Source organism: Macrotis lagotis, chromosome X (genome assembly GCF_037893015.1).
Source record: "Macrotis lagotis isolate mMagLag1 chromosome X, bilby.v1.9.chrom.fasta, whole genome shotgun sequence".
NCBI lineage: Eukaryota > Metazoa > Chordata > Mammalia > Peramelemorphia > Peramelidae > Macrotis > Macrotis lagotis.
The window spans coordinates 182637661-182781839 of record NC_133666.1 but is presented as its reverse complement, the minus strand read 5'-3'; the positions used below and the strand labels follow the sequence as shown (position 1 = coordinate 182781839).

Genomic DNA, 144179 nt, shown 5'->3' with positions numbered 1-144179 from the left:
ATCTTGGTAACTTCAGTTTTCTATGCAAAAGTTTTGAAAAGGATTAATTTAACATAAGATAATGCCAACTGTAAAAGGGAGGAACTGTTTCTCCATTCTTTGTTTTGTTAAAGATTTTTGCAAAACCTTTCATTGAGGATATCAAACAGAATTTAATAGTCATGAATACCAAATAATCCTAAAAGTGTGTTCAATAACTGGATATTTCCACAGTGATTTAAGGTACATATAATAATGATATCTTTTATCTTTCTTTTTATCCCTGGTGTTGGACACATTGTGGGTGCTTAATAAATGTTAATTTAGAGGCTATTTATTGATTGTCTGCTCTCATTTGATTTATATAGCAACCACATGAAGTAATTCTTACATGCACCTAGCCCTGGTTTACCAATGAAGAAGCTGTGAGAATAATTGACTTCCCATAGTTTCATGATTTACAAGGGTCAGAGGAGAGATTTAAACAAAGATCTTTCCTGTCTCAAAATTCACTGCCTTTAAAAACAAAATGAAACCCATCACACAAGACTTCACTAAAACTTCAATACAGCAGATATTTGGTGAGTGTCTGCTATTCAGTATTCAGTGCTTTGGAGATACTGTGATGAGTAAGACATAAGTTCTGTCCAGAAAGACTATAGAGTCTGGCAAGAGGATAAGAGAGGTAGGGACATATTGATAACAGTAGTTAGGATATGATAGGTCACACAAGGAAGATATTAAGTGATCTGTGTCTTCCATGGAGAGAAGGATCACAACCTATTTAGAAGTTATGAGGAATGCTTCAAAGAGGAAGCATTTAAAGTGATCCAGGTATACATAAAACAAAGAAAAAAGTATTCTCCCAAACTAAATAATATGCCAACTAGGTTTGATAAACTATGTAATTCAAAAAAGATAGGTAATACTTTCTAATATCTCTTCTTTGAGAATAGTTTTCATCATTCTCATTTCACAACTATCATTTTCTTTTTTTGGGGGGTGGGGTTTACAACGCAATGGGGTTAAGAGGTTTGCCCAAGGTCTCACAGATAGGCAATTATTAAGTGTCTGAGGCTGGATTTGAACTCAGGTCCTCCTGACTCCATGGCCAGTGATCTATCCACTGCACCACCCAGCCACCCCAACAATCATTTTTTTTTTTTGCAAGACAGCGGAGTTAAGTGGCTTGCCCAATGTCACATGGCTAGGTAATTATTAAGTGTTTGAGGCCAGATTTGACCTCAGGTCCTCCTGACTTCAGGGCCAGTGCTCTATCTACTGTGCCACCTAGCCGTCCCCCAATAATCATTTTCAATGATTTTGTTTATATTGTTTTTATTCTGGTTTTCTTATTCTCTTTGCATAAATATTTGCATCCTTCCCATGTTTCTCTCTATTCATCGAATTCATAATTCCTTACTATATAATGTTGCATACATACTTATACCACAATTTGGCTAGATGTTCCAAAATTAATGGGCACCTAATTTGAATATAGAGTTTCAATAGTAGTAAAAGTGTTACTACAAATATTTTGAATTTTTTTTTATCATTAACTTCCATGGGGTAAATGTTTGCAACTTGTTTTTTCTGATATTTTTGTCACTTTCTTGAAATAACTTAAAATTGGTTTCCAGAAGGGTTGAAACAAGTCAGAGTTCCACCAATAGGATGTTAGTATTCCTATATTTCTACAATATCAATTATTCCCAAATTTTTTTCAGTCTGATGGTGAAATCTGTTGATTAGATTTATATTTATTATATTATTAAAGATTTTGAAAAAAATCATGTGGTTTTCAGTATTCGATTCTTTTGAGATTAATTTGTTTACAAAGACCATTTAACCACTGGGAAAATAGCTTTTGGTCATATATATATGAATTTTTTTTATTTTAGATAACATGTACTTGCTAGAGATTTTTGATTCAATGTTTTTCCCTCCAATTGATGGCTTCCTTTTTATCCTGGCTGCATTGATTTTGTTTATATAAAACAATTCAATTTCATATATCAAATATTTTATATTAGAAATCAAATTCATTCCTTGTTTAATAAAGAATTAAACAGCAATAAAAGAGATGATAATTATTTTCTATCTGTTTTTAAAAGTGATCTATAACCTTTAAACTTTTCATTTCATACAAATTTTGAGCTTAGTTGAATATATTTTATAGCATATAATTTTAAACCTAATTTATGCAAAACCACTTTCAAGCAATTTTTTTCAGAGATTCTCCTATTAATTTAACACTTATAACTTTATTTTTACTGCATTGCTGAATTGTCATTTATGATTCTTAACTTATCTAGTTTGTTGCACTGATAATAATACTAAGACATCACATTTATATAACATTTTAAGATCTGCAAAAGATACTTTGCTAATTATTTAATTCTCAAAACAACCCAATGAAATGAGTGCTATTAATCACAGATGTATGGATGAAGAACTTCAGGCTATGAATGGATATATGACTCATCCAGGAACACAGTGTCTGAGACAGATTTAAAGTTAGGTCTTCCTGATGTCAACTATAGCATCCAGGTGGCAATTACAACTCAATCTGTCTGTCTGTCTTTCTATGTATTGATCTATCATCTATCTATATTTGTAAACATATTATCTAGGTTTTACCTTTATATCATCTATATATGTAAACATATAGCATCTATTTACATATATAAACCTATGTTTGTTTATATATACATACATATATATACATATAAATCTAGATATATATTTATGTGTGGATATATATATACATACATATATATATATATATATATATATATTTATAGTATGTGTGTGCTACATTTGGGAGGAGGGAAAAGCTTTAGATGAGGTGAAAGCTTATAACCAAGTCTGGTTCTTATTTTTGGTGAGCTAAGAAATCAGAATTCATTTAGAGTTAGAGATCATACTATCTACCGCTCACTCTCAGTCTCTCCATTATGTAACAGACTTTTTTATTTATGATGGCAAAATCCTCCCAAACTACCTCCACTCTGGGCATCACTTTCCATTCTGTGGCATCCCTATCTCATACTTCACAGTGGTAGTCTTAAGAGAAAGGTGCTACAGATCCTAGTTGTGCTATTTATTGCCTGTGTAGCCTTGGGTAACTTCTCTCTGTCTAGTTTTCCCTTCTTTCTCAAATATCCCTAGGGTATCTCTTTTTTTCTATTTCAACCTCTAGTTTATATTACACTGACTATTAAAAAAACTTGAGTGATACCAAATGACTATTCATAAAAGACATGCAAATTAATACAACTCCAAGGTTTTACTATTCCACTGAAAGTTGACAAAAATAGCAAAAAAATCATTTGTACTGTGTGTATATTCTGTACCATTATGAAAAGTAATTTGAGATTGGTCTAAAATGTTCATACCTTTTCACTCAGAGAATTTTTTTTTAAGTATATATCACGAAGATGTTGAAGGAAGAAAATTCCCATAGACCACACAGTATTTATTATATCACTTTTTATGGCAGCAAAGAACTGTGAAGAAAGTCTATACCAAAAATTTCTATCACTGATTTCTAAACATATCATACAATGTTTCATGAAGTTGTACTGAGCCACTGGAAAAATGTAAATTCAGAGGACATTTTTGGCAACATGGCACAGTGGAAAATATGCAGTGCTGATCAATACAGTGACCAATCATAATTCTGGAGGACCAATATTGAGGGATGATATTGTTGACTCAAGTGAGACATTATGAACTAAGATGCAGAATAAGAACTATATTTTTATAAATAGTCAATGCAGAAATTTGTCTTGCTTAACATCTGTTGCAACTTTTGCTTTTCTTTTTTTCCTTATGGAGGATGGGAGAGAGAGAGAAAAATAAATGTTATTTGAAAAATAAAATAAAATTTCAAAAGTAAGACTCATTACAATGTATTTGAAATCTCTCTACCTGTATGACCTTGGACAAGGCATTTAACCTCTATGTACCTCATATTCTCATCTATAAAATGAGAGGTTTGGATTAGATCATATCTGAGATTCCTACCATATCCAACTCTATGACTTATGATCCCATGATGCAGAACAAAATAAAAATAAACTTGAAAACAATAAATAAGATGACTACTATTGTAAATAGAAAAAAACAAACCAGTTTTAAAAAAATTCCCCAAACTCTTCATAACTTCTTGTTTTTAGAGAAGAGGTGAGAAACTGTATCTCCTTCCCATAACTAGAGATAGGTGGAAATAGTGTGTATATATGATATTTTATATGCTGTTATGAAATAATCAATGGTTACTAAACTATTTTTGTTCTTTCTGTTTTAGAGTTTGTTAAAAGCAATAACTCTCAGTAGTGAAGAGGAGATAGATACACTCAGAAATGCAGGAGATGCAAAAATGAAAGGTATCAAGAACAATCATTTGGAAACCATAGAGTTTTGAAAGCAAAACAATTTAATAAGCCCAAGTCTGGTACTATAAGCAGAAGAAACCCCAGTGGTAAAAAAATTCCACAGCTCTCAATCCCCAACCACTCTTTCTCAAGACTCCTTTGTTGCAGGAGAAATGAGTAAGTGCACTAGTTTAAAATCAATCTCCATGGGTATACTGGATGTAATCAGAGTGATCTAAGCTACTTGTTGAAAGCAGGGATTTGCACACACTTAGCAAAGTGATGATAGAAATTACTCACAACAGATGAGCATTGGGTCTGTAGGCTTGTCTTCCTGACCTGAGATCACTATGCATGCTGCAGTGACAAACATTGCTTGGCTAGACAGAATTAATACCATGCATTTGAAATCTCACTACCTGTATGACCTTGGGCAATGCATTTAACCTCTATATACCTCATATCCTCATCTGTAAAATGAGAAGTTTGGATCAGAAAACCTTGTACATTCACATTTCTTCTAAATTTATAGTCAATAATCGCTTTTGATTCTTATGAGCCATCTTATGTATAGCCATGTTCTACATCTTGATTAACAGTTTCACTGTAAGCTGTTGTTATACTGTTATGATGGGAGTAACCAGTGAAATTTGGCTATGCTAACTGACTCTTAGGGTACTAGTGATAAACATGATATGGTTGAACTATACTTTTAATATAAACAACCCTAGGTCCTTCCAGAGCCAGACTTTGGGCTTTTCATTTAATAAAAGAAACCAAGATGACAACATTAACTAAATCAGAAGCATTTTCTTAATGAAAACCACATCAAGAATGATCATAAGAACTATTTATAAATACCTTTAATATGTCAGGTTTTCACCATAAGTGCTTTACAAACCTTATCCTAATTGATCATCACAATAACCTTGAGAGGTAGTACTATTATTGTCGTCATTTTGCAGTTGAGGAATCTGAGGCAGTCAGAGGTTAAATAATTTGATAAAGTTTGTAAGTGTCCAAGGCTGAACTTGAATTCAGGACTTCCTGAGTCTAGGTCCAGTACTCTATTCACTGTACCATCTAATCATCCCATATCATAGCATAAAATTCCATCTATAAAAACTTAGACACACACACACACAGTCTCTCTAAGGCAAAGAATGGATCAGGGTACCTACTTACTGAACCATACCAGAGAGGCACATGAGTAGATAACACCTGTGCCCTTCTCTTTACCCAGGGACAGACAAATCACTTCTGATGCAGGGAAAGATGAAGAGAATTGTGAACTAGCAAAAAGAAAATTTGTAATCTTAAAGACTGTTGAATCTTATTAAATTGGGTGGAAGTTTCCTGCTCTTGAGATCTAAATTGACAAGATGTAGAAAATTATGAATAAAACAGGGACAAAATTTGTAATCTTAAAGACTGCTAAATCTTGTTAAATTGGGCAGAGGTTCCCTACTCTTGAAATGTAAATCAACTACCATTGTTTTATTATTTAATTTTAAATTTTTATCCCAACCTCCTTAAGCTTCAACCCTCTATCTCATTCTGGGTCCCTTAAGGGGGAAAGGAAACTATCTTTTGCCCTCAGGATAAGTATAAGACTTGCAAAAACCTGGGTGGGATCTCTGGTCTGGCCTGAGTTGCCTCTGACTTTCAGGCCCAGTTAACTCTGCTTGACTACTCTTTTGTCTCTGTCTTTACCTACCATTTTCTTATGTGTTGTAACTTCTTTTAATGAATTTTTGTTTTCTTTCCCAAAAAACTCATTTTCTTATGTGTTGTAACTTCTTTTAGCAGATTTTTATTTTTCTTTTCACCCTTGCTTTCCTGGATCTGAATAATGATTCCTCATAGGCAGAAAAGAACTCAAGTAGCTAGTGGCTATTCTACTGAGTCACCAACTCCTCTCCCTGGACTTTAAATTTTCTTAATGTGTGGAATCATTTCTCTGCTGGTTGCTTCTGTCAGGTTGCTTCCATTCTTGGCTGCCAAGATGGTAAAACAGAGACCATAAGTCTAAAATCAACAATGTCTTTTCAGATCTATTACCTTAACTTCTGAAAAATCTTATTTCTTTGTTAGCCAAAACAAACTCTCTCCAGTGCAGCTAGGTGATTCACTGGATAGAACATAAGGCCTGGAATCAGGAGGATCTGAGTTCAAATCTGATCTCACTCATTTAGTCATTGCATTGTGATCTCCTCCCAAAAAAACTCCCTCAAAAATGGGGAATGTACAGTTCTTCAAAATCTGGTCTTTTGAGTCAGTTCAAAGTGGTTTCCTACTTTCAGGCAGCAATAGCAATACAAAAAAGGAAAATAAAGACCTTTTCCCATTCTCTTCCTTGATATTTTTCTTCTAACATTCCATTTTTTCCCTATAACCAGCATCTCCAAACTGCAAAGTTTTCCTTTAATTATGTTTATTGAACAGCAAAGTTTTTCTTCCAATAAGCAGCAGATGGAATTGCAGACTCTGAGGTCTTGCATCTAAGAACTCTATTCACACTCATTCAGAGGTCTGGGCTTAAAAAACTGTATTTTTCTAATGCAGAGTTTCTTGTGTGAAATGGTGAGAAATTCATGGCGAGAAATTCAAATTCACATTTCAATTAACCTAACTACAAATAAGCAACAAAAAATTATTCCACTGTCACCAGAAAGTTATAGGTAAGCAGGGTTTCTGAGCTTTCAATCATAAAGTCCTCAAGTTAAGTATATGTAAATTGAATGCATAGAAATAGGTCACCTTGGCCATCTTTTTCCTCTTTTGTTCTGCTTTTCAGTGTTTTACACACAAATGTCTGTTTTTATCACTCAGATCAGAAATTGACAAAGTGGCTTATGAGAACAGGGTGATAAATTTTCATTGTGAGCATTTGCACCTCAAAAAATCAGCAATTGCTACAAATCTGGAGTTGAATGCCTTGTTTTTGTTGATTGTCTAGGCTTAAGGAAATGAAAGAAAATGGTAGTAATGAAGATTAAATTTAAAATATTTCAAGCACAAAATTTTTCCCCTGGGGAGCTGATTATAAAACATTTGCTAGCACAAATGTATACATGCAAGAGAAGGTACTAGCTACCTAAAGCTTATATGTAAATCTGTTTCATTTCATTTTGTCTCTGCTGTCCTGCTTGGTTTTTACTCCATGGAACAAGATGTTTGACCCAGGATAAACTCATCATTTCTTATCTCACCCTCATGCTGCTAAATCAAACCTTGATTGGACTATCTGCTTACTCCATTTTGCATCTGCTTCCCTGCCTGGTTTCAACTTCATGGACCAAAATACTCTTAACCCTATTGTTCAAAGTAACTCTATTGTTGAATATAAATTTGCCAAGATGGGAGTGGCCTCAACTCCTCCAGTTTCCAACTTCTTGCCTTTCCCTGACCATGCTGTCATTGATAGGTCAAACTTAAGGTGGTGGGACAATCATCTGGTTTCTGTGTCCTCCTTACTCACCTTTCCATCTCCATTTGTGTTTTCTTTCTCTCCTTAGATTTTAAACTTCATAAAGGCAGGAACTGTCTTCTTTTTTTATTATTTGTATCCTTAGTCCTTAACCTAGTACTCTGTAGTTGCTTAATGTTTATTGAATTGGATTGCACTATAAAATGGATAACTCATACTGACCACATGAATGTGATCACTTTTTACCCTTTTCTCCCTCTATTCTTTCTCAACCTCATGTCTGAAAGTTCCATCATTCTACATCTTCTTTTATTATATCAACTATGCTGAACAAAATGGAATTTGGAACCATACTGTGAAACTGTAAAACTATTGTTGCAGGAGGATTCCTTCGTAAAAGTGAATGAATTCATATTTACCCCTGGAATTTTAAAACTGCTTAGAATTTATTATACAAGTCTGCCAAGTTTATAGATTAAAACCTTTTTATTTTTCTTCTAGAGAGATAGTAAGCCCCTTGAAGACAGGTTGAATAACAAAGGATTAGGCAAGATGCCTAAGGGAAAAGAAAGTGAAAAAGGAAGCAGCCAGGAGATCTCCTGAGAGAGAAAGGAGAGACAGCCATAAGGGCTGGCTTAGTTTAGTCCGGCCAACTAGCATGGAGGCCCATGGTTCCCCAGCAGGCCTAAACCCAGAGCATGTGGCTCCAGTCTAGGGACAGAAATCACCATCTTTGAAGGGGAAAGTAGGGTGAAGAAGGAGGGGATTCTCTTCCTGTGCTACTTAAATGCAGTTTTGTAGTGAGTTGGACAAGGGTGGGACTTGGGGAGTGGTACTGGCCCTGGCTCTGGGTATACTCCATTAGGCAAGCTACATGGTGGTCTTTCCTGCCCCTAAGTGCATGACCACTAAGTTCAATACATCATTTCCTGTGTAACATGATTGTCACACCAGTGTAGTAGGCTTGACCCATCAATGATAGCATGTTCAGGGAAAGAGGAGAAGTTGGAAACTGGAGGAGCTGATGCCACTCCCATCTTGATGAATTTATATTTAAAAATAGAGTTACTTTGAACAATAGGAAACTCTCCAACTGGCAAGTAATCATCACTAGTCCAGATTTCCTTCACATGATCATACTGGTTTTTTTTTAAGTCTACACCTGTAATAAATAGTTTAGGTTTCATTTTTACATGGGTATTTGAGAAATAGATAGTGACCAGAAGCTTATAGTGCTATTGATAGTTAGGATAAGGCAGAGAAAGATGTGTATTAGGATGTGGAAAAGAAATTTGATCATTAAAAACAAAGGGGGGTGGCTAGGTGGCATAGTGGATAAAGCACCTGCCTTGGTATCAGGAGTACCTGGGTTCAAATCCTGTCTCAGACACTTAATAATTACCTAGCTGTGTGGCCTTGGGCAAGCCACTTAACCCCATTTGCCTTGTAAAAAACCTAAAAAAACCCCCAAAAAACACCCAAAGGAATTTGGTCTTACATGAAGGGAAGCTAACAATTTACACTTGAATAGGAGGAATCCAGACTGACAAGATGAGGGACAGGCAGATTCACATCAGGATGTGAACAACAGGGAACCAATCCTCAGAGATAAAATATTATGTAAGCCAACAAGTTAAAGGGATCCAAATTGTTTAATAAAGATATTAAACAAAAGTTATTTTATTATAACCTAAAAATATATTTCAGGAAAATGAAATTAATTTGTTAAAGAATAATTGTATGTGGAACTAATGAGGGAAAAATATACTAGGTGGACTGGATAAAGTTGCAACCTCTGGACTACCCAGGCAATGGGGAAACAGGGGAGGGATATGCAATCAATACAGGATAAAAGACTGAAGCCCAGGTGGCTTCAAATTGTATCTGTCCATGGATAGATACCCCATCTTGTAAGACTGTATCAACAACATCTCCCTGTTTCACTAGTGAGCATGTGGTCATTTTGATAAGAAATAGTCTATCTTGATTATTTCTAACACCCCAAATACTAGTTTTTTCTTTTTTCTTTACTATTAAACTTCTTGGAAAAAAGTCAGCAGTGTTTCTTCTATTTTTTCATAACCAGCCCATCCCTTAACTACTATTTAAAAATTTTTTTATTTATTTACGGCAATGGGGTTAAGTGACTTGCCCAAGATCACACAACTAGGCAATTAAAAAGCATCTGAGGCTGGATTTGAACTTAGGTCCTCCTGCTCTATACACTGTGCCACCTAGCTGCCCCTCCCTTAACTACTGTTGGTCTAATTTCCATCAGCACTGCTCTGCTGAAACTGTTCTCTCAAAAGCCATCAGTGAATTTCTAATTTGCTACATTTAGTGGTCCTTTTTTTGTTCTTCATTCCCTTTGGCCTCTTTTCACCACCCCAGTCTTCTGACTTTTATTTTTATTTTGTTTCCCGAATACCACACTAACCTTTTCTTATTCATCTCTTTGACCTCTTTTGGTCAAAGATGATAATTAAGGTGATAATTTCCCAAGTTTCTTACTTCTTTCCCTTCCCATTTTTCTTCCCCTTGTCTCCTCTTCTCTCTATTGTCTCCCCCTCCAGGAACTCCATTCATTCCCAAGGCTTCAACTTTCACTACTACAGAGATGATTTTGGAATATCAAAGACTGGCATTTTTCCTGAATTTGCAGTCTTTAGGATTCCATTAGCAACCCCAAATTAATATATGCCAAACCAAGCCAAATATTCTCTTTTTCTTGAAGCCTAATAAAGTGGAAAAAATACTAGATTTAGACTGATGATGGATTTTTACATCTTGACACTGTTATTTTCTAGCTCTGTGATTCTAGGTAATTCCCTCCCCTTTGCTGTAGCTGGTTCCTTAGTTAGAGAATAAGGAAAATGGACAAAAAATATAAAATATATTTTCCACCTGTAAAACTTCTTTCTACTTCTGTTTTTACTGCAGCTATTGACATCACTATTCACCTTTTTTTCTCATTTCAAAAATATTCAGGTTAATTTTTACTCCTTAACATTCTCATACCCAATGGGTTAATAACTCCTGTTGATTCTACCTTCACAGTATTTCCTAAATCTGTCCTCTCTATTCCTACTGCTACCATCTTTAGCTTAGGCTTTCATTATTACCTCCTGAATACTTTCATGTTATTTTAACTTATCACAAATCATCTTTTACAGTTTCCAGAATAACTTTTTTCTATACATAAATCTTTCAATGACTCAAAAGGGCCTGATGAAAAATACTACCTGCAGAGAAGTTATGTATTTTGAGTGTATATTGAAGAATCTACTTTTTTAAAACTTTATTTTTCTCCTCCTCTTCCTCCTCCTCCTCCTCCAACTCCTTCTTCTTTCTTCTTCTCCTTGTCCTTTTTTTCTTTTTCTTCTTCTTCTCCCCATTCTTCTTCTTTCTTGGTTTGGGTTATCTTTTGCAACATGTTAAAGATGGAGACATATTTTGCATGACTTCACATAAATAATCAATATTAGATTGCTTGCCTTTTCAGGGATGGTAAGTACCGAAAGGGAGGGAGAGAATTTGGAACTGAAATTTTATTAAAATAAAATATGTATGTTAAAAATGTTTTACATGTAATTGGGGAATAGTTTAATGAAAAAATATATTTAAAAATCTGTAATGAGGAGGCAGTTAGGTTGTACAATGGATAGAGCACCAACTCTTGAATCAGAAGGACCTGAGTTCAAATGTGACCTCAGACATTTAATATTTTAATAATTATTTTTGAAGTGTTACTTTTTCAATAATAGTAACAACTAGCATTTACATAATCCATCAAGTTTTTCAAAGTGTTTCCACATACATCATTTATAAAATATCATTTGATCCTCAAAACAACTCTGGGAGTTAATTGTCCCTCCACTTATTGATAAGAAAATTGAAGTTAAATGACTACCAGATTTAAACTCAGATTTTCTTGATTCCAGGTTTAATGCTCTAATGTTAGCTAAGCAGTGAAAGTCTAGGTAGATAACATCTAGTAGCCATTCAAGCAATCTTCAGGCTCATGGAAATTCACTAAAATAATAATAATTATATTAATAACATAGAAATAGAAGTGATTTTATATTGAGTTATAACTACTTCTAAGACAGACTTATTACCTGATATTTTGTGTATAAAAGCTAACTCTAATGTAATAATTATGGTATTTCATCAATTATTTGGCCCTGGGACTTTGAAGTTTTCTCGTGTCATATATAAGCTTCAGATACCTGTCCAAATGATAAAGGGAATGAGGTTGAAATAAAGGCATAGGTAGAAATAAGAACATCAGTGCCGGACCATTATGAAGTCAAATAACATTTTCTCTAAACCCAAACTATGATTTTTAAAAAACAGCCTGTATCATTAAAAAGAGCAGGAAGTTAATTTACTTGAAGATGTTATGGATAGTTAGGTTTCCTAATGCCAAAAAACTTGAGATATGAGAAAAATTCAAATAAATAGCAAAATAATAATAAAAGTGCCTAAATTTTAGGAAAAGTCATAATGAATAGAATTGGATAAGAATAATGGCCTAATATGGATAGTATGTTTGTACTTTCAAAATTAAAACAATAAAGAAAATCTTAAAATAACCATATTATTTCTGTTACTTTATCACAGTCTAGAAAAATGTTACATAAAAAAGAGAGTTTCATAAATGTCTGTTGATTTAAAGTTAATCCTGAAGGAAAGCCAATCTAATTCATTCAAATTCATGAAAATAACAAAAGAAATGCAAAACAAATCAAATCTGGGGTTGTGGAATCCTATTTATTTTACAGACAAAGAAAATAAGACCCATAAAAAATAATTGAACTTCTTTGTTCTTTGTCAAACAATGTGGGAACAATGAAAGGGGAAGAGAAGTACTAAGAAAAGGGAAAATGAGTCCAAAGGAAAGGGAAAGGGAATGGAAGGGTGAAATTCTTGGCTGGTTTATAACTATTTAGGTGACTTTGAGGAGAGGTTATTCCTTTATTCAAAAGAATTGAGGTAAAATTTTTCCTCAGGATTCTGTTCCACTCTGTGATCATGGGATAGGAAAGTTAAAAACTGTCCCTAGGAATATTAAACTAGTGAGCCTGGCCTCATTAGTACCATATGAACAGGATAAATTTCTATAATAATATAAACTATGAAAACAAAGAAAAATTCACACACATTCCAAATTATCTTTATTATCTTGTGTACAATTTCAAAGTCTACATATCTCTAACCACCTGCTGATATGATGGGTCAATGAATAGAAGGTTGACCTCCTAGATTCTTTCCAAATCATAGATTATACAACATAGTTTTCTAAAGTGGCAATGGAAACAGTAGCAGAGACAGAATATAATTCAAAATACTTATGTCTTTCAGAAAATAAAAATTATTGACTTTGATGAAACATGACTAATATAATTTTAACATGCAAATTAAAATATATTTTCTTTATTTAAAATACAAAAAACTATTTCTCTACTCACAAAAATATCATAAAATAATAATGTTTTATATTTCTCAAGAAACTCATGGAACAAATCATTTGTCTTCCATAAACTGCTTCAAGCTATTAAATTCCAAAACTACTGAAAATATAATGAGTCTCTATTCGTTTTGAGTTACTCCAAGCTCAGAAAATTACCATAAAGTGTAATAGAAGGAAAAATCAGTATATAATGTTAAGGCATCAAATATTTCTTCAGGGGCTTAAATAAAGTTTATTTGTGTGAAAACTGTGCCCTATATTATTACATGACAATTTAAAAACAATATTTTAATAAAGCATTGCTTCAACAACAAAATTACCTAGTGTCAGAAGCCATTACCATACTGACAGCTTTGTCATCTGGGAAATCCCACATTCCCTCCCTCCCTGCATCCTGAGCTTATTCTTATATCAATAGTAAGCAAACTTAGATTCTGAAGTCACATTAAAACATCTTTGGACATACCTTTTACCTTTTGGATCAATATCCCCCCTGTCTAATATAAGTACCCTATAGTTTGGCAATTCTAAGATTCTGACTAACTTGATAAGCACCTACTATCTGCAAAATCTTGTGCTAGATGCTGGAAATAATAAAAAAAAAGATAAGACCCAGATGTGGCCCTCAGGAATATTAAAATCTAATGATGGGAAAAGAGATTGCCATTTTGACACTTTAATGTTATCAATGTGGATACTCCCTACAAAGTTACAGATGTTAACTCATTCTCTTGATTTCATTCTGTACAACTCTTGTGAATGTTCTCCTATAAATTCACCAGAGGAGAATCCATTTTTTAAAAAATTATTTTTAACGAATATTGACATTGTCTGGAAGACAGTGGAATCCTTGGGTTGTCCCCTCTTTTTTATTTTCTGATCTTGTATTTTTTCTCTTTAATAAATCTGATAAGTCTTTTGTGCAATTCTATATTCACCAGCACATTTCAATTGTCCCTTTGATGATGAAAAAGTCAGAAATGACTGAAACAGCCAAATAACAATAACTATCTTACTTTTTGAGAGATTTTGCTGTTCTTGGAGGGTCCAGGTTTGAAATGTGAGAGTGTTAGGACAATGGGAAGCAAAATGTGATAGCTAAAAGAACTTTATTAGAGTTGACAGAAGAAAAGGGGAACAGACATTTGTAGCATCAAGGAGGAACTTTGACATATTCTATGTGAAGGGCTCATTTATTTAAGAAATTTCCAGCATCATGGCTTTGATCTGGGTAGAGGCTCCACTGAACTAACTAGGGCAGCTGTTTTTATTATAGTGATTAACATGTAGTTGCTTAATGAATGTTAGTTTACTGATTGATTATATAGTCTAACCTTAAATATGCAACCTCAAAATCATAAGTCATAGATACTGTTTTCAGCATTTTGAAGATTGGTCATTGGGTTTGGGACCTTGGCTATCACAAATGAGCTTGATTGGCCAGGATCAGACAGCAGTGACTATTTGACTCCTAGTCTGGTCAGACATAACATATAAGGCATGACTCTGGCTGATGAACTACTGCAGGTGGTCCTGCTGGAACTGAGAGAAACTGTTTATTCTATTTATCTTTGCATATAGACTTTTCTTAAATTCTAAATTCTCTAGACCTGTAGCAATAAGTAGAATAATACTGGTGTTAAAAAGATGAGTCTGTTTCTGAGACAGATGAAGAGTCATTAAAAGTATAGTGCAATGTCTTAAGAAAGGTAGCATGATGTAATGGAAGAAATAGTAGGTCTTTGGGTCAGAAAGACATAGATTTAAATTCTAGCTCTGACAAAGTAGCTGAGTTATTACCTTGGTAAATCTTGGTAAATCAGTTAAACTATCTAAGATTGTAAATTTCAGAGAAGATAATGTTCTAACTCACATTTTCTGTCTCAGTGAAATCATAGATAAGCTCCTCCCCCCAAAAAAATCTTCCTTAAATATAACCCACTCTCATTTTATTTGTCCCAGATCATTGTCCACCTGTAGGACTTTTCCAAGCTATTTGTACTTTTGGATCAGTATTATGAGTTTTCTATCTAGTATCAGATAAATCTTAACAACAATAATTTGTCCATTTGGTTTTTTCCTAAGTAGATAGGTCTAAATGTTTTGAATTATTGTTGATCACCTTTGAGAGTCAAAATTCTAGATCTTGACAGAATTAGGTATTATTATTATTATTATTATATGCAAATAGGAAATTTTCACTATCCAAATAGAATCCCACTTCACATTGGATTCTATAATGAGCATTCTCCACAAGAGTGGTATCAAATATTAATATTACTAATGAAATTGTTTCTCTATATGATATTCTCTGCTCTTTTAAGTCAATTTTTTAAATTTAAAATTTTTGTTTTCATTCATGCTTTCCATGTCCAAATACAAGTTATGAAAGTTTTTTTTTTAACATTTATCCATATGCTGAAGTATATTTTTTAGTTACAAAATTTCCTTCCACTCATCCTTCCTACCTCCCTCCCCTCAGGGGTTAGTCAGGTTAATATTGTATTTACACATCTGTGTTAAGCATGTTTACAAGTCAGCCATTTTGGGTATGAGGAATTAGGATTAAGGGAAAGAAATATATGAGAAATTTTTAAAAAAGTGAATGAATGTTATGTTCCTCATATTCTGAAGGATTCTGTTTTCTTTTTTCTTCCTCTGGTCAGGGATAATATAGTTCATAACCAGTCAAATACAGTTGTCCTAATCCTCTGGACTGCTGAGAGGAGCTGCTTCCATCAGGGCTGTTCATCTCATAATGTGGTTGATGTGTACATTGTTCTTTTGGTTCTGTTCCCTTCACTCAGCATCAGATCTTGTAAATCATTCTATGTTTCTCTAGAGTCTGACTGTTTAGTGTTTCTTATAGATCAATAATATTCCATAGTATTTATGTACCATAACTTGTTTAATCATTCCCCAGTTGATGGGCATCCCCTTAATTTCCAATTCTTTATTTATATTGCATTTTATTTCTTACTTGATTATAAATTTATAATGTATGCAATTTATAATGTATATAATGTATTCGGTTTTTTATTTTATTATAAATTTGTCCCCTTTCCACAGTTCAAATAGATAATTTCTTGGTCTATTAATTTATCTCTGGTGTCACCCTTTATGTCTAAACCCTATTCCCATTTTGGTCTTATTTTGATATAGGATGGGTCTATGCCTAGTTTTTGCCATACTATTTCCCAACAATTTTTGTCAAATTGTAAATTCTTATTCCAGAAGCAAATGTCTTTGGATTTGTCAAACTGTAGATTGCTGTCATAATTTACTGCTGTTTCTTTTGAATGTATCCTAATCCAGTGATCCATTATTCTATTTCTTAACCAGTACCACACAGTTTTGATGACTGCCACTTTATAGTATGGTTTTAGATCTGATAGACTTAAGCCACCTTCCTTTACTTTTTTTGTTTTCATCAGTTTCCTTGCTATTCTTGTCCTTTTGTTGCTCCAGATGAATTTGGTTACTATATTTTCTAGCTTAGTAAAATAATTATTTGGTGGTTTGATTGGCATGTTACTGAATACATAATTTAATTTGGGTAGAATTGTCATTTTTATTATATTAGCTTGATCTAACCATGAACAAATGATATTTTCCAATTATTTATATATGACATTATTTGGGTAAGAAGTGCTTTATAATTGTGTTCATATGGTTCCTGGGTTTATCTTGGAGGTAGATTACCAAGTATTTAATGTTGTCTAAATGGAATTTCTCTTTCTATTTCTTGCTCCTAGGCTTTGTTGTTCATATATAGAAATACTAATGATTTATGTGGGTTTATGGCTAAGTGATAGATGGACAAGTTCTCAAGGTCAATAAGAACAAAGTTCACCCACACTCACCTGCATGTCATCCCTCAGCCTGCTACTAGACTCATTGGTATATTTAATTTTATCATACCAAGCTCTAAAGAAAACTAATGTCAGTTTGCTTGCTCAGTTTCTTTTTCAGTAATAAGTTAGTGATTTCTTTTTAATTTAATTAAATTAATTATATTGAACTTCCACCACAATTCATTAAGTATTTCATAATTAATTGAAGAAACCTCATTTTCCTGTAATTATTTTTATTTCCATAAGCAATAAACTGTCTTAATCTCATGCTTAAATGAATATCAAAATTAAGACATATGTAATTAATCAGTGAAGTAAATAATAATAATAATACAGGTTTTATGTTCAAAGCATTTATAACAATCAGGGTTGTACAAAATATCAATTTCTTTGAGCCTTTACTAGAACTGTGATTTATAACCCTTCAGTAGTAAAAACTCAATCACATATCACTGTGTTTCTTTTATGATGTCAAATCAAATTTTCCCTCAAAAATCTTTGAAACATAAAGGTGAACATAACTCATCAGAAAAATAAACACAGCTCTCTTTCTCCTTTATTTTTAACTTTTCTAATCTTTAGTCATGACAAGAAATACTTTCTCAAATGATCATTTTTAGTAGTATGTACACATTTATCTCATTGCACCTCAGAACTCAAACGTCAAAACCATATCTTCTACTTGTCACTATTGGAAGAAATATCTCATAGTAAGCCTTTTTTTCAGCTTTCACTTCAAAATTGCTAACAAAATCTACCTTTTTTCCTAATACTCCATTCATCTCTTAAAGATAGAGTAGCACTATTTATAGTCTCAGAAAAATTTTTCCTGTCAGCATTGGTTTTTTCAATGAATTTTTTCTGTGTATGATATCCAACTTTTTATATATTTCAATATTCAATCCATAACTGTCCTTAAAATTAGATGCCCTCCAGCAATGACCTCTCTCTCTATATTTTTAACCTAGGACAACTGATCTTCTCATTTGTGATGTCTTTACTTCTATTTCTACTTTCTCATATAGTATATATAAGGTATATTAATCAGAGAGACCAAATATGGTGATTCAATTTTCATTAGTAGAAAAGAATAAACATTTATAATATAGATCTTGACACACTTTTCAATTTTTATCTCTAAATTCTTCTTCCAGGTTCATTTTAAGTGCCTTTTGGATAATGGTACTTGGCTCACTCAACTTTTTGTAAACATTTTCCCTCCCCACTGCTTCTCACTCTTTTATTATTTGATGCTGTTAATAATTTTCCAAAATTTCATTTTCTGAAAATTTCTTTAAAATGTTAATGTACTTATAATTTCACTTCAAAAGTGGACTCTGTTAAATTATTTGTTATTTTGACAACTTCTAAAAAATATTTGAATGGAAATGTGTAATGAATAATGCTATCATTTTGGCACTAATTCTTGATTTAAGAGTTGTCTTCTATTTGTAAAATATCAGTATCTTGAAATTTCCCTTATAATACTCCAGCAGAGGATTAAAATCTGGGGATAAAGCTCATTTTGGATATTCCAAGAGGGTTTTACTTTCTGAAATATCAAACAAACTTCACTGTTTTATTTCTATATGATCCTAAAGAAAAGACAGTTATTATAATGGAGATTTAGTGTAAATAAAAGATAAGGGCATTACTCAATAATATCTTTCATGTATATGATATTCTATTTCTTTTTATTGGTATTTTATTTTTCCAAATACATATTATAAAAGTTTCTCATCATTTATTCATATGCCTATGTATATTTTTTTAGGTTTTTTTTTGTAAGGCAAACGGGGTTAAGTGGCTTGCCTAAGGCCACACAGCTAGGTAATTATTAAGTTTTTGAGAATGGATTTGAACCCAGGTACTCTTGACTCCAGGGCCAGTCGGTGCTTTATCCACTGTGTCACCTAGCAGCCCCTGCCTATGTATATTTTTAAGTTACAAAATTTCCTTCTACCTTCCCTTTTCTCCCCACTCCCCTCAGCTGTGAACATTCAGGTTAATATTGTACATAATACATTTGTGTTAAACATGTTTACAGATCAGTCATTTTTAGTATAAGGAATTAGGATTAAGGGAAAGAAATACACAAGACATTTTTAAAAAGTAGATGTAGTATTCATCAGATTTTAAAGGGTTTTTGGTTTTCTTTTGTTTTGTTTTTTTTTCCTCTGGATGGGGATTGCAATGTCCATAGCCAGTCTAATAGGTTCCTAGCTCTCTGAACTACTGAGAGGAGCTGCATAGATCAAGGTTAATCATCTCACAATGTTACTGTTAATATGTACATTGTTTTCTTGGTTCTGCTCCCTTCACTCAGCATCAGATCATGTAATTCATCCCATGCTTCTCTAGAGAGTTGCCAGGGGCCAAGAAGCCCCCATAAAAAGAGCAAATAAATTCCAGACATACCAGGAGCCAAGAAGCCCCCTGTCAGATAAGATAAAAGGAGCAAACAAAATTCCAGGCATACCAAGGGCCAAGATAAAGAAAAGAGGCCTCACCCTCCATTATCAAGAACAAACAGATCAAAGACTATCCCTTCTCTCAGGCCAAGGCATACCAACCCCACCCCTAAGCTAATCCCCTTGTTCCTTCTCTACAATATAAGCATGTATTTTCTCAAATAAACTCAGACCTTATCCACCATCCTTGGGTCTCACTCTCCTTATTCTCACCCATTCCTTTTCAGGCTGGGTCCTCCTCGACACCCCACTTTTCTGCCCGGCGGGTCGGGGCAGAGAGTGACCATTTATGGTTTCTTTTAGAATAATAATATTCCATAATATTCATGTACCATAACTTGTTTAAGCATTTCCCATTTGATGGGCAACCCCTCAATTTCCAATTCTTTGTCATTGAAAAAGAGCTACTATGAATATTTTGGAACATGTGGGACTTTTCCCATTTTTTATGATTTCTTCTGCATATTGGCCTAGTATTTGAATGACTGGGTGAAAGGATATGAACAGTTTTATTGTTCTTTGGACAAAGTTCCATATTGCTCTCTAGAATTGTTGGATCAGTTCACATTTCCACCAGCAATGAATTAATGTCCCAATCCTCCCACAACCTCTCCAATATTGATCATTTTCCCTTTTTGTCATTTTAGCCAATCTGATAAGTATGAGATGATACCTCAGCATTGTTTTAATTTTCAGATATCATGTTTCTTAACTAAAATATGATTGGCTAAACCAGAATTTAAAAAACTATAACTTGAATCAGTCTTGAAATTGTTAAATTATTTCTCTTTTAGAACACTAAGAAAATATCTTAGAAAACTGAAATTTTAGTTGATGATAGATACCACATATTGTAAAGAAGAACAAAATAAAATTCTTTTTTGGCAATGCATCAGTAATTTTAGAAGTTTCATTCAACACTTGTTCTTTCTCTCCCAAAACCACAAATACTTCCATTCCAACTTTCTCATATTCCTATAGCAGCTTTCCATTTCTTATATTTCACCTTTGTTTTAACATTTACAAGTAAAGTATCCATAGGTCTGTAAGATGAAATATGATATATAATTTCCTTGAATACTCAGTGCTATATTCTGAGCTTCAAGATGTGTATTCATATTGATGTTCAAATTTGTGACTGTTCCTTGAACTTGTGTTACATTCTTCAACTCTGTAGTTACACTGAATTTCCCCTTGTATAAGGTATACCCTTTTTTGAAAAAAATTGGGGTCTAAGAACTGGGAACATACATAGATTTTTTACTTGCATTTCTCACTTTTTTGTTCTTGTTTTCTTTGCACTCATTGTTTTGCATTTGTTACTGGTATATTAGATTAAAGTTTGCCACATTCGGCCTAGAAATGGCTCAGAAAAGATTTTCATACAGAGCTGAATTCAAGTTCAAAGTGATCCAGTTTGCAAAAGTGAATGAAAATTGTGCTGTTGAATGTTAGCTTGGGTCCTTCTCCAACTGAGAAATCAATCGGAGATCGACTATGGGAAGAAGAAATCCTCCTGAAAAATGCAAGTCAGCAAAATGGCCTCAGTTAGAGAGGGAAGTGAAGAGATGGATTGAATAGCAGGGGGGCCAGTGAAATTCTTGTGTCCACAAAGAAGGTTCAGCAGGAGGTAAGAAGAATTGCTGATGAAAAAGAAGTGACTGATTCCAAAGGACACAACTGGTGTTTCAGGTTCATGAAACAGAATGGACTGAGCATGTCTCCATGTACCAGACTTGTCCAGGGAGTGCTGGTGGTCAACCCCAGACAAGAGCACAGGCAGGCGAGCAGTTAGAGCCTCTCCTGAGGCAGGCATTCATCATCAAATATTGAACATTGTAATCAAAATAAGTTGAGGACAAGCTAATGCATGGGGAGTTTTGACAGTGATGAGGAGTTATAGGAATTTTATGATGAATAAAAATTGAGTTCAATAACCTTATGGAATACATTTTTTTTTCAAATTTGGGGCCCCAAAATTAAGGTACTTCTTATACATGGGGAAATATGATAGTTTCATTACTCAATTTTACCCAAAGTCTTGTGAGTATCATCCCAGTACTATTACCAGCCTTTTACTCTATGTTGAGTAGAATAAAACTGAGGCAAACTAAAATGTGTTTTCTCTGGGCAAGTTAACAATTTATTAATAGTGCAACTCATAGCTATTAATAAAGTGGGTCACTCTGGCAACCTCAGAAAAACCAGGGAACCAAATAGTATAGAATAAAGCATTTTATTGAGTTATAGTGGGAGACCAGAGTAGTTGGGAAACCTTATGATTGACTGCCCCTGGGAAAACTGAGTTGACCTTCAGGTGTTACCTTCTCTGACAATTAGGGAATGCTAATTGCTTTAGGGACCCCAACTGCTTCTAGTAATCTTGGCTAGAAAATCAGAACCACACAAATCAGGACTAACCAGTATGTCATCCTTTTGGGAAGATAAAACCTCGCTTAGCTTTTACTAGGACACTCAAGGACTGAAGAACTATCTTGGCTAGGTGGGTTGGCTTCTAGTTTAAGCTGTTTACTTGTTTGCAGTCAATGAATGAGTACCAGATTAAACTGGTTAGCTAGTTAATGTCAATGGTTGGGATGGAAGGAAGGTAAGACCATGAACTATAGCACCATAGTCTTTCATTTGCAACTTTAAGCCAATTTGGACTAGGGCAGACTGAGATTTTGAGCAAGGTGAGTTCAGGCAGATATTAACAATTCTACATATCAATTTAGCATAAATATTAGATATATAATAAAATCAATATATTAGGCATTTGAGGTAATACTGTTTATCTCACAAATTTGATATACAATAAAATTATGACCACTTTGGTCCACTAATGGGCAGAAGGGATGAATATCTAGAAACAATATAGAGACTTTTACAAATGAATTTATATCTATTGCTCTTGACTGCCTTTTACACTGAGTAAAGAGATTTCCAGCTTCTTCTGTCTCCCTACTACTATGATTGATTTCATAAATTTAATAGAGAAGGTACCATTTCTCATCCCCCCCATCAATAGCTTGTTTAAATTGATAAAAATATTTTTCAATATCACCTTTAAATTATTTTTTTCCTAATTTGGTATTAGCTTTCATCTTCCTCTAATAAGACAATAGTCTGACTGTATTCACATAGATTATTTGTAAATGACTTACACCTTTGTTACAATTGATATTTTGTCACACTTATATTTTTAGTCTGTCAACAATCATTAATTATTTACTATATATTAGGTACTTCGTTAAGTGATAAGAATACAAATAAAAGAAAAAAAGAGTCATTTCCTGACTTCAGGAGAATGTACATTCCCATATGAAAATACAGCACCTAAAAGGGAGATGAAAGGAAGACAGATATTAAGCGTCAATGAGGGTGGTCGAATAGTGAAAGTACCTGCATGGAAAAAATATGAAATCAGGAATGGAGTAGTGAGAGAATTGAAGGAATAAGAATTGGATAACTTGGGCTCTTAAAATGGAGGTTCCAGGAGGAACTCATCAAATGGAACAGGGGACCTGAGAAATGAAAAAAAAAATCTTCCAGACTGAGAAGGTCACAGGAATATGATGGAGAAATCTACAGAATTAGAAGATTTTTTATTTTTTAAAAAAGTATTCTCTATATTTAGAATATAATCATGCTTCTATATTGGGACCATGGAGTCATAGCAATTATAATCCAGAGAAAGGTAGTGTTCTTTTATCTGGAGATGTATATTGATGTGCGTTAGAGAGTTAGTCTGTTCTTTTCTCTTCTTTTCTGTTCTATTCTTTTCTCTTCTCTTTTTTTTTTCAGGCATGCCAACAATGGGCTAGAAAAGTGATTAATTGGAGAATGATGATGGAGAATACAAGTATGATGAAGTTGTTTCTCACAGAGAGAATAAATATGACTAATATAGAAATTGGATCCATTTTGCCTTCGAGCATTCTTGAGAACAGAAGCTGCTATCAGACGCTAGGTTCTGCTTGCATAACTCAGACTCCTGTCCAGTGCTTTCTGGGAACAAGAAGAGAGAAATATCATATTGTCATTGCTCCAGGAGAACTAGGAAAGTTTTAGTTTTTTCTCCCTCTTTGCCTTTACTGTGAACATTTTTTCTAATACTTTATTGTTTTATCTTTTGTTCTCTCAGTAAATATTATAATTTCTGTTTTCTTTGACAATTTAACACTGATAAAAATCTATGGTTTTTCACAAAGGTGCATTGATTCATCTAATTGTATTAAATTGGAGGACAAGAAAAGAATTAGCTCAGAATTGTCCTCATGTTTAAAAATTAGTTTTAATTTTTGCCACTGAAAGGCTGAGCTGAACAGAGAGAAATATCTTATTATTTTGATTGCATTAATAGCTCAAAGCTACTAAATATCAAAGAATGTGATACTAGACCCCTTTCCTCCAGCTCTACCCCATCTCCTAGAATATGTAGCATGAGTAAGGATGTTGGATCCCTTAGAGAAGATGTCTTCATTTATTTGGATTTTCTCTGACTGACTTCTTCATAAGCCCATAAAAGAAACTCAAAGAAAGATTGTACCTGTTATTAGCCTAGAGACAACTCCCAATTATAGACAATAGACATCGTAGTCTACAAATCTAGGAACTCCAGTTATGACAATATTGGTAACCGTCTCCCAGACCAGATGCTGTTGCAAGTCTAGCAATGAGATCCTAAAGTCAGGGTAACAGCATGCCAGTTCAGAAGCTCTTTGGAATTGGAATTTGATTTCTGAATTCCAATGCCTACAAGAGGTGCTGTTGCAGGAAGAAAAGTCTGGTGTTTGAAAAAAAAGGGAAGAATGATCCACAGTTCTGTTATTAAAGATAATAATCCCTCCTAGAATCAAAGATAATAGAGTTGACTACATTGCCAAGAATTTGTATTCTTAAAGTACTTTTGTCCAAGAAAAACAAAATTCTGAAGTCTAATAAGAACATGATATATTTAGCTAATATATTCCTAAGACCTGAAACAAGTGTAGACTTTTATGCTTATTAAGGATGATGTACATGAAATAACATATGATTAAATAATATTACCCCAAATACTTCTCTGAATGAAATCGTTTATAGACTGAAAGAGTTCATAGACTGGAATATTTTAAAAGGAAATCTGAATTAATGTGCAACTACTATCTTATATCTTTATAAAATACCTGACATTTTATTGGTCAAATTGATATGGAAAATACAGCTTGCATACTGATGTATTTGAAATAAAAAATAAAGATACTATGCATCAATGCTTAGAAATTTATAGTAAAATAGAAGTGAATAAAATTTAAAACTTCCTTAGCACTGTGGTAATAATGATAATAATAGTAATAATATTCTGAAATGATTCATTGAATACAATTTAAATAGAAATACTAAACTGTGTTACCACTGCCTGACTTTAGTTCAAATAATCTATTCCATTGAGAATTAGCTCTGATTTAGACCTCATACATATTAATCAATAAAGATCATTTATTTAAAAAATAATAAAAATATTGGGCAATTGAAAGTGACAGCACCACCTGCTGGTTATGAGGCAGAAATGTGCCAATGGAATAACTTTTTTCTTTTTTGCTTTAAGTTTAGATAGTATTGTTTTTTTATTTGTTTATTTTAAAGTATAATTTGCTGAAGCATAGTATAAATTTAATACATTCATATAAAAATTAATTTTAATTTTTTCTATTTTTAAATTTTAAAATTATTCTGTTTATTTCAGCATAGAGATGGAATTTAAAATGGAAATTACCCTAAATTGAAATGCTTTTGAATAAGATTTTTGGATATTGGAACTAATAATATTAATTTTTTTACTTGCCAGTTATTTTCCTTCAATTTTGCTATATGATTTCTTTTGAAATACTTTCATTTCCCTATATGATTGCCATTTCCTTCCCTAGAATTTCTTGGTTGGCTTTTATTTTAAATGCTTCAATATGGCTTCCGAACACTATTCAGCAAAAATTTTCTCCCTAAATTTTCTCCCTTTTAATAAACAAATCTAATGACTACTTTTCAATTTCCATCTTTCTTGATGTCTATCCAGCATTTAATGCTTTTGGCTCCCTTTGCGTTTTCCACATAGATTCTATCCTCTCTTAATTTTTTCTTGAATCTGTCTGACTGGTCCTCAGTCTTTATGTGTGTGTGTGTGTGTGTGTGTGTGTGTGTGTGTGTGTGTGTGTGTATGCCAGATAATCTGAGACATTCTAATCCTGGTCTCTTTATATTCTTTCTCTCATTTGGGGATCTCATTAACCCTATATAATTAGTAATTATTTCTATGCAACTGATTCTTAAATCTATCTAACCCCAGTATTTTTTAGAGCTCCAGCTTGCATCACCAATTACCTATTGCATATCTCAAGTGGATGTCCCATTAGCATCTTAAATGCAGTATGTCTGGCGCCCTGAACAGGGACCAAGGGAATTTCTGCCTGGCCTCCCTTAACAGGAAGAGCTGGACAGCTTCAGATTAACTTGAGATTAATCTGGGACGAAGTTATGGGGCAGGGAATGGGTTTTCCCCTGATTAGACCCGAAGAAAAGGCAGTTCTAGCTTGTCAGTTATATAAATTAGGCAAGCGGCATCAATTTAAGCCACATATTAAGCAGTGCTGTGAATTTGTAGATAAGGTGTGGGGGTTCTCCCCTTGGTTAGAACATTCAGGGATTACTAAAGAGAACTGGGAGACAGTTGGGCAGCAGTTGGCTTCTTTTGATGAGTCATGCCCTGGAATCCTAACTGACCAGGACTTCTCCTTTTATTCTCTCATAAATACAATGTTACAGGGGGGTCCTCGTCCCTGTGGGCGAGAAACAATTGGCACACAAGTGGGAGAATCGTTAGGAGAATCTTCTGAGGAGGAGGGTTGTAATAATCCTACTCCGATTTATCCTTGGGCAGAACTTAGAGAAACTTATAAGAAACATAATAAATATGGAGCTAGGAAGAATATGGAGGAAATTAGAATCAGGGCTGTGGCGCAGCAGAAATTAAGACCCAGGACTGTGGCGCAGCAAACATTGAGAAAGGAGGAGGTGTTTAGGCCACACCCACAGGCAGAGACAGATGAGGAAGAAGTCTCCACCTCTCTGTCCGCTATGACTCTGAAACACGGAGCCAGTTTCACCTTTGGCTCTTCTAGGGGTCCTGCTCCAGAAAGTCTCATAGCACGCAGTCTTAAAGCGGCTGCTGAAGAAGGGGAAATTGTAGATTGGGAAGATTGGGGTATTACTCCAACTCTTTGTCCTGTTTTTGATGATGGCCAGGGTGGCAATCGCTGTCATGAGCCAGTTCCTTTTAAAGTATTGAAAGAACTCAAGGAAGCTGTTGCCAAGTACGGCCCCTCTTCGCCATATGTGAAACATTTATTAACTAATGCCACTGCTGCATGGCCCCGGACCCCTTATGATTGGCAAGAGGTTGCTGGTGCAGTGCTCACCCCAGGACAAGCAGTTACTTTTACTGCCCTTGTAAAGAGAGAGGCAGAACAGTATATAGAAGAGAGAGGTATCAACAACCCTGATGAGGCTTATGAGATAATTACAGGGACAGGAAGATGGAAAAGACCTGGAGACCAAATACATTTACAGCCTATGGTATTCGCAGCTATCCAACTCTGCCATGTCAGAGCCTTTGGGAAGCTAGAAGACCAAGGGGCAGAAAGGGAGAAACTTATTGATCTTAAACAACGAGCCAATGAAACCCCTACAGATTTTATCAGCAGGGTACAAGAAACAGTCGTATGTGTTTTAGGACACGCAGCTGGTTCCAAACTGCTTATTCCGCAGTTGGTAAAAGAGGGTCTTCGCCCTGAATATCAACAGCTCTTGACTGGTTTGGGCGCTAATCCCTCCATAAGTGATATAATCGAGCGCCTCTTAGAGGCCCCCCCTAAAAGTAGAGAACACCAAGCCATGGAGATAGCCATAGCTCAGGGGATTAGTGAAGGCCTTAAACAACGAAAGGGCGTTTGTTTTAATTGTGGAAAAGAAGGGCATTTTAAGGCACAGTGTCGTGCAGGTCAAAAGAAGGGCAATAAACAGCCCACCTGCTATTCCTGTGGAAAAGGCGGACATATGGCAAAGTTCTGTAGATCTAAGAAAACATTGGTTCCAGGAAACAGGAGGAGGGGCCCTCCCCGTGGGGGCCCCGACACCAGAGCCTATCCGATTACAGTAGCCTCAGAGATGCCCATGGGGCCAGACCCGGAACCAAAAGGGGTGCAGGAGCGATATCAGAGGGAACTACAGAACGAGAGGATCTAGGTCAAACTATTCTAACAGTTGCTGAGCAGGGAAAGGAAGAGGATTCATTAATAATCACCACCTGGAGTACTGCATCTATAGAAGTGGTCCCGGCCACATTTCCCCGACTAATAGTGGGTGCTACAGGATATTCTCCTGTACTTGTCCACACCCAACTACTGCCATCTGGTGACACTACTGTATACCTTACCAACCCACACTGCTACCCAGTAACCCTTCCCCCTGGCATGGCTATTGGTCGAGGAATATCTTTGCCATGGATTGAGAGTGAGAGTGTCCCACAAGTAAATTGGTGCACTGAAGTCCGATCACAACGGCCTATTATACAGATAAATATAGAAGGTAAATTAGTGTCAGGAATGATCGACACTGGAGCTGATGTCTCTGTTATTGATTCAGCACAGTGGGACCCCTCTTGGCCACTTATGTCATCTACCACCCCTATTTTGGGGGTGGGAGGCCACCAAGGGGCTAGAAAAGCAGAGCGTCATTTAAGATGGAGTTATGAAGGACAAAGTGGTTTTATTCATCCCTTAAAGATTATGGGACTAGGCTCTGCCCTGTGGGGTAGAGATTTGTTACATCAGTTACAATTGTATCTTACCACCCCTGAACATTTGGCAACAAACTCCTAGGGGCTACTGTTATGGTGAGCTGCCCAAAGATTACTTGGAGGAGTGATAACCCTGTGTGGGTGGAACAGTGGCCCCCTTTCTACGGAGAAGCTCACCGCATTAAAAGATATAGTTAAGGAATTATTGTTACAACACAGAATTGAGCCTACCACCAGCCCTTATAATTCTCCAGTATTTGTAATAAAAAAGAAAGCTGGCACCTGGAGAATGCTTATTGACTTACGGGCAGTGAATAAAAGAATGGTCCCTATGGGCCCTCTACAGACGGGTCTTCCTTCTCCTGCCTTTATACCTAGAGAATTTGTTATAAAGATAATAGATATTAAGGATTGTTTTTATAGCATTCCCCTTCACCCTGAGGATAGGGATAAATTTGCATTCTCGGTACCATCAAAAAATTTTCAAAGCCCGTCAATCAGGTATCAGTTTACTGTATTACCTCAGGGAATGGCCAATAGTCCAACTATGTGCCAAGCTATGTTGCAGCTATTGTTCACCCGCTGCGCAGTAAGTACCCCAAGGCCATCATAATCCATTATATGGATGATATTCTCATGGCTACTAAGCAAGCCACGGAGCTAGAATAATTAACAAAAGAAATGCTCCTTTCCTTGAGTAAATATGGGCTTCAAGTGGCTCCTCATAAGATACAAGATACTAGCCCTTATCAATACCTTGGTCACACCCTTAGTGAAGGGAGGGCATCTAGAATACCCCCAAAAGTGAATTTAGAGAAATGTAGTACCCTTAATGATTTCCAGAAACTTATTGGTTCCATACAATGGATACGTTCTACAGTTCCTATTCCTGATGATTTGATGTATCCTCTTTATGATATCCTGAAAGGAGATTCCACATTGACCTCACCCCGGTATTGGACCCCACCAGCCAAAGAGGCCATGACACAGATTTTGTCCAGGTGTCATGAGTCTATAGTTCAATTTGATCCTGAGCAACCTATATTTGCTACCATTTTAAATCAAAGGTCACATATTGGTTGTCCCTGTCAAAAGCAAGGTGTCCTAGAATGGCAATATTTCCAGAGAAGTAAAAGAAGCATCCCTTGTAAATTTACGATGCTGGCCAATTTATTCCTAGCTATGTCTGATCGTTGTCTTTGTATGTTTGGAAAATATCCTGTTTTAAATATTTGTGCTTCTGAAGGTGCTCTTCGTTATTTTACTGACTCTATCCCTGAATGGGCTGCCCTACTCACTTCATGTGAGGTCATCAATCTTCCATTACCCCCAACGCTGCGTGGATGGGACAGTCTTCCATTACAACCCCCACTACGAATTATTTCCCCTACCCCTGTTGATGGACCAAATGTGTTCACAGACGCCACCAAAAATAAACGGGCAGCCTTTTACGTCCCACAAAAGCAAATATTGTGGGTTTTTACCACTGAGTATACCTCAGCCCAGAAAAATGAACTCCTTGCTGTTACATGTGCTCTTGCTTATCTTGCCGACATGCCTGTTAATCTTATCACTGACAGTCAATATTGTGCTACAGCACTTCGAGAACTCCCTACAGCTTTTATCAATCCTCGTGTTAGTACTATTGCTTCTTTGTTAGCAGACCTTCAAAATCTTCTCCTCTCTCGTCATTGTCCTGTGTTTGTGCTGCACGTCTGTTCCCATGTCTCTACTATTGGGCCCATCTACAGTGGTAATGATACGGTAGATCGAGCATTGCTATGCCCTTTACTTTCAGAAGCCCATCAGGCACATGATAAGTACCATCTTTCAGCTCGTTCTCTTCGTCATCTGTATGGCATCACTAAAGATCAAGCCAGGGATATAGTGAAACGATGCCTTGGCTGTGCTCCATTTCGTCCCCCACACATTGACTGTGCTATTAATCCCCGAGGAGACCGTCCTAATGCTTTATGGCAGATGGATGTTACTCACTATGGGAAAACCCTTATTCATGTCTCCATAGACACCTTTTCTAATTTTGTCATGGCATCAATTCAACCTGGTGAGGCAGCCCGCCATGTTATAGCACATCTTTTAACCTGTTTTTCCACTTGTGGAGTTCCTACAGCCATAAAAACAGATAATGGCCCTGCATATTCTTCCAAGGCGTTTGCAAACTTTTGTCAAGAATTTTCCATTTTACACAAAACGGGAATTCCATATAATCCCAAGGGTCAGGCCATAGTTGAAAGTGCTAACCGCACCCTTAAAACCCTCCTCATTAAACAAAAAGGGGGAGTCAGTGGTCGTGGCCGCCTTATATATACACAATTAGCACAGGCCGTATACACCATGAATTTTCTTCAATTGAGAGATGATGGTACCTCCCCAGCTTTGCGTTTTTTCGCAGGAACTTCACAAACACTCCACACACACGCAACTAGCCATCCCTCTCCCTGCCCAATAGGCAACCGAGTACTGTGGAAAAGCCCAGATGGCCAATGGCATGGCCCAGGCTCGGTAATTATAAATGGACAAAGGTATCTTTGTATTCAACCAGATCCAAATCCGGATGGCAAAGAAAAGGAGAAACCAGTTTGGGCTCCAACCAAGTGGGTCAGAGACCTCGGAGCAAAAGCGTGAGGTGATTGATCTTGCTTTCAATATCATAAATTTTGCTTTCTCACTTTATGAGGAATTCCACATTCAGGATCTTTACCAACGACAAGGATATTTGGCATCTGTATTGCAGAACTTCTTGACCCAGCAATCATCCATGTGGACCACCCAAAATCATATAAATTGGGCACTTCAAAAGGAAATAGATGCTTTGGCCCCTGTAGTAGTTTACATTGGGAATGAGCTTGCTTACCATGAATTGATAACCCAAATTCCTTGTCACTATAGATATAAACCATTGTGTGTCACTCCATTACAGGTAAATCTTACCAACTCTTCTTCTGTTGGTTCATGGCTTCGGATACGGGCTGCATTACAGGGTACACTACTATCTCATAATGCTTCATCAGACATTCATCAGTTAGCCTTATTGCTTCAAGAACTGAGAAATATTTCGACTGATTTTTCAAATCATCAAACTGCTGCCTTTAATATTGCTAATTATCTCAAGCATTTACAATTTTTACAGTGGTTATTCAGCTGGATAGGTCCTGTTGCCATATTATTTCTCCTTTGTATTTTTGGCCCCCGCTTGATACGGTTTTTAATATCCCTAATGAAGACTGCCTTGATCAACATCAAGGCAGATACCATGTCTCTTATTCATCGCACTCCTCGTTCAGCACGAATATAAATATTTATTATCCACCGTTTTGCATCTCATCTTTCCTGGTGAAAGCGACTGCAGGCAGCGCTTTCTCTAAGGATTGAGGCCTTCTGCCAGAACTGTCCTATATTACTGCAAAATAGAAAGAAGAATGTACATCACCAGTGCTTGTACTTATAACTACATTTTTGTGTGCTAGAATAGTTAAAATTATATTTTATAGAGTTATTTAAGAATGCATTCAAATTTTATATTAATTGGTTATTTAAAAGTTCTTAATAAATTTATATAAGAGGTTCCTCAAGACATTCTAATTGATTCTAAAAGTTATTTTTTCTTGACCGGTCTTATGTGTAGTTAAAATTCAATGAGACATTTTCACATCTCTCTACTGGCCTGGAGGGATAGGAAAATGTTCCTATATTCTGGGATTGATGCCGGCCAGGGCATCAGTCACAGCTTGGTTAAAAATGATTGTTTTCTGTGAGTTCGTACATATGTCTGTGTATGTGTGCTTAATTCAGATCTGAAATAATTTTATTATTATAGGATATTAAGACTATGATTATTTCTATCCTGCCTCTTTTGCTACATATGCTTGCTGCAAAAATACGCTATCAAAGGCTGACCCTCGTGCTCTTCTCCAGAATCCCAGAGAACGACCAAAAATGGACACTACCCCTGTCTAAACAAAAAGGGGGAATTGCTCTGGACCCAGCTCTGGACCTTGGCCACCTATGGGTTAGGAGACGCCTGAGGGTGTGAACCCGCCCACATGGGTGCTGGGAACGCCCCAGTAACAGGAGTGGCTCCGCCCATGAGGGAGGAACAGGGGAGGAGCTCGGGGGAGGAACAGAAGACTAGATAAGGGAGGGGACTGGGGAAGAGGAGAGCTTTTTTCGCTGCTATGTAAGCAATAAAGACCTGCTTGTTAGACTGCAACCGGGTGTTCTGTCCAGTTATTGCCCTACTTCCCCAAAGGAGGGTCCGTGCGTCCGAAGACCAACGGGTCCGTGACGTGCGAAGACCGGGGAAAGGTATGTATCCAGGCGAAAGCTTGGGATAGGTCCCCGAGCATATGTCCAAAACAGAATTCACTATTTCCTCCCAAAATCTTCCTCTATTTTGAATTTATTTATTATTTTTAGGTGTATCACTATCCTTCAAGTCAGCCAGTTTTACAATATTAGTCTAATCCATGGTATCTCATTTTCTCTTCCTCATCTCATATATCCAATCTCTTGCCAAATCTTGTAATTTCTTTTTTAAAAAAAATTATTTAAGGCAATGGAGTTAAATGACTTGCCCAAGGTCACACACCTAGGCAATTATTAAGTGTTTCAATCTAGATTTGAACTCAGGTCCTCCTGACTACAGGGCCAGTACTCTATCTACCACTCAACCTAGCTGCCCCAATTTCTTTCTATATAATATTTCCAAGATACATATATTTATTCTCACAGTCCCTCATTTCCTCTCACTAGGATTGTAGTAATGGTATTTTAATTGTTGTCCCTACCACTTGAGTATTAATACACCAGGTTTTATATTAATTTTTGGTACATAAAAAGTATTAGGGCTTATTTTCAGTGAATGTCTTATTTATTTTTTCATGTACAACAATTTACATGAACTCATTATTCATGTAAAATATCTACACTTATTCAAGTACAGTCATGTCATCTTCTTCTGGAACATTCTCCAAATCCTGAATTCTGGTCTGAAATTCTTACCACTCCATTTCCTGTAGGAATATTGACCCCAGTCTTTCATATCCAGCAATAGAGCTTCTCTATAAATGAGCATTTCTTGTCCATGTAGTCTGCTCATAGTGCATTGGCAACAGTTATCTGTGATTTTATCCCATGAATTCTTCACCCAAGTCATAACCTCTCACAGACTTCACTTCACAAAATTTCCACACTGATTTCTCTTCATTCTCTTTTCAATATAGTCATTGATTTCTATGCAGAAAAGATCCTTTAATGGCTGTTTTTTTTGCAATATCAAGAGTCTGGAGATAGGTAGTCATTCCTGAAGAAATAATTATTTCATCTATTCTTCTCTTCACAAAGAAGTTCTTTATGTGAGTGCTAGCTGAATCCCTACTAGCAGACCTCTTTGGTCACCTTGCAAAACAAATGGCAGCATTATACCAACCCATTTCCTTATAGCTGCTCATGTGCACTAAGCTTTTTCAGTTTCAAGAACATAAGTGCCTGAAACAGGTTCTATATTATCTTTCTTCTCCGTAGTGATGATTAGAGGTGAGACTTTCTTTCCAGCCAGATGTGCATGTTATTTGTGAATCATATGTTCTCCAACTGGTCACTTGGCAATAAGTTTTGAGTTCATTTGTTTGCATAGGTATTTACCTCTTGTCCAAAAGTGCTGGCTTGGATGTTTACAAATACTTAATTATAATTTATATTGCACTTTATTTTAAGTATTAATGTCAATAATATAATTTACTTTTATTTAACTACATATTAATATCATTATTATTTTATAATTCAGTATCCATTGTGTGTTGCAATGGATGTGCTAAATGCAAACATCTGGCTAACAATTTTAATTGAATTTATTTTTGTGGTAGGGCTTATATTAAGCTATTTTCTTAAAATTTAGGTCTGACCTCATCATCACCCTGCTAAATAAATTCTAGTATCTTCCTTTCTTTCTATGGATCAAATATATGTTTTTCTTTCTTTTGGTATTTAAAGTTTTCACAACCTTCCATCTTTCTACCTTTACAGTCACTATATTTTACTGCCTCCCATGAACTCTATGATGTAGTTTTGCTTACTTTGTTGTCATTTTCAATCATTTTTGTTGTATTTGATACTTTGTCATCTCATTTGAGTTTTTCTTGGCAAAGATACTGGGGGTTGTTTGCCACTTAACACCAGCCCATTTTACAGAGGAGAAACTGAGACAAATAGGATGAAGTAACCTTGCCCAAAATCAGACATCTAGTAAGTATCTGAGGTCATATTAGAATACAGAAAGATGAGACTTCCTGAGTCAAGGTCAGATATTCTATCCACAAAATATCTCTACAATACCATATTGCCCATCTCCAGGCCTTTATATTGGCTGTTTTCTATGCCTGAAGTGTGTTTTCTCTCCAAATCTTAGATATAATTCTTGGTTTTCCATTAAGACTCATTCAAGTATCACTTCCTTCAAAAGTTGTTAGATCTATCCCCCTTTGAAGTTATTTCCCTTCAAATCTATATATGTGGGTAAAAATATACATATATGTACCTATATGTATTTATAGTATATAAATATAAATTTATATTAATATATACATATATTTATTTATAGTATATAGTATATAATATTGTATGTGAAAATATAATTTTATGTTATGTAATATTGTCAATGATAATATAATATAATACTCTTATTATATAATATATACATCTATATACATGAGCATACATATACATTTATATAATATTGTCTCTCCTATTAAAATATAAATTTAGCACGGTGCCCTTAATGAATGTTCATTGACTCATTTGACTAATTATTATTCTTCAAATTTTTTATTTATTTTAATCATTGGTTTCACTTTGGTGGTCTGACTATTCACAGACCATTATAAATCACTCCCACAAAAGACTAATTTCTTGTCTATTAAAAATGCAATTATAGTTCATTTTTGGTGATATTTGATAATCACCATAACCAGTGCCTTCATACCCTTTTTAGAAGAAAATATTCATGATTTATAGGCATAGAGCATGTATGAAAAATACAGGTTTTTGACCTCTTATATTCCTTATTCCTGAACTGTATTTTCCAATTTTCTATTGCCTTTTTGCTTATGACCACCTTTGCATTAAATTCACTGAGTAATAAGGTACATGCTACTTTCATATGGAAGGTTTATAAAGGTATTTGTAGAATTTTTAAAATAAATCTTCATCCTCTAGAAAATATTGCATAGCCTTAGAGAAGCCAGGGTCACCTTCATGACACAAGGAGATATCAGACTAGGATTTGTGAAAAATTAATCATTATGATGTTTGAAATGCTGGCTATAACAATAAGACAAAAATATGAGGGAATAAACTTATGCAAAAGGACAATGAATTATATCTATTTGTAAAAAATATGATGACTTAGAGAATCTCAGAAATTAAAATTTAAAAGAACATGTAAAAGTAAAATATATTCACAAAGCCTTCTTTTTTCATGCAACTTAAAAAACTTACTGTATAAAGGAAGAGAAATTCCATTCAAAATAAAGGTTATCATTCTGCATTTCTATATACATGGACATATATAGTAAAATGCATATATTAATATTAATCTATAAAGATACACACAGGAGTTAAATGAATGTGATTAAAAACATTTTTATTGATTTTTATTGTATTTTTTGCAAGGCAATGGGGTTAAGTGACTTGCCCAAAGTCACACATAGATTTGAACTCAGATCCTCCTGACTCCAGGGCCAGTACTCTAACCACTGCACCATCTAGCTGCCCCCCAAATTTTTATTTTTATAGAGAAAAAAATGAAAATAGTGAGATATGAATCATTTACAGTTTGGCTTTAAGAAAAACATAGGATCCCCCCTCCCCTTATATTTTTTTAAGTTTAACTCTTTACCAAATTGCCAAAAGTAAAATGCTCATGTTTTATCATAACCTGAAGGTTTGAGGAAGCCCATTGTGGGTTTGTGAATTGTCCTACCATTTTGGAAAACAAAATGCAATTTGATGTCATCTGTTGATACTACTATTAAGCCATGTATTCCAGAGAAGCCAAAGATATATATCAAGTTCCCACAGCTAATAAAATATTTAGATTTTTGGATTTTTGAATCATCATAAAACTAGAAGTACAGTTGATAATCATGGTTTGGGAATGGCTGGATAATTTATGGCACGCAAATGAAATGGAACATTATTGTGGCATAAGAAATGCCTAATAAAAAGAACTCAGAAGTTTTGGAACAGTTTAAATTTATGTACTAAAGATAGCAAAATTGAGAGTATGATATATGTGATAATGATAATAATATAAAGAAAAACAAGAAGACATCAGAACTAAGATGAATGTAACAATCTAATTGAATCTAAAGTACTGATAATGAAATATCCCTTCCTATTCTTCTAATGAAGTGGTAATCTGTAGGAATAGAATAGGACAGATACTATCAGAAACAGTCAATACCCCAGTTAATATTATTATTCTTTTAGTAAGAAAGAGTCCTATGATAATGGAGGTTATATTGGAAAATAACAGTGATGCGAAAAAAAATCAATACACCATTTTCCCAGAAAATCAAATGTTATCTTTGAGGTTAATGTACTACTAAGTCAAGATAGAATAGTATGACATGGTAGCTAAAATCTAATGTGATCTTAGACTGAATTAAGGAAAATCTTTAGAAGCAGGAGATGATAGCCCTACTGTATTCTGGATCAGACCACATCTAAAACATTACTCACAGGTCTGTATGTTATTTAGGTGGGCACTATAATGGATAATTCTTCACAAAGTCCTGGCCTGATGTCCCACTGTGGTATGAAGATTCTTTACTTGCTACTGTCATGAGCACCAGCTTGCTGATGCTGTTTATCCTTCCTTCTAGAAGAAGACCATGTCATCTGGGAGGTGATGCCATGAACTGGAGATGAGTCAGAGGTTGTTGTGCTAAGTCACCTGCCTCACTTTCTCCTCCATAGCCATCTGGGTCCAGGGGCCAGATATGAATCAAGACGAATGGAGATGGCCCTGGATGCGAGGCAATCAGGGTTAAGTGACTTGCCCAAGGACATAGACAGTAAATGTTTGAGGTCAAATTTGAACTTGAGTCCTCCTGACTTAAGGGTTAGCATTCTACTCACTGTGCCATCTAGCTGCCTATTAAGCACCAGCTTAATCCATGCACAAGCAGATCACCCTTGTGTTCTCAGGAAATTTCTACAACAACCAAGAAGTAACTACTTGGAAAAAGTTTTGGTGCAGATGGCATTGATCACTAAAGTTAGGAAAACATGAATGTATTTGAAACAGATTGAAAATATGGATATTTTATTATATGCCAGTAAAAGAAGTTTGTGAAAAATTTCTAAGTATCCATGTTCAAAATAAATTGCATCAAATGTGGAAGTAAAAACTGGCATACCATTAATATAATGAAAATGCAGAAAATACATAAAGAGAGAGGAATTTAATTTTAGCTTCTTTGCAAAACTGAAAGCTTGTGGATATGAATAAGATCCATAATTATAAGTTTAAATATTTCAAGGTAGTGCATGCATTTCTAGCAAAGTACTTAGCAGTACAACATCTTTTCTTATAACTATTACATATTTATTGGTAAAAAGAATATCAGTTATCTTTCAAAATATAGGTTCATTAATTTGTTATTGTAATTTATACAAATAATTGACAGTGTATAACTTGTCAAAAAATGTTAAAAACTTGTAGGACAATAAGATATATTGACTGAAGAAAAAAGAGTATGCTAAAATGTCTAAGGATCAAAAAAAACAACAACCCATTTTGAATTTGGCAAATGTTAAATGGACTCATGAATTTGTGGTGTACTTTAAATATAGAAAATGTATCCAAGTATGCAGTGAGAATTTTAAAAAAATCTGATGTTTCCATTGAATACTAGTATATTTTAAAAACATTCCATGAACAAAATAATATATGAGAATGTGAACAGCACAAAACACAGCAATACTTCATAAGAATATTAAGAATCCAATTGATGTTGGGTCAGCTAGGTGGCACAGTGGATAGAGCACTAGCCCTGGAATCAGGAGGACCTGAGATCAGATTTGGTATAATTAATAATTACCTAGCTGTGTGACCCTGGGAAAGTAACTTACAAAAAATTTAAAAAAAGAGAGAAGAAAAAGACCCAAATGACACAAAATGTGGCATCTTCGATGAATAAAGTTTAAACCTTGTCCATCCTTCTTGAATGGAATAATATATAGTTTTCAAGTTAAAGCAGAGATCATATAAAACATAGTATTAAGAAAGTGATGTACACAAATGATAACAAATTATGTGATATTACTAAAAAAGAGCTAGGTGAGGCCTAATACTAGTTGCTTCATTTAAATAAGTAGCAGCATCAAGACCAAAAAGGTTATAGATCATGTGTAACTCATTATTATAATAGTGTATATGAAGACAAGTGCAAGCACAAAATTCCTAACCAAAGTTAAATCTGAAAATATGAGTAAACAGAAAAAAGTAGGGGAAAAGATGGACATTTAACAAAATGGGAGATTTCCAACATTTCCTGATGAAAAGATCAGAGCTAAATAGAAAATTCTGACATCAAACAGAAGGTTCAAGAGATACATGAAAAGGTAAAAAAGAAAAAAAACAATAAAAAAGGGTAAAGAAATAATTGCTATCCAATAAGATGAAACTGGCTATATTCCTACCTGGGAGAAAGATTTTCATAACTCTTGAGAATTTTAACTCTATTAGGGGGTATATAGTTAGCCAGGAGTGCAGGACATTTACAACTTTTCTGTGACTCAGATAGAATGATTTAAATATAATACTCCCTTAAAAGGGGGACAGTAAGGAGGCATGTAGGAGGTTGAATGGGGTAAATCTTATTATATTAAGAGATACAAAAGATATATTGCAACAGAGGGGAAGAAGGGAGGAGGTGAGAACCACTTGAATCTTTCTCTCATCAGACTTGGTTTAAAGTAAACTTACACACACTCAGTTAAGCTAAGAAACTTATCTTACCTTTCAAGTATTAAAAGGGAAAAAGGGGAGGGGGAGGAAAAGGGGAACTACCAGGTGGAAGGGAAGTAAGAAGAGGAAGAGGGAAAGGGGAAAGAAAGGGGAGGGAAATTGGTATAGGAGGGCAACCACACTGAAGGTGGCAGTATTGAGAAACAAAATATTGGGGAATATGGATAAAGGGGGAAAAAGGGGAAAAATACAAATAGAGGGAAGATAGCATGGAGAGCAATAAAGACTTAGCAAATAACTTTAAATGGGAATGGTAGGAACTCTCCCTTAAAATGTAAGCAAAAAGCACAGTCTTACATTATGCTGCTTATAAGAAACCCATCAGCTGAAGTGAAAAAAGCAGGGGTAGCAATCCTTATCTCAGTCAAAGTAGCTGCAGAAATAGATAGCATTAAAAGAGATAAGGGAGGAAACTATATCCTCCTAAAAGGTACCATAGACAATAAATTAATTTTAATACTAAATATGTATGCACCCAATGGTACAGCATCCAAATTCTTAGAGGAAAGTTCAAAGAACTACAGGAAGACAAAGACAGCAAAACTACTAGTGGGAGGCCTCATTCTCCTGCTCTCAGGTTTAGAGAACTCTAATCATAAAATAAAAAAAGAAGGAAGTTAAGGAGGCAAATAGATGGTTAGAAAATCTACATATGATAAACTTATGGAAGAAATTGAATGGGGATACAAAGGGATATTCTTTTCTTTATGCAGTACATGGCACTTACTTGACCATTTACTAGGACATAGAAACCTAATGATCAATTACAGAAAGTCAGAAGTAGTGAATACTTCTTTCTCAGATCATAATGCATTAAAAATCACATGAAATATTGGACCAGGGAGTTATAGACCCAAAACTAATTGAAAAATAAATAGCCTCATTTTAAAGAATAAGTGGATCAAGCAACAAATTATAGATAGAATTAATTATTTCATTCTAGATAATGAAAATAATGAAACAACATATCAAAACATATGTGATTCACTCAGTGTGGCTGTCAGGGTATATATTATATTTTTAAATGTTTACATGAATAGAGAAAGAGGAAATCAGTGAACTAGATATGCAACTAAAAATTAGAAAAAGAACAAATTAAAACCCCAAATTAAATACCAAATTACAAATTCTAAAAAGAATAAAAGAAAATTAAAAGAATTAAAAGGGGGTAGCTAGGTGGTGCAGTGGATAAAGCACTGGCCCTGGAGTCAGGAGTACCTGGGTTCAAATCCGGTCTGAGACACTTAATAATTACCTAGCTGTGTGGCCTTGGGCAAGCCACTTAACCCCATTTGCCTCACAAAAATCTAAAAAAAAAGAATTTAAAAGAAAAATTAATAAAATTGAAAGGAAGAAAACTATTGAACTAATAAATAAAACCAAGAGTCAGTTTTATGAAAAAAAAATCAGGGGCGGCTAGGTGGCAAAGTGAATAAAGCACCGGCCTTGGAGTCAGGAATACCTGGGTTCAAATCTGGTCTCAGACACTTAATAATTAACTAGCTGTGTGGCCTTGGGTAAGCCACTTAACCCCATTTGCCTTGCAAAAACCTAAAAAAAAATCAGTAAAATTGATAAACTTCTGGTCAATTTGATTTAAAAAAAAGGAAGAAGAAAACCAAATTGCTAGTATCATAAATGAAAAAGGTGAAATCATCACCAATGAGGAAGAAATTAAAGAAATAGTTTGGAATTATTTTTGCCCAACTCCATGCCAATAAATTTGATAATCTAAGTGAAATGGATTAATATTTATAAAAATATGTTACCCAGGTCAACAGCAGAGGAAATTAGCTACCTAAACCCTATCTCAGAAGGTATTCAACAAGCCACTATTGAACTCCCTAAGAAAAAATCTCCAGGGTCAGATGGATTCACAAGTGAATTCTATCGAACATTTAAGGAATAATCAATACCAATTCTACATAAACTCTTTGGAAAAATAGTTGAAGATGGAACACTGCCTAACTCTTTCTATGATACCAATATGGTACTGATACCTAAACCAGAAAGAGTTAGAACAGAGAAAGAAAATTATAGATCTATCTCCCTTATGAATATAGATGCAAAAATCGTAAATAAAATATTAGCAAAATGATTACAACAAGTTATCACTAGGATAATACATTATGACCAAGTAGGATTTATCCCAGGAATGCAGGGTTGGTTCAGTATTAGGAAAACTGTTAGTATAATTAATTATATCAATAACAAACCTATCAGAAATCATATGATTATATCAATAGATGCCTAAAAAGCTTTTTACAAAATGCAGCACCCATTTCTACTAAAAATACTAGAGAGTGTAGGAATAAATGAATTTTTCCATAGAATAATAAGTAGTATCTATCTGAAACCATTAACAAGCATCATGTGCAATGGGGACAGGCTAGAGGCATTCCCAATTAGACCAAGAGTGAAATAAGGATGCCCTTATCACCACTACTATTCAGTATAGTATTAGAAATGTCAACTTCAGCAATAAGAGAAGAAAAAGAAATTGGAACAATTAGAATTAGAAAGAAGAGACAAAACTCTCACTCTTTGCAGATGACATGATGGTATACCTAGAGAATCCCAAAAAATCATCTAAAAAAACTACTAGAAATAATAAGCAACTTTCCTCAACATTTTTATATAGAACTAGCAAGATACAGCAGAAAGAGCTAGAAAGAGAAATCCCTTTCAAAGTAATCTCAGACAATATGAAATCCTGTGGAGTCTATCTGTGAACTCAGACTCAAAAACTTTTTGAAAACAATCACAAAACCCTTATCACACAAAGAAAATCTGATGTAAATAACTGGGCAAACCTCACCTGCTCACGGATAGGCCGAGCTAATGTAATAAAAATGACAATTCTACCAAAATTAAACTAGTTGCTTAGTGCCCTACCAATCAAAATTCCAAAAAATTACTTTAATATGTTAGGAAAAATTGTAAGTAAATTCATATATAGTAATTAAAAGTCAAGAATTTCCAGGGATTCAATGAAAAAAAGTGCAAAAGGAGGTGTCTTTAGAGCTGGCCTTACTAGATCTAAAATTATATTATAAAGCATTAATCATCAAAACTGTCTGGTATTGGCTAAGAAATAGAGTGGCAGATCAGTGGAATAGACTAATTGCAATAGAAGGAAATGATTGTCATAATCTGCTGTTTGATAAACCCAAAGAATCCAGCTATTAGGATAAAAACTCTCTCTTTGATAAAAACTCTTGGTAAAATTGGAAGTTAGTATGGTAGGAACTTGGATTAGAAAAACACCTAACAACCTATACAAAGATAAGATCAAAATGGACACAGGCATTAGACATAAAAAATAATATTGTAAGCAAACAAGAAGATTAAGGAGTAGTTTACCTGTCAGATCTATAGAAAGGGAAGCAGTTTATGACCAAGGAAGAGATGGAGAACATCATTAAAAACAAAATAGATAATTTCGATTACATTAAATTAAAAAGCTTTTGCAAAGACAAAACTACTGTAAACCAAGATCAAAAGAAATGTAGTAAACTGGGAAACAATCTTTACAACTAGTATTTCTGACAAAGGACTCATTTCTAAAATACACTGGGTCAAATATTCGAACAAACCAAGCCATTCCCCAATTGACAAATGGTCAAAGTATATACAAAGCCAATTTACAAATGAGGAAATCAAAGTGATCCATAGTCATATGCAAAATTGCTCTAAATCATTTCTTATTAGAGAAATGCAAATTAAAGCATGTCTAAGGTACCACCTCACACCTCTCAAACTGGCCAATATGACCAGAAAGGCAATGATCAATGTTGGAAGGGATGTGGGAAATCTGGGACACTAATACATTGTTGGTGGAGCTGTGAACTCATCCAATCTTTCTGGAGAGCAATTTGGAATTACAACCAAAGGGCAACAAAAACGTGCATACCCTTTGATCCTATAATACCTTGAATAGATTATGAAAAGGTGTAAAAATATCACTTGTACAAAAATATTCATACAGCCCTCTTTGTGGTGGCAAAGAATTGGAAATTAAAATGAATCTCCTTCAATTGTGGAATGACTTAACAAACTGTGGTATATGTATATCATGGAAAACTATTGCTCTATTAGAAACTAGGAGGGATGGGAATTCAGGGAAGCCTGGATTTGCATGAACTGATGCTGAGCATAGTTAGATGAGCATAACCAGAAAAACATTGCACACCCTAACAGCAACATGGGGGTGATGATCAACCTTAATGGACTTGCTTATTCCATCGGGACAACAATCAGGCACAATTGTTGGATATCTGCGATGGAGAATACCATCTGTATTAGAGGTGGAGTTTGAAGAAAGATAAAAAACTATTACCCTTAATTTAAAAAAATTACCTTATTATGTAATTTTGCTATCTCATAATTTTTTTCCTTAAGGATATGATTTCTCTCTTATCACATTCAACTTAGAGCAATGTATACTGTGGAAGCAATGTAAAGACTAAGAGACTGTCTTCTGTGGGGGGGGTTGGGAGAGGAAAGCAAGATTATGGGAAAAAATGTAAAACTTAAAAAAAATAAAATCTTTCAAAAAAAAAGAAAATTTGGAAACATAAAAAGTAGAGAGGAACTTAAAACAGATCCAACCAGAACCTTGAAAAAAATGACTTGTTCTGCAGGATTACTTGAGTAGATGGAATACAAAAAATAAAAAAAAATTGAAAAACTGGAAGAAGAAATAACTTGAAAGAAATGTTAGAAAACTTTAGCAAGTAAAGGATTCCCTGAAAGTTAGCTTGGAACAAAGGAAATTCAAGAACTCCATGAACAAAAGTAGAAATTTTATGAAGTCCACAAAACCATTTTTTTCAAAATGAAGAAAATGTATGAAAGCTGCAATTAAAAACACTGATATAGAACTTAAATTGATAAAAGATAATTCAAGAATCATCTGAGTATCTAAGAGTCATGACAAAACTTAAAACCTGAATTCCAAATTTCAAGGAATCATAAGAAAACTAGAGATATATTAGAATTAGATAGTAAAGTAAAAAAAAATAGAATTCACTGATGACCTTCTAAAATAAACTGTAATTCATAAACAACCAGAAATTTGGGCCAAATTAAGAGCTTCTTGATCAAAGAAATTATGCTTCAAACAGCCAAAACGAGGGTACAAATATGAAGAAACTGCAGTCAGGATCACTTAAAATTTAATGATAATTATTAAAAAGAAAAATTATAATACAACATTCTAAAAGGCAAACTACAAAGCTTTCTAGTAAAAAAAAATAACATACTTTAAAAAGCAAACTATGAGAAAAAAATTTTTAGTAGAATAGAGATAGAATAGAATTTAATAGAAAAAAAATCCTATTTCAATCCATCATTTACCCTGCTATCAAAGTGATTTTTCTAATGTATATGTCTGGCCATGCCACTTATTTGCCCCTTCCACCTATCTTGCAAGCCATTTAATAAACACTATACCTCTAAGGTTAAATATAAAATTCTTTGTTTGACTTGTAAAGCCATTCACAATGTAGCCTTTTCTATCTTTTTTAGTCTTGTTATCCTTACTCCCTAAATTAAATTTTGAATTCAATGCTGTACTAATTAAAATACTAAAAGGTCACCTTATAGAACTATATGTGAGTATAATAAAATTCAACTGGAGGAAAAAAAATCTCAAAGGTATTGAGGCAAAAAAAAGGTAAGAGACAATGCAGTATGAGTTCTCCAAATATAATGAGTTGAAAAACAAATTAGTATTTTTTTTTTATGTTGAGTGGCAAAACAGATTAGGTCCTCATGATCCAGAAGCAAACTGAAATAGTAGTATATTTTGGATCAACCTATACATACACTATTGTGATAATAGCAATTTTCAAAAAGTGGATTCCAAGCTATCATTAACTATATGAAAAGATGTTTCAAATTGCTAAAAAGAGAAATGCAACTTAATACAATTCTGAAATTCTACTTTACATTCATTAAATCTATTAAGTTTTAAAGAAATGAAACTAAATGAAACTTTAGGAGGATAGGAACAGCATCCTATATGGACTAATCCAACCATTCTGGAAAGCAATTTAGAGCTATGCCCCTAGGCATATATCTTTATATCTACATTTATTTAGATAGAGATATTTCCTTTGACATAAAGGTATCACTAGTAAATTTACATCCAAAACACATAAAATAAAGAAAGGTTTATTTATTCAGACAACTTTTTTTAAAAAAGTACTTTTATAGTAGCAAGAAACTGGAAACAAAGGGATACTTATCAAATGGAAAGTGGATGGAAAAATTATAGTATATGAATGCAATATAATAATATGTTGAGTAAGATATTATGAAATTTACAAATTCTGAGAACCTAGGAAAAACTTCCATGAACTGATGGATAGTGATACCTGTAGGCCCAGAAGAATCATTTATACATTGACCACAAAAATGAAAAGGAAAGCAACTCTGAAGTTAACATACTTAGAGTTAACGATTCTGATTAATTCATTGACTAAGTGTTAAGAGACTCATGGTGAAGTATGCTTCAGACTTTGTAGAGAGAGTTCATACTGGAGTTGAAATGTGTATCACCAATTTCTAAACACAACTATCAGAACGTAATTATGTTTTGCATCATTATACATTTTTTTCTTTCTCTTTTAAGAAGAAAGGACTTTTATTTTGAGGAGGTGGAAGGATAGTAACAACAATGGAAAAAGTAATAGGAAATTTAAAAAAGGCATGAATGAAACATTTATAAAATACACAGAAGAAACCAGAAGAGAATTTAGAGCACAGACAAGATCAAAGAAGGTACTATACTACATTATATTTTACATAAATTGCAAAGAGTAAACTTTATGAAATAGAATTGAAGTTTCCTGTAAAATTCACATTTTATAGCTTTTTTGAATATGAACATTTTTTCATTTGTTGATGACTTTTTTAGATCATAACATGTTTTCCCCCCTAATTTATAGTATATCTTAATTTATATAAAAGGTGAACTTAAAAAAGACATATTTTTGCAATTCTTTTCTTCACACCCCATTGCTAATGTTTTATTCCTAATTCTCTCACTTTGCTTAGCAATTGGCAGAATAAAGCAGAACAGCAAACCAAAGTTAGCAGTGAAAATTAAACAAGGAAACATATTAGTAAGAGTGTCAATTAGTAAGAGTGTCAATTAAAGAGTGTCAATTAGTAAGAGTGTCCTGTCAATAGGAGGGAACGCTAATGGTGCATCTGTTGTTTACTAAGTTAAAGTTAAAGAAGTTAAAGACTTGTTTTTTTTTTTCTGTGTATTTTTTCTACATTACCTTCCTCTAATTGTTTCTAGAGGCACAGGTTTAGAATAAACATCTCTGACACCATAGATTAACTCTTCAGTATTTTGAAGAAATCTGAACTTTTATCTTTATGAATCCCAGGAGGAAAGATGCCTTTGGTTCTTTCATACCCATATGTCTAGGAACTAAAAGAAAGTAGAACAGGTTTCATGGAAATCCAAATGCAGATCTTTTCAAAAATTCAAAAGGTGTTTCAAGTGGTTATGGCCTTTCAATTCAATTTAGCAAGTATTTATTAAGCATTTAATATATGTAAAGTTACTTGATAAGTAGTGGTGAGAGAAAGAAATTGGTGAAAAATAGTGTCTATCCTCAGGGAGCTTAAATTCCACTGTAAGATAGATAGTGTATTCACATAATTAAATCCAAGACAATTTGGAGAGAGGATTAATCTTGATTAAGGTATCAGGAGAGAATTCATGGAAGGTACACCTGAGAGAAAACTCCCAAAAGAAGTTAAGAATTCTAAAAGGTGGAGGTAAGGAAAGAATACATTGCAAATGTGATGTATGGTGTGAAGGCACGGAGATGAAAGAGTAAATATTGAATTCAGGGAAGGACATGTGAAGGACAATACATACATATATGCCTACACACATATACATATAGATGTGTGTAAACATATTTGATATTGCATTATTAAAAAGCTCAGAAAATTTCCTTTTAGGGAAAAGAAGGTCTATCTAAAAGATAAGAAAGAGAGATGAAATTGCCAGTCTTAACATGATTTCACCATCTTTTGATTATGTGAACCTGAGTGGTATAAAATAATAAAAAATAACAGTGATAATGGTTATTAATGTTTTCAAAATATACATCAGACTTAATGTCAAATGAGTAAATATATTATAGGGGAAAAAGCAATAGATTGCAAAAAATGAGATCAAGGAGCTTTTTCAGGGTGATAAATGAACTATCAAAGTCAATGACAAAAACAAACCAGGTGTTGGTATTTACATACTCTTGGCCAAAATTTTCTTATGGTCATTCTTTTTATCAATTGTTTTTTCTAGGTTGATAACCTTGTATGTAAAATTTAATTGTCACATTATTTTTGATCAAAGCAGAAAAAGCAAAGAAAAATAATAAACCTTAATTAAGCAGTTGAAAAGTCAATTATTTTAGAAACTTCCTAGAAGATGTTTCATTGGAAAGAAGCCAAGAAAGGTATCATTGCCATTATTGATTTGCAATTAATAGATGTTATTCAGTCTCCTTATCCTAAAAAAAGGGAGAAAAAACAGTGAAGGGATAGGGAAACAAAAGAAAAAATGCACCTTTAAAATATCAAATAGAGCCTTTCAGGTCATGTGACAAAAATGGAATTCTAGACATTTCCTATGAAAATCTCTTAAAACTTCCCAAAATAATAATTATGCACAAGGCAATGCAATTGCACTTGTTTTGGTGTTTGTTATGACCCCAAATATCTAAAAAGAGAAGCCTCAGATTAATCCATAAATTGTTCAATCTGTACTCCTTTCTCCACCAGCACCTATAATCTGGCAGAGTAGAAAAGGAATTCAGGCTTGTGCTCTGCAATCTACTCAGCCATTCTGTTTCTGTGGCAGCTTCTGCCAACACATCTCAATTCTATCCAATCCACATTCCACAATTCTGTAGAAACAAGCACCAGAACACATAATCAGCATCCCAGGAATTCCTCCCACCTCCATCCTTACATCATCCATGTGGAGGAGGAAGAAGTATGGGAAAGTGTTCCTGAGACAGTATATTATAATTATGGAGAATGAGGGATAAGAAAAATCTTAATTCAGAAAACAAATTAGAGTCAAATAGAGGCAGTTATAAACCTCACATAATATTAAAAGTAAATGGATTTAAAAAATCCAATAAAATGTAAAAGAATGGCATTATGTATGAAAAACTTACCACTACCTTTTACTTACAAGAAACACACCAAAAGCAAAGATTGATGAAATATATGAAAGATGTATGAAAAAGAAATGAAAATGTGTGGCTAGAAAAAAATTACTATTTATTTGATGAATCTCAAAATACAGTTATAAAATAGTGTTATCAGGCAAAGCCATAAGAAAAATTCTCAACATAAAACAGAGATAAACAAGAAAAGTACATTATACTAAAAAGAACTACAGGCAAAAAACCAGCAACAATATTAAACTTATATTCTCCAAAGCCTCAGCAGCTAAGTTCATGAATGAAAAATGATCTGAATTATAAGACATAGACAGTAATATATTCATAGCAAAAGACTTTGAAATTCCTCTCTTGGTTTTGGGTAAATATGACAGAAATATAAACAAGAGAGAAAATACAGAATTAAAAAAAATCTTGGAGAAAATAGAACTAAAATACATGGCTTTTAAAAAGGGATACTAAAGAATACACATATTCCTGTTCCCAACATGAAAGCTTTACAAAAATTGACTATATTAAATTGTATAGATATTGCAAATAATTATAAAAAAATGTATAAGTTGTAGAAAACATTCTTTAGAGACAACAATAGTATTTTTTTCCTGTTCAAGGAATATAAACAAAATACAAAGATCATTATCTTGCCTTTACTTTATCTTAAGCTTTAGGATATTGGCTATCATAATAGTTGTGGTGAAATCAGTGAAAGAAATTAGTGACAGGCTAAATAACTAAGAAAGGGAAATGACCAAGGGAAGAAAAGAGGCCATTTGACATTTTTTGGACTGTCTAATGGTTATGAAGTGTAAAATAGCTAATGAAATTTCTGTTGCAAATGTTCCAATAACATTTGAATTCTAGATGGATGGATGTTCCTCCTTTGCAATTGAAGAGAACCATGACTTCATAATATAACATGAAGACAAACTTGCACAATTATATTTATTATAGTAAGAGGAGTTTTATGAAAAGACATCCTTCCCACTTGCCATTACCAGAATCATTTCACCCTGTGGTTTGATTTGATTGGAAACTGGACTTTTGGTCTGATGTTGTAGCTAGTCCAAGCATTCCAAGGTTCTCTAATGTTTAATGTTCCCTTTCTTATGAGGAAATAAACCCAATCTTTCTGATAAATACAAAGACCAAGTTTAGGAGATCTTTGACAAATCATGATTCCTATTTCTTGATTAATAAAAAGTGGTAAACTTGAAATGAAGAATGTAACAATTATTTTCAGATGTTTAAAATATAGAAATAGTTTGCTTTTTTAAACTTCTATGTTACAAGGGAAGGATTTCATTTTTTTGTGGAAGAGGACAGAGTAAACAAAGATATGAATACCACTACTGAGTCTATATCCTGAAGAGTTTATGAAAAAAGGTAAAATATCACTTGTACAAAAATATTCATAGCAGTCCTGTTTGTGGTGGCAAAGAATTGGAAATTAAGTGAATGTTCTTCAATTGGGGAATGACTTAACTAATTGTGGTATATGTATGTGATGGAATATTATTGTTCTATTAGAAACCAGGAGGGATGGGAATTCATGGAAGTCTGGAAGAATTTGCATGAACTGATGCTGAGCATAATGAGCAGAACAAGAACATTGCACACCCTAACAGCAACTTGGGAGTGATGATCAACCTTAATGGACTTGCTCATTCCATCAGTGCAGCAATCGGGCACAGTTTTGGGGTTTCTGTGATGGAGAATACACATCTATATGCAGAGAAAGAATTGTTTGAATGGAGTCTGAACAAAGACCAAACATTATTCTTTTTTTTTTTTTTGTAAGGCAAACGGGGTTAAGTGGCCCAAGGCCACACAGCTAGGTAATTATTAAGTGTCTGAGACTGGATTTGAACCCAGGTACTCCTGGCTCCAGGGCCAGTGCTTTATCCATTACACCACCTAGCTGCCCCCAAACATTATTCTTTAATTAAAAAAAAGTTATATAATTTTGCTATCTCTTATACTTTATGTTTCTTTAAGGATATGATTTCTCTCTCATCACATTCAACTTAGAGCAATATATACTATGGAAACAATGTAAAGACTAACAGATTGCCTTCTGTGGAGGGTGGGGGAGAGAAGCAAGTTAAGGGGAAAAATTGTAAAATTCAAAATAAATAAAATCTTTGAGTTAAAAAAAGTAAGATTTGGACAGGTGATGTCTAAAATAAATGAAGAGAATAAAGAAAAAATCCCAATGGAATTCATTTTTTTCAACATTTTAACATTTTATTTGTTTTCTAATTATATACAATAGTAATATGTACCCATCATTTTTTGCAAGGCTCTGGATTCTACAATTTTTCCATTCTCCTCCCTTCCCTGGCCCCCAGAAGGCTGTCTGACAGTCTCTACATTGTTTCCATGCCATACATTGATGTAAATTGAATGTTATAAGAGCAAACATAAGAATAAGCATAACCCCCCTGAGAAGATGAGAAACCTCAAGAAGAGAGAGAGCAAGAAGGAGAGAGAGAGAGAGAATTGTACTTCAGTCTGTGTTCAGATTTCAATGGCTCTGTCTTTGAAGTGAATTGCTTTCTTTACCATAAGTCCACCAGAGAAATTGCTTCAATATTTTTCCCTCAGTTGCTATTACTAGCTGTACCTCCACTCTATTCCTCCCCACTCTCATTTAGTCTATTCCCTCTCTCTCCTTTCATCCTGGCCCTGTCCAAAAGTGTATTGAATCTGAGTACCCTCCCCTTCAATCTTCCCTCTCTTCTATCACCTGTTCCCCCCTTCCCTCCCCCATTCCCCCTCATCCTGTCCCTTTCCTCCCATCCTTCTCCAGGGCTTTCCTCACCCTATAAAGTATGTATGTCATTTCCTCTCTGAGACATTTCCATTGAGAATGAAGACTCATTTATTCCCCCTTGGCCTTCCCCCCACCTCCACTTCATTGAAAAAGCTTTTTCTTGACTCTTATGTGAAATTTCTCAGCTTCTTCTTCATCTCCTTTTCCTTCCTCCCAGCACTTTCCCCCATTGCCCACTGACTACATCCCTTTACCACATCATACCATTATATTCCGCTCCTTCCTATGTCCTGCCTATGTATATATATATATATATATATATATATATATATATATATATATATATATATATATATGAATGCTCCTTCTAACAGCTCTTATAAATGAGAAAGTTAATATGAGTTATCAATATCTTCTTTCCTTGTAGGAATACAAACAGTTTAACATCAACAAGTTCCTCATAGTTAGTCCCTCTCTTCCACTCCCTCTATGGTTCACCAGAGTCTTGTACATGGAGATCAAACTTTCTGTTCAGCTCTGGTCATCTCAATAGGAAAGATTGAAAGTCCCTGTTTCACTGAAAGTCCATCTTTTCCCGGGAAAGAGGATGTTCAGTTTTGCTGGGTAGTTGATTCTTGGTTGTAAACCAAGATGTTTTACCTTCTGGAATATCATATTCCAATCCCTATGAGCCCTTAATATAGATGCTGCTAGATCCTGTGTAATCCTGACTATGGAGCCTCAGTAGTTGAATTGTCTGTCTCTGGCAGCTTATAGAATTTTCTCTTTGATTTGGGAGTTTTGGAATTTTAGTATAATATTCCTGAAAGTTTTTCTTTTGTTATCTCTTTCAGGGGTTGACTGGTGAATTCTCCTGATTTTTATAATAATTTTTCAAATGATTTCTTCTGGTTCTGTTTTCAAGGTTGGTTGTTTTTCCAATGACATATTTCACATTTTCTTCTAATTTTTGGCTTTTGTGGAAGAGTTTTATTTCTTCCTGCTTTCTTGCAAAGTCATCAGCTTCTTTTAGTTCCATTTTGCATTTGAAGGAGTTATTTTCTTCAGAGAGCTTTTTTATCTCCTTTTCCAGCCACCCATTTCTGCTTTTTAAGACATTCTTCTGCTCATTTGCCTTTTCTTTTGCTTTTTCCATTAGGCCCAAACTGGTTTTTAACATATTTTTTTCAGTAATTTTTTCTATATCGTTCACCAAGCTTTTGATTTGGTTTCATGATTTTTCTGCCTCACTCTCATTTCTCCCAATTTCTCCTCCACTTCCCTTAATTGCTTTTCAAAGTCTTTTTTGAGCTCATCTTTAGTGTGAGCTTATTTTCTAATTCTCTTGGAGGTTTTGGACACAGAAGCTTCGATTTTGTCATCATCTGAGTATGTGTTTTGATCTTCCATGGGACTAAAGTAATTCTCTATGGTCAGATTCTTCTTTCTCTGTTGTTTACTTATTTTCTCAGACCAATACTAATTTACAGCACTTCCAAGGCTTTGGGGTTTTTTTTGGGGGGGATACCCCACTGGGACCATTATTCCTCCTATTTCTTATGCTCTCTTACCTGTGATTTGATATGTAGATGACCCCAGTATTTCCCTCTGCCCTGGGGCTATAGGAGGGATCCAGCTATCTTAGTATGGAAGCCCAAACTGCATTATCTGAGTGCAGGCAAACAGCAAAGTTCCACCTCAGGAAGAGGAGAGAAATCTCTGCAGACTTCTCTTACCATCTCTGGGGTGCCGGCTGCTTTCTCCAGATTCTCACTGCAGGTTCTGCCGCTAGTGCTCTTCACTCCACACTCACCCAGGTGCAGCAGAGCTCTCTCCCTGTCCCTTCAAACTGTTGCTGGTGATCTCTGGGCTGGGCTGGGCTGTGCCAAGGTTTTTTTTTTCCAACCCCCAGTTCTGGTGAAACATATCTTTCCTGAAGAACTTCTATGTCATCTTGGACAAGGAAAATGTACCACTCAGTCTTTCTTTGGGTTCTGCCCCCTCTAAATTTTGACAAGAACCATCCTTTGTTTTATGGGGGTTTTCAGGGTTGGAGTTCTTGGGAAATGCTGCCTTCATGCCACCATCTTGGCCCCATCCCTGGATTTCATTTTAAAAAAATTTTGCTATATGATAATTACATTTTAATTCTTTAGGGGTTACAATTTTCTCATTGTGAAAACTCATTCTACTAATACAGATTGTATAACTGTATATCTTAAGTTCCAATATGTGAATTACTATGATTTGATTGTCATTACTCTGTATGTAATGATTTGGTGAGGGATCTTTCAGAATTTAGCTGGTCTGGTCAGCAGGTCATAAAGACACAGTTCATTGCCAAGTTGCTAGTCAAATCCTCTTAAGCTTCACAGGACCTATTAGAGCTTGTTTTTCACTAGCATAAACTTAAAAAAACCCAGGGTCACCTCAACATTATAATAAGAGTTTGAAGTAATATAAACATTGCATTTGGTTTGTGTCCTCATGATTAATATGTGTATGTATAAATTAATCTATCCCTTGCACCAATCCCCTAATTGAGAAAATTGGCCAAAAGATACAAAAAGACATCACAAATCCTTTAATACATAGCTACTTGGTTTGATAAAACAAAATCTGACTTTATCCATATCCAAAAATATGTTCTTCTTTCTACATTTCAAGTTAATTGCCTCTCTGTCAGGGGATGAATGGTTTGTTTTATCTTCTTTATTTTGGACTTATGGTTTACCATTGCATTGTATTTCAAAATTGTTTTTCTCTATAAGACTATTATCATCATATAAATTGTTCTACTAGCTCTTGTGACACTACTCTGTATTATCCAAATAAAGTTCATTCAAATTTCCTCTGAAGTTTGTGATTTCATAATTTCTTTTGGAATAATAATACTCCATCAATTACATTCACATCACAATTTATTTAACCAGTCCTAAACAGGAAACTAGACCCTTAATTTCCAATTTTTATAGCCACAAAGAGACCCTCTTTAAATATGTTCACACATATTTTTCCTCTCTCTTTGACTTTTTGTGGTGTTAAAGATCTCAAAAGTATAGTTGTGATATAGCTGGGTCAAAGGGTATGGCATAGTTTGGGAACTTTTCAGACATAGTTCCAAATTGCTTTAAAGAATGACTAGATCTATTCATAGTTTAAGCAGCTATGTATTAAAGTATGCATTTTCCCATAGCTCCATCAACATTTGTCATCTCCCTCCTTTGTCATCTTTGCTAATTGAATAGTTTTGAGGTATGTATATAATACATTTTTATATAAATATACATATGGATATTTACAATATCACTATTTATAGCTTTGATTTTTTTGGCTAATCATATCCTATGGCTATTGACTATTCATATTATTTGACTATGGAGAATGTCTCTTAGGTTTATAACTTTGTATCAATTCCTTATAGATATTTGAAATATGGCTTTTATCAGAGAAACCTGTTGCAAAGATTTTCTCCTCAATTTCCATTTCCCCCTCTAATTTTTACTATTATTAAATTTGTTTATTCAAGTAATTTTTAATTTTATTAAGTCAAAATTATCCATTTTTTCCTGTATGATCCTTTTTATCATTGTTTAATACTTAGCTCTTTTCCAATCCATGAATCTAAAAGGTAATTTATTCTTTGCTCTTCAATATTTTAATGATTCCTATTATGTAAAATATTTTTAAAGTACACAGTAAAGAGGTCATGGACATTCAGAAGGAGAGGAAAAGAACAGTTTTAAAACTGTGATAAATTTATTATATACTCTTTATTGCTATTGCTATTTAATTTCTCCAAATACATGTTATGAAAGTTTTTCAACATTCATCTATATGCCTATGTATATTTTTAAGTTACTAAATTTCCTTCCACCCTCCCTTCCCAACCCCAGCCACCTCAGTGGTGAACATCTAGGTTAATATTGAATATACACATTTGTGTTAAACATGCTTGCAGATTAGTCATTTTTTGATCTGAGGAATTAAGGGAAAGAAATGCAAAAGAGATTTAAAAAAAAGTGAATCTAGATTCTGAAGGATTTTTTTTTTGTTCTATTTTTCTTCCTCTGGATGGCGATACCATTTTCCATAGCTAATCTAGGTTTTTTTTTTTTGCAAGGCAAATGGGGTTAAGTGGCTTGCCCAAGGTCACACAGCTAGCTAATTATTAAGTGTCTGACACTGGATTTGAACCCAGGTACTCCTGACTCCAGGGCCGGTGCTTTATCCACTGTGCCACCTAGCCGCCCCATCCATAGCTAATCTAATAGGGTTGTCTCAACTCTGAACTGCTCAGAGCAGCTGTCTCCATCAGGGTTGATCCTCTTACAATGTTGTTGTTAATGTGTACATCGTTCTCTTGGTTCTGCTCTCTTCACTCAACATTAGATCCTGTAATTCATTCCATGCTTCTCTAGAGTGTGATCACTTTCTGGTTTCTTATAGAACAATAGAATTCCATAATATTCGTGTACCATAACTTATTTAACCACTCCCCAGTTGGTGGATATCCCCTCAATTTCCAATTCTTTGCCATTGCAAAAAGAGCTGCTATGTATATTTTGGAATATGTGTGACTTTTCCCATTTTTTTTATAATTTCTTCTGAATATAGACCTAGAATTGGAATTGCTGTGTCAAACGGTTTGAACAGTTTTATTCTTCTTTGGGCATAGTTCCATATCACTCTCCAGAATGGTTGGAACAGTTCACAACTCTACCAGCAATGCATCAATGTCCCAATCCTCCCACAACTTTTCCAACATTGATCTAATATATATTCTTTAAATACAAAGCTATATATAATATTTATATTTTTTCTTTGCATTTGGAAATCCTTCTTAGTGGATATTGTTGAATTTCACAATAATTAAAGAACTGATGTTTGCTAAATGCCAGAATTTGTGAAATAATGTGGTTATTTATGATTCATAACAGTTTTGGGAGTGGTTGTGTGGATAGGTCCCTTTCTGAAACACACACACACACACACACATCAATACACAAGGTATGATAGATACATATTTATAGAGATAGATATCTATCTGTATCCATCTATCTATATCTGTCTATCTGTATCTGTATCTGTATCTGTATCTGTATCTGTATCTGTATCTGTATCTATCTACACCTACACCTACACCTACACCTACACCTACACCTACACCTACACCTACACCTACACCTACACCTACACCTACACCTACATCTATATAATCTCGATTTATCTCTATCTATCTCTATCTCTATCTCTATCTCTATCTCTATCTCTATCTCTATCTCTATCTCTATCTCTATCTCTATCTCTATCATCTATATCTATACCTATACCTATACCTATACCTATACCTATACCTATACCTATACCTATACCTATACCTATACCTATACCTATACCTATATCTATATCTATACCTATATCTATATCTATATCTATATCTATATCTATATCTATATCTATATCTATATCTATATCTATATCTATATCTATATCTATATCTATATCTATATCTATATCTATATCTATATCTATATCTATATCTATAATCTATTTGTATCTGTATCTGTATCTCTATACTTATATCTATCTAATCTACATCTATGTCTACATCTATCATCCATCATCTAAAATCTATCTATCTATCTATCTATCTATCTATCTATCTATCTATCTATCTATCTATTTGATAGACAGATACCAGAACCAGGAGAATACCATACACTAACAGCAACATTGTGAGATGATCCACTATTTATTATGGGTGCAGCTTCTCTCAGCAGCTCAGTGATCCAGGACAGTCTTGAGAGGTCTGTTATGGAAAATTCTGTCCACATCCTGAAGGAAAAAAAAAACCTAAGGGGTCTGAATGCAGAGCAAAGTATACTAGGTTCACTTTTTAAAATTTATTCTAGGTTTTTTTTTCTTTCTCATAAATTTTCCTTTCATTCTAATTCTTTTTTTTTTTTTACAGCATGATTATTTTGGAAATACATTAAACACATTGTACATGTACAATCTATATTAGATTGTTGACTTCTAAGAGAATGGGAAAGGAAGGAAGGATGGTGGAAAAACTATGGAACTCACAAAGCTTGAAAAAGGAAGCATATAGAAAACTTCCTTGGCATGTAATTGGAAAAAATAATAAAATGAAAACAAAGCAAAGCAAAATAAAGAATGCTATATTTATGTAATCATTTCCCTTTCTGGATATTCATTAACCATCCCTTTCATTCTTCTAGGATTTCTCAGGAATTGAATTTCATCTTACTGTATATTTTATAAAATAATGTGGTTTATATTGTCCAGGTGACTGGAATCCATCAAAATCAGAGGCACTCATTATTTTTTTTTAGGTTTTTGCAAGGCAAATGGGGTTAAGTAGCTTGCCCAAGGCCACACAGCCAGGTAATTATTAAGTGTCTGAAACTGGATTTGAACCCAGGTACTCCTGACTCCAGGGCCAGTGCTTTATCCACTACGCCACCTAGCCGCCCCTAGATGCACTCATTATTGTGAACAATATTTCCTTGTTTTTCATTCCTTTTGGTTGTGATTTTTAGTGTTAAAGGTTGTTATTCTTTCTGAAAGAAATATGCAAAATAAGAATTTAGCAGAGAAGCTAATGACTTCTTCATTTGTCTTAATGATAATTTCATCCTTCAAAAGGGAAATTCTATTTTGTATTTGATTCTTTTTTTTTTTTAGAAAAGTTCCAATGCAACATGGCATATTACTTTGCTGCTGTTTTTTTAATAATAGGTTTGGGGTTAAGTGGCTTGCCCAAGGCCACACAGCTAGGTAATTATTAAATGTCTGAGGCCGGATTTGAACTCAGCTCCTCCTGACTCCAGGGCCAGTGCTCTTTCCACTGAGCCACCTAGCCACCCCATTGTATCTGATTCTCACTAAAAAAATGAATTGATTGCTGGGGTGGAGATAAAAATAGAAATCATAGGGATTTGAGCCATTCTATCCTATGTTTTTGAAAGAGGAGAAGAAATCTGGGTCTACTCTGACATGCATTCTAAATTTGGGGGAAACATTTCAAAAGAGACTGAAAAACATAATAAAGTTGAATTGGAAGAAAATGCTTCAGGGAAAGTCAACACAGGAGGGATAATCAATGCTCAAGAGTGAAATTTTGGAAATGCAAATGAAAATAATTTCAATGGATCTCATCAAACAACTTTGATTTAAAGAGAAATGTTTAGGAGATTGAAAGAAATAATGTTAAATGTTAGGGATATTAAATCTCAGAATAACCTGCAAATGGCAAATAACATCAAAGACAATAAAAATGGGATTTTTTAAAGGCATATTTGAAGAAAAGAAAAAGGAGGATTAAGAAGGCATATGACTTTTGCTGGGATGTGTAAATGGGACAATAATAAAAGGCAATAAAATAAGGTAAACCTGGCTAATTATTATTTTGATTCTGTTTTCTATGAAAAGGAAAAGGAAATAGAAGATTTCTTCATGAAAAAGTTGGTGTTGGGTAGGCATTTTGAAATATAAACTTAGGAGTAAAGAGAATTATGATAAGTTAACACAAGTAAACAAAGTTAAGGGACTAAACAAAGATAAACTGCTCACATTCTAATTTGCGGGGAATGGTACACATATACTTAGAAAGCCTATTGGCACCCTTTCATCATCAGGAGGCATAGAAAGAGTCTAATGAAACAGAGTATATCAGAGTAGTTCTGTTATATTTTGATCATTGTAAAATAATAAAAGAAAGAGAATGGAGAAAGAAATATTAGAAATGGAAATGGGGAAGAGGATTAACAGAAATTATCTCAAAATTGAGCTGTTCAAGGAAAATCCTATACAAAGAAGGAAGAAGAGATGGGGAAAAGCAGGTGGCTATTGAAATTTATTCTCATCTGAACTGACCAAAGTAAGTGAGAATACACACACACACACACACACACAGACACACAGACACACACACAGACAAACAGGATTTGCAGACATTAGAATGATTGTAATTTGCATAATTAGAAGTACAGTTTTTCATTCCATATGTATGTGTGAATTTCTGTAGCAAAGTAGAAAAGAATTGGTCCATTGGATGATGATTTAAGAGATCTGGATTGAGATTTTGGCTTTAAAATTAGGTATGTTTTCATTGGAAAGTCACTAAATCCTTCTGAGTTTCCGATTTTTCATCAGTAAAGGTAAATAATTATGCTTATATTGCTTAACTAAAAGTATTTATAAGGAAAGTGTCTTAGAAATGATAGTATTATTAATTTTAAACTAAAAATTTTCCTCCTAATTGATATTTGATTTGCTCTAAATGAAATGGATGTGTTATGGTGAAAGTTCACAAACTTCTCTTTCTATAAAAAAAGACCACCGAACATGGAGTCAGATGATCTTGGTTCAGATTCCACTTCTAATGCTTAACTCTCTGCTGTTGTTATGTTGTTTATCAGTTGTGTCTGATTCTCTGTGACCCCATTTGGGATTTTCTTGGCGAAGATACTAGAATGGTTTGCCATTTTTTTTCTCTAGCTCATTTTTACAGATAAGGAATTGAGGTAAACAGGGCTAAGTGATTTACCTACAGCCAAACAGTTTTTAAATGCATGAAGCTCGATTTGAATTTAGGAAAAGGAGTCTTCTGGATTCTAGGGCTGGCATGCTATCTACAATCAAATCACTTACCCTTACTAAGTTTTCAGTTTTTTCAACAAGTTTGTTGGCCTCTTTGGTCTCTGAGATTTCTGCCTGCTCTAGATTTATGATATCTTTGAAGTATATATCTATATCTATATCTATATATCTCTATCTCTATCTCTATATATTTTTACATACACAGATACACACATATCTATGTATCTATAGACATCTCTCTCTATATATAAATATATATATATATATATATATATATATATATATATATATATATATATATATACTTAAACTCTGTAAGTATTGGAATTTGAGGAATCTGAGAAACTTTAATTTATTAGAAAGAAAGCTCACTCATGAGGAAATTCACTTCATTCCCTGATGAATTTGAATAAATGAAACATTACTATACAAAAAAAAGCCAGTGGGGACTACATATTAGAACTAGAATATAACTCAATGAAGGTAAAGTAAACAGTAGTATGAACATTTTAAAACAACAAACCGTCTCATTTGAATAAAGGTATCATGTAAAGGTTAATGCAATCATATTAAAATAACATCTTGAAATACAAATGAAATGAATAAATAAAACTTCCAAAGCTACATGTATTTTATTTTTGCCATATTACAGAATCATGTGATTCCCACATGATACAAGAAAAACCAAACCTTTAATCAATGAATTACAAATATGTTTAAAGCCCTATGCTTGCCTCCATAATGGTTCAAACTCAGGATACATAAATTCTGCTTGTACCCTTTGATCATGGAATTCAAGAAAAGACTGTGCTATTGTCTCAACTTTTCAAACAATGAAAAATTATTCATTAAACTCAACAACTCTATGTAGCTCTATCCTTTACACCATAGTTTTGGCATATATCTTTACTCTGATTTGGCATTATACAGTCAAATAAAAGTCCTTTGTAGGAGGAGTAAATATTGGAAATGCTATAGGTCTCACACAACTTGATCAGTTTTTAACATTAGAAGTTCAACAGTCATGGAAAATTGTCCAGTGAGTGGGATGCCTCTTGTTAAAAAATAACAATCCTGTTGGAGGTAAGCATTGTTAGATCTTTTAATTGTCAAAATATGCCAGAGCAGAAACAGAACATTTTCCTATATTTTAAGAAGCAGTGAAAATACTCAGGCTTTTATCTTATTTTTTCTTGGCCTTTGTCCCACTGTTCTCAGATGGTGACAGAAGATTATTGAATCTGAAATCCCCTTTGTCTATCAATGACAATGAAATGTACATTTCATCTTGAACTAGGACATCAATTTCTACTGAGCAATGACAGCAAAAGTATTAAAGAATGCCAGTTTGATAAAGTTTATTCTGTCTAACTTGTTTCTCTACTAGCAATCTGATGACACTTTATAGCAAAATTGTGAAATACTGAAATGTAGTAAAATTCTTGAAATATTATTATAACTCTCTACTACATGTTAGGGAGATTTAAACTGATCCATAAGGAATCATGATCCCAGGTTTCATGTTTATCCACAGAAAATCCCCCAACAATGTAAATAACTTGACTTTCATACTTAAAATGGATTTATGACTTAGTGAATTAAGTAGACTCATAGCTTGTATTACAAGAGGGGAAAATGAGTTGGGCAAGGTAAAAGAGTCAGATTGGTCTGAATTCAGTGTTTTTTTTTAAATTTTATCACAGAGAGTCCTATGAAGAAGACTACAAATTTGAACTAAGTGGGTAAATCCGATATTCATCCAACTAGGAAAAATTGTAAAAGAAAACAGTCCAGTAAAAGTCACACTTTCCAAAGGAACTAGACTGATATCTCAGAAAGCAGCTAGGCAAGGAGTGCTATTAAAATAAAACAAAACAAAACAAACAAAAAATACCCACAGCTCTACCTGTCCCAAAATACCTGCTCATAGTGGACAAGACACATTGGCCAAATTTTACTTTCCTTCATCTACTCCTTGATATCCAACAGCTGTGTTGCTAAGCTTTGAATATTTCCAATTAAAAACAATGCTTACTCTATAATGTTGCCACAGAATAATGATATAATCTGGCCATTAATATAGCTGACTGAAACATTCTCCCCACTAATGCTTATCCAAATATACTCCCAGACTAAGATTTTAGCAGATAAAATCATTTGCAATCCTGAGAAAATCAAGGCTATGCATACTGATATCCATCTTATTTTACATCTCAAAAATGACTCTACAATTTTTATCCATTCTATGGGATGCCCAAAACTAACCCCTCTACTTGTGACTTCACAACCTGTCTCCTCCAAATGCTTGTACTAGTTATGATTTCCTTAGATCTTTCCTTATGGGCAGCTAGGTGGTACAGTGGATGGAGCATTGACCTTGGAGTCAGAAGGACAGGAGATTGAATTTGACCTCTGACACTTGACACTAACAAGCTGTGTGACCCTAGGCAAGTTCACTTAATTCTCATTGCCTCACATCCAGGGCCAACTCTAGTTGTCCTGATTCATATCTGGCCACTGGATCCAGATGACTCTGGAGGAGAAAGTGAGCCTGGTAATGTAGCACTCCTTTACTCAAATTCAATTCACATGCTTGTCATGGCATCACCTCCCTGTTGTGATCTTCTTTGAGAATGAAGGACAAACATTAGAGCTTACCTTCAAACTTGATGAACATCTCTTTCACCCTTAAAAAATTCTCAAGTGACCCTACCATACTTTCAAACTATCATCTTAAATCTCTCATCCCTTTCATTGCCAAAGTACTGGAATCTCTACACTCAAATCTTTTATTTCTTCATTATCTACTTACTTAATTCACTATCCACACATCCCATATGTTATGACTTTCAAACAATCAACTAGAAGAGATTTCTATGATGTTGGTAATTTTCATTTTTCTTAAGTTTTATTGTTTCATTTTATTTTATATCGTAATAATTTATATTATATACCCAACCCTTTAAGTCAACCTTCTTGTTACAAAAAATAGTTAAGCAAAATAACTAACATAGTGAGTATACTTTATAATGCATGTGTAAGTTATGTATTGTCCATATAAGTTCTTTTTGTACAAATGGGTTTGTATGATTGTAACTTGCAAGTTGGGAAGCTTGATTCCTGTCTGGAGGAGAGCAAAAGAATGGCACTGAAGGTAGACTGCATTAGTTCTCATCAGAGAGGACATACTAGTGTGAAATCTATTTGCCCCCCAAAGATATTACTAGTCTAGGGGGAATAATTTTTAGTTTCAAGTTGTTCTCCTTATCACTATATTTTAATTAGGAAAGGATACCCCAAGTTCTATTTGAAAGATTGAATTTCATCCCATAAAATGCTAATTCCACAAAGGAAATCATAATAGTGAATTAAGTACCTTAATCTATGTTAATGGTAAGCAGAAATCAGAGGAATTATACATATTTTAATAGTCCATACAATACACACAGTGAACACTGACTCTTTAGGCATGGGATAATAAAATTGACCTATATCACATATGTAACAATAAACACAAAACCTTCACTGAATCTGGAAAGGTGGAAGCTGGGGCACTCAAGTTTTAGTAGTCGCCCCACTGCTTAGCTAATCCCCTGAGTAATCTAGAAGCAAGGTCTGAAGTAACTTTTTCTCTAGAGTCTGAAGATTAATTAACAAACAATTTCTCAGAAATTCCGCTCTTACCAAGAATCAATTCCAGTTCCCTTATGCTTTCTCTTTCTATTCAGTGTCTAATCTTATTTGACCCAGAGAAGAACCCTGTAAAAAACTAGCCAGAGTTTACAGGTTTTGTTTTATGCAACTTTGACTCGGGGACTCCAACAGACATAACTATTTCAACCTCTCTTTCTTATTGTGAGCATTTCTCTTCAAATAAATCTGTCTTGCTTTTGCTTTTCTATGTAGTTTGAGTTGTTATATTTCAAGTTTCCTTGTACTGCACTTCAGAATTCTGAAACCACTAGAACTGCATTAACAATGGCATTTGTTCTCTCCCCCCTCCAAGTGACCCCTCTGAGCTTTATCTCCCTTCATAAGGACCCAATTTAGTTTTAGACATGGCTGGCCCCATACTGTAGTACCAGGAACAATCACTTAAAATTTCTAGGTAATTCTGAAGGAAGAGATTGTTTTCACCTTTTTCTTTGTATCCCTAGTTCTAGCACAGTGACTGGTACATCTTAAGTACTTTATAAATGCTGACTGACAGAATGATTGATTATTACCTACAGGGTTCCAAAAGTGAGAGTATTATGTATAGACCACTCTAGAAAACTATTTCCTGTACACAAAAGAAATGCTAAATCCAAAAGACTCACTTTCACATATTAAGACATAAACTTGCAGCAGGAATATACAACTATTGTTATGTTCTGGAAGAATGATATTTAAAACATCAAAATATGATGGATTTGGAGGAACAGCTGACTTGGCATTTCCCTTTCATCTAGTCTCTGTTCTGTCCCTTTAAGTTTCATATCTTCTTTTAAAATAGATTTCTAGGCTTGGGCTTTGTTGATGGTCATCTTCTCTGTAGAACATTCCTCCTGCTGAAATTCCAAAACTAAGGAGGTTGCCCCTGTGGTTAAGTCACAAGGGTCCAAGGTCCAGGTTTAGGATTATCTGTTCAAGGATATGAAGCAACAGAAATGATGGAGAAGAAAATAAGATGGCAACTATACTATGTCATGAGTGAGTAACTCTTTCTGGATCAATCTAGTCAATATGAATTTATTAAGTTCCTGTGTACCAGGTATTGTGACTTTAAAGTCAGTGGCAATATTTTAATACAGACATGCCTTACCATCATCTTGGACTAATATGGGAATTACTTTATCATTCTAAAAGACACAAATCCTTTGGCACTAAGTCACAAATGAGCTACCAGAAACAACCAAGATCATTAGATATCACAGGAGTTGATTCTCACTGGTCCATTTCCACGTTGTTTCATAGACATTTCATTTTGTTTCCATTCCAATTGTTTCTCTACATATGAATAAAATGAAATAAAATGGAAACAAAGTTACCTCAATCATATGAAATACTTTAAAAACAAAGAGCAGCATGACAAGTTAAATCCATAAAATATCAAAAGCAGGGCACTCCAGGTACTTCTGACATTTTTTTGCCTAACTCCTTCTATTTCTAACAGTATCTTACTACTCCCCACTATGTTCCCCTAAATTCACAGCATACAAATATTAACAGAGGGACTCAGACCTCAGAAAAATCATTTAATTTTTCTATTTTTCATCATTATCTACTTGATATAATTTCAAAAAAAATCATGACTTTGTGTAATTTTAGATCCATCCAAATTCTTCTTTGTGCTCTACACACACACACACACACACACACACACACACACACACACACACACACATATATATATTTAAGATTATTAGTAATGGAGTCTTTTAATTTAAATTATATTAGTTGATGAACATAATATTAATTATTGCAACTCTCTTGATTTTAAAAAAGAGCTGTTTCAAACAAATGCTTCAATGTGAAATTTCAATTCCCTTTTATTTTAACTTAGAATTATTTCTGTCTAGCTTTCTAAAAAATAATTTAGTCATGAGATAATTTAGAATTTAGAATTCTTCGAATTGCTCTCATACTAGTTTAATCTTTTTATTAAAAGGAATTAGAGAATTTCTAAAATCTTTTTCCAGGTATTTCTTTGTAATTAGAAATTAAAATACTTCTTTCCCTTCTCCTTCCCTCCCTCCTTCCCTCCCTTCCCTCCTTCCTCCCCCCTCCCTCCCTCCCTCCCTCTTTCTTCCTCAATTTCTTCCTTCCAATTGTAGTTTGATTTAAATTTCTCCATTTTATATTTCCACCCATTCATATCACATTGTGGTTATTTATTTGTGTATTCATATGCATAGGTATAATTGGACCTCTCTATAGTCATTCCATTAACTTGTATTCACATTTGAAATTTGCATCCTGAAAGGAGAATTTACCTTTCTTTCACTCTAGGAGAGAACTCTGAGAGACTGGATTTCTATTTCTGGCACTCGTAAGCCTCCATCAGTGTTTTTCCCACTAAGAAATATACTTAGCTGTTTAATTTACTTAAATGTTTAATAAAGATAATTACTAAAATGGTACAAGGAGACCAATAGTAATAAAATTCCTTCCCTTCCTCCCCCAAAGTGTAGTACACTCTTTTATAAATATTCATAGGGTACATGCAGAGAGTAGAGACAAACAATATACAAAGAAAGTAAGGCATATGACTAGAAACCATACATGACAAAAGAATTACTCACAACTACTGGTTATTGGAAATTCTTTTCTTCCTTACAGTGTCTCTAGAAAATTTCCCTTAGGTTTAACTTTCCTTTATACACCAAGACTTGATGCCTGTATAGAGCCCACACTTCTTTAAGGTAAAAGAGGATATAATCTTAATCAATGCATTCTTCAGTGACTCAAAGCTGAATGTATATTGTCCTGCTTGTCTCATCTCTTTGATACCATATATACTGTCTGCTATGGTCTAGTCTCATCCACTAAATTATTTCCTCTCTTGGGTTTAGATCCAACACAAACTGGAATCCCTTGAATTGAAACTTTTTGACCATTAGATTAGTTCCCCATTTAATGAACAAACTCCCACTTGACTTGCTATTTTTACAGCAAGTCAAGTGAATGTAAATTTATCTCAAATAATTAGATATTTCTTGTGTGGAATCATTTGCTTTTGATCAAAAGACTCAAATCCTATAATCTTTACAAAATGTTTAAAAACTCATTCATACCTAATTTGCACTTTTGATTGAAGTGAGAGTGGAATACAATAGTACACTGGTACCATCTTCAACAGGCTCTCAAGAGCAGATTATCAGATTATCATCAGATTATTAGATTATCATTATCAGATTATCATTAGAATGAACAATTACATCACAGAAATAGACGAATATTGCAAATCAGGGCTTGATTTAATATTCTGTTGAGAAAGTAGTGCAGATTCAATTTAAAAGTTTTGTGTATGTTTTATGTACATTTATATATAATTATATGCTTATTTTATTGACACATATATCATAATGTATGGGGAATATGGGAGAGATAGATGAAGAGAAACATCACCACTGCACATTAATATATGCCTGAAATGACTGATGCATTAAAAGGACTTTTACATAACAAGTTTATATTTAAAGGTAATCTTTTGGTTGGATACCAGCACCACAATTGAAAAAATTGCTATTTTTAAAAGACCAAAAAAATATGAGAACTCTTAGAAAGAATGGGATCATTTCTTGGCAATTCAGTAATGTAAAACTTTCTTAAACTCATTGTCTTACTTTGTAAAAATGAATAATGCTATTTGTACCATTATAAATAGTTTGAAGAAAACCATTCTGACAAATGTAAAGTGCTACATCAAAAGGAGTTTTTACTATTACTTGTTCCTTCCCCTAAAATGTTATTTTAAAATTCAAAAGTAATGATATTAGTATAGAAATAAAAGTTTCCCTATTCTGCTTCTAATCTGCTAGTAATATATGTTGATTTATTGATCCTTGGTTTTCCATAAACATTTTCCTAGAAAAAAATTAGAAACATGTTTCTTTGAGAGTCAGTGAGATGGAGACTAATAACATTATTTCCTAGGAAAACAAAGCAAGTATTTCATTTTGGTTCCCTTTTATATATGCATATATTTTCTTCCAATGACAATTAATTTCTATATTATTAAAAGTGAATCATTCAGAGAAAGAACTATGGAGTCTGAATGCAGATGAAAATGTACTATCTTCAATTTTAAAAATCTGTTTTATGCCTTATGATTTTTCCCTCTAGTATTTTTTTCACTTTTGGACTGATTTTTCTTTCATATTATGACTAATGTGGAAATATGTTTGCCCTAGCTATGCATGTATAACCTATTTCAAATTTCTTGCTATCAAGGGATGTAGTGAAGAGAGGGAGAGAGAAAATTGTGGAACTCAAAATCTTACAAAAAAAAGTATTGAAACTATCTTTGAACAGAGATTGGGAAAATAAATGAATTTATTTTAAATAAAGAAAGTAAATGCATTAAGTCTACCCGATTTAATGACGCAGTTTAGTTGAATGATTTTTTAGATATCATTTGGCTAATGAATACTAATTCCAAATGTTTAGGCATTTTGGACCTTTTATGAAATTATTATAGTAAACTTCAACTCTATCTCCTTTTCAATTTTGACTTTGTACATTTCTAAGCCCAAAACAATGATTCGAATTTGAAATGTAGACTTGAAAACATGTTGTTGATTTTAAGTCATTTAATAGCTAGTCAGTATTTTCTTGTTAGTAACAACAATTTAAAATTGCTGTTCCAAATCTATAACTTCATATAAGATAAACATGTAATGAGGTTCTAGGCCACTCAGATATGCATTCATATTCATGAAATTTTTCTCATTGCTTAGCAAAGTCAGCATTTTCCCCTATCACAGCTGCTATGTGTATAAGACATAGATGACCAAAATTCCAGTCTGCTCATATATTAAAAGTAGAGTATAATGAAGAATCAAGACTTTTCTAATTTCCCAATATTTATGAAAAAATAGAGAAAATATTTATTAAAAGATGACTGAAAATCAGATTGATAATTCCTTTTTTCCTGCCCTAAATAGAGCATTGAACAAAAGAGAAGGGAACCCAAACAATGAAATATCTCTTGATAATGAATTTCAACATTTGGATGTAATTTGATAAGTGCTGAGGAAGCAAAGCTATTCATTGAGCTCTGGAAGCAGACTAACACATTTGAGATACTATAAAAACTGTCTCTACTCTCTTTCTGAGTTGGCAGACAAAAGGCAAATTTGCCAAATGAATTTTTGCTGGAAAAATTAGCTGGAAATTTAGTCATTTGATTGGGTGATTGACTCAGAAAGGCTACAATTTATCTGGGATACTATATATATGTACAAGTCCAATTTTTAATTTAGGTTAACTATTTATTTGTAAAGCTATTCTCCAACTGAGTGTCAAGTGACCATACATGCAACTGGCCTGTGAAAGCTTTTTGTATAAATAAATGTTATGAGAGCTTAAACTATATAAAAATTGTCTGGGCTTTTGCTTTTATAAACATAGGGAACTAGATAATTCTGTAATTTATAATCTTAGTTACTTGAGAGTACATAGACATTAGGTGACTTTTCTTACCTCAGTCAATTAAGTCAATCAACCAGCATTTATTAAGTGTTTATTACATTTAGATAATAAGCAATATGGGAGAATTGAAAGAGAGCTGTCATTAGAGTCTGAAGCATAGACAGCATAGTACTTAGTAAGTCAATAAACCTTGAAATGCTCTAGTCAATTCTCTAAGAAAGTAAGCTTCTGCCATACCAATCAAACTACAAAAAATATTTTATAGAAATGAAAAAATAATAAAAAAAATTTCTGGAAAACAAAAGATCAAGAATATCAAGTGAAGTAATGGCAGGAAAAAGTGAAGATCTAACTGTACCAGATCTCAAACTTTATTATAAAGTGGTAATCATCAAAGCAATCTGTAGTGGCTAAGAAATAGAGTGGTTGGCTCAGTGGAATAGAATAGGTATCAAGACATGGTAGTTGATGACTGTAGTAATTTCATGTTTAATAACCCTAAAGTTTTGGGGACAAGAACTCACTACATGAAAAAAAAACCTGTTGGAAAAACTGGAAAAGAGTTGAGTAGAAACTAGGTAAAGACCAACATCTTACACCTTGAGAAGGTCAAAATAGTTATAAGATTTAGCTACAAAGGGTGATACTAAATGCAAATTAGGGGAGTATGAAATAGTTTTCCTGTCAATCTATGGAAAAGGGAAGAATTTATGACAAAGAGAGAACATTTTGAGGTATAAAATGGATAATTTTTATCACATTAAATTAAAAAGTTTTTCCACAAACAAAACCAAGATTAGAAGGAAAGCAGAAGCTGGGAAACAATTTTGACAGAAAGTATCTCTGATAACAGGCATTTTTTTCAAATATATAAATTAATGTGTCAAATTTATAAGAATACAAGTAATTCAAATAGTCAACGAATATGACCAGTTTTCAGATGAAGTAATTAAAACTTTTGAAAATTATATGAAAAAAAAGCTCTAAATCACTATTGATTAGAGAAATGTATTCTATGTGCCAGATACTAAGTGCTGGTGATACAAAAAGAAAGCAAATTAGTCTTTGTCCTTTGTCAGCAAAAGAAGACAAAATATACATATGTTTGCATATAATACACATACACACTTATATACATATATATGTATGCATATTTATATATAAATGAACACACATTTATACTTATGAATTAACTAATCAATTTTAGAAGGGAGAGCACTAGAAGTTGGGAACTGGGGGACTGGAGCTTGAAAACTTAATGAAGAAGGTGGCAATTGAGATGAGTCTTTAACAAAAAAGAGATCCCAGGAAATATAGTGGAAGAAAATTCTAGTGCATAGGTAGTTGGTGGAGTGGTAAGGAGGAAACTATGGGTACTTAAGTAAAGAGGGTGTTGATGTTAGTAGAGTTGAAAGGGAGCTATTGGTCAGTAGAATCAATTTTCTCCAAAAGTTATTAGGCAAGTCCCTCTATCAGGAAGGGGTGCAATAGAAAACAAAAAAAATAACAATGTGAGAAAAAGTCACTGTAGTGAATGGACTGAAAATCAATTAAAAAGAATAAAAGGATAGTCTATAATGAGGAACCACTATAGTGGATAGCAATAAATTGTGGTGGAATGAGTCAGCAAAATGGTGAGATTTCTTCCAGTTCTGGTCATCAGCATGTAAAAACAGGATTGATTCAGGTTTGGTGTCTGGCAAGTTATAAGCAGAGACAGGAAAATGGAGAAAATTGTAGAACTGAACTAGCCAAATGAAGAGAAAGATAGAGCAGAAGTAATAGCTTGGAAAAGAATTGAAGTTTAGAGGTATTAGAAATCACAATGAGATCAAAGAATAGGTTCTAGAAGTATAAAGAAGAGGAAGAAATGGAATAGCAGAAGATTATGATCAGATAAAGAAAATTTAGAGTTCCATGTTCCTTGTGAAAGACTTGTTGGTAATAACAAGACTGAAGGTATGAAAGTGCATATGTACATTATATACACATACATATGTATATATATATATATACATATGTATGTGTAAAGTGAAGGATAGGAGTAGATCCTACCAATTTAATAGATTGAGGAACCAGGAGATTAGAATATTTGAGTGAACATCAAAATGAATATTGAAATCCCTTTGTAGGAATTGAGGCAGAGAAAACTATGGACAAGACAATGAATTTATTAAGAAAAATAGGAAAGGGGAGGCTAGGTGGCACAGTGGCTAGAACACTGGCCCTGGGGTCAGGAGTACCTGAGTTCAAATCTGGCCTCAGACACTTGATAATTACCTAGCTGTGTGTCCTTGGGCAAGCCACTTAATCCCATTTGCCTTGCAAAAAAACCCCAAGGAAAATAGGAAAATTCCTGGGGAGTAGATGATAGCAGTCCCTAGGATCTGGACTGAGTGATAAATTTGTATGGAGTGAAACTTCAAGGCTGAATGAAGGCAGTAAGAGACTCTTTAAGGAGCAGTGAGGAGAAAGGAATATATCCAAATCCCCTTCTGCACAATAGAATAGAGTATTTTATTAGAGAAGATACACCCAATACTGGAACGAATGAACAGGGATTAAAAAACATTTTAAAAATGGGTAGCTAGGTGGTGCAGTGAATAGAGCATGGGTCCTGGAGTCAGGAGCACCTGAGTTCAAATCCAGGCTCAGACACTTAATAATTACCTACCTGTGTGACCTTAGGCAAGTCACTTAATCTCATTGCCTTAAATAAAAAAAATAAAAAAAGAATGATCAGGGATGTAGTGTTATTCAGAGGAATTTAGTAATTTCCAGAAGATGCAGAAGTTAAAAATTAGAAATCTAAAAAACCTAAACATCTTCTAAAAGACTGTCCTTCCTAAACAAAAGGGAAGTCCATTGATTTCAGAATAAGAATTTCATTCATTAACAGAATCTGTATTTGAAACTAAATCTTTCTGATTCTAATACTAGTTTTCAATTTATATACCATGGTACTTCTCAACCAGGTAAGAGTAACCAGTTACATTATAATCTCTTCATAGTGGTGGCTCATGACTTCATTGCCTTTATGACAATATGCTAGTTAATCTCACCATGCCTTAGTTTTTTTATCTGTAAAATGAGGGGATTGCATTAAACAGACTACAAATTTTCTTCCAGCTTAAAATACTATAATCCTTTATTAAGGATTACTTTTATTAATGTCTATTTGTCTTCTGTGATATTAAATAGTTTTAGGTAATAGAACTGAAGAAAATGGGAATCAGCAGAACAAGATTTCAAATGCCCAGAAGGTAAATATTATATTTCTTATCTTTAAAAACTTGACTGGGACCTCACAATTAACACAATTAAACACATGCATTCATATATACATATATACATACATATATATATATATAATATGTACAGATGTTATGTATGTATGCATCTCTCTATACTAATTTGTGATGAAACAACAGCAGGACAATCAAAAACAGTTTTAGAACTTAATTGAATAGGTATTTTATTCTCCATCTAAGAGTAAATAGTACAGTTTTCTCCCATTTTTTTGTACTTACTAGTTCATAATCTAGCTGCTTTCTGTTGAAATCTGTCTCTGCTCATTAGATCATAATGATGTCCCTGGCATAAGATCAGAAGCAGGGATAGATATAGGAAAATGAACAGAAGCTGGGGCAATGAGGGAAAGCAGTCATAGAAACCCTCTTGGGCATGCCTCACAATCTGACTTCATCTATCTTTCTAAGTTGATTTCATATTGTATAGAATCAAGAACTTTATATTCCAATCAAACTGACCTATTTAATACTTTCCATAAATTACATTTCATCTCCATTTTCTCTTCCATAGACTGTTCCTTTCACCCATGTCCATTAAAGGTTTAGTTCATGTCACTCCACCCTCCAAAAAAAATCAAAATTTTCCTCAGTATTTTAGTTTTTTACTCTGACTTCAAAATTATTTCCTGTTTGGTTTGTGAATATTTTGCATTTATTCATCTGTTTACATATTTATTCTCCAAAAAAGGGAAGCTACTGAGGACAAGTACCACCTTTACCTTTGTTTTTATAATCCCAGAGCCTAGCATATTTTAGACACTGAATAACTGCTGACTGTATTAAATAAAATTATCATATGTAGTGATAGATGTACCAAGTGAAACAGTTGGTTTATCAAGGAGCTTCCTTTTCAAAATAATGAATTTATGAAAGAACTATTGTTCATACTACCATTTAGCAGGTTGATAGATAGTCCTATCCCCAAAATCTATCTTCCCTTGCCAAGGGGAGATATGAATGAGCGGAAAGAACAAAAGAGAGACAGATAGGAGACATACAGAGACATAAAGAAAGACAGAGACGCAATAGGGAGAGAGATAGGGAAACAAATATGGAAAGAGACAGAAAGAGAATGACAGTGATAGAGACAAACAGAGAAAAATGGAGAGGCAGAAAAACAGAGACAGGGAGAGAGAGAGAGAGAGAGAGAGAGAGAGAGAGAGAGAGAGAGAGAGAGAGAGAGAGAGAGGAGAGAGAGAAGAGAAACAGAAGACAGATGGAGATAAGAGACAAAGACAGAGGCAGAGAGAAGAAAGAGACAAGCACAGAAGACAGAGGTTATTGTTTGTTCTTTAGTCTTGAAGAAGACCAGGACACAAAGGAGATGATGTCATGACATGCAAGTGAAGGAGTGCTATGCAAAGTCACCAGCTTTTCTTTTTCCTCTGGAGCTTCCTAGATCTAGTGTCTGGATATGGACCAGGATGACCTGGGTTGACATTAGGTACATTGGAAGATCTTGAGAATTTTAAAGCTAATTCTTTCCCAGGTTATAATTTGGCTGAGGCAAAACCCATTCAATAATTAAGATTAGGTAATAAAGAAATGAGACAGAGACCAAATATGACCACTTCTAGTAGAAGGAAGGAAAAAAAAATGTTGGGAGAGTAAGATGCTCAGTGATTAAGATAGATGACAAAGAAAAGAATCAAGGAGCCTTTTTTTGCTTGGTTAGTTCATTCTTGTCCTTCCATGTCAAAGAAGACTAAAATGACATCATATGTTTGAGACAAATTACAGTGGGTCTGATTATGGTTGATCAGACCAATAGGAGTTCAGAATAATCTACCACAAGTTGGGCACAAATAGTCCATGTAAACACCTGTGGTGGATACTCTAAATTTACCCATATCATAGTTCCTTTGAACTGCTTCAATTCTGCCTTCCTCATAGAATACAGCCCCCTCTCTAATGAGGGCATGGCATACTGGGCTGTCCTGTGCCAGTATCTCCAATGCTGTACAGTCACTTCTAAAGTTCTTCAATGAGACCTCCAGGGTGTCTTGGTATCTATTCTTCTGACCCCCTTGTGAGTGCTTGAATTGTGTGAGTTCTACATAACATATTTTTTTTTTGGCAAGTATATGTCTGGCTTTCTAACAATGTGACCAGCCCATTGCAGTTGCACTCCCTTGAAGTATTGTTGGAATGCTAGGCAGTTTAGCTCAACAAAGAATCTCAGTGTCTGGAATTTTTTCCTGCCAGGTGGTCTTCAGAATCTTTCTAAGACAATTTAAAACGAAACTTCAGTTTTCTGACATGGCACAGATAGACTGCCTAGGTTTCACAGGCATATAACAATGAGGTCAGTATAACAGCTCTGTAGACATTCAGTTTGGTAGGCAGTCTAATACCTCTTCTCTCCCATAATTTCTTTCAGTTTCCTCAATAATGAGCTAGTATACGCCAAAGGAAAAAAAGAAGGGAAGGGCAGTTAGGTAGTGCACTGGATAGAGCACACACCTGGAAGAAAGAAGAACCTGAGTTCAAATCATATCTCAGACACTTAAGACTTGTCCTTCCTTGTCAAAGTAAACTAAAATGACATCACTATGTCATCTGATGTTGGTTGATTGGTTCTTGTCCTTCAGTATCAAAGAAGTGTTCCCTGGGGGAAGTCACATAACCCTATTGTCTTGCTAAAATAAAAAAAAATCAATCTGGGACAGGAGGACCCTCAGGGTTTCTGGCCAAAACAGAGAGAATTCCTGTTTGAATTCATTCTGAGTCATTCAGGGCTCAAACAATGAACAAGTGGGCTCAGCTAGAGACCCCCATTATTACCCAATCAAAGAGAACCAGAGTGATTTGGAACCTGTAAATCCCAAGAAGTCTTTCTAAGCCTTTGGATAGAGTACCTATAAATACTAGAGGAAAAGGAGAAAGAAAAATAAAGACCTGATTTCTGGAGATATGAGATGACCTGCCCAATGTCCCATATGTAGTGCAGAGGTGAACAGTGGTTTGAATGTTCAGCAAGTGCTTTTTGCACTACATTGTATTGTATGGTTCAATTCTCTGCTGCTTTTGTTAATTTTGGTCTAACAACAAATTCCAAGAAAACACAGGTGCTCCATTAGCCAGCACCACATCATCCGTAGGTGGAACCATGAATGGAGAAGTTTTGAGTACTGTGGACAAGTTCACTTACATTGGCAGTGCCCTTTCCAAGAAGGTACATATTGTCAATGAGGTTAATACTTGTATTACCAGAGAAAGCTAAATATTTGAGAGGCTCCAAAAGAAAGTATGGGAGAGAAGAGGTATTAGACTGCCTAGCAAGCAATCACAAAGGGGTCAGAAGAAGCGATATTGAGCTACCCTGAAGGTCTCATGGAAGAACTTTAAAAATGACTGTTCAGCTTGGGAGCCACTGGCACAGGACTGTCTGACATGCCGTGCCCTCATCAGTGGAAGCAGAATTGAATGCAGAATTGAGGACAGCAGAATTGAAGCAGCTCAAAGGAAATGTGACATACATAAATTTAGAGTACCCATCTCAGATGTTCAAATAGATTGTTTGTGCCCAACTTGTGGTAGAGCATTCCGAGATCATATTGGTAGGATCAGCCACACTCTTTCTTACACACTGGAATTTGTCTCAAACATACTGATGTCACTTTGGTCTTCTTTAATAATGAAGGACAAGAACCAGTCAACCAAACAACCAACCAACATCAATATTGTCTCATATTGACCAAAATCACATCATCCACATTTATTGCCCCAGCAATAAAAATTATTTTTAGATGATAGCTAACTAAATGGATGTTTATAACATAATACTATTAAACACTATAAAACTCATAATTTCCCCTTGGTTCCAAACAAATCCTATATAAGTATTTTTTCTAAATTGTCTTTCTAGGTGACATGAGTATAATTACTTTTAAAGCTGCTTCCCCTTTTGTTTGTCAGAGAAATCTTTATAAGTGTTCTGTTTATTTAATAAAAAATAGAAAGTGCTATCAGTTGCATTTTTCTTGGAATCCCAAACCATTATTTCTTTGCCAAAAGATCAGTCTGCCAACAATTAAACATTTCAAACTTGCTTGTTTCATAATCAACTAAGTGACCTTGCAGTATCTTAGGAAACCCAAGGGCACTACCTAATTTATGTTATCTAGTCAGTAATCATACTCACTGAAGTACTAGATAATGTCTTTTTTTCTATTTACTTAATAATTATAAAATAGATGTATACTTTCCATATTTACTTTATTTTAGCTGGTTCCAAAGTCTGCTGAAATATGGTAGTCATAAAATAATTAACATAAAATAAATTTTTAAGAGACTGCTGAATAAGATGGTAATGTGAAAGATCCTAAAGGAACCCACCTCACCAATAATTACTCAAAGATTTAAATTGTTTCAAGTGAAACAGCAAGCAGGAGTAAACTTGTATCCAGTCTAGGACTACACACGAAGATGGTCAAAAATCTATTGGAGTTCAGAGAGGAGACAAGAAAAGGGAGGCAAAAGCCATTACAAACTCAGGTCAATGTTACCAAAAATGATTTCTGTTGAGTCTTTGGCAGAAGTGAAGGCCAGCAGAGTGTACTGAATAATGCCATATTGGTTTGGGGATAGAGATCCCTCCTCATAGAAGCCTAGGAAAAGCAATTTTTGACATAGAAATGAATCATGTCAGAGACACAGCTAAGGAGGGAAATAACTCTGGGCTGGGGATTATATAAGGATAAGGAGACAGAAATGGATCTGAAGCCTGAAGATAGGGAAATCAAAAGATTAAAGAATCTTGCATTTTGCTGAACATTTTCCTGCAGCACTATTTTCATAACAAAATTAAGAAAAAAAGAAAATATCAGAATGAATTGATCTTTCCTTAATGGTAAATAGGATCTAAAACATAGAGTTAGCATTAATTCAAAATGTAGATATGTTACAGATCTTCTCAATGTAATTTGTAGTAAAACAAGGAGAGATATTATTGCCAATGGCTTGACTTTGCTAATAAAATTAAAATGCCAATACTACTTTAAATTAATTTATATATTCAGTATCATATGAATCCAATTACTAAAGTGCCACTTCAGACAAATAGATTGAAATAATAATAAATAAATTCATAGGAAAACAGAATCAAGAATCTCTAAGAAAATTGTGAGGGGGAAAATGTGGGATGTCAGAGTGAATAGAGGGGCAGCTAGGTGACACAATGGATAGTCAGGGGAGGACCAAAATTCAAATAAAGTCTCAGATACTTACTAGTTGCTTGCCTCAGTTTCTCAGTTATAAAATGAATTGGGGAAGAAAATAGAAACTGTGCCAGGATTTTGCCAAGAAAACCCCAAATGGGATAAGAGTCAGATGCAACTGAAAAGCAACTGAACAACACCAACAAAAGAGTGAACATTGGTACCAGATCTTATATTACACTTTAAAGCAGTAATCATCATGCTACCAAGACTAGGGCACTGAGGGAGGCAGAGTTGACTATTACCTGTTAGATACGATTGTTGATCATAAGACAATCCTTACCTTATTACCTCTGGCAACTGACTCTTTACAAAATACTTCCTAGTCTACATTCTTTCACTCTCAAGGAATTTTACTTGTATTTTTGCCTTTTTCCATTGATCTACCTTTCTATTTCTTAGCCAGTTCCTGATAGCAAATTAACTTAATCAAAGGGAGTCACATCGTCTATCATTGACATAATAGGTATCACAGCATCATCTTCCATGTTTTACTGACTTTGGTCACATATATGATCAATTTCCATGTCCTGTTACTACTATTTTTATATTTCTTGCATTTTTCCTCTTATTTTGAGTTTAAATGTCAACCTAATTGTTAAGATCTTTGATACTTCTCCCTAGACTTATAAGGTCTTAAGAGTAGAAGCCATGTTAATTTGTCTCATGTACCTAGCTCAGTTCTATCTGGATTTGACATTTTGTCCTCTATTAATATAAAACATATACATAGTTTATGTCTTAATTAACCTTGATCCTTACACCTGGCTTTTCCTTGACAATTAGATATTGAGTATTTTCCTGAGTCTGGTTTATTTCCAGACTGACACTTATGATATTTTCTTGGATTTTCCAGGTTTGGAGTCCAACACATTTTCCATGGTCTACTACCATATTTGTATCAAATAATGAAAAGAGGAAAGGATAATATTTAGTCTAGGTAAAAAAAATTAATAGCTTTTGGTAATAGAAAGTATTGATTACACATAATTCCTTTAGGAGACTACTTAATGTATAAAAATAAGTACTTGTATAATATCAAAAGCATGATTATTGACTTGTGGTGATTGATAGTCTTTTTTTTAGGTTTTTGCAAGGCAATGGGGTTAAGTGGCTTGCCCAAGGCCACACGGCTAAGTAATTATTAAGTGTCTGAGATCAGATTTGAACCCGGGTACCCCTGACTCCAGGGCCGGTGCTTTATCCACTGTGCCACCACCTAGCCACCCGTGATTGATAGTCTTAAAGGAGGTCATAACATCTCATTTAAACAAATGCTTTGTCTTGAATATAAAATAAAACATCATCTACAAAGTACTGTTCTAATGCTTCATCATGATATGTAAATGGACTTGGGTTCTGTTAAGGATGGCAGTGGAATCAAATCTGTGGAAAGTTCTTCCAAAGTAGAAATGGTGCTAGAAGAATTTGAGTCTGTGTTCCACAGACCATTTTAGCTAATAAGGGGAAAGATATAACTTGTAGACTGGTAAGTAGATAAATTTTTTTTCATCTAGATAAACCAAGAATTAAAAAAAAATTTAATGACTCTCATAGTCCTGCACATCCTTCTTCTGCTTCTGTAGTGATAGTGCTAGGTATGGTGCTAAGAATTATACCATTTCTAGGCCATCAAGAAGTTCAACTTGACTCTTAAAAAGCACAAATTTGATATCTTTGTTCAATGATCAACAGATATATTTCTGTAGATGAACCATGCAATCTTGATTTTCTTACACTAAGTAATATTAAAAAAAAGATTTTGCACTTAAATAGATAGTTTACAGATACACTTTGAAGAGCCAGAGAAAGAAAAGAATTTAACTATATGCCTAAGAGCCAAAAGAAATATTATTTCATAGAATATTTGGTTATTATATATTTTGATACTAATAGGTATTTGCAAATAAAAGACCAAAATTAAAATAATTTCCTTTTATGATTTAGTTTTAGTGGACAAGGAAGAAGTGATTAAGAAATTTTATGAAGAAAATTATATAATCCTAGAAATCAAATCAACAAGTACTGATATTCACTGACTTCTATATAATGGTGGGAAAAGATGATATTGGGGAAAATTATATGGCAAATTATTACTTATAAAAAGAAATGATAGAGGTTAGGGACTTTTAGCTTTTACAGAAGTCTTCTCATGGTTCTATATCATGAATTCTTTTTTAAAAACAAATTGGTAAAGACACTAAACATGGAGGGCATCAAATGATGTCATAAAGATTTAAATAGATTATATTTTACCAGAAAGGAAAAGACTAGCTATTAATTGGAAATTAACTCCAAATCAATTTGTATCTGAACTGTCATATCCCGAATACTAAGATCATAGTAAGACATCAGGGAAGGCTAATATTTTTTTTTTTGTGAGAGTCACTGAGCCCTTTTCAGAACTGTTTTTCATCTTTGGTCTTCAACTGCCACCCAACTTTCACCTAGGGCTTCAAGAAGGTGGAGCATGTGTTTTCTGGCAAATTATTGGATAGACACATTAAACCAGGTTGATGGTAGCCAACAGACCTCAAACTCAGCAGATTTTGCATCCAAATAGCAGTCCTATGTGAAACAAGACTGGCAAATGAAAAGCCAGTTTACAGAAGTTAGAGCTGGATAGACATTTTTTGCAGTGATGTAGAAAGCTATGAAAATGATATAGGATTCACACTAAAAAACTAATCTGTTAAAGCATCTCTGAGGTGCCACCTCACACCTCTCAGACTAGACAATATGACCATAAAGGACAATGATCAATGTTGGAAGGGATGTGGGAAATCTAAGACACTAATGCATTTTTGGTGGAGCTGTGAACTCATCCAAATTTTCCTGGAGAGCAATTTGGAATTACAACCAAAGGGCAATAAAAATCTGTACCCTTTGATCCAGCAATACCACCACTACTGAGTCTATATCCTGAAGCAATCATGAAAAAGGGTAAAAACCATCACTTGTTCAAAAATATCAATAGCAGCTCTATTTGTGGTAGCAAAGAATTGGAAATTGAATAAATGTCCATCAATTGGGGAATGACTGAACAAACTGTGTTATATGTATATGATGGAACACTATTGTTCCATTAGAATCAAGGAGGGATGTGAATTTAGAGAAGCCTGGAGGGATTTGTATAAACTGATGCTGAGCAAGATGAGCAGAACTATAAAAACATTGTACACTATAACAACAACAAGGAGTTGATGATCAACCTTAATGCACTTACTCATTCCATAAGCCCAACAATCAGTGGCAATTTTGGGGTATCGGCGATAGAGGATACCATCTGTATCCAGTGAAAAGAATTGTGGAGTTTGAACAAAGACCAAAGACTATTACCTTCAATTAAAAAAATGTTATCTTATTATGTAATGCTGCTATTTCTGCTATTTTATTTTTTTTCTTAAGGATGATTACCAGAAAACATTATATCAACAGATTAGAATGCTTCTCTAGAATATGAACAGTTTGTTGCTACCTTGGAGGGAAAGCTGAATCAACACAAGGTTGACAACAGTGGAATGGAAAAGGAGAGGATAACTTTCAGAGATTTGGTAAACAGCACATTTATTCATCTAGGTAAACACTCATAGACATAAAGCTAAGTTTGAAATTCCAAAGCTGCTAAACAAAAAAATGAGAGCTCCACAGGGTTTACCAGCAGGATAGGGCATTCATCTTTAAGAAGGGAGTATTTAATTAACACTACCAAAAATAAAGTGCAAGTGAAACTTAAAGAAAAACAGTAAGAAGGCAGATGAAATTCAGTTTTATGCTATTATAATTCAAATTGTTTTTATGATGTCCTGAAGGCTATTCATGGTCAAAGACCGATGATTTATTTCAACTATTTAGTTCTTATGGAGTTACATTGATTAATGAAAAATTATGATAAAATTAATGATAATTTTGGTCTGACAATGTGATATTGGAGAGGTAACAAAAAATCATGCACCAGCTCTCCCAACACTTTTGTCTTGTAACCTTTTCACATTAGTTTATAGTCAGTGAGGTAGAATGCCTTGATGCTGTTCTCATCCTTATTGAAAGTGTCTAACATCATCATTGAAAACAAGGTAAAAAGCATGGGACTGAATATACAACCTTGTTTTCTTCCATTGGTGACTTGGAAAGGGGAAGAACACTGTTCATTTTTCATTAAGCTTACCATCCTGAAACTGACTTATAACACTGATGAATTTCTGTGGACAACTAAATTTTGCCATGATTTTCCACAAGCCTTCATGACCAATAGTATCAAAACCTTCGGTCAGATTTACAAACATTGTGTTTAGACCTCTGTTTTATTCCTGGCAATTCTTTTGACCCTTCAGATAGCAAACATTGTATTAACCAATCCTCAGCCCTTTCTAAAACCACTCTGGTTCTCACATAGATAATCATCTTCCAAGTGAAAGACCAACCTATTAAGAAAGACTCTGGTAATAACCTTGCTGGAAATGACTTTATAGAGGTAGATAATGGAGGTATCCTTGGACTTCTAGGAGATAGCCTCCTCTTGCCATATAAGCTAAAATTTTTCAGCGTTTGGATGAGCAGTGCCTTGTAAATTCTCTGGAAGAAATTCAACAGCAGAACTTTGCCACAATTAAGGAACCAACTGGTATTAAAAAACTCTTCTTTGGTTAGATGTTCAACTAGAGAAGGATTCATTTCAGGCTGAGGTATTGACCTTAAATTGATTGATAATGTTTCTCCATCGGTCTACACTAAACCATCAATACATGGAACAATGAATTACAGCACTAAATAATTTATTTATTTATTTATTTTTACTTAGTCTAAAAATTTTAAACTTAAAAAATGAGAAAATAAGAAGAAAAAAACTAGCATTGCCATGTATGTATACAGTAGACCAGAAGAGAGAATTCAATATGACAGCAAATTTTCATTTCAAGAAAACCTATATAATAAATACTATACATTATTTTCAAAACTGTTCAGTTTTTCTTTGTTTTATTTTTTAATTTTCTGCAATGCACTTTTTATTTTATTTTTTCCCTTCTGTTCCCCAAAGAAGTTTATAAAAGAGTAGATATGTTCCAGACCTTTTGGTTTCCAAATGAACTTTAATATTTTTTTATTTTTATTTTATTTTTCCAAATATGTGTTATGGAAGTTTTTAATGTTCATACATATGCCTATGTATATTTTTAAGTTACAGAATTTCCTTCCACCCTCCCTCCTCCCCTTAGCTGCTAACAGTTAGGTTAATATTGTACATACATATGCTTGTGTTAAACATGCTTACAGATTAGTCATTTTTGGTATGAGGAGTTAGGATTAAGGAAAAGAAATTCATAAGAGATATTTTTAAGTGAATGTAGTGTTCCTCAGATTCTGAAGGATTTTTTTGTTTTGTTTTCCTTCCTCTGGATAGGGATAGCATTGTCCATAGCCAGTCTAATTGGGCTGTCCTAGCTCTCTGAACTGCTGAGAGAAGCTGCATCCATCATGATTAATCATCTCACAATGTTGTTGTTAATGTATACATTATTCTTTTGTTTTATTATTTTTCTGACACACTAACATGATATTTTTAGTAATGTAATTGGAATTACATTGAATTAATAGATTAGGTAAAATCATCATTTTAAAAATTATATTGACGGGGCGGCTAGGTGGCATAGTGGATAAAGCACCCGCCTTGGAGTCAGGAATACCTGGGTTCAAATCTGGTCTCAGCCACTTAATAATTACCTAGCTGTGTGGCCTTGGGCAAGCCACTTAACCCCATGTGCCTTGCAAAAATCCTAAAAAAATGATATTGCTTTTACTTATCCATGCATAGTAAATATTACTTCAATTATTTAGATCTGAGTTTTTTGTATAAAAAGTAGTTTATGTTTGTATAGTTTCTGTGTCTGTTTTAGCAGGCAAAATACACTCAAGTATTTTATATTGTCTAGTTAATTTGCATTTATTTTTATTAATTTATTAATTTTTTCAAAAATAGTCTCTGAGATTTATAGCAGGATCATGTACAAGACTATAAACTCTCCAGAGGAGCTGAAGTGATCTACTTCTTTCCAAAGTCCTTTCTTTCCCCATCATTTAGCAACCTTCTGGGTAGAAGGTAGGAGCAAAGAAAAAGAACAGTTTGGACAATTGCAAAACTCACCATATTCCTGGCACCCAATGCCACTCCCTTTACAATGCATTCATTTCTACACAGTAGAAGGGTCCTAGTGCACCCGTGCTATTTAATGACACCATCCTGCTTCCCACCACAAATGAAGGAAACAAGGGGTTCAACATGATGGCTGGAACCTTATTTGAACCCTAGAACCTTTTCTGAGGAAAGACTGGAGCAGCAACTATGGGAGAGGATGAACCTAAAGGAGAGGGAGTTTCCCTATTAGATTTGAGAGTTGTTTCTCATCCCCTACCCATGCCTTTTTCTTCAGGAAGAGTCCTAATCTATGTTGAAGTCAAGGGTCTCAATGTCATTGCTAATATCAGCAATCATGTAGTATCATTCATTCCCTTCTGATGGCACAGACTGATCATGTGAGCTGCCTGTAGCCACATTGGTGGTTGAGCTGGACAAGCCCATCACTGTTAGTGATGATTCTCCAGCCATCCTTTACTCCAGTTGTCTTCAGAATGTTCTCAAAAAGTTGGTTGTCTCTTTCTGGGATGAAGGGCTTTAGACCTAGAAACAGGAACTTCCTGTTTTCTTCATGAAGTTGCCACAGATTGATGCATGGAGGCCCTGTTTTGGTATTCATGTAGTAGCATGGCAAAATGGGATGACAACTTGCTTCTCAGCATCATCATGTAATCCTGCAGCAGTTTGGAGGTTGTGGTGCTCAGCTCACTCTCTCTGACTGGTTTGATGTGAGGAGATGGTTGTGTGAAAGAAGATGAATCCAGCAATTTCAAAAACAGAAAAGGACTTGCTTCACTTCATAGACTTTTTTCATGTCCACTTCTGTAGAAGAGTCATTATTGTGCAGGAACAGTTTGCGTCCCATCAAATATTGCTCAGTCTAGGAAGTCTATGGTAGACTCTGTGTAAACAAATCTGGAAGACTTAGCTGAGCAGGAGCAGAATTATTCTGCAGTGTCATTGTTCTCTGTAGTCAGAATCACCAAGAAGCATGATTTTACCAGTAACACTCTCCTTTTAGACAGGGAGACTAAGGTGAGGGTTTTGGAGCCTTTTGAACATAAACTATAACTGGAGGAGATTCCAGGTTCCAGATTTAGGAAGCTTTAGTTGCAATGTCCTGTGGAAGGGGAACCCTGAATTATGATATCTTCTCCATCTCTCCATACCAGCCTTATATTGTAGGCAAAGTGACCAATCACAGAATCATGTTCCTGGGTCAAGGGCCCAAGGAGCTAATGGTGATGAGTTCTCCTTTCATTAATTATGAAATGTAGATTTTCAGTCCCACTGGAGGGATTGTGGTATCCTGGGATTGATGTTAATTGATCTAAGTATTTCACTTCCTTTTCAATATATTCATCCAAAAGTTTATCTGGTTCAACTCAATCAGGCAGAGATATTACAGTGTGAAGAAGGCATCCTTCTGTGACCTTCTCTTGGACTTTCTTATCCTGACCTTTTTCTCCTTTTAGAAAAGCTTGCTTAAATAGTGACACAACTCCAGGCTTCTTCCCCTACCCTCCTCCTCCTCCATGGCTCATGTGTGTGGGTCTGGCAAAAAGCCAGCCTCCCCTCTGGTTTATGTCTCTGCTCTGCTCCACTGGGCTATATGATCCCCTGATCACCACAGACCCCACCACAGTCTCCTGCCTAGGTATTTTAAATGTTTTAAAACAATATTGAATAATATTGCTGACACATAGAATAATTTCTCCATTTTCCACTTTTCATTAGATCTTTTTTAACTTTATCCAAGATTATGATTATTATCCCTGCTTTTTTCCATAGGCAATTCTCCTCCTGCAATTTATTTTATCTTTTCATCTAATTTTTATAATGTTTTCTGAATGAAAAATATTGCTGAATTCAAAAATTTAATTTGCTCCACTTTTGTTTTATGGAAAAATTTGTCCCATTCTAAGCTACAACTTCTTGTATATTTTCCTCCCTCCTATCTTTTCTTACTATTCTTCTCATTCTATTTGCCCTATCTCTCCTCACTCCTCTGCTTTTGCAAGGCAATGGGGTTAAGTGACTTGCTCAAAGTCACACAGATAGGTAATTATTAAATGTCTGAGGTCAGATTTGAGCTCAAGGTCCTCCTGATTCCAAGTGCTCTGTCCACTATGCCAGCTAGCTGCCCCAATTCCTCTGTTTTATTTCTACTGGCTACCTTACCCTCCTATTCCTTAACCTACCACCCCTCTAAAAATCCATTTTCTTATTCTCTCCCCTATCCTGTCTCCTTCCCTTCTTATTTCTAGATATATACTTCCATCTATAACTCATTCCCAATGAGAGTAAGGTTTTAACAATTACTACTCCCCTATTAGCTTCTTCTGTATAATTTTTTTCAATTTTTTGCCTCATTTGTTATATGAGAAAATTACTCATTTTTATCTAGATAGTTCTTTTACAATCACCCTATAATACTCAAAGCCATTCAAAACTTTCTTTCAAATTACTTAAATAATTATGACAATTATGAAAATATTGCTAATATTTTCACATATATGAAGAAACAATTTGATCTCACTGAGTCTCAAATAATTGATCTCCAATGTTTATTTTATATTTCTCCTGTATGTTGTATGTTGAATTTTCATTAAGTCCTGGGGTGTTTGTCATAAAAACCAGAAAGTCTTTCAGTTCATTAATTTCCTTGTTTTTCATAACTTTGCTGAGTAAATTACCCTTGGCCTTAACTCCGGGTCTTTTGCTCTATGGAATATAGCATTTCAAGACCTACAGTCCTTTAACCTGGTAGTATAATCCTTATTATTTAACTCCATGACATTAAAATTATATTATTCATATTTCTTCCAATATTTTCTCCTTCCCTTGGGAGTTTTTAAACTTTCCTAAGATATTCTTCTAAGTTTTCCTCCTAGGATTTCATTCAGTTGGTAATAAGTGGATTTTTAAAAAAAATTTTTCCACTTTACTTTCTTGTTTTAGAACTTCAATTTTCCTTGATAATTTCTTATAAAGATTCTTTTTTAAATCATCATTTTTAGGTAACCCTATTCTTTTTTTTTAGGTTTTTGCAAAGCAAATGGGGTTAAGTGGCTTGCCCAAGGCCACCCAGCTAGGTAATTATTAAGTGTCTGAGACTGAATTTGAACCCAGGTACTCCTGACTCCAAGGCCTGTGCTTTGTCCACTACACCACCTAGCTGCTCCTGTAATCCTGTTATTCTTAATTTCTCCTTGATCTTCTCTCTGGGTCAGTTGCTTTACTGATCAGATAGTTCTTTTTCTCTCCTATATTTTCATTCTTTTGATTTTTTTTGTGATTTCTTGCTGTCTTTAGAATGTCATTAGTTTTCTCTTGCCAAATTCTAGTTTTCAATGAATTATTTCCTTCCTTAAGTTTTTGATTCTCTTCTTCAGATTGGTTGACTCTCTTTCATAGTTTTCTTTATTTCTTTGAATTGCTCTTATTTTTACCTCAATCTCTTTCATTTGATTTTTTCAAGTATTTTTCAAGTTCTCTTGTGTTTGGGACCATTTGACATTTCTCAGTGAAAAAGAAGTGATTTTCTTTAGCTTCATTAGCTTCTGAATATGAACCCAGGTTTTCTCTGTCCCCATAGTAACTATCAATAATTAGATTCTTTCTCTTTTGCTTACTCATCTTTATTTATTTATTTGTTTGTTTGTTTATTTAATTAATTCATTAATTTTTTTATTTTGTTATTGGCAGCTCTTAGTGTAATCCAGTAGCAGTCCTAATGTATAGGGAATATACCCCTAGACTTAGGTCCTTCTTACTATTATTTCTGAGGAATGATTTGAGATCCAACTTTGTGGGATCCTCTCCACTCCTCTCCCCCAAATGACCTTTCTCCCTGCAGTGACTCTAGTCAGCAAACTGTCTTTCCTCTATTCCTTGGAATCAAACCCAGGCAAGTGTCCACAGCCAACAGGGTCCCTACCCCTCAATATTTCATTCACCAATTGTATGCTAGCTCTTTCTCTCTGAATTCACAGCCAGGGATGTGTCTGGTCAGCCCCCTCCATGCCAGGTCAGGTATCTCTTGGCAGTGAAAGATCCCTCAATCTTCTCCTACTGGCTGGTCATATAACTGATGGGTTCAGTATTCAGTGAAGAATCACTCCTTGACCAGGAATGCAGATATAAAAAGAAAATAGAGATTTATTAAAAAAGAATTTACACCACAAAAGAAAGTGATAGAGAAGTTAAGTAGAGATTAAAGAAAAGCCAATTGGATTGCTAATTAATCTTGGCAGGCCAACTGCCAGGTTCAGTAGAAGTAATAAAGCTAAAGCCAGAGAGCTCCGATCTCCCCTGAAATCTCCTTAAATTCCCCCCAGTGTCCATGGGAAAAAGTGGTGACTTGGGAGTTGCCCAAGTCCCATGCTGGAGAGTTTGCCTTTGGGGATAGGTCAAGGGTCTCAGATTCCAGTCTGGGTGTTTTGGATATTGTTTCATTGCCTGCATAACCTAACTTGCCTTACTAATGAGAACATGGCTAAGGTCAGACTGGAGGTCAGGATGGAGTGTTTTAACAGTGATAGAGGAAGATTAAAGATTTACAAAATTTTGTTTCCAATTAATTTCATTATTCCTTATGTCCATGGTTCTCTGCATCAGCCAAACATTCCCCATACCCCCACAAACACATAGCACTAGACACAAGGTCAACAAAATGAAAGTTTCTAAGGTAGAGGCTGCCTCTCTATCCAGTTGCACCCTGTTTATTGATTCAGCAGATTTCCTAGAGATATCTGAAATTCATTCAGGCTATCTCTTCACCCTGGAGGCCAGGTTTTTCAAAGTGTCTTTTCAAACTATTCCAGGAAAATAATTGCTTTACCTCATTTTATCTCTGATGCTCTGAGGTGATAATTTTGTTTTTTTTCTTAGTGGAGGAAATTTAAAGGGCTGAAAGATTTCTGATCTACTCTTGCATCTTCCCAGAATTCCCTCCCCAGAAATTTTGAATGCTGTGGATAAGTTCACTACTTATGGTGTGGATATGTTCATACTTTTCAGGGTTGTACACATTGAGGAAGAGGTTGACATACATATTGCCATAGGTAGCTTAGTGTTTGGAAAGCTCCAAATGAAAATGTGGGTAAGTGATTCAATGATTAAATGACATCACTATGTTTGAGACAAATTACAATTTGCCAGACTGTGACTGAACAGACCAATAGGAGCTCAGAATGCTCCATCACAGGTTGGACACAAACGGTTCATGTGAACACCTGGGGTTGGGTACTCTAAACTTACGGGTGTCACATTTTCTTTGAACTGCCTCAATTCTACCTTCCTCATAGAACTCAGCCCCATCACTGATAAGGGGGCACCATGCTGGGTGGTCCTATGCCAGTGTCTCCCCATGCTGTACAATCAACTCTAGAGTTCTTCAATGAGACCTTCAGGGTGTCTCCTGACCCCCTTGTGAGTACTTTTCCTGTGTGAGGTCTCTATAAGAGTGCACTCTCTGCAGTAATGTTGGAATGCTAGGCAGTTTAGCTCAATAAAGAACCTCAGAGTGTAGTATCTTCTCCTGCCAGGTGATCTTCAGAATCTTCCTAAAACAATTTAAATGGAAAAGATTCAGTTTCCTGACATGACTCTGATAGACTGTCCAGGTTTCACAAGCATATAGCAATGAAGTTGACACAATTGGCTACCAAACTGAAGATCTGCGAAGTGATTGCTATCACTTCATTATAAATCCTTCAGAGTATGCCAGTGCCTTGCCAGCACCTGAATTACTTCCATTTGAATTGTCTTCTGAAATTTCTGAAGATCATCTGGCAAGATAAGATACTGGACATTGAGGTCCTTTCTTGGGCTAAAATGCATAGGCATACAACCTATTGCAGTGAATGCAACTTCAATGGGTTGTCCATCTTATTCAAATGCCAAACACATATTTGCCTTAAAGACTATTTTACAGAAAACTCATAAAAGGCAAACACTCACATGTATGTCTGATGTAATACAAGAACACCCTCAAGATCTTTTTGAAGAATTTTGGAGTAGATTGTGAAATATGGAAGACATTGGTACAGGGCCATTCAGCATGACTTCTATGCATCAGAGGTGCTGTGGTCTTTGAGCAAAGCAGAACTGCAGTTCAAAACAAAATGAGATGCACACATTTAGACATTTGCACTTCAAAAGTTCCTAGAGATATTTTGTGCCTGATCTGTCATACAGACTTTAAAATCATATTAGTCTGATCAGCCACACTGTCTCTTGAATCATTTTAGTCTTTTTGAAATAAGAAGGAAAACAACTGCTAATATCAGAATTTATCACAAACAATAATGGGGGGGTGGAGCCAAGATGGCGACAAGAAGGGATCAAGTCTTAGGAGCTCTCTGATAAAATTCATCATCTGAGGACTCTAACTAAACTTTCAAGAGACAGACCCCACAAAGGGACCCAGTGAGGCAGTTCTCCTACTCAAGGTAACCTGGAAAAAAAGCAGAAAGGCTCTGCTCCCTGGGGTCGGAGAGGCGGCCTACCAGAGGGGTGGCCCACCAGAGCCAAAGAACCTCAGCCTCCTGGAGGCAGCCCCAGGGCGCTGGAGGTCTCAGGTCACAGCAGTGGGGGAGTCTCCTGAGCTGCACCCCGAGGAGCACAGGGCACAAAGTAGGGGAACAGCAGGGGACCTCTGCCAGAGCTAGCATGTGGAGCCCAGCCCTCAGGGCACACAGCAAGCAGCACAGTCTTTCCCCAGCCCTGATCCAGGAAACAGAAGCAGGCGGAGCCAGTAAGCAGGAGCCCCCAAGGGCATGAGCCCATTGAGCTGAGGGAGGGGAGTGAAGAGAGACTGCCTAGCTCTGTCCTCTGCCCCTGAAACAGGACTCTGGGGCTCTGACCACATTCAGATCCTGACCACAGTCTAGGCCCCCCCATAGAACAGCAGGCCCCCCCCCCCCACCTCAGCCCCGTGGCAGAGAGGGGCACTTATGGTCATTCACAGACCAGGAGGGAGGACAGAACCTCACACACTGAGACCCTTGTGGGAGTGTCCCAAAAGCTCAAGAAACACCCCAAACCAGGCCCAGGCTGGGAAAATGAGCAAGCAGCAAAAGAAAAAGAAGACTATTGAGAAATATTTTGCAAATGAGCCCAAGAAGGACCAAAATACTCAGTCTGAAGATGAGGAAGCACAAGCTCCTGCATCTAAAGACTGCAAGAAAAACAGAAATTGGGCTCAGGCTATGATAGAGCTCAAAAAAGACTTTGAAAATCAAATGAGGGAGTTAGAAGAAAGACTGGGAAAAGAAAGGAGAGAGATGCAGGAAAAACATGAAAATGAAGTCAGCAGCTTAGTCAAGGAAATCCAAAAAACTGCTGAAGAAAATAGCATGCTAAAAAACAGCTTAGGTCAAATGGATAGAACAGTTCAAAAAGTTATTGAGGAGAAGAATGCTTTAAAAAGCAAAATTGGCCAGATGGAAAAAGAGATAAGAAAACTCTCTGAGGAGAACAAATCCTTCAGACAAAGAATAGAATTCAGGGAGATTGATGAATTTAACAGAAATCAGGAATCAATACTTCAAAACCAAATAAATGAAAAATTAGAAGAAAATGTGAAATATCTCATTGAAAAAACAACTGATATGGAAAACAGACTTAGGAAAGATAATTTAAAAATTATTGGAATACCTGAAAGTCTTGATCAGGAAAAGAGCCTTGACGTCATTTTCAAAGAATTACTACAGGAAAATTGCCCGGATATTCTAGAAGCAGAGGGCAAAATAGAAATGAAGAGAATCCACCGATCCCCCAGAGAAAGAGATCCCAAAAAACCAACCCCTAGGAATATTATAGCCAAGTTCCAGAACTCCCAAGTCAAAGAGAAAATATTACAAGTAGCTAGGAGGACACAATTCAAACATCGTGGAGCTGCAGTCAGGATCACACAGGACGTAGCAGCAGCTACATTGGAAGCTCGTAGGGCTTGGAATACAATATACCGGAAGGCAAGAGAGCTTAGAATGGAGCCAGGAATGAACTACCCAGCAAGGCTGAATGTCCTCTTCCAGGGAAAAAGATGGACTTTCAGTGAACCAGGGGAATTTCAAAGGTTACTTTTGGAATGGCCAGAGCTGAACAGAAGGTTTGATCTTCAGATACAGGACTCAGGTGAAGCATGGAGATTGGAGGAGAGGGGGGAAATATGAGGGACTTAATGAGGATGAACTGAATGTATTCCTGCATAGAAAAATGACACTGATAATACTCATATGAACCTTCTCAGTTAATAGAGCAGGTAGAGAGAGCTTTTATAGTTGAAGCACAGGAGAAAGCTGAATTCGAAGGTAAAATATGGTGTAAAAAGAGTCAATAGAAAAAAAAGGGAAATGGAATGGGAGAAAGAAAAAGGAGAGGGGGAATAGTCCAAAATATTTCACCTAAATTTTTTTTTTTTATTACAATGAGCTATTGCAATGATATGGAAAGGGGGAGGCAAGGGGGAATGAGGGAACCTTTGCTCTCATCAGAGATGGCTAGGAGAGGAAACAGCAAATATACTCAATGGGGTATAGACATCTGGAGTAAGAAGGAGGGGGGAGCAGGGGGAAGGGGTGGGGATGTGAATAAAGGAGGAGAGGATGGACCATGGGGGGAGAGTGGCCAGATATAACACATTTTCTTTCTTACTTCTTGCAAGGAGCTGGGAATGGAAGGCCTGCCCAGGGCCACAGGGCCAGGTGGATTCTGGGCCTAAGGGGTGGTTTGGGGGCTCAGGGCTTCTTGGCCCCGGGACCAGGGATCTGTCTGCTGCGCCACTCAGCTACCCTACAGCAGAGTCATAGTGAAAGGAGAGAGAAAATAGAGTACATGGCAGTGGAGAAGTAAGAAAGGAGGGAGTTGAGATCAGCAGGCAATGGTGGAAAAATATGGAAATAACTTTTGTGATGGACTTATAAAGAATGAGATCCACCCATGACAGAGTTGTTGGTGTTGGAACAAAGACTCAGGAACATTTTTTGTTATGATTATTTGGGGGAGGGTGCAGGGCAAGTAGGGCTGGATGGCCTGCCTGGGGCCACATAGTGGGGTGATCTTTGGGTGTCTGGGCCAGATTTGGACCCGGGTGCTCCTGGCTCAAGGGCCAATGCTCTGTCTGCCACCCAGCCACCCCTACTATTATTACTATTTTATTTTATTTTGGGTCTTTTTTTTTCTTTCTTTTTTTTTTTTTGCTTTTTGCAGGGCAGTGGGGATCAGGTGGCTTGCATGTCACATCGCTGGGTGATTGTTGGGTTTAGGAGGCTGGATGTGAACTCAGGTGCTCGTGGCTCCAGGGCTGTTGCTTCGTCCATTGCACCACCTGGCCATACCTACAATTATTACTATTATTATCTTGTTATTTTAATTTTTTTTTCCTCTCCCCTTTACTTTTTTCACCCAAACAAGTCTATCTATATTCATGGGGGAGGAGGAGGGGTATTTTGTTTACTTGTAAACAAGAATATTTTATTAATGTAAAAAAAAATTTGTACAAAATGAGAATAAAAAAATAAATTAAAAAAACAATAATGAGAATCAAATAATAGAATACAATTTAAATGATTTGGGTATGAATAATTTAGTGAAAATCAAAATGAGAATTGAAGAACAGTTAGGACATTGACACCATAATAATTTCATCTGAAGGTTTAATCATGTAAATTGGATCTATAGGGATCATTTGAAGGAAGCTGTGCTTAGAATGCTCTGGAAATTTCTGGTAACTATGTGCACATGTAAAATCAGCACTTGGATTCTTTGGGAATGACACATTTCTTGACTACTATCCATGTTATGGCTCAGTACTGAAAGAATTTGGTGTTTTTGAGATGAGGAAGTCCTCTTACTTATCAATAAGAGCTCATGACTTAAATGGATTTTTAAGAAAATACTTTCAATATTTTCCTACTTTCAAGATATTTTGAGGAGCAGTAGGAAAGAGATGAGGAGGGGCTGGATATGAGTACCTGGTATTTGTGACATCAGAATTTATAAAGTAAAATCAAATTAACTTGTCATGATATTGTAGAGAGAATTCCTGATCAGTCAGTGATTGTATCCGATATCTCTTGTCTGTCCCATCTCTAAAAGTAATTATTCGAAGATAATTATCCTACTAATTAAATTAGAAAACCACTTTTGTTAGAAATTTTTGAAAAATACTAAATTATGGAACATAGATTTGAAAGATTATATTAATTGGTCAGTGTTTATGCATAAATATCATTGAGAAATACATTTAGGGCAGAATTTGCTATGCTTCTAGGCCCAGAGGTATAAGTATTTTCAAAAGTGTAAGATCAGTCAAAAAGTATCCTTTTCTTAGAAAACAGCTATGCAAAAAAGAAAATCAATATACAGAAAACCTGACAAGACCTTATTGTAACTTTGTAAAATCAGCAATGTAAAAATTGGGACACTGCCACAAATGATTTGTTGTGACTGTTTGCAATTTTAAAGAAAATACATTTGAGAAGTTTGCCCTGAATCTTTTTTTCTAAATGGAGTCACAGATTATAGGTTTACTGAATGCTCTAAAAGTTTTTATGTTTCCTTTCAAAGAATTGACATTTCAATTTCACCTACAGTAAATCTGCAATGCATAATTTTTGCTCTTCTGTATCATTTGATCAATGGAAAAAAAGACATACATAATGCTTTCTCACATCTGTATAATTTACCCCAAACTCTTTCTTGGGTAAACTAAGTCACTGCAAAAAATATCAATCTGTTGTGAGGGGAAGAAGGAGGTTAATAAAGTATAGTTGCTTTTTTCTTATTTTCCCAAAGGGCATTCTCCTTGAATGAATGAATAAAAGAAAAAAAATGTATTATTTGAAAGTTTACTATACTTTACCAAGCTCTGGGGAAACACAGCAAAAAATAGAACCTAAGTTAAAAACAAAGATTATTTAAAAAATTCCTTGCCCTCAGAGAGTTTATATTTTAATTAGAGAAAGCAATGATATAAATGAGTGTTGATCATGATGAGGTCATTTTTTTCATGGAATTCATAGGTCATTTGTTTCATAAGTCATTTGAGTAAGATCCTTTCTAGGAAAGGTGGTATTGATTTAATTACAATTCTCAGAATTAAATGAAGAAAAGTGGAGGGAGAATGGGAAATACGTGTGATGTCCTGTAATGAACACTGTGAGAATGCAACAGCATAGAGGATCTGAATTGTGAGTAAATAAAGTAAACACACACAAATCAGAAGCTGAGAGTCCCAAGACAATAGTTGAAGTTCTTAACTGGAAGTAGACAGTAATGTAAAAATAGCTATGTAGTGCAGACAAAAACGTTCTTTTGATTGAATATTTGGATAATTACCTTGTGATTAGAGAGTCAGAGAATTTTAGAGAAAGGATGAACTTAGTTTAACCCATGAATGAAAAAATATGTGTTATAACATCTGTGGCAAGTTATCAATTCCGCTTGTTCTTAGGTGAATGAGCAGAGAACCCAGGATAAATTTGTTTGGGTTTCTAGACAACTGTAAGATTGAGAGTTTCAAAGGTCCTGGGCCTATCAAGTGAAGCTTGTTGCTAGATCAGTACTGAAAGGATTTGGTGTTTTGAGATGAGGAAATCCTCTTACTTATCAATAAGAGCTCATAGCTTAAATGGATTTTAAAGAAAACACTTTCAATATTTTCCTACTTTCAAGATATTTTTTGAGGAACAGTAGGAAAGAAATGGGGAGGAGAAACTATTATTAACAGGTGAAGAATTCGCAACCCTTGTCTTGACTTACTAAAGGATATCTATGTTGAGAAACCAAGATGAAGATACATAATCATCAGTATATCAAGCTACTTTGTGATCAATATATCAAATTTCCAAATGGAATCAGGGAAAACATTTATACATACATTATATATATATTATATATATATATATATATATATATATATACACACATATATTAGTCATATTGTAAAGAAAACAAAAAACTCAAGAAAAATAAAGTAAAAAAAATGAAATGTACTTTTCAATTTTCAGTTAAGTTCTCTCTCTAGAGGTGTATAGCATTTTCCACTACATAAAGCATTACTATAAATATTTTTATACAAATAGTTTTCTTTTTTCTTTGATCTCTTTGGGATCAAGATCTGGTAGCTATTTCTGGGTCATTTATGTATAGTTTTATAGCCTTTTGGTTATTGATCAGAATTATTGGAATAGTTTTTGCAACTGCTCTCACAGTGTTCAGTGTCCCAATTTTTCCTCATCCTTTGTAATACTTGTAATTTTTCCTGTGTTGTTACCTGATCTGATATGTGTGAGTTGATATCTCAGAGTTGTTTTAATTTACATTTCTCTAATGAGTAGTGACTAGAAGCATATTTTCATGTGACTATTTATTGCTTTGATTTTTTGCATCTGAAAATTACCTGTTCATAAGCTTTGATCATTTAACAATTCATATTTTTAAAATAAATTTAGTTCATACTTAAAAAATAAATTTAGCTCATTTCCTCTATATTTAGCAAATGAGTCCTTTATATTTCATTTTTCTACAGCTGCCTGTTTTTCTTATAATTTTGTCTGTATTAGTTTTGTATATATAAAAACTTTAATTTCCAGAATCAAAACTATCCATTTTATATCCTGTGAATATTTTCTATCTCTTTTTGATTATAAAATCTTCTCTTATCCATAAATATGACAAATATATTTTTACATGCTCCTCCAATTTTCTTAAATTATTACCCTTGATGTCCAAATCATTTATCCATTTTTACCTTTCTTGGCATATTTGCAGGTTGAGATGTTAGTCTATACCTAGTTTCTCCAAACTGCTTTCCAATTTTCCAAGCCATTTTTGTCAAGATTTTACCCCAGAAGATTGGATCTCTGGGTTTATAAAACAGTAGTAAAATGGTCACTTACTATTGCATATTGCATACATAATCTTTTCTACTGATCCGTTACTCTACTTCTTAACTAGTACTATGTTGTTTTTGTGATTACAGCTTTATAATGTAGATTGAAATCTGATGCTACTAGACTGCATTCACATTTATTTTTCATTGATTCCTTTGATAGCATTGATCTTTTGCTTTACCAGATGAATATTGGTATGTCACTTAATAAGTAAATTAACAGGTAGATTTGTAATTTTTATTATATTGGATCAGTTTATCCCTGACCAATGACTCTTTCTTGAGTTGTTTAGACTTGTATTTATAGTTTGTTTTTATTCTTTCTTTTTTTTCCTTGTCTAATTGTTATAGCTAACATTGCTAGCAAAATATTGAACAATAATGGTGATAGTGAACATCCTTGCTTCACTTGTAATCTTTTTGAAAAAGCTTCAAATTTATTCCTCTTACAGATAATGTTTGATCTTGGGTTTGGTAGACATAGCTTATCATTTTAAGAAGGTCTTCGTTAATTCTTCTGAATTTTATTTTTTTAAAGGAATAGAGTTATTTTTGTCAAAATATCTTATGCAATTATTGCTAAAATAATATAATTTTTACTTTGTTATTGATATGGTCAATTATACTTATAGTATTTTTTTAATAATGAACAAGCCCTGAATTTCTGAAAGTAATTAAGTCTAGGCAGAATGTTTGATATTTGTAATGCACTGCTGTAATATCTTTACTGGCATTTTATTTAAAAAATTTGCATCAATATACATTAAGGAATTTGGGCTATAATTTTTGCTCTTTTTTGAGTTTCATTTGCTCTCAAAAAACCATATTTATGTAATAAAAGAGTTTAGTCAGATTGCTTTATTTTTTCAAATAGTTTTTTAAAAAAAATATTGAGATTAATTGTTCCTTAATTGTTGGTAGAATTCACTTGTAAAACTATCTGGTCCTGGGGATTTTTTTCTTAGAGATCTCATTGATGATTTGTTCAATATCTTTCAGAGATTTGGTTTACAGCATTGCATTTGATCATCTGGGCGAAAACATTGCTAACACCAAAACTGTTTTGATGAAAATTATGTAGAAATACAGAAGCTGCTAAATGAAAAATGACAACTCCACAGGGTTTACCAAAAGAAAAGTTCATCCCTTTCTAAGAAGGTAGCATTTAATTCCATCAAAAATAAAGCACAAGTGAAGCTTAGAGAGATGCAGGACTTTGCTGAATAAGAAGGCAGATGAAATTCAATTTTATACCGTGGCAAACCAAAATGCTTTTATGAGGTCCTGAAGGCTATTTATAGGCCATAAACATATGGAGCATCTAAAACTACTAAATGCTGATGGAACTACATTGATTAATGATAGGGACATGATATTAGAGAAATGGGCTGAATGTTTCCATAGTGTTCTTAGTAGACCATCATCAGTCAATGCAGAAGCAAATGACATTTTACCTCAAGTTGAAATCAATCAGGCCCTCACTGAAATTCCAACTGAAGAAGTTTTGAATGCCATTAGACTCCTTTCATGTGGCAAAGCACTTGGTGCTGATTCTATTCCAGCTGAGATATACAAGGTGTGTGGATATGTGTGTGTGGGAGTCCATTTGTCATCCAAAAAGTGATTGAAATTTTCCAGGTTATATGGCTTGAAGAGATTATTTCACAAGAATTCAAGGATTCCTCCATTATCCATTTCTGTAAAGGCAAAGGAAATAGATTGTCCTGTGACAATCACAGGAATATTTCTCTTTTCCCTATAGCTGCTAAGATTCTTGCCAGATTCCTGGAAGATAGACACCTCTCTGAGAGCCAATGTGGCTTCAGAAAGGGTAGAGGAACAGTCGATATGGCATTTGCCCAACATTTGCCCAACAACTCCAGGAAAAATGCCAAGAAAGAACAAAAGTTTATAGACATTTGTGGATATGACCAAGGCCTTTGATACTGTCAGTCCTGAGGGTTTATGGAAAATTATGTCAGAATTTGGTTGCCTGGAAAAGTTCATCAGTATTGTACATCAGTTTCATTATGGCATATGTGCCTGGGTTCTGGATAGCGGACGATGCTCTCGAGATTTCCCATTCACTAATGGAGTGAAACAAGGATGTGTCCTTGCTCCCACACTTTTTAGCATGATATTTTCAGCCATGTTATCAAAAGTCTTCAGTGAGGATGAACATGGCCATAAGGTCAGCTACTGAACTGATAGCAAATTCTTCAGCTTGAAAAGGCCACAAGCCAAGACTAAAGTGGAGTTAGGGTATGATTTTCTTGCAATTTTGCTCAAGTTGCTAAATATTTCAAATAGTTTTTAATTGATTTTTCTATAGTTCTCTAAGTATACCATCATCTTCAAATAGTGAGTTTTGCTTCTTCATAATCTATTTTAATTCCTTCAATTTCTCTTTCTTCTCTTATTGCTAAAGTTAACATTTCTAATACAATATCGAATAATAGTAATAACGGGCATCCTTATCAATGCAACTGGTGAAGCTGAGATGCACCAAAATATAGATTGATTCTCTGCTGCTTGTGCTAAGTTTGCTCTAACACTTAACACCAATAAAACACAGGTGCTCCATCAACCAGCCCCAAACCATCATATGTGGAACCATCAATTAGAGCAAATGGAGAAATTTTGAGTACTGTGGACAAGTTCACTTACCTTGGCAGTGTCCTTTTCAAGGTTGACAATTAAGGTGAAAGAAGCATTGCCAGTGCTAGCTCAGTATTTAGGAGGCTTTGAAAAAAAGTGTCAGAGAGAAGAGATTAGACTGACTATCAAACTAAAGATCTACAGAAGTGTTGTGCTGACCTCATTACTACTGTGAAACCTGGACAGTCTACCAGTGCCATGTCAGGGAACAGAATCATTTCTTTTTAAATTGTCTCAGGAAGATTCTGAAAATACCTGGCAGGAGAAGATACCAGACACTGAGGTCCTCTCTTAAGCTAAACTGTCTAGTATTCCAACTTTTTCATAGAGACTACAACTACAATGGGCTGAGCATATTGTTAGAATGCCATACATATACTTGCCAAAAAAATTATTTTATGGAAAAGTCACATAGGGCAAGTGATCACAAGGGAGTCAGAAGAAGGAATACCAAGTTACCCTGAAGCTCTCATTGAGGAACTTTAGAATTGATTGTACAGGGGCAGCTAGGTGGTGTAGTGGATAAAGCACCGGCCCTGGAGTCAGAAGTACCTGGGTTCAAATCTGATCTCAGACACTTAAGAATTACCTAGCTGTGTGGCCTTGGGTAAGCCACTTAACCCTATTTGCCTTACAAAAACCTAAAAAAAAAGTATTGATTATACAGCATACAGACATTGACACAAGACCACTCATCTTGGTACCCTCATCAATGAGTGTGCTTCAGTTCATGAGGAAGGCAGAATTGAAGCAGTTCAAAGGAAATGTGACATAGGTAAGTTTACAGTACCCACCCCATGTGTTCACAAGGATTATTTGTGCCTAACCTGTGATAGAGCATTCTGAGCTCATATTGGTCTGATCAGCCATCATAGGGCATATTGTAATTTGTTTCAAACATTTGGTATTCTTCCATAATGAAGAGCAAGAGACAACCAACCAACCAACATATAGGGGAAATGACTGCTAATAACTGCCTCAAACACTTAATAATTACCTAATTGTGTGGCCTTGGGCAAGCCACTCAACCCCATAGGCCACACAGCTAGGTAATTATTAAGTGTCTGATACCAAATTTGAACTCAGGTACTCTTGACTCCAGGGCCGGTGCTCTATCCACTGTGTCACCTAGCCACCCCATCTATGGTGTTTTTAATTAGGTCTGTTTTTGTTTTTGCTTTTCTGAGATTATGATTTCTACCCTTACTTAAACTTAAGCAAAGTTGATTCTACACCAGCCCTGTAGTTTGTATTTTTCAAGTGTTTTTCTTAAAAACATATTATTTCTTTTAAAAAATATTTTATTTATTTATTTTTCTGATTACATGTGATCCACTTTTTGCAAGATTTTGAGTTTTAAATATTTCTTCTTCCTTCCCTTTCTTACCCCTGTCCCTAGAAGAAAGCAATCTAATATGGGCTATATTTGTATAACAGTGCTAAACATAGATCCATACTAATCATGTTGTGCAAAAAGAATCAAACTGAAACAGAAAAAAAATTAAAGTGAAAAAAAATAATAGCAAGGCAACTTAAAAATTAAAGATAGTAAGCTTTCATCTGCATTTAAGCTCCTTAATTCTTTCTGTGGATAATGTTGTTTTCCATTGCAAGTCTTTTAGAACTATCTTTGATTATTGTGCTGCTAAAAAAACAAATTCATTATAGTTAGTTGATTACCCAATACTGCAGTTTGTGTGTATAATTTTCTTCTGGTTTTTTTCTCATATCACTCAGTAGTAGTTCATGCAAGTCTTTTCAGGCTATTCTGAAGTCCTGTCCCTCATGATTTCTTATAGAACAATTTCCATCACATTCATATACCACAATTTGTTCAGCCATTCCCCAATTGATAGACATGCTCTCGATTTCCAATTCTTTAACACTACAAGTAGAACTGCTATATTTTTGTACATGTGTTTTTTTTTTTCTTTTTAGCCTTTTTCATGATCTCCTTGAGATGTAGACCCAGTCATGGTATTGTTGGCTCAAAGGGTATGCACAGTTTCATTGCCATTTGGGTATAATTCCTAATTACTCTCCAGAAAGTATATACACTAACTCCAAAATTTCACAGAGTACCAACAATTTATTAGTGTCCCAGATTTATTACATACCATCCAACATTGAACATTTTCCTTTTTAGTCACATTGGCTAAGCTGGGATGATATCACAGAGTTGTTTTAATTTGCATTTCTATAATCAATAATGATTTAGAACATTTTTACATAATTATAGATAGCTTTAATTTCTTCTTTGGAGAATGATACCTTTCATAACCTTTTACCATTTATCAAATGGAGTATGAGTTGTACTCTTATAAATTTGCCTCAGTTCTCTCTAAATTTTAGAAATTAGTCCTTGGTCAGAAACATTGGTTGTAAAAATTGCTTCCCAACTGACTGCCTCCCTTTTAATCTTGGTTGCATTGGCTTTATTTGTGCAAAATCTTTTCAAATTAATGTAATCAAAGTAATTCATTTTGCATTTTATAATGTTCCTTATCCCTTCTTTGGTCATAAACTGCTCCCCTTTCTATAGATTTGACAGATAAACTATTTGTTCTTCTAATTGGTTTATAATATCCCCTTTTATGTCTAAATGCTATGTCAATTTTGACTTTATCTTGGTATAGAATATGAGATGCTGGTTATGCTTAGTTTCTGCCCTATCAGCTTCCAGTTCTTCCATCACTTTTTATCAAAGAGTTCTTATGCAAGAAGTTGGGATCTTTGGGTTTATCAAATAGAAGATTACTATAGTAATTTACTACTATTTCTTTTGTATGTAATCTATTCCACTGATTCATCACTCTGTTTCTTAGCAATTGCCAAATAGTTTTGAAGACTAATGCTTTATAATATATTTTAGATCTGGTACAGCTGGGCCACCTTCCTTTGCATTTTTCATTAATCCTTTGATATTCTTGACCTTTTGTAGCTCCATATGAATTTAGTTATTTTTTTTTCTAGCTCAATAAAGTAATTTTTTTTTGAAATTTATTTGATATGGTACTTCATAAGTGATTTAATACAGGTTGATTTATCACTTTATTATATTATCTGATGTTCATTTGATATTTGCTAAGTTAGATGTGATTTTATTTGTGAGAAAAGACTTTGCCTTGACAAGTATTTTATGTTATCTACAGTTACTTTTAATGAAATATCTCTTTCTATGTCTTGTTGCTGTGTTTTGTTACTAATATATAGAAATGCTAATAGTTTATGTGAGTTTATTTTATATCTTGCAATTTTGCTTAAGTTGCTAAATATTTCAAATAGTTTTTAATTGATTTTTCTATAGTTCTCTAAGTATACCATCATCTTCAAATAGTGAGTTTTGCTTCTTCATAATCTATTTTAATTCCTTCAATTTCTCTTTCTTCTCTTCTTGCTAAAGTTAACATTTCTAATACAATATCGAATAATAGTAATAACGGGCATCCTTATTCTACCCCTGATTTTGTTGAGAATGATTCTAGCTTATCCCCATTACATATAATAATTGTTGATATTTTATATAGGAAACTGCTTATCCTTCAGTATCTTTTGAAATAATCGTATGATTTGTTAGGTTTATTATTGAGATTGTCAATTTTGTTGGTAGTTTTTCTAATTGAACCAATGTTGCACTTCTGGTATAAGTCCTATTTGATCAAGCTGCTAAGATTTTATTTAAAATTTTTTCATCCATCTTTATTAGGGACATTGGAATATAGTTTTCTTTCTCCCTTCCTATTTTAAGTATCAGCACTATATTGGTGTCAAAGAAGGAATTTGGCAGAACTCCATCTATTTTTCAAACAGTTTATAAAGAAATGGAGCTAATTGCTCAAATGTTTGGTAGAGTTCACTTGTAAATCCATCTGGCCCTGGAGATTTTTTTTCCTTATGGAGTTCATTGATAGCTTATTCAATTTATTTTTCTGAGATAGATTATTTAAGTATTTAATTTCCTCTTATTTTAACTTGGGGAATTTAAAATTTCATAAATATTCATCCATTTTACTTAGGTTGTCAAATTTAGTGACATACAGTTGGGCAAAATAGCTCCAAATTATAACTTTAATTTTCTTCTAATTGGTGGTGGATTCAGCTTTTTCATATTTTGATGCTGGTAATTTTATTTTTTTCCCTTTTTTTTAAATCACATTAACTAAATACCTATCCTTTTTTTGGTTTTAGCAAAAAAGCCCCTCAGTTTAATTAATTTTTATTTAATATTTAATTATTTATTGATTTTATTATTAGATTTTATTTTTCCTTACTTTTAATTTTATTAATTCCTACTTTGATTTTTAGAATTTTTAATTTGATATTTAATTGAGAATTTTTAATTTATTCTTTCTGCTCATTGCATGCTCAAATTATTGACCTCTTTCCTCTATTTTATTTTGGTAAGCATTTAGAGATGTAATATTTTCCCTAATAACTGCTTTGAGTATATCTCACATATTTTGGTATGTTGCCTTCTTATTTTCATTGTCTTGTATGAAATTGTTATTTTATTCTAGTATTTGTTGTTTGACTCACTTATTCTTTTTATTTTTATTTTTTTTAGGTTTTTACAAGGCAAATGAGGATAAGTGGGTTGCCCAAGGCCACACAGCTAGGTCATTATTAAATGTTTGAGGCCCGATTTGAATTCAGGTACTCCTGACTCCAGGACCTGTGTTCTATACACTGTGCCACCTAGCTGCCCCTGACCCACTTATTCTTTAAAATTAGGTTATTTAATTTCCAATTAATTTTAGATCTATCTTTCCCTGGCTCTTTATTGCATGTGATTTTTAATCATATCATGGTCTGCAAAAAGATGTATCCACTATTTCTATTTTTCTGCCTTTGATTACGAGGTTTTTATGGCCTAAACCATAGTCAATATATGGTGCCAGGTACCACAGGGAAAAAAAAAGGTATATTCCTTTCTATCCTCATTCAATCTTCTCCAAAGATCTATCATGTCTAAGTTTTGTAATATTTTATTCATTTCCTTAATTTCCCACATGCCTATTTCATAATTAGATTTATCAAATTTTGAGAGAGGAAAGTTGAAGTCCCTGACAATATAGTTTTTTTTTTTTTTTTTGTCTATGTCTTCCTGTAATTCAATTAGCCTCTCCTCTAAGAATTTGGATGCTATATCTCTTGGTGCATACATGTTTAGAATTGAAATTATTTCATTTTTTTATGATATCTTTTTGCAGAATATAATGTCCTTCCTTGTTCCTTTTAACAAGATCTATTTTTGCAATTGCTTTGTCTGAAATAAGGATTGCCACCCCAGCTTTTTTCAGTTCTGTTTAAGCATAATATATTTTGCTCCAGCCTTTTACCTTTACTCTGTGTTTATCTCTCTCTCTTCTTCAAATGTATTTCTCTAGCAGCACATTATAGGATTCTGGTTTTTAATCTACTCTGCTCTTCTTTCCATTTAATAGGAGAGTTCATCCCATTCACATTCTCAGTTACTAACTTTTTATTACTATCTTCCTTCCATTTATACTTTTTTCCTTCCTTTCACCCTTTCAATCCCTAGTATTTTGCTTCTGAATACCATCTCCCTCAATCTGTCTACCCTTCTATCAGTCACCCCACCTTTTCTCCACTATTTCTGTTTTACTCTTCTTCCTTCCCTGCCTTCTATTACTCTCTCCTTCTCCCACCCCCCACCCCACCCCATTCCCCTCCTAATATTTCAATAAGATAAATTTCAAAATTCAATTCTTTCTTAAAATCAATTCCGATGAGCATAAGATTCAAACAGTTCTCATGTCCTGCCTTCTTTCCTTCTACTGCAATAGATCCTTTGTGCTTCTTCATGTGATATAATTTTCCCCATTCTGCCTCCTCCCATTTTATTGAAGTCCTCCCCCCTTTTAGTGTCTTAATTTTTAAAGTCATTCCACTTATAGCCACACCTTCAGCCTAAGTATATTCCCTCTAATAGAGTTATGATTCTCAAGAATTATGAGAATGTAACCTGTTTAATCTTATTAAGTAGCAGGTTTTTTCTTTTCCCCTGTTTACCTTTACATGTATAGCTTTAGTCTTTTATTTGAAGATCAGATTTTCTGTTGAGCTCTCACTTTTTCATCAGAAAAGTTTGGAAGTCACCTATTTTGTTTTGTTTTTTTGAAAGATTTTATTTATTTTGAGTTTTACAAATTTACACCTATTCTTGTTTCCCTTCCTGCCACCCCCCCCCACAGAAGGCACCTATTTTGTTAAAAGTCCATTTTTTCCCTTGTAAATATATGCTCCATTTTGTTGGTAGTTCTTGATAGTAATCCAAGTGCCCTTGGCTTCCTGAATATAATATTCCAGGCCCTTAGATCCTTTAATGTTGATACAGCCAGGTTCTGTGGCTCCTAACAGTGGCTCCTTGAATTATTTTCTGACCACTTGTAGGATTTTTCTCCTTGATCTGATAATTCTGTAGTTTGGTTACAATATTCCTTTGTATTTTAATTTTGGGATCACTTTTAGGAAGTGATGAACTATTTCATCAACTATTTTGCCTTCTGGTTCCTGAATATCAGGGTGGTTCTCTAAGATGATTCCTTGAAGAATGCTAATTCAGTTACTTTTTTTTTTTAAATCATGGCTTTCAAGTAGTTCCATAATTCTGAAATTATTTCTCCTGGATCTATTTTCCAGGTCAGTTGTTTTATCAATGAGATATTTTAAATTTTCTTCTATTTTAAAAATTTTATTCAATTTTATTTAACACATTCTTGGTGTCTCATGGAGTCATTAGCTTCCACTAATCCCTACCTAGTTTTCAAAGAGATATTTTCTTCAGTTAGCTTTTGCATCTCCTTTACCATTTGATCAATAGTGTTTTTGAAGAAATTATTTTATTTTTGCATTTGCCCAGTTGTATTTTTTTTTAGGTTTTTGCAAGGTAAATGGGGTTAAGTGGCTTGCCCAAGGCCACACAGCTAGGTAATTTTTAATTGTCTGAGGTCAAATTTAAACTCAGGTACTCCTGACTCCAGGGCCAATGCTTTATCCATTTCGCTACCTAGCTACCCCTTCCCTGTTGTATTTTTAAATGATTTGTTTAATTCTTTCAATTTTTGATGCAAGATGTCAATTTTCTCTTGCATTTCTTTTCCCATTTTTTCCATTTGATTTTTAAAGATTCTTTTCTGAGCTCTTCTAAGAAGTCTTTCTGGACTGGGGACCAGTTTATTTTCTCCTCAAGCTTCACATGTAGCACTCCCTTTTGTCCTTTTTAAAGCTAATGTTTTGTTCATCTTTATCTCCAAGATAGCTTTCAATAGAATCTGCTTTTTTTCTGACCTCTTATTCATTTTTAATTTTTTAAAAAACTATTCCAAGGATCTTTTGTTGACTTGCTCCCATTCCTTTGGTGTTGAGAAGTTAAAGGCTTGCTTACTGGCCTGCTGCAGTTGATATCAGGGTCTCCTAGGGGTTACTCAGAGGATCAACCAAACAGAACACCTGAGGCTCTCTCTCTCTTGGCTGGGGATGTCAGTCTTCCTCTCCCTGTACTGTTGGAAGAGGTGGGAACCCTTGGGGTTGTCTCTGGGCAATTTGTACATGATGATGAGAAGTCATCCCTCCAAGGAACAACATGGGCACCAAGTTGGGAATTCCAGGGGCTTGTTGTTTGGGTAAGGTTGTTGTCCAGCACTGCAGATTTACCAATACTCTGGAGCTCTCTCAGCCTGGCTGCCATACAACCCTAATAGCAAAATCTTATGCTTCCATATCTGGGGATGTCAGGTTAGACCCTGCTTCAGGTACTTGGTCTCTGCTCTTAACCCTGGACACACCCACACTTCCTCCACTTCCCCAGCCCCCACTACCTACCACCCCCCACCCCCAGACTTAGACCTTGATGGAATATGTTCCACTCTGTATATTGTGGATTCTGTCACTCCAAAAATCAGTTAAGAGACTTGATTAATGTTGTTCTGAGGGAAAATCAGGAGAGCTTTGCAAAGTTCCTGGCTTCTCTCCACCCTCTTGGCTGGAAATCCCACATGTTGTTTCTAACTTTGGTTTCTAATCCATTCTGCTTCTTGCTTCCATTTAATGAGTTCTTCCCATTCCCATTCCCATTTACACTTATGCTTACTAACTACCTTTCCCTACATGCTATTTTCTTTTGTCTAACCTTTTGTGTTTCATTTTATCCTGTACCTTCTCTTTTGCTTCTGTCACTACCTGCTCTTAACCACCCTTCCTTTTATCTATAACCCTCCCCCATTTTGTTGTTGCCTTCCCTTCCTACTTTCCTATTGGACAAGATTGCTACATTCAATTGAATGTGTAAATATATTTTCTTTGAAAAAATTTATATGAGTCAAAATGTAAATAGTGATACATTTAACCTTTGGCAAGTAGGTTCCAATGATCACCAAGAACCATAATTTTTTGTTAGAGATTGCCAAAAATATACTTTTCTGCATATTTTTTATGACAAAACATGATAACATGCATTTTCCTAACATACTATCAATGAAAGAATCCAAAAAATTCAGGGTAGAGAGAAATTAATGCAAGATAGGAGGGAAAGGGACAAAGACAAAGACAATGATGTTCAAAGAACTGTGAAGAAAACAAAGGGTCAGGGGAACCTGCCATCTCTAATATTACTTTCAGTTTTGTAGTTGAACTGTTCCCCAATGAAAAGCACATGCCTCTCTGTGAGTTCATGGACCATTAAGAGCTTTGAACTCCTGGACAGCTTGACCTGGCTTGGCCACACAAGCAGCACTAAGATACCAAAGGTGTCCACCTTCTCATTTACCTGTGTTTAGTCACTTTTCCATTTTTTCAGTTTCCCTTATGACACACTTTTGAGTTTATTTTAGTTCTTTCTGGAGCATATTCATGAAAACTTTAATGAATACTTTCTTCATTTTTGGAGATATAAAGTTGCCACATCTCACTTCTTTATTTTCTTTACTGAGTATAGCCACAAAAATCATATGATTTTGAATTCATGAATGTTTGAAGTCATGAAAATTAAGTGAATATTAAGAACTAACTTTATTATTTAGCCACAATCAGGATCACACTAAATTTAATAGCTACATTGCTAAAGGAGTAGAGAACTTAGTAATATGTCATTCCAGAAGTAAATAGGGCTAGGATTACAACCAGGAATAACCTTTCTAAGAAAATTGAATATGAACCTTCATGAGAAAAATAAACATTTAATGAAATAGAAAACTTTAAAGCTTCCTGATTAAAAGACTAGAACTAAATGAAAAACTTAACTTTCAAATGTAAGACTAAAGAGAAGAATAAAGATGCAAACATTAAAGAGAAATCATAAAAGACTCAATAAAGTTAAAATACTTAGATTTTTATATGGGAAGATGATAACATGACATTTAAGAATTTTATCATTAATAGTATGTAAAATGATTCTACTCAGGGAGCAGCTAGGGGACATAGTGGATAGAGCTCTGACCTTGGAGTCAGGAGAAACTGAGTTCAAATTTGACCTCAGACACTTAAGACTTACTTAGCTGTGTGACCTTGGGCAGGTCACTTAACCTCATTTCCTTGCAAAAACCAACCCAAAACAAATGGATTTAACCCAAAGAGTTAAGGAGTCATTTTTTTGTTATGATGATGTAAAAAAAATGAATAGGTGAGAAAAAGTCATACTATGAAAGGAAAGGGAAAGGAGAGGGAGATTGGGGAAAGTAATCTCAAATAAAAGAGGTAGGCAAAAAAAGAAAAATGGTGGTGTGGTGGTCATTAGAACCTATTTGCCAAAGGTATAATGCATCAGTATTTGCATTTTTTACATTTGCTCCCATGAAAGTTGAGGATTGATTGCCTTCTAAGGGATTCCTTCTAAGTGCTTGAATATTTTGTCTTTGACCTGGGAGTTTTGGAATTTGGCCAAAATATTCCTGGAAGTTTTCATTTTGCAATTTCTTTAAGGTGGTAATCCATTTCTCCTTTACCCCTTGTTTTTAGGATATCAGGGATACTTTCCTTGCAGATAGTCCAATAATTCTTAAATTATCTCTCCTTGAACTATCTTTCTGTTCAGTTGTTTTTTCCTGTGAGATATTTCACATTTTCTTTTATTTTTCATTATTTTGACCTCTTTTTTTTAGACCTCTTTTTTCTTTCATGTATTATGGAGTCATTGTGGAAATGGGAGGAAATGGATTTCAGGAAAGTCGGGTTTAAAGATTGATCTATGGGAATTTGTGTGTGTGTGTGTGTGTGTGTGTGTGTGTGTGTGTGTGTGTGTGTGTGAAGAACTTACCAATACCTGATTCAGGAATTTAAGAAACGCTTAAATATTTTCTTTAGATTTTTGCAAGGCAAATGGGGTTAAGAGGCTTGTCCAAGGCCACACAGCTAGGTAATTATTAAGTGTCTGTGGTAAGATTTGAATTCAGGTACTTCTAACTCCAGGGTCCATGATGTATCCACTGCGCCACCTAGCCACCCCCTAAAAGCTTAAATTTTAATGTGTGGATTACTGCAAAAATTTACAGGTTATTACAGAAAGTTTGTAGGTTACTACAGAAAGTTCACAAGTATAGAAAGTTCACAGGTAAAGTTCTTTGGAGAAAAAGCAAGATAACGAGTTTCTTAAAGGACAGGCAGATCACCAGAAGTTGAGGTTAGCAAAGAAAATAAAGGAAAGAAGGAAAGAAAAGAACCTTAGATCAACATAGATTCAGTTGCATGGAGCTAGGACCAAATTGGTAATTACTAGTTTGAAAAGGAGTACTTGTTAGAAAGGAAAAGGGAAAAGAAATGAAACTTAGATCATCATAGATTTGGACACATGGAACTGGGACCATATTGTTCCAGCAGCATGGCCAGATCTTGTGGATCTAGCTTAGAGAAAAAAAAGAGGAGAGGAAAGGGTCGGAGGGGATGGTGGTTTGGTGGTCATCAGAACCTATTTGCCAAAGGTATAATTTTTTTTTTAGGTTTTTGCAAGGCAAACGGGGTTAAGTAGCTTGCCCAAGGCCACACAGCTAGGTAATTAAGTGTCTGAGACCTGGTTTGAACCCAGGTACTCCTGACTCCAGGGCTGGTGCTTTATCCACTATACCACCTAGCCTCCCCTGTATAATTTATTTTTGACCTGGGAGTTTTGGAATTTGGCCAAAATATTTCTGGAGGTTTTCATTATGGAATCTCAAAAGAATCTGTGGATTCTTTCAATTTCTATTTTACTCCATAGTTTTAGGATATCAGAGATATTTTCCTTGATAATTTCTTCAGATTATAGAATTTATCATGCTTTGCAGATCATCCAATAATTTTGAAATTACCTCTACTTGATTTATCTTCCAGGTCAGTTTTTTTCCCTATGAGATATTTCACATCTTCCTTTATTTTTCATACTTCAAGAATCATAAGGTATTTTTTATTGTGCTCTCTATTAATAATAGGAATGACATTTTTAGCTACTTCCATAGATACTGATGCTATCTTTACAGATGAATTCTTAGTATGATATAAGGATATGTAATCAAAGTGCATAGTTCATAATTTTATATCTAAACATTGGATTTCATTTATGCATAGGGTTAATTGCAGTTGCATCTTTAGTTATTTCATTAATGAATTAAATTCTGGTTCATTAGGATGTCTTGGCACTTTTAGATGGCAGGATCTGAATTTGTTGCTTGGTCAAAAGAAATTTGAGAGCTGAACCACAAGTCATGCTCTGATTTATGGAGGGATATTTTGTTATTTCCTTTTACCAGTTAAAACGTGCTCCCTTTTTGAAAAATAATGAGTTTTTTTTTGCAAAACTCAATCATTATCATAAGTAAATAGGAAATAAGATAGTTAATGTAACAGAAAACACGTAGTATGGTCTGGTCAGGATGTTAGCCTTTCTTTTATTTATTAAACTCAGAGATGGGTTGAATTGGAAGTGTATATCCACCATCAAAGTCAGTTTACTTAATTCATTAACTTAACAATAGCTGACCATTGTGTAGTCCTTCTCGCATTGCAAAAAATCCACACATAGGATTATTTTATTTGAGTTTCACATTAGAATTGCAATGAATAATTATTCTGATTTTTACTAAGTATAAAAAATCTGAAGAAGCTTACCTTTTCCATATAGCAAGATTCAAAAAGAGATTTCACATTATTTCAGATATTTTAGGCTTTTCAGCATATTGCACTGTTTTTGTGATGCTAAATAGGATTATAGATCTGCTAAGTATATGAAAGTATGAAAGAAATTAAGAAATAAGTTGAATGGGCATGTTTTGTTTGTTAATTGATTTTTTTAACATTAAAGACATTCTATTCAGAATATATTCATATGCCTTCTCCAATATTAAATCATTTGATCTTAATAGCCAGGTCATTTGAACAACATGCAAGAGGATGTTTGTCTACTCATTGGCTATATAAAAAGAAATAGAGCAATTCAGAACTGTTTAGAATAAGACCCAAAGATATTATATAAATGTATGAATATTTGTCAATCTGTTCACCACTGAGTGACTTCTCAACTCAAACTGTTAATTTCATAAAAAAATCTGTTTTCCATTAAATATATTGGATATGTTCATTGATTCTTCTGTCTTTTCCAGCTAGTTTTCACTCAAAAGGTTAATGTTGTTTCTTAAACAATTACTCCAAGTTTGAATAGGAGGTTTCTTGTCTGTGTTTCTTGTGTAAAAACCAAGGGAATTAGATATATAATTGGTTCCTCTTGCAAAGATAGCATTAATATCAGTGATAATCATTTGCATGGATGTAAGCCTGAACTCTCAAAGGCCCTGACACTTGAACAGAATTTAGAGTAGAGGCCCAGAGATGAACTGCTGCCCAAGGACCAACCTAAATAACTTCAGATAGTTTTCTCCCCAGTTTAGCCATAGGGCATAGAATATTTTAGATGCAAAAGTAATTTATAAAGGAATGAGAGAGCTGCAAGCTGAATCAATATTACAGACTCTTAATGTACTAAGAATAATTATAATTTATAGAACATTAAAATGAACTGAAAAAAGTTTCTTGTAGAAGTTGAGATATTTTGCTGAACTTCAAAGAGGGCAGATAAGTTGTTATATAGAGATGAAGAAGGAGAGAATTCAAGGGATGGGGGAATAGCCAGAGAAAATGCACTGGACTCATAAGCTGAAATGTCTTACATGATGAACACATAAGAGGCCAGAGGTCCCAAATCACAGAGTAGGTGAAGGGGAATAAGGCATAAAAAGACTGGAAATATAAGAGGCAGAAAGTTTATAAAAGTTTTAAAATCTAAACAGAAAATATTATTAGATCCTGAAGATAATAGATAGCCCTTGGAAGAATGGCTTCATATGATAGAGGTAATCCAGAGCAAAGGTATGGCAAAACAATATCAAGGATGGAAAATAGAGGCAAGAGATTGTAAAGCAGAAACTGTATAGAATAAAACTGGATTACCAAGGAGTCAAAAGGAAAGAAAGGAGAATATTGATAAGGGAAGACTTGATGACCTGAGAAAACTGAGAAAAGGGACTGGGAAGCTTGAATAGAAAGGAGGGCAGAATTAGTTTTTTTTTTTATGTAGGCAAAAGTTTGAGATTTCTTCTTTGGAAAAAAAGGAAGCAGAACAAATAAAGAAAAAGTCAGAGGACAATTAACAATCATAATGAGAAACTTGAATGGAATGGATTTCCCCTTCAAACAGAAGAAAGAAATACATGTAATGCAACAATATTTAATGTGCCCCGCATAGAGAAATAAAAATAAAAACAAGAAAATAATTAGAAAAATTAGAGATGATAGAATTTTTGTGCTTAACAAAAGCAAATAGAAAGTTACATTGAGTCACAAAATCCTTACAAATAAAAGTAAAAAGCAGAAATGATAAACAGCATTTAATGACAAAATTCAGTAAGATATTTAATAAATGAAATTTAAAAAAGAATTACAAATCAATTAGGGACCAAATAATTTCATCCCAAAGAAATTTGTTAAAGGAAAAATTATAGAAATATAAATTTTCATCAAAGAAAATAATAAGAAAACAACATGACAAAATTATGAGGCATGACTAAGGCTATTCTTGTGGGAAAATTGATATATCATAATACCTTAGTCAACAAAATAGAAAAAAGAATAAAATTAAAAAGTGTTTGCACAAACCAATCCAAGTTTTAAAATTAGAAAAGTATAAGTGGGGAAAAATAAATCTTTGCAGCAAGTTTTTCTGATAAATCTGTTATATCTAAGATTAGAATATGGATTAATGAATTATATTGATTCTACTTTAAAAGAATGAGTCATTTCCCCTTTATCAAAAGCTATGCTCAAATGAAGAAATTCGAGGTGCCAACTTGAAAAAAGGAATTTAGAAAACTTCTACATATCATAAATAAATAATAATATTCAGATTAAATCAATTCTAATATTAGTTTATGCCCATCAATTGACAAAGATGACAATAAAGGAAAATGACATTTATTGCTGAGTTGATAGAAAACAGGCATATTAATGTACTATTTATGGAATTGCAAATTAACCAGGTCTTTCTGAAAACAAAGCTACAATAAAAAATACAGCACATAATTTGTAATCATTCACCCCAAATCATTAAACTCTTCATATCACTTGATCCAGTGTTATAATCATCAAAGACATAACCAAAAGTGATCAAAAAAGAAAATGCATCATCTCTATTATCTATATATTCAGATCTATGATGTAATATTTACATCTAAATTATAGCAACATCTTTTTTTATGAGAGAATTAGCAAACTTGTGGGGGAAAATCAAATGAGGGATAACTAAGCAAATTATTATATATTAATTTAATGGTATAAGATACCATAAAAATGATAATTTTCAGATAAATTTCATCATAGAATCATGAGAAAAATTGCATAAACTATTTTTCAATGAAATGATAGAATCAGGAGAACAATGTGAACAGCAATAAAGCAACAAGTTAAAGAAATAGAACTTTGAATGATTCAAAAACTTATCAATTCCATAATCAACAGTGATTCCAGATGATTGAAGATCAAGCCTGCTACTTCCTTAATGACAGAAAGTGATAGACACAAAGTATCAAAACAGAGATATTTTCAAATAAGTCATTATTAGAATTTGTTTTACTTTGTATTTATTAGATTTTTTTATTTCTTCCTTTTTCTAATTGAAGTAGGATGAGAGCGGAATGTATAGGTTTAGTGTGAAGGTTAAAGGTGGTATAGGTGGTATAGTAGCTAAAAGAGCACAAGGTCTGAAGTTAGGAAGACCTGAGTTTAAATGTGGTCTCAGACACTTACTTTCTGTGTGACCCTGGGCAAATCACTTAACTCCTCATCTATAAACTGGAAAAGGAAATGGCAAACCACTCCAGTAGTTTTACCAAGAAAACCCCAAAAGAGGTCATAGAGAAATAGATGTCTGAACAACAATAGCAGCAACAGCAGCAAAATCAATAGCATAGAATATCAAAAAGAAAAGAATCATTAAATCATCTTTTTAAAAAAAAAGATGCGGGGGGCTACTAGGTAGTGCAGTGGATAGAGCACCAACCCTGGAATCATGAGGACCTGAGTTGAAATCCATACTCAGAAACTTAATAATTACCTAGCCCTGTGACCCTGGGCAAGTCACTTAACCCCATTGCCTTTCAAAAAAAAAGTAAAAAAAGAAGTGGACAGGAGGTGAGAAAGAATCAGAGACAAGAAAGATAGTTTTAAATTGTATATGTTGAATTTGTTATATATTACATATTATCTGTCTATCTATATATGAGATTCATATTTTAATGCACAATCTCTCTTTTTTTAAACAGCATTCAAAGAACAACAAAGAGTCTGGTGCTGGTGAATGGAAAAGTAAGTGTGTAGGATTAGGTGTAAGAAAACTAAACATGAATCTGTGTGTGTGTGTGTGTGTGTGTGTGTGTGTGTGTGTGTGTGTGTGTGTCTGTGTGTGTGTGTGTGTGTGTGTAGATTATGAAATACTTTGACAAGTATTGATCCTAGATGTGACAGGGAGCAAATAGAATTTATTGAGAAGGGGAATGATTTAGTCAAATGTATGTTTTAGGAAAATTACTTTGATACAAGAGTGGGGATAAGAGACTTATGGTAGACAGACCAACCAGCCAGCTATTGCAATAGTGCAGGCATTTTGAAGGCTTGCACCAAGGAAGGTAAATATATCTGCATATGTATATATATATATATATATATATATATATATATATATATATATATGTATGTATATATATATACTTATATATTTACTTACATATACACATATACTTACATACACATTTAAATACATACAACAGAAAATATTTTTTGTCTATTCCTCTATTCCTCTTGGATTCCAACCTAAGAACCTTGTTTATATGCTTATTCCATGCATTTTACAATATTTTGATTTGTGTCTAGTGTTGTTTGCTGGAATTTATGCTCAATTAATTATTGACCAAACAATGGCAAGTTGCCTTAGCCTGAGACCCATTGTTGGCTAATCAAGGAGAGGCAGAGTGATTTGGACTTGTAAACCCAAAGAAATCTTACTAGGCCTTTAAGCAGAGTACCCACAAATACAAGGGAAAAAAAGGAGAGAAAGAGGAACTGTGTAGTCCAATTTGCTAGTCGTGGGGCTACTCCTATTACTCACTGAGGTTCTTTGTCTTTTGTTCTCAAAGAAAACCATGATATCAGGGAGGTGATGCCATGATGTGAAAGTGAATTGGGCTTGTGAGAGAGATATCAAAAAGGTCAAGAATGACCACTTACAATCTTAATGACTGAATGGAAAGTACCTCAGTCAAAGTACCAATGGGAATGTTCTAACTTTAAAAAGCAAAAGTTTCTACTGCATCCAGGGCAATATCCAATTGTCCTGGTTCATGACTTCAGAGGAGAAAGTGAGTCTGATGACTATTATGAGAACAAAGGACAAAGAACAAGTGTTTGTAAAACTTGGGTGTTGGCAGCTCTCATGTCCTCAGATATAACTTTCTATGGAGTGCAACATAACAATTCTGCACCCGTAAATTCTTTTTTTTTTAGGGTTTTTTTTTTGTAAGGCAATGGGGTTAAGTGGCTTGCCCAAGGCCACACAGCTAGGTGTCTGAGACCGGATTTGAACCCAGGTACTCTTGACTCCAGGGCCAGTGCTTTATCCACTGTGCTACCTAGCTACTCCCCCTTAAATTCTTTATGTCAATAAAAGTAATGTTTTGTTAGGGGTCTTATTAGATTTCCCCATCCATACCCCTTTACCTATATGAACTACTTTTCTGCTAGGTGATTAATATTTTCTCTTTGGAGTTTAAGCCTTTAAGGTTTTGTACTTGACCTTGAGCCTGGTCTTGCTCTTAGGACAGAATAGTTTGTGGGTAAGGGGCAATTAATTTTTAAGGCAGGGAGGTTTGAGTCAAAGAGTAGTCTGGATTTTCTATTTGACCCAGCAAGATTAAGTTCCTATCAAGCCAAAGCTCAAAATGGTCTTAGAATATCCATCAATCATATGAAGATATTTAATATGCATCTTGACCATAGCTATTTAAGATAAGTTTAACTAGTTAATTATTCACAAAGGTAAATCTTTGGTTACCATTCTATTATGAACTATGCTTCATGTATAATATTGTTTATGAATGACATGCTCTGAAAAAAATAAATGAATAAATTAAAGGAACCTAGCAGAATATCTTACCAGTTTGCAAAACCATACTAGACTAATGATAAATCTGAAGTGTTCTAAATTCCTATTCCCTCTCTCCTTGTACAACAGGGGACCCATTTTCATTTATACTTTACTAAACCTGATAATTGTTGAAAAAATTCAGTCTTAGTAGATTAGTATGCAGCAATGTACCAAGAGACCAAATTAGAAGAAATTAAACCATTAAAGCAAGCACATCCAGCATATTAGAAATTCAGAATGTGAAACCAAAATATTATCTAACTCCAAACTAAGCTAAATGATAGTGGAATTTATGTGGAACTTGTAATAGACAGCATGACTTTTTTTCTAAAAATAAATGCACTTAAATTCACTTCACAGGGCAAGTGAGAGCATCCTGAATTTCACATAAAACAATAGACAAAAACTTCATCATAGTAGCTATCAGTTCAGTGAATCAGTATAAGTGATGATATTGTGACCTGTCTCCAAATTCATAACTTTGTTAAGTGGTGACATAATGGCTCATGAATTCTTGCTTTTGTCATATCCCTAATTGTATATTCCTTTTTTTGGTACTTGGGATTACTTTAGAATTTTTTTTTATCAAACAACAATAACAAGAAAAAAACTGCAAAGCCTTTGTTGTTTTCTTCAACAATAATAAAAGCCACATAAAAACTGATGCTTCAACTGTGGCTTGGATATTCTCATATGTTTTTGAAATTAGGGAGGAAATTAAATTCACCAATTAATTGGTTATATTCCCTAGCTGTTAACACCTTTTAAAAGAGCAGAACATTAGAATCCAATAGTAAACTGAAGAAATGGGTTATTTCTTTTATCTGTTCATGGTCACCATAAAGCTCTAGTATCTTTGAATTTTATTTTGAACAGTTTTATATTGTAAAAAAGGTTATAAGACATGAAATTGCTCCATTTATACAAAGAATTCTATAATTTTCCGTGTAATTTTCTCATACTAATAAGCAAAGCCATTATGATGTGTGTTACCTTTATAATCTTATAATCTTGGCACCTTTTAGAGAAGAGAAAAGTCCTTATGGGACCAGAGGTGGGGGTAAGTGGCTTGTTTAAAGGTACACAGGTGCTTAATAGCAGAGACAGGATGAGAACCAAACTTTCCTAATTTCCAGTGCAAGGCACTTTTCACTGTAATTTTTGCATGATGATGATAGGATCATGGATTTCAAACTGAAATAAACCACAGAGGTTAGCTAGTTTAATCCCCTTTTTATTTCTCCAGCCAGATTCCAGGTACTAATGACTTAACAGTTTAGGTGGAAGGGAAGAGTCTGGAAGTAAATCTCTAATGGGATTGGGGGTTGAGGAGAGAGAGAGAGAGAGAGAGAGAGAGAGAGAGAGAGAGAGAGAGAGAGAGAGAGAGAGAGAGAAACTATGCAATGGAATGGAAATCAACTGCTCTCTTCTTGGGGCAGATTGTGCTATTATCCACAACAATCAGGTTTGATTGTAGAATTCTTTGAAGAAGTATTAGAGGAATAGTATATTCTCCCCTCTCTCTTCTTTCTTTTTCTTCATCCCTTTGTAATTGTTCAGTCATTTTTTAGTCATGTCCAACTCTTTGTGACCCCATCTGTGTTTTTTATTTTGGCAAAGTTACTGGAGTGGTTTGTTATTTCCTTTTCTAGCTCATTTAACAAATGAGAAAACTGAATAACTTACCCACAGTAACACAGATAGTGTCTGGGGCCACTCAGGAAGATGAGATTTCTAGAATCCACACCTGGTGCTTTGTCCACTGTGCTACTAAGCTGCTGTGTTCCCCTTAAGATAAAGTTAAAAACAAAAAACAAAACAAAACCAAAAAACCAGGAGCAAAAATAATCCAGTTTTGCTTTATTTTCTTGTGCACCACTTTTAGTAGTATTTTATACTTATTTTCTTTCACTCTCTCTTTTTATTTTTGTGAGCCAATGGGATTCAGTGACATGTCCAAGGTTACATAGCTGGTAACAAGTGTTTGAGCTCAAATTTGAACTCAGATCCTCCTGACTATATAAGGTTGGTGCTCTAATTAGCACCATTGAGTTGCCCCAGCCACATTTCTTTTTGTTATAAATTAATATGTTCCTGTTGTTGGTAATCAAGTTATTACTTGAGATCATAGTGATTTGGTTGGGGAGAACAATGAAGAGTTATTTTTTCTATGAAAAGATTGTTCTGGCACTGGTGACCTTAGAGGGAGACATTGAGAATCAGTTTAATTTTGTGAATGATTCCTTGGATCTGTCAAGAATTCCAAAACCCGAACGTCACTTAAATTTCTTTTAGAAGAATGAACCATTGGGGCAATAGTGTTGTTAAGGATATGAGAGCTGGTCCTGAAAGTTAAACTGCTTTTTACTTGGAAAGAGGGAGAAAAATAGGAGAGACTGGAGAGAAACTTAAGACTGAACTAGCTCTTTAGGTATGGTGTGTGAGCATTTTAATTCTAGTTCTTTTTGATTGAAATATAAATTTGAGAAGCACACAGACCCTCCTGCTTCAAAAAAATCATTTAACTGTTATATCTCTGTTTGTGAAAAAATGAGAAAATTGGGGGGAGAAGCTAAGTGACAACCATCAAGGTCACAAGAGTTGTTAGCATCAGAGCCAGCATCCGAACCCAAGTATTATAACTGTAACTTCAGTACTCTTTACACTAAATGTCTGCTGCTTCTCCAGTTGCCTGATCAGTTTGTTCCTAATAGTTAATTTGTATCTTAACTTTCTACTTTTCCACAGAGTCTGCACTTTTTTAGACTGTAGCAAATTATAGAAGGGATTGTTCATCCTCATTTTAAAAGTGCCACCCTGGCAGAAATATTCTACTCTAGAGAGAAATTGTGACTTAAAAAAAGTCTAAAAAATGCAAACAGGATTAAGATCTCACCTGACTTTATCATGGGAGATTTACAACCACAATGGCAATATTTTCCATAATTGAGGTTTACATATCAAATTACTTTCCAGCAGTATTGTAGGACAATAAATCATTCTGGTAATAATTACATCTATCTTTTAAAAGACTACAGGGTGATTAGGAAATGAAGTAAAACTGAAGTCTCATAACTCACCAAGTGAACAATTTCATAAACTCAATGTAGGTGAAAGGTATACTCTTGTCAGTTTTGAAAAAATAAATACATATAAAATGTTTTGTCTTATTTGGAGGATTTTTTATTCTAATATTTTAACATTTGGCTAATAGCATTTCAAAAATTTGGAGAGATTGGTATATAGAATCCTCCTTAAATTGATAGAAATTTGGGATTATTTAGAATAGACTAGACATATTCTATTTCAAGTATTTTTCATTTTTGGTTGCTCTTCTACCTACTCATTCATTTCTTAAAATGTTTGGAAAGGAAGTAGAGGAGGTGAGTAATTCTAACCTAAAGCAGCACTGGGCCATTAGGATGAAAGTTAAAAAAAAATGTTCTGCCACTGTGAAAGACATTTTAGTGAAAAGGTCATTTAAATTTTTTTTCCTTTTGGTATATGATGTCTGATGACAGACCCAGATGGACTTCAAACTGCACTGATGAGCCATTTACAGATGCAGTATGTCATTAGTTTTGGTTAGGAGTGATGTAAGGAGGTTTAATGTGTTATATCAATGATGCATCACTGCACTGAATTTTATAATGATATTTTTCTTCTTGAGCATTACAGTGACAAAGTTAAAAGAGTGCTCAAAAATGTAAAACTGTAATGCACTAAATTCTATATGTGAAAATCATGTCAAAGAACAGTAGAATCTGAAATTGAGAAGGAAGCATCAACTAAAGTTCTGAAAGATCCAAACTTTCATCCTCCTTTAATTGTTCTTGTTTTATTGGTAATTTTTATTTTTACATCCCTTTTAATTAAAGTGATATATAGAAGTATATCTATATATAGATCTATATATATCTACATTCATACCTCCCCTACTCAGCACATTTTCTCTTTGAAACTGAAAAAATATGCATTAAGTATTTACTATGTAAACAGTAAAGCAGTTTGATAAATGGTAGGGGTAAAATGTAGGAAAACAAGATACTATTCATCTTCAAGGAAGTTATATTCTAATAAAATAAAAGAAAAAAATAAAGGAGAACTGAAAAGCTATCTTGTGGAGTGTAGGGTATGTCAAATTATGAACAAAAAAGGCTGCTGAAAAGGTGGAGCAGTTCAGAGAATGAGTTGAACCTGCAGTGTATTGAGAATACAAGTATCCCATCAAAATACAGAGATTAACAAATATTTTTTTAAAACAGTTCAACAAAACAATAAACTTATTGATTCTAAACATGATGAAAGTTATATCTTTCTCAACTCTTCTGTGCATTTACATTTATTCATTGTATTAAAGTGTTCTGGTTGCTTTTAGCTTTCTTTTCTTTTGCATTATTGTACTCATTGTATGGTTTTTTCTTTTGAAAAATTTTTAATTAAGGCAATGGGGTTAAGTGGCTTGCCCAAGGTCACACAGCTAGGAAGTTATTAAGTGTCTGAGGCCAGATTTGAACTCAGGTACTCCTGATACCAGGGCCTGTGCTCTATCCATGGTGCCACCTAGTTGCCCCCCCTGTATATTATTTTCTTAATTCTACTTACCTTACTCTGTATAAGTCCATATAAATGTTTTGTTATTCTGTGTGTTAGAGCATAATAATTCCATTATATTCATATTATATAATTTGTTCCATATTTACTTTGTTTCTAGTTCTTTGATAACATAAAAATGAATGACTATGGAATATTTTGGCATATGTGTGATCTTTCTGTCTTTGACATGCAGGAAACCATTGCCTAGTACGGACAGCTCTAGGTCAAAGATTTGGACATTTTAATAATTCTGGCAGTATTTTTTCGAGGATCCTTGGAATATTTCATAACTCTACAATAATGTGTTAAAGCTCTTTTCTTCCCTGATTTCTGGTACTATTTCTGTATCTCATTTTGGGGGAGGGGGTCATCATTGCCAATAGTTGTTTGTATTTATATTTTTCTTATTAGTAGTAATTTGAAATAATCATTATTATAGTTGTCAAGAGCCTAAAATTCTGTTGGAAATATTTTATCATGTCTTTTAGTATTTATGCATTAGGGAATAGATAGATTTCACCCTTATTCATTTCCTATAGAACTTATACCTTGATAATGTTTATAGAAATATGTTGCAAAGATTTGCTGCAGTGAAGAGCTAACTATTTTAGGCTACTTACACTTAAAGATCTTCTATTTACCTTCAGTTTTGAATGATATGACCTTTTATATTTTAGAATCATTGTGGCCCAAGTTGTAACATAAGTTGCATAATTTGTCTAAACATAATTTTCCCCAAACTGCTTCCTAATTTTTTCAGCACTTTTTTGTCAGTTTCAGTAAATAGTTCATGTTCTTTGTTTTATTGATTATTGTAATATTGAGTTCAACTTTTACTGATTCTTGCTTCTTTTTTTTATCAGTTCCACTCATCTTCTTTTCAATTTTTAATGAATGACATATAGTTATGATTATTTTTGGGTGTATTCCAGAGTGAAGCCTAAACATTTTCATCTCTATTCCAGTATTTTTTATGATGTCCTTAATATTCTAGATCTTATTTTAAATGACTCATATTTTTATTTTATCTAGGTTTATAAAGTTTGGTAAAATAGGAATTGTTTAGTTAATATAATAATTGTTTTTGTATTGTCAAGACCTGACCCAGAGCAATGAATATCCAACTATTTTTTGTTAATCTTTGTTTTTTAGAGTGCTTGGTAATTGTAGTCATGTAAGTATTATATGTATATATATATATATATATATATATATATATATATATATGAATATATATATACACATACACATACACACACACACACACACACACACACACACACATATATATATATATATATATATATACAAATTTCCATATTTGTCATGACAATCTTTATTTTGAATTTTTTAGCTATTTTAAATTGGGTTTCTCTTTGTATTATTTGTAGTTAGTCTTTTAAAAATATTATATAGAAATGCTAATTCTGTGGGAATTTATTTCATATATTTGTACTTTATAGAAACTATTAATTTTCTTGATTTCCTCTATGATTTCTGATTATTGGAAGGAAGGAGGGAAATATGCATTTATTAATCATTTACTATATTCCAGGCACTGTTCTAAGCACTTTACACATATTAAGTCATTTGCTACACAATGACCCTTTTGGTGAAGGCTATTATTAACTCCATTTTACAGTTGAGGAAACTGAATCAAAGAGAAGTTAGGTTATTTGTCCATGGTCACACAGGTAATCAGTGTTTGAGACTTGATTTGAACCCAGGTCTAACTGCCAACTATATGGATAATTTATAAAATACAAATTTAGAAAAGGATGTGCTTTCTCTTCTCTTTTCCAAAATTTGATTCTTTTAAAGTCGTCTTCCTATGATATTGTTAGCATATATAAAATCATGTCAAAAATTTTTGGAGAAAATGAAACTTGTTTAATTGGGAGAGCTGTAAATTTAGTTTACAATGTGCAACACGTTAAACTGGTTCTATACTTTGTAAGATTTTTAGCAATTATTTTGAACTTTATCAAAGGGTTTTAATGTAATATTTTTGGTTCTTTTTGTTTTTCTTTAAATATTTTTCCAATGGTAAACTATCCTTATATCCTTGGAATAAATCCACCTGGGTTATAGTAAATGATTGCTTTTCTCTTTTTGACATATTGTTTAAGGCTTTGGAAAAGTTTTTTTTTAATTACTATGTATTCATTAGTGATATTAGACTACACTTTCTTATTTATTTTATTCCTCTTGGGTTTAAGTATTAGTACACTATTGTCTCTTTAAAAATGTGGTAAATTTTTTTTCTTCTCATTTTTGGAACATAATTATGACCAATATATGTTTTAGTCTTAGTTTTTTTTTTTTTTTAGTTTTTTTTTTCAGGGCAAGTGGGTTTAAGTGGCTTGCCCAAGGCCACATAGCTAGGTAATTATTAAGTGTCTGAGACTGGATTTGAACCCAGGTACTCCTGACTCCAGGGACAGTGTTCTATCCACTGCGCCACCTAGCTGCCCCTTATATGTTTTATTCTTTAAATATTTTATGGATTTCACTTCTAAATCAACATAGACTAGGCTTCTCTTTCTTCTTGATAGTTTCATTATGACTGGTTCAAATATATTTTTTTGAGAATGGGTTGTTCAATATCTCATCTCTATGTTTTGTTGATTTGGAGGTTTATATTTTTATAGGGAATATTTTGTAAAAAAAGTTATTGGGTATTGTAGCATAAAATTTCATATTTTAGGTTCTGAAAATTATTTTTTCTTTACTATTGTGTTTTTAAATTTTTTTTCAGTAATTTAATTTTCTTTCTTTTTGTTAGATAAAGTTAATTCAAAGTTTTTTTTTGTATTGCTAGCCTTCAAAAGAAAAGTCTTTGAGTTTTGTTCAGGATCTGTATAGAATTTTTGAATTTTCTCTGTTAATCTAATTTTACCATTTCTTTCTTATATTAAAATTATTGATTTTCTAGATTAAAAGTGAATACTCAGTTCATATGCTGCTGTCTACCCCCCCCCCCCCAAATAAATGTTTTTGAACATATGCAGTTCTGCATTCTCAAAATTTTGGTAAATCATCTCAGTGTTATTTTTCACAGTTAAATTTCTATGAGTTATTATTTGTACTCATTAGTCAGCATATAATTTTACATCTCTAATTAAATCTATGCCTTCTGTGTATTTATTCATTTCTGTGTTATTATACTTATTAATTTTGCATTTAGTATTTGTCTGATATTATTTACAATCCTTTGGTGCTTGTTCCATTTTTGTAAAGATGCCATATAATGTTGAGAAACATATATATTCTTTAACAGTAGAAGAAATATTTGTTACAACCTAATATGTCAATAATTTCTGATTTTTCCTTTTCATTTCTAATTTTGTATTATTTCTCCATTTATTAAAAATTCCTATAATTATATAATTAATCATTTTTTGATAATTCAAACTACCTTTATTTGATGAATTTAGCTGCTATTCTGTTCTGTGCAAAGATTCCTAACATTGAATATGCTTGAGCACAATATAATTTTTCTGCTTATCTCTTTTGATATTGCATTTAGTTTTTCTTTATGCATAATATGATTGAAACACTCCTTTCTTTCTTTATACATATCATACATTAAAATTTGTTCCATCTTCTGAATTTTACTGCATATGCTTTTACTTTTAAATGCATTTAAATTTTGTCTATTCATTCTGTGGAGCTAGTGTCAGGAAAACCTAAGTTCAAGTCAATCCTAATTCACTTAATAACTGTGTAATATGGACAAGTCTCTTTATCCCAGTTTCCTCAATTGTACGATAAGTCTAATAGCAGTACTTACACTACAGGGTTGTTGTGAGAATCTAATGAACTAATATTTGTCACAGTGCTTACTGGTACATGGTAGGTACTATTTAAAGCATATTATCTCTTTCCATCCTCTGCCTCTCTCCTTCCATATCCAGGGAAATAGAAGCTAATGATATAACGTTATTAAATACACAAATTGCCCAGACCATGAATACTCACCTGCAATTTCCCAGTATTTAGCATATCACCTAATGTGTATTGACTGACTAATGTGATAGCAAAATAAGAATGTAAATTATTAGAAAAGACAAGTTAGAAATACACATGTAATACTAATGATTAAATTGTGAAATTTGTGATTTGCTACTGAACTTATCCAAATAATTTGACTATTTCCTACATTATTTGATGCATCTTTCTCAATTATTCATTGATTTCCATAGGATGTGATTTCCTTGTCCCATCACCAAGGATGCCTGGGACAAATATGATGACTAAATTCTGTCAAGAAATATTCCCTAATATTCACTGCCATTAACAATTAGATGAAAATTTATTTTTCTAAGAAGGTCTAAATTATTTACCTTATCATGTGAATGTACACATGGTTAATCTAGTGAAGTTAAACTGATTAAGCTGGATTTCTTGGAGGACAATCTCAACTTAGATTATTTTGGTGATGTAAATAAATATTTATAATACTTATTTAGAAATTTCTAAAACGTTTAGAAAATAACATTAAACTAGAGTGATCTGCATGTGAATAAAAGGCATAGTTAATGAATTTACTTGATGAATGTATTTGAATGGCAAAAGCAAAATGTTGTAAATTCTTTTCCACATCTTTAAAATCACATTATTAATGAAAAGTATAGGACAAAAAATTATATTCTGTTAATTTTTGTTGGCAAAAAATTCAGTCATATAAAATACCAACTTAAAAGTTACATTAAGGACTTTTCTATGTAAATGCCAAAATTATATGATTCCCTAAAAGATAAGATAACAAAGATACTTCTGATTGCAAAGAAGTCACAAAATATCAGATATATGTTTACCTGAGGTGTTTCCCATGGTCATAGAAGAGACTATGAGAAGCATCAGCATAAGCATTATTCCCTGACACAGTGAACTTTTCCAGGAATTTCTGTTTGTGGATAAGATTGAGCTGATTAAATTAAAGGACACTGAAGAACTTCACATGCAAGATATATAATTACTTTAAAGGGTCTGAGAAAATGATCCATACTAGTTGAAAATTAATTTGTATTGTTACAGGAACTTTCACTTAAAAAAGTCCAACTATCTACCAAAAATAAAGGTCATATTTTTAAAACCAATAGTTTTTTTCCCCACTGATGTATTGCTATGAGATGCAGAATATTATTGCTTCCAAAGGTCTAAAGTTGAGGATCACACAAAGGATAATGAAATGTTCCATAAACAAGAATGCACTACACACATTACAAATAAATAATGACAAATAGCTTAAAGAGGAAATAAAACCTAGCTAAATTGTAAAAATGTTCTACAATAGAAAATAATTGTAGATGACATTAGTGGAACATTTTAGTCAGAGAACTATAATAGAAATTAAGTATCTGAATAGTATATCAGAAATATAAAATATAGATTTTTTACAATTATTGAATGGGAACTAAAATGATTAGATCTATGGGTTTTTTGGGTCATGTTTTGTTTTGCAGTGCATGGCTACTTTACTGCCCCTCCAAATAAAAAAAAATCCCAATCCCATTATAAGGCATAAATAATTTATAGATAAGTACAGAAGTACAGAAATATTAAACACATTTTATAAAACATTGAGCAATACAAATTAAATGTAAAGAAAAGAAAAATTGATATTAAATAATTATACTTTAATAATGTTTATTAAATAATAATAATTTAAATAATGTTTATTAAAGAACCATCTTAGAGCAAATGAAAATTTGTTGTATATCAACAAATTAATGATTCTCAAAAAAGAACAAAAATAAAAATCTGAAAATTTGATAAAGATAATTTGGAATTAATTTTTATATTTTACTTAATTAAATTTATTAAATTAAATTTAAATTGATAAACTACCAATTTAATCCAACTAATGAGGAAAATCAATTTATCAACGACTTTTAGCAAGAATGGTAATTCAAATATTTCTAAACAAGGCCAGCTTTCCTGAGAAACAAAGTAGTAAAGATGCAAAAGAATTCCAGATTGAAACAATAATATGATAAAACCAAAAAGAATGGACTAACTCCTCAATTCAGTTTAGCACAGAATAAAAAGTTGGAGAATTTCATTAGGTATTCTGGTCAAGGACATTTGGAGGCGGGGCATGAAGTCTAAAGATAACATGTTCTTTCAGTAAAGGCTCCTAGAACTGCACCATGGGACAGATATTTCCTCGTTGGTGATTTTGCAAGGAGGCAGAAGGGCTGAGGCTGTAACTAAAGCTAACATAGCTTTAGTTAAGTCAATTGGAACCTCAAGCTAAGAAGCATGATGTCACAGAAAGGTGGCCATTGGGAGAGCTAGAGACTGGGTCAAAGGCAATACAGAGTTACCAGAACATAGAAGCACAAGCCAGGATTTGAGGTAGAACTCTATATCTGATCTCTCCCCCCAATTTCAGATCATGCCTGTGGAAGATAACCAAGATTCAGCAATCTCATCAAAAATATAGCATTGTATTAGAATCAGAAGTGCAGTAGAAAAGGATTAGATTCCTCTTCCAAGAATGAGGAAAGGAACAGACATTCAATCTGGTTCTAAATGGCAATAAAGCAACTGAATATGGAGATATATGTAAAAAAGAAAAGAACTCTTAGGAAGAGACACTACAAGTGAAGAGAAGGCAAAGACAAAAACACAGAAGATAGTTTTACAATAAAAACAAAGAACCAGAAAAAAGGAAAGGACAAGGACATAAATACAGAAATATTAAAGGGCAAGGACTCTAAGAGTAAGTGGAATAAATGAAGGAAGAACTCAAATGATAAGAAAATAATATTAGAGGAAATGTAAAGAAAATGAATGACTTATACACAAAAGTAAACAATGTTTAGTAAGTATTGGGTATCTTGAAAAAAATGAATTAAGCTTACAAAGCAAAATGATCCAATGAGATAACAAGAAATGAGATCAACATATTGAAAAAAGTCAAATGTATAAGATTACTATTAAAATAAACATTTATAAACTCAAATAATATCTTTAGGAAAAAATACACATTTATAAAGAATGTGGGCATAGGTTTAAAAGTAATCAATCTCTGAAAATAATATCCAAACAAGAAATGGGTGACTATATTTTAAGAAATCATAAAAAATATGTTCTAAGCAGGTTGCTTAGAACTAATAAAACTTCAGGAGAAAATGAAAATGAAATCCATCAGCCACTTTTTGAAATCACAAATTAAAAAATACCCAGAAACTTCCATAATCAAAATCCTTACTCTCTGGTCATATAACAATTACTACCATCAACGAGAAATAGAGATTAAGTTCAAAAATGAAAAGCAGGTTCACACATGACTTTATTACATTTAAATTTAAGGAAAGAAAAATTTGAAGCATACTACATAGTAAAGTAAAAGAAAACAGCTTATGACAAAATAATTTATATTACCAAAATGACTATAATATTACATGATAAATAGATAGTTTATAGAATGATGATATTTCAGGAAATGCCTTTGAAAAAAATCAGAGCAGTGTAGAGTCTATCTCGATGAGAAGGAAAAAAAAGATAAACATGGGCAAAAGTAGGTAGAATGTTTTAATTAAGGTGATGGTAGATTAACTTGGAAACTTTAGAGAACCAACAAAAGAAACAATTCCTAATTTTAGAAAATAGTAACAGATAAAATAAATCCACAAAAATAATCTGGTTAAAAACAAACTCAGAAGGGGAAATAGAGAAAAAAATTCTTCTGTTATCACAAAATCCACAAAAAACATATATTGGAGTTATTTAAATACAACTTCAATGTAGCTTTTTGACATGTCAATCATTATTTATTTATTCTTATGGAACAGAACATCTTTTATTTTTTTCTTTTAGTTTTAAATTTTCTCCTTTGATTTATCTTATTCCTTACTCAATTAGAAAGCAAGAAAAACAAAACCCATTACAAATGTTTCCTTATCCATCCTTTGGAATTGCAACGGTGATCATGATTAAAATAACCTTCTAATTCAATCCCATTCTGTCCTTCTCAGTTTGTGTAACTATCAACAAATTAATAATTCTCAAAAAAAAAGAAAATAAAAATCTGAAAATTTGATAAAGATTAGTGAAGCAGATAGTCTTATTTCCTAGTCAATATAATTCTCATCCCTGACCTCATTCTTGAAAAATTGTGTACAATGCTCTCAAGTTATTCCTCTTTCTTCTCTGCTCCTCCTAACAACTTCATTTCGTATCTTTATTTAAACTAAGTTGTAAATTGCTGATAATGATATTGTTGATGAAAATTTTCCTTAGATCAAACTACTGAACCACAGAGCAAAAGTAAAGTGAAGGGCAGTGAAGGTTTATTTGATATCTCTAAAATGACATGTTTGTAACTGTCTCTACACTTAAGAGTAGGCCCTGTGGACTTTTGAACATATTTAAAATAATGAAAAATTCAAAAATGCTACTTAAATAAAGACAAACATCTCATTTTATCTTGAAGAAAGATTTCACTTAAGAACTGAATTTCTATTCAAGCATATTAATATACATTCATACCTACATACATACATATATTTTGGAAAGATTTGCAGATTTCATCACTACTGATGAACTCTCTAACTCTCTTCAAAATAAATATATGTGCATATATTCATATATATGAATGTATGTGTATAAAACTTGTGATAAGTGGATACATTCATATATATATATATATATGAATGTATGTATATAAAACTTGTGATGAAACCTCCAAATCTCTTAAAAAAACCCCACCACTAAAGGCATTATTACTTACTTAAAGAAATAGATGAGCTCATTCTATGTACAAAATCTTTCACCACTAGTATCTCAATTGTGTGATATTTAAAGTCCTTATTCAAAATAATTCAAAATTCTTTAGACTCTCTACAGTTTTCCTATCTTAACTAATTTTAGTTTGCCCTTGGCTCATACTTTTACAGCAGACAACATTATAGTTGTTTCCTATGCCCAGTGATATAGTTTTCTCCTACTGCAATTATTTATATGGACTTTAACTGAAAATAATTCCAAATGAAAGTGAGAATGCACATTAACTGAAGGATTAGATTTCAGTATGCTCTTAAATTCTGGATGATCAAAGCCAATTACAGCCAATAACACATAATTATATTGTTAAATTTTTAATTGGAGATATCTACTGTATATTGGCTGGGAAAGTGCTTTTCTTTATCACCTCTCCCTCTTTGGATATAATGAGTATCATTTGCTAGCATTTTTCTAATTTTCCAAAGGAGATGAGCTCCTTTATGTTGTGTTTAGGAAAGTCAAGAATATTGAGTCTTGTATCTTGCTTACTTGACTTTCAAGGAAGGAGTTAAAAAAAGCTTGAATTTGATTTACTGGTTAAAATTCTGTACTTAGGAAGCAGGTTTTAGTAAATTGTTTTATTAGGAAGTTCTAGAGAATTGATCTTACTAGCAATGATAATGATAATAATAATGATTCTCACTTGGCAGACCTATTTTGAGACTTTTCTGATTGACTTTTCCACCATGCCTAAGGGAAGTTCATTACTGGAATGACCTCAGCATACTGTAAGATCTCATCAGTCATGCTATTTCACTTCATCAAGACTCTTAGTTGCTCTGATTGGAGAGTGTGGTCATGAACTCCAAACCTCAATTCAAGGAGAGAACTTAGCTTAGATCATCTGATATTTTACCTGGCTGAACTACTTTAGGACTTCTTGGATTAATTTTTTCATCATTCCTGCCCTATTTTCAACTTCCTTTTGCCTTCCTTCATTAGATTTTAATCTTCTTAAGGATAGAGATTGCCCTTTTTTTTCATATTTATATCTCTGGCACTCAGCAACTGGAGCATTGCAAGTTCTTAATAAATTAATATTGACCATTAATGATAATGATGATAATTATAATTATTCTTTTAAATCTCAATCCCTCATTCATACTTAGCACATAATATGCACTTAATAAATTATTTATTGACTTATTCACTTAAGGGTATCAGCAATGATCAGGTAGATAATACCAGTCAGGGGACTTTATGTGTCTTGACATTTCTATAGTAGTTGGAGAGGCCTATTAGGTGAAATATTGGTGAATTGAACTCTGAAAATATCATTAATTGTCTTAGAACCTCAGTAAGTGTGATGCAATTGCTTCTAAAAGACAAAGAAATATTTTGGGACAAGTTGGATCTAGGCCAATTTTGATGAAAGGTACCATAATGATTAACTTAACAAGGAGATAATGGAGCAAATGATACATATTTATCAGAGATACAAAGGAGATAAGGAGAACAAAGCAGATACAAGGGATAGGAGAACAAAGAGATAAGGCATACTAGATCAAATTAGAATATTCCTATATGTTGGGGGTATTTTAGTGAAGCATGGTGTTGACCACTAAAGCAGGCCAGTCATAATTACACATTGAATGGAATGAAGATATGAATGCACCTATACAATATCATAATAAAAGAAATAGATCTTACCACTTAAGGACAAAACCTTTAAAGCTATATTTTGTCAACAACACTCTCAAACCCCAGGTCACATAACTTTATATTAAAGACTAAAGCAGAACAATTATAAGAAATAACTTTATACTTAGGCATGAAATTAGATCTTAAATTGAGTTTGATGGCATTTATCTTGCTAGAAAATTACCCATGTTAAACCAGAATAATCCAAAAGAGTAGCCATTGCTATAGGCATAATAAATGAAGATCTTTCACAATATTTTATGGATTATACAAACAAACATCAAGGAATCAGACACTATGATATATATATATATATATATATATATATATATATATATATATATATATATATATATGTATTCACAATCATTGCCATATATTTGTTGTTGTTGAGTCTTTTAACATCATGTCTGACTCTCCATGACCCAATTGGGGGTTTCTTAACAAAATTACTGGAATGGTTTGCCATTTCCTGCTCTAGTTCATTTTACACATAAGGAAACTGAGACAAACAAGATGAAGTGACTTGCCCAGGGTCACACAGCTGTTCAGTATCTGAGGGCAGATTGAGCTCAGGAAGATGAGTCTGCCCTACTTAAAGGTCAGCATTTCTATTCCTCAAGAATGATAACAAAACAACTAGAAAAAAAATATTGGGGGAATAAAATCGATTAATCAATCCTTGTGCTAAGTGCTGAGAATACAATTAGAAGCAGAAAGATTGTTTCTGCCCTCAAGGAGCTGATAATCTATTCAAGGAAAGTAACAAGGAAAAGATAGTTGAAGGGGGAGATAGATAATAGAATAAGCGTGAAGAGTTAGAACACACTTTTGGTATAGAGCCAATAAAGGAATTTGTTTAACTTGACTTTATATTTATTACAATAATTTTCTTTTTCTTTTATTTTTCCACTCAGGGAGAAGGATAAGAAGCTGAAATAGCAGCAACAAGATGATATGTCTGACAGCTAAAAAAAATCAAACAATCAAAAAACCCCAAAACATAGCTCATGAGCCTATAGGAACATGTGAATGAGGAGAAGGGGACAGACATGACTTCAACCTCAGTTATCTTCTGCTCTTCCAGGTTTCTCACTTTCATATGTAATCAGTTGCTAGGAACTGTAAATTTTACCTTCCCTCCTTATCTCCCTGCAACATTTTTTTCTACCTTTCTCCCTTCTTCTTAATCAGTTATCTATATTCAATTATTAACTTTCCATTTGTCTTCCTGGCATTACACGGTTTCTTTGTTCAAGAACAAGGTGATTGGTAAACTCTACTGCTAAAGAAGCACCTAGTTCTATCAACTTTCTAAATTTCTACTGATTCTCTCTCTCTCTCTCTTTCTCTCAATCTCTCTCTCTCTCTCTCCCAGTTCCCCTAAAGATATGTAAAAAACTGGTCATCCAATTATTTTTAGAGGTCTCCAACAGAGAGAACCTAGTACCTTCTCAGATCATCCATTCTACTTTTGAGCAGCTCTATTACGTTGTCCCCCCATTCCTCACTCCCATATCAATCCTAAATCTGCCTTTTTGAAAATTGTACCAATCACTACTAGTTCTAGCCTCTGGGCCCAAATAGTACAAATATAATCCCTCTGATATGTGATAATCAGAAAACCTGGCTCCTCCAATTAACTGCTCTTACCATCACAAAACTTTCCTTTCATTAACCTCATTAACTGAGTTCCTTTAGAGATCATTCTTCCTAAATTAAAACTGGTATAGTCAGCAGTAGCAATACTCTGTGGTTACAAGTTCAGTTAGAATTGCTAGAGTTGCCATAACCAGTCAAGATTCCATCCTATACCATACTGTCTGAACTTTAAAGTAAACGTTTAAAAATAATATTGAGCTATTTTTGAAATATCTAAAGTAAATCACAAAATAATATATCTAACAATTTTGCAATTTAACTAAATATCATGAATCCTTCTCTCTAATAAGAGTTTCATGAATTGCCTTATCAAGTCCTGCATTCCAGAAGATCTGAATTTAAATTAGATTCATTCTCATATTCCCCATGTGGTCCTCCTTTTTCTGTCTTAGTTTCCTCATCTGTCAAATATGGATAAGAAAAGCACCAACATCATAAAGCTAGTGTGAGGATCAAATGAATACTCCCTAGCATATAATAGGAATTTAATAAATACTCATTCCTTCCTTTCCTTCTCTCATGATGTTGACATCTGCTACTCAAGAAAAATGGAGCACAAATCCTGGAACATATGAATCTTTTCATATGAGAGGTCCCTCATAATATGAAGAGCTCAACTTTTTTTGGATGAATACCCATATGTAGAATTTCTACTGTAGCCTACTCTCTTAGAGCAGTCTTTCTACATTTCCTCAGTATAAGATCTAGACAAGGTTATGCTCATAAATATTTAGTAACCAGCTCTCTGGAATAAAAATAGGACGCATGACATATTTTTAAGTTTAATCTGCATTATTAACATTTCTATCTCAGTTTTGAATAGAAATAAAAAAGACATAAGAAAACAAGCCCTGATTTGTTGCATTTTACTGATTTCCAGGTGTAAATGCTTATGCTGAAAATTTAATATTTGGATTATAAATATACATGCATATATTTACAAATGTATATATATATACATATAAATATTATAAATAACATGATTTTGACTTGGGGGCAACTAGATGGCAAAGTGGATAGAGCACTGCTGACCTTGGAGTCAGGAGGACTCAATTCAAATCCGATCTCAGTTATTTGACACTTTGTACCTGTGTGACCTTGGGCAAATCATTTAACCCTGATTACCTTGGGGAGAGGAAGACATCACAGCAGTTTCCAGGCAACCCTGAAGGCTTAAAAGAAATTTTTTTTTTCTATTATGATCAGTTTTACTTCCCAGAAGATTCAATCACCACATTGTTTGGCACAATTGATTAGTGCTCCAGTTCAATGTAACCATTTGACATAAATGAATTTAAAGATAAATAAGACAATATGGAACTATGCCCAAAGAACAATAACACTTTTTATACCCTTTGACCCAGCAATTCCAATTCCAGGTCTATATCTAGAAGAAATTATTATTTTTATTTTTTATTTTTTTAGGTTTTTGCAAGGCAAATGGGGTTAAGTGGCTTGCCCAAGGCCACACAGCTAGGTAATTATTAAATGTCTGAGCCTGGATTTGAACCCAGGTACTCCTGACTCCAGGGCTGGTGATTTATCCACTGTGCCACCTAGCCGCCCCTCTAGAAGAAATTATTAAAAAATGGGAAAAATCCTACATGTTCCAAAATTTTCATAGCAGCTCTTTTTGTAGTGGCAAAGAATTGGAGATTGAGGATGCTAAACCAGTTATGGTACATGAATACTATAGAATACTATTGTTCTATAAGAAGCCATAAATGGTTGTACTCTAGAGAAGCATGGAACGATTTACAGGATCTGATGCTGAGTGAAGAGAATAGAACCAAGAGATCAATGTACACATCAACAACAACATTATGAAATGAACAGCGTTGATTATAGCACTTCCTCTTGGCAGTCAAGTTTTCCTAGCTCAGTTGTCCTAGCTCAATGACTAGCTATGGACTATATTATCCTCAACTAGATGAACAAACCAAAACAAAACACACAGAAAAAAACCCTGCAACTCTTCTAAATCTGATGAACACCTTATAAAATTATCTCATATATCTCTTTTCCTTAATCCTAATTCCTCATACCAAAAAATTACTAATATATAAACATATTTAACAAAATATGTATGTACAATGCTTGCCTGACTGTTCTCTGCTGAGGGGATTGGGGTGGGAAGGGAGGGAAAAGGGAAATTTTGTAACTTGGAAATATGCATGTGTATAGTGATGAAAATAAATTAACTAAATTTTTTTAAAAAGATAAAATAGGTTAAATGTATATACATTTCCTTCAGTAACATGGGACAGACACTCTCTTGCACCATTTTGGTCTCTGCAGATTGTAGGCTCAACTTTTAGATTACTTCCTACATAGCATTAGTCTTGCCATTTTTATATGCAAAAATAGTATCAATGCTTTATACATTCTTGTCTCAGCTTTTGTTAGACTAGAATGTCATTCTCCTTAGAACACTGCTGTTATAGTGACTGAAGACTTTGTGACTGGAATGGTTGGATACTGAAGGTTCCACTCTCTTCACACCTTAGGGGCAATGATAAGCACTGACTGTAGACTCATAACTTAGAACATTGTGATACTCCAGATATTTCAAATTCACAAGATTTTAGGTTCTTCTCCCTTTAATGAGTGATGGAGTTATCAAATTTCCCCAAGAGTGCTGAGGCAAAATGGATTTGGTTAAAGCTGATAGACTTTTCAGAAAGCTTCCATAGGCAAGCAAGGAAATTTCTCTTCACAAGCTGGGTAGCTAAAGTGGAAAAATTTAGAGACTACACATGCTCCTCAGTTTCTCCAAGACCCTTCCATTCTGTGTTATCATGAACATCCTGTAAGTAGGAAATAATATCTCTATATAGGGAGATACTCTTAAAGGTGTTCTACATATATATCAGACTACCATTATATATGAATTCATGGTAGTACTCATTGAGAACACGCATTGCCAAGATGCATATATGAATGGGGCACATTCATGGAAGAGCAACTCAAATCTCCAAGACAGCACAGATTTAGATTATGGGAATTCTGTGGTTCTCATTCGGGGGGGGGGGTTGGTTTAGAATTAGGGTAGAAAATAGAAATACTCACAGGTTCAGAATCCAACCAGTACTGTCCCTTTAAATCTGGAAACTTTTTTCTTCATAATCCCTTTTTTGGGAGTAGTTGCAAGGCCGTGGGGTTTAGTGGCATGCCAGAGCCACATAGCTAGGTAATTGTTAAACATCTGAGGTCAGATTTTAACTCAGGTCCCCCTGACTCCAGAATTGGTACTCTATCCACTATACCATCTATCTGCCCCTCATAATTTTCTATCATTATTTCAAAACTTTGATTATTCAGTATTTAATTAAATGTTTTATGATTTAACTTTTATAAAACTTGGGAACAGAGCTTTAAAAACTTGTGGGTCATACAATTATTGGAAATTCGGACCCTCATGAAAGTTTAATCCTTTTTAGAAGATGCAAGAATAATTATATTATGGGAAGGACTTTACATTAATGCGTGGATATTGGGAAGATGTGAGGAAATGTGAAAGAATTCAGGAAATAAAGCAACTGCTGTTTTATGCTTCCTGCTTGATATTATGGATGTTTCTCAAGTCAAAGGAATGATACTCAGAATTGAAGTGTAGGCCAATGCTCTCAGAATCACTGTAGTATAACTTGTAGGTACTGCAAAACCAGGGGTAGGGAGTGGGGGAGTATAGAAGTTGTGACCCAGATTAAGTTGCCTAGACACTTTAACATGATTAATGGATGAAATCATTGTGGGGAGAGGCTGATAGATGTGAATATCCCTACTGACATATAATTTGGGCTGTTGATCACATTGCTGTAATGGGAGTGAGTACCTTTTGACTGGATACTTGTTGGATCATTCACAGCTCATTGAGGATGATGTATTGAGTCATGGCAATCAAGGATATGGATGATTCATTTGTGTCAGGGTTAGTATGGTGGAAGCATAAAGCTCTGAGATCTCAGCTGTGTTATAAAAATTAAGAATATTATAACAGTGCCCTTGTCTGAAGTCCTTCATCTCCATTGAATAAAGACCTAATTAACCTCCCTTAAATAAAATATAGCCAAAATAAGGAGTGATCATAATTCCCTATAAGAAGCAGAATCTATAGTTAGATTTTTAAAGAAGGATTTTGGTTATTAAATTTAAAGTGATGATTCCTTGTATCTTGTTAAACTGTTTCAGAGTGGGAATAATTTTTTGGAAATGAAATAAAGAGCGATATCCCTTTTGTTGACCATAAACCAGACTACAAAAGGAGATTAGTATAGAGATTATTTAATTTAAAGATGAAGTCTTTTCTCTTTGTGTGTGAACATTAATCTGGTTTATTGATTTGTAAAAACTCTCAATGAAATTATTTATTTTTGTTTTGACATTGCAATGGAATTTTATTTTCATTGTTTCACAAATACTATAAAATATAACTTATTTATCCATAGTCTTCCCTAAGAAACTCTTCTGCTGCAGAGATGGCAGACAGTAAAAAATTATAGTTGAACATTCTAGGAGTTCTATAGAAGAAAGCATATGACTTCAGAAGAGGGTAGAACCACATGCCTAAGGGACACCAGTAAAGCAGTGAAGATGCCTAGATGCCACTATCTAGGAATGGTGAGAGCTAGGATCTTAGGAAAGAAGAAAAGCAACATGGATTTAACAGAGTAGAAATAGACTGAGCCATAGCATGGAGGAGAAAACTTGAACCTTAGCTTCAAACAACAGAATGTATAGGTCTGATGGGAAAGAAGTTATCTCTCTGGCAACTCCAAATGTATTATATGTCTCTTCAAAAACTATCTCAGACATGTGGAAGTTCAGAGGTGAAAGGGAAGAAAGGGAAGTGGGAGTCACTGGTGGAAGGAAGAATTTTTAAAAACATTTTTAAGCATTCCCATGACCCTTTCTGGATTTTTTTAAAACATTCTTTTTGGGGCAGCTAGGTGGCATAGTGAATAGAGTACCGACCTTGGAGTCAGGAGTACCTGGGTTCAAATTCGACCTCAGACACTTAATTACCTAGCCGTGTGGCCTTGGGCAAGCCACTTAACCCTATTGCCTTGAAAAAAATCTAAAACAAACAAACAGAAAAAAAGCATCCTTTTAATTTTATTTCTGTTGTTGAGTCAGTTCAGTAGTGTCTGATTCTTTGTGACCCCATCTGAGATTTTTTTTTGGCAAAGAATACTAAAGCGGTTTGCCATTTCTTGCTCTAGCTCTTCTTACAGATGAGGAAACTGAGACAAAGGGAATTAAATGACTTGTGTGTTGTGTCACAGCTATTAAGTGTCTGAGGTTGAACTTAAACTCAGGTCTTTCTTACTCCAGATGCAGCTTTCTGTCCACTGGTATATGCAGTCATCAAGGGGTGGGATAAAATCTGTCCTGCATTCAGTCTTCATTGATTCCTCTCTTGACTACTTCTGACTCTTTGCATTTCCTCAGCATACCTAGCTCATCTGCAATTTATCCTCTGCAGACTTTCTCATCATGACTCCTCTGCCTTCTTAACTTATAACGTCCCTCAAAACTTGTCATGTTATTCTAATAAAGAACATATCTCTACCAAAAAGGTCCCTTTCTCCAAATGACAAGTTTCTTCTTGATTCTCTATTTTGGGGACAGACTAAGCTAAACATGCTTCATTCTCTTCAAATTATTGTTTTGACTTTCTGTACTTTACCACCATCCCCTGTTCCCCCATCCCTCTAGCACCTTATTTTCCCTCATTAGATTATAAGTTCCTTGGGCAGGGACTTTCTTTCTCTTTGCTTTTATTTGTATCTCCAATGTTTAGCCCAGGACCAAATAAATACTTGTGACTTATCTGTCACTGTATTAGTTGATTTCCATGGTGGAGTCTTTTTATTTATATTTGTAGAGGTTTAGACAAACTCTTTGGTTTGATAGATTTAGAAGGAACCTGGGTGGGAATAAATCAAGTTGAATCTAAGATTCCCAGGGGAAATACTAGGCAATGTCATGACAGATTTCTTGGAGGACTCAATTCTTTTATGTAAGACCAGAACTTGGGTTTTGGTGACATTGATCCTAAGTCTTAAATCACCTGGATACAGATCATTATGATACTAGGGAGAGAGTGATGAGTACAAAGGAGAGTGTCGCATAACAAATTGTGCTTGGTAGGATTTTAGTAAAAAAAAAAACAAACTTGTGAATTGAGTTGAGAAAAATTTGAGGAGGTAGGGCTCATTTTCAACTAATGAAGTATTACATTAGGTTTTTGTAGACCTTTGACTAGCTATCTTTTAAAGGTAAAGAGGGTTCCTCGACTGTCAGTGATTATTCTTTATCTCTTAGGATAAGGAATAGGCACAATATTCTCAGGCCATCAATAGAGTAAGTATGTTTAGGAAGCCACATTAGAATAGATGAACAGAGTGTACACAGTGTGAGGGTACAAATATTAGAATGTGGATGCAGAGCTAGTGTTGTGCTTCAGAATGATACTGAAAGGAAGAATGTGAATGAGATGGTGAGAGAATGTACTATGTGTTAGTGGATGTGAATGTCTAGTCAGGAAAGAATTCTTTTTCTGAAAAGGCTTAATCTGGAGGATAATTTCTGAGTGTATGGAGATTTAGATTATGGGGAGTCTGTGGTTCTCATTAGGGGGGATTTTGTTTCGAATTAGGGTAGAAAATAGAAATATCCACAGATTCAGAATCCAACAAGTGAGATTGGAGTGTGTGTTGATTCTAGCACCATCCTCATGGAGTGTCTACAGAATTTAGGGACAATAATAAAAGAGCCTGATGTTATTACAGTTTCCACAGAGGAAAAAGTTAAAAATAGACATAAGTAGAACCAGAGTGGCAAAAGTCAGAACCTGAATGAGTATGAAACAAACTTACAGAGAAGACAGATTCTGAGTTGTATCTTGAGAGAATTAAGGACTTTCAGGGTGGCTAGGTGGTACAGTGGATAGAGCACTGCCCCTGGAGTCAGGAGTACCTGAGTTCAAATCCAGATTCAGACACTTAATAATTACCTAGCTGTGTGGCCTTGAGCAAGCCACTTAACCCCATTGCCTAGCAAAAAAAAAAAGAATTAATAACTTCAATAGGAATAGGGTTGGGAAGAACATAATCTAGGCAAGAGGAAAGAACAATTAGAGCAAAAGAATGGAGGAAGATGAGAACAAAGTAGTCCAGTTTGTTATCAACATATAGAATATGAATAATATAAAATAAAATTGTACAATACACTATGGACAGGGGGCAGTTTGGTAGTATAGTGGATGGGATATTGGTCCTGGAGTCAGGAGCACCTGACTTGAAATCCAGTCTCAGACACTTAATAATTACCTAACTGTGTGACCTTGGGCAAGTCACTTAACTCCATTGCCTTCAATAAATAAAATGTAAATAATAAATGAACAATGGATTGTAGAATTTTGGTATTAAATCACTTATTTTTTTTTAGTATTTTGCAAGGCAAATGGGGTTAAGTGGCTTGCCCAAGTCCATACAGCTAGGTAATTATTAAGTGTCTGAGACCAGATTTGAACCCAGGTACTCCTGACTCCAGGGCTGGTGATTTATCCACTGTGCCACCTAGCCGCCCCTATTAAATCACTTATAATTTATTCAATAAGGAATCATTGAAACCTTTTTTTTCTTAGTAGAATGATTTGATATATTGGGAAGATAAGTCAAAAAGAGGAATTAATGACTGATCAAAAACTACTCAAGAAAATCAGATAAGAGAATATTCTAAGTGAAAAGAGATGAACTAGGGTTTCTGCTGTAGGAATGGAAAGGAAAGATATGATATATTATAGAAGTAGAAGGAACTAGGGATATTTAGGATGTGAAGGAGAAAATTCTATCATATTTGAAATTATTTCAAAAATTGCTGTATATGGAAGAAGGATTAGATTTATTCTGTTTGTTTGTCAAGATAAAACTAAAAGCAATGAGTGAAATTTATAATTGAAGAACAATTTTCAGCTATTGAATTTTCCCCAACAACTGCAATAAAATGACCTGTGGAAAATATGATTTCGCAGTTAATGAAAGTAATCAAAAGATATTTGAATCATAGATTTAGGTTGAAAAGGGGATTTGAAATCATCCAATCCAATGTCCTGATTTCACAGATTAGGATTCTAAGGTCCAGAGAGAATTTATGACTTGCCCAGGATCCAAAAGGAGTGTCTGATGCAAAATTTCAACCCAGTTTTTCTGACTTCTGGTGCATATCTATTATGCTAACTCTCAGGATGTTACAGAATAGATTTTTGTTTGATGAAGTACTTGTAGCTCATAAATATCACATTTAAGATCAAAATAACTCAAACAAGATTACAATATAAGAGAAAATGTTTAATGAAACAAATGAAACTATAATACAGTATAGATAATGTTAATTTGTGAATTTTGACGTTTATACATAGATCATAAAGACCTTTTTTATTAGAGTTTGATACCACTGAATTGGAAAATATTTGGGGTCTTTTACACATCTATCTCTTTGATTCTTTGCCTCTCAGATTTTTTTTTCTCTCTCAGACTTTATAACATCCTCTCTCTCTCTCTCTCTCTCTCTCTCTCTCTCTCTCTCTCTCTCTCTCTCTCTCTCTCCCTCTCTTTCTATCTTCATATGTACATCTATCCCTATCTCTGTCATCAACAACTCTTTGATTTCCTAAAATCTAGTTTCTACCATATCCTTCTCCTACACACTAAACAGCAGGACTATCCATCTCTTATTTTTATGCCCTTCAACTCTTTTTTTCTCCTCTGCCTGTAATGCTTAACTACCTCACCTCTGATAATTAGAAGTCATGACTTTCTTAGAGATTCAACTAAAATAAGACCTACTTTATGAGTCCTAATTGCCCCTTTCCCTTTCCTTAGCTGCTAAACCCACCTCCTTAAGGTTTCTTTCCATTTACTCCATATGTTTCTCTTATGTAGCTACTTATTTACATATTGTCTCTCCTTTGTATACTTTCTGAGACATAGAAAACCTTTAATAAATTCTTGTTCATTGATAGAATAATTAATTGATTCTTAATTTTCTTACCTTGCTTGTTCTTCTTAGAAGTTTTTATTTTGGTACCATTCACTATGGTGAACTATCAAAAGAATAGTGAGGAGGATCTTGGAGTCATTTAAGGCAATAGAGTTAAGTGACTTGCCCAAGGTCACACAGCAAGGCAATTAAGTGTCTAAGGTCAAATTTGAACTCAGGTCCTCCTGACTCCAGGGCTGGTGCTCTATCCACAGCACCAAGTCACCTTTATGTTGAATGGCAAATGCTTTAATATGGTTAGATAGGCACAATATACACTCATGTAATACACTTCTAAACCTGAGAATAAATGGAAATATAAGATCCACATCACTAAAAATCAGTCTTTTCCCAAATCCTCAACTGATTTTCCTCTTTGACTTTTAAACTTTGTCCATTTTTACCTGGCTATTAAATAAAGTCACACTTCTTATTTTTTAAATTTCCATTTCTTAACAGTTTTTAGAATAATGTCATTTCCCAATGATTCCCAATTCTAATACAATCCTGTTTTTGTATATAATAGAATAAACTGAAGCAATAGATCAACTTTTCCTATGTCGCATTAACATAATAATACAATTCCTTCTGGAATTCCTTGAAGATATTCTTAGCCTTTATTAAACTTCTCTTTCCAAAGAAAGTACAAGTTGGAAAAGAAAAATCATTCTTTTTTTTTCTAGTGAATTCCCTGTGCACATTTTTAGTTACCCTGGGAAAAGAAAAAATGAATAATGCTTATCAAGTTGGAAACTAAAGTCATCAGCCTTGAAAATAGTTTTCAAAATCCTTTGACCTACAGATTTTACATTTATCCCATTTACAATACAAATATTATTTTCTGTGACGTCAGACAAATCTTTTACCTTTCCTTCTATGCTATATATAGCACTCTACATAGGTCCCTGGAAAACTTATGTGACCTCCCAAGCCTCACATAACCTTTTCCTATTCTTCAAGGAAACAGGAATGTGTGAAAATTCTTTGATTCACTGCCTTTCACAGTGTCTGGTCAACTAGGTTTTCTAGTATAGTGATACTTGAAATAGCATATCTAATAAATATATTGATATATTCCCACCCCCATTTTAGCCTTTATACTTAAACTTTGTAGGTTCTAATCAGTCAATCAGAGACCTTAAGACTAAAGAAAAACCTTTGAAAACATTTTGATTAAGTGAAATGGTGCCAGAAAAGAGATCTGTTCTGATTTACTGGTCAGAGGAGGTTCATTACATCCAAGATGTCCTATATAAAAGTATAAAATTAATTGGAAAAAAGAAATCCAGAAATTAGGGTGAGAATGGAGTT

General features: G+C 34.0%; 2 protein-coding genes, 1 long non-coding RNA gene and 1 pseudogene across 3 annotated transcripts in view; 3 read left to right on the top strand and 1 right to left on the bottom strand.

The window, feature by feature from the left end:
- Window positions 1–31936, top strand: part of LOC141499800 (uncharacterized) — a 446129-nt gene extending 414193 nt beyond the window's left edge. Inside the window, exon 2 of the mRNA XM_074202547.1 lies at window positions 30983–31936. Coding sequence (XP_074058648.1) covers window positions 30995–31735 — 741 coding nt within the window. The 5' untranslated portion in view covers window positions 30983–30994 and the 3' untranslated portion in view covers window positions 31736–31936. The remainder of the gene's footprint in view (window positions 1–30982) is intronic.
- LOC141498910 (endogenous retrovirus group K member 25 Pro protein-like) lies at window positions 28094–28501 on the top strand. Its single transcript, XM_074201954.1, has one exon. It carries the CDS (start codon window positions 28094–28096, stop codon window positions 28499–28501), a length of 408 nt encoding a protein of 135 aa, XP_074058055.1.
- Window positions 31937–72423: 40487 nt separating the features above from the next.
- Window positions 72424–133310, top strand: LOC141499759 (uncharacterized). Its single transcript, XR_012471758.1, has 3 exons — window positions 72424–72495; window positions 115252–115294; window positions 133079–133310. It is a non-coding gene; the product is annotated as an uncharacterized LOC141499759 (long non-coding RNA).
- Window positions 84187–85409, bottom strand: LOC141503334 (cerebral cavernous malformations 2 protein pseudogene; annotated as a pseudogene).
- Window positions 133311–144179: the final 10869 nt, after the last annotated feature.

What these genes read in the sequence shown, in the direction of transcription:
- LOC141498910 (XM_074201954.1), top strand. Translation starts at nt 28,094, where the DNA reads ATGGCTATTGGTCGAGGAATATCTTTGCCATGGATTGAGAGTGAGAGT.